Source organism: Pteronotus mesoamericanus, unplaced genomic scaffold (assembly GCF_021234165.1).
Source record: "Pteronotus mesoamericanus isolate MK-2021 breed Mesoamerican mustached bat unplaced genomic scaffold, CSHL_Meso_final contig_25, whole genome shotgun sequence".
NCBI classification, from domain to species: Eukaryota; Metazoa; Chordata; class Mammalia; order Chiroptera; family Mormoopidae; genus Pteronotus; species Pteronotus mesoamericanus.
This window is the reverse complement of record NW_026555105.1, coordinates 17,042,869-17,185,218: the sequence shown is the minus strand read 5'-3', so window position 1 is coordinate 17,185,218 and position 142,350 is coordinate 17,042,869. Positions and strand designations below refer to the sequence as shown.

Below are 142,350 nucleotides of genomic sequence, written 5' to 3'. Positions count from 1 at the left end.
CTCTCTACCACCACCCCAGTGGACAAGTACAAGCATGTGTAATACTTAGAGGTGGCTGAACAAATTCATATCCAAAAATCATTTACATGAGACAAGCTTTCCTATGAATTTCAAAATAAAGTGTACAAAATGTGCTAATGTTACTACTTTGTCATACACTGGCAACCTCTGTAACATCTGGAAACTAGATATTGTAATTTTCAAACCTATTTGTCCATTATATACATTATACACAGCAAAACAAAATGCACAAAACATACAAAAGTGGTTTTATCTGAAAATGTCCAAATATGAACACACTATCACATTACCTTTTGCAATTTTCTTCCTCCTGCCTCCTCCAAACCACTGAACAAATTAAGACCATGGTATACTGCTCACAGAGGTGGTTTAACAATTCCATTCCCTAAAGATAGTATTTCCTATGAATTTTAGTAAAAAGATATTTACAAAAGTGATATTTTACTACCTCTACATTTAACATACGTTGGGCACTTCTAAACATCTAGATGGACTAGATGTTTCAAATAAGGACTTAATTTGTCCACTATATACACAGCAGTTTTGAATGAACTGCACACATGTAACAGTTATGATCTGAAAGTGTCTTTGAAATATGAACATTGTAGCCTAAGACCACCCTTCCCTTCTCCCTCTCCTCTACCTACCACTTGGGCTATAATGCTCAAATTTTCAGAAGACAGTCTTTCCTAGGAATTTTAACACAAATGTACAAAATGTATTAGTTTACTAACTCTATTTTTGTCATACACTGGCAACCTCTTTTAACATCTAGAAAGACTAGATGTTGTAAATTAGGACTCATTTGTCCATTATATACACTATATACACAGCTAAATAAAACAAAATGCATGAATATAAGGGACAATGGTTAATCTTCGCCTCACTTAGAAACAAACGTGCATACAGCTCTTTGCACTTCCTTCTCCCTTGAACCAATGCACTGATACAAGGTGCTCTGTTCAAAGAGGTGGTTTGGTCATTCCCAAAGTAACAACATTTGACATGAATTTTAACAAGGTATTTACTAAAACGTCTTTTTACTACCTCTACTTTTATCAGGCACTTAAGAACATGTAGAAAGGTATTTCAAAAAAAGTACTTAGCATTGGTCAACTATTATATAGTAGTGAGGAATAAGATGCATACATTAAAAGAATGATTATAATATGCAAATGTCTTCTAAATATGACCAGTCTGCCATAGAATCTTCTTCTTCCTCGAGGTCGTCTACTCCAGTCCTGCAACCCACTGAAGAAACGTGGACGTGTGTTGCTCCTGATGTCGCATGTCACTTCTAGAGGTATCTAACGATTCCATTTCAAAGTCATTTCCAGAAGACATTTCTTGATTATTTTTTTAAAAATGGGCATTTGCAAGACATGTGATTTTCTAACTCTACTTTATCATACGTTGGCAACCTTTTTACATCTAGAAGGCCTAGATGTAGCAAAGTTTTCTTTTGAAAGGTTGGGGGGAAAGTTGAGAGCAGCTTTTTCATATTATATACACAGGCCTTCTATAAGTGGCCAGTAAATCTTCCCAAAGGGTGGTGGGTACTTCCTATTAGCCAAATGTGGTATGTTATTCTGCCGTTTCTCTCTTCCAAAATCAAGGTCTATAGTAGAACGAAGACCAACCGCCCGATGGCCCGCTAACCGTTCCACCCGTCGCCGACTGGGGTTCCGCTCACCTTTCGGCCCGTTAAGGCCTTTGTCCATCGTTGTCCGGACGAGGTGAGGTTTCGTCCAATTGGGGCAAACAAGCTGCCCCAGGTGCCACACCCACGCCGCTCCAAGGCCTAAGGGTGGGCGAGCTTGTGTCCACATACACTCGCCTTCCCCGGCCCTTGAAAGCCCTAACGGCCCTCCGCCGCATTCCAGCAGCCGCCATTCTTCTCGCCCCGCCACGCCCAACCTCAAAGGCAGTGCGTCCTCAGTGGCTTGCCTGGGGCTTCGCTAAGGCCTTGCTTAGGCCTCGCAGGGGTGGGCTGGGAGACCCGGCGGTCCGCAGGGCCGGATGCGGGCTCGGGGGCCACCGTCATCAGGTCGCGGAGATGGAGTTGGGAGTGGGGGCGTGGGGGGAGGGGTTCGCTGCTGCTTCAAAGCCTGGGCCCGGCCAGTGGTCATCTGCTGGGAGGGCTCTGGGTCCCTGCAGGATAGTCTGCTCCCTGTCCCCGGGGCCCCCCAGCTCACCCGCCGGCCGAGGCCGGAGGGCCTGGAGGGCCCGAAGGAGCTCAGAGGAGAAGGCCTCGCTCCGCTTCTCACTGCGATCTCTGCCGGAACTGACTTGGCAGTTCTCTACGCTGGCTAGAAAGAAGGGGCACCGGAAGTGCTCTGCGCCTGAACCCACGAGCCAAGGTTCCGGGACTGAAACGTTCCGGATGAGGAGAATGGATGGGGGAGGAGGAAGGAGGGGTCACGTGGGGTCAGGACAACCTACTGGCTTGCCCTTTGAGATGGTAATTGTTACTGACCTCAGAATACCCAAACGTGCAGATTTCTCGGTTCCTTCACTTTCACTGTGGGACAGGGAGGCTCTTTCCAATCCTTCATTCGCTTATTCTCCATCCTTTTATTGAGCATCTTCTATGTGCCACTTAAGCACTGGGGAATGCAGCAGTGAAGGAAAAAAAAAACAAATGAAAATTTCGGCCCTCCTGAAATTTATATTCCAGTGGGGAAAACAGACAATCCTTAAAACGCATAAAAAAGCAGATACCGAAAGTGCTATGGAAAAATAAAAAGTAGAGAAGGAGACTATGAGGTGTGAGTGTAGAATGTTTTAGATGGGGGCCAGGTAACTTTTGAACAGATATCTGAAGGAGGTGATGGTGGTGGAAGAGCCTCCTCAGCAGAGGGGAACAGCCAGTGCACAGTCTCTAAAGCTGACCCATACGGGCCTGGCTTGTTCCAGGAAAAGCAAAGAGGCTGGAGTCAGGAGGCAGGAGTGTAGAGGTTAGAACAACCCATGTACTGGTGAAGTCAACCAGGTGAAATAGAATAGTAGTTTGTACCAGGATGATGGCAGCAAAGGTGGCAAAAGTGGTTGAATTCAAGACAAATATAAGATTCAGTTTCCAGGGTTTGCTGATAGACCAGATGTGAAGTGTGAAATAGAGGAATTGAGGATAACTCCAAGGCTTTTGATCAGAGAAAATGATGGAGGGAATTGCCATTAACTGAGATGAGAGAGATCACAGGATGAGCAAGTTTTGGGGAGAATATCAGGACTTCAGTTGTGGACATGCTAAATTTGAGATGCCTGTTTGACAAGCAAGTGGAGATATGAAGTGGACAGTTGGATTTATGAGTGGCATTCAGGTGAGAGTCTGAGCTGGACATATACATTGGAAGTCATCAGCATGTGGGTGTCTTTAAAGCTATGAGGCTACATGAGAGAACCAAGGAAGTACATAAAGAGTGATCTGAGGCCTGAGCCCTGGAGCATGTACAGAGGTCAGGTGATGCGAAGGAACTAGCAAAGAAGACTGAGGAATAACCAGAGTGGTAGGAGAACAACCACAAGAGTGTGGTGTCTTGGAAGTAAATGAAGAAAGTCTTCCAGAGGAGAGTTATCAATAGTGTCAAACATTACTGATAGGTAACCTAAGATATGGCTGAGAAATACTATACTTCAAGCTTTTATAATTCACGCTGGCATGAACCTTCTTGTGAATTTTCAAATTTTGTGGAGGCTTCTGATTTCTTTTGGATACAACTTGAGGAAATATACAGACTGAAGGATTGGTTCAGGCTTAAGGCTTTCGATGCAGGCTCAGATAGGATTCCTAGGAGGAAAATCCTATAGTTAGAAAGACCCCTATTCTGAAAGGCAGAATGGAAGAGTGATGAGAAGGCCAGCTCTGGGCGCTGGGGCTTTAGTATACAATGAGATGACCAAGTCCTAAGCTGCAGGGGGAGGCACAGAAGTAGAAAACAGGTGAAGTGATGGTTTCTAGCTTTGCAGAGGAAGAAGCCACTGCATGCAATACTTGGAGAGATGAGAGAGGAGGGGGAAGAGAAGCCACAGATCACACAAGGTTTTAAACACTAGGGCCGGCTGGCTAGATGTGCAGTTGGTACATTAACCAAGAAAAGCAGAAGGAAAGTCTCAGTATGGAGTTCCTGGTTCCCTTTCTGAGCTCCCTACCTCCTAAGCAGCCAAAGGGCTGGTATCTCTGGGACCTAAAGATGACAATGATGACAAACACACATACATCCTCTTTTCTACTTGGTATCTCTATTTGAGATTCCAACAGTATCTTAAAATCCTCTTGTGTCAAACAAAACTCTTGATATCTTCCCAGACCCTGCTCTTCCCCAAATTAGTAAATGGTGGTATCATTCACCCAAAGTAAAAATGAGGCATGTTCCTTGATTATGCTCTTTCTCTCATTCCCTATCCCCCAAACATCATAAGTTGTATTTTTCTCCTCAATATATTTAAAATACAGCCAGTTTCCTGTGCTGTCCAATATACTAGCTATTAGCTACAAGAAGCTATTTAAATTTTAATTAAAATGATGTGAAATTAAAAATGTCAGTTCCTCCTCTACACTAGTCACATATTCCAAGTGCATGGCTGTCTTATGAGCACAGATATAGAACATTCCCATCATCCCATTAAATCATAGAGCAGTGCTGATCTATAATCCACTCCAAACTAGCAACATCTCTAGTCGGGATGACTCTAATAGCCTCTTCACTACTGTTCTTACTGTTTCTATTCTTCCCTTCTAATCCATTCTACTCTTAATTGGAAATTAGCTCTTGCTGTGGCTTTTCATCACACTTTGAGGAAAATTCAAACTTCTTACCATAGCCTACTGCCCTCTGCCATTACATTGCAGCCATACTGGCTTTCTTGCTGTTCCTTCTACTCTCTAAGTGTTTCTCAACCTCAAGGCCTTTACATACTCTGTTCCCTCTACCTGGATGGCTCTTTACCTGGCTATTAGCAAGGCTAAATTTCTTCTCAGTTCCAATATTATATCTTTAGAGGGCCTCTCTGTCTCAAGAAGGTTTCTTCCAGTTATTATCATATCACCCTACTTATTTCCTTCCTATATTAATCACAATATTTCATTACTTTATTAATAATGATGAAAATTTATTTGTACTTATGTGCAAGGCGCTGTGCAAAGAACTTGCTTTATATACTTTACCTCATTTATTAACTTACTAGTTTATTTTCTTCTTGTTTTCCCATGTCCCTGACACCCAGTACAGTGTCTGGCATACAGTAGACAATAATTGTTAAACAAAATAACAAATTTATTGAGCACTTACTATGGGCCAACAACTATGTTAACCACTTTACATATATTGTCTCATTAATTTGCATGGTGATTCTGTGATGTAGATACTATTATTATCTTGCTTTTATGGATGAAAGGCTATGTAACTTAACTAGTTCACAAGGAAAACTAGGATTCTAACCGAGGTCACCTGACTCTGGAGCTCCCTGGGAAGGTACTGTCCAGGGTTTAAGGGCCTGAGAACACACTAGCCTGCAGCCACCAACAGCTCAGACTAGAAGTGGAAAAAACTAAAATTCTTCTGTTTTTGAAGGGCTTTCCATTTCAGATCATGCCCAAGATTCTGGGGTGTCACTGCTCAACCGGGAGGCAGACCTGGATCAGGGGTCAGGATTCTGTAGTGAGTCAAGCTAAATGTTCCAGTTCAATTCTGACCATCCTCAGTGGGATAGGAGGGCTGGCCTGGAGACCCCAGACGAAATCTGAGTCTAGGGTGCACCCAGTCTGACCACTGATGCCACCATGTCTTTCTACCTGTCTTAGATCAAGGATGAGACAAGGAAAAAAAGTAAAAATAATGAGTCTTCCTGGCACATCTCCTCAGGGAACATCACATGTCAGGCCTGTGACACGGAAGGGTGGTAGGCCAAAGGCTCCAAGCTCATTAGTAGGAATGGTGCTGAGCTGCAAGCCACCCACGCAGCTTGCTTGTGAAACAAACAATGCAGCATTCATCCCTCCCAGGCCTGGGCCTGCATGGTTCCACTGTTATCACGATCAGTGTGCATCTGCACCGAGGTAGGCCTGGTTGGCAGCAGGGTCCTAGAGATGGACTGTGTATGGATGTGTCCCAGAGAGGCTGCTCATAATCCTCCTCCTCCCCATTGCCTGAATTCAGGACTGGTTCTGCCCTAGTACAGTTTCTCCAACTTGAATTGTTCTCAATTCAGCTTAACAACCTCCTCCATGCTTCTGTCACCAATACCAGGTTTTACTTAATTGTGAATTGACAGAGAGACATTAAGTAAAACAATCACTACATTAGCCTTGTCCTCAGCAGTATTGATGAAATCACCAATTTGACATGCTGGTTACGTTTTCTTGATGTCTATTAAAATAAACATACAACACTTAAAAAAATGTTCATCTGAGTTCCACGTGAAGTTATCTTGGTGCAACCTAGATGCAAAACAATTGGTGTCAAAGGGACACAAGAGATAGCCTATAAGAGTTCCCACTGACCAAAGCTGGAACAATTAGAGCAACAAAATGAATCCAAAGATTATAGTCCTAAGTATAAACTAAATATCTGTGAGTCCAAACTTATATAAATAAATGATTGAATAAATGAATGAAAGTAGGAGAAGAGACTGATTTTCTTTATAGAAGAATTCCAAATAATTTATATCCTCCAGGGTATAGAACTTAATTCCCCTCGAGTGTGGGCCGCACTTAGCAACTTGCTTCTAAATAGTAGAAAGGGAAGAGAAACACATAACTTCACAGGGGAGAAACCTGGCAAACACTACTTTGGTCAGGGACTCAAGGTGATCAAGTCATGCTGATAGCATGCACTACTGATCTAATGTCATGAGAAGGGCATTACCTCTGTGGTTTCTTTCACCAAAACACATAACTCCAGTCTAAGCATGAAAAAAAAATCAGAGAAACCCAAATTGAGGGACGTTTTATGAAATACATGACCAGTACTTCTCAAAACTGTCAAGGTCAGGAAAAACAAGGAAAGTCTGAGAAACTGTCGCACGTCCTGCAGGGCCCATCATAGACTGGGTGTCCTGGAGTGGACCAGAGAGGCCTGTTGAACGGGAATCATGCTGTGCCTTCGGAGGTCATAAGGAGAGGGGGAAAGCACATGTTAAGGGCCCACATGCCAACACCAAGAGATAAACCGCCTGGGTTCTGATCCTGGCTCCTCCACCTCACAGACCCCAACCCTGGGCAAGTCACCTAACACGTTTGTGCTTCCGTTTCCTCATATGTAAAAAAGGGATAATTATAGAACCTCAAAGGAAAATTGTGAGGCTCAAGTGAATGACTGTACATGAAGCTCTGATTACAGTGCTTGGTACAAAGTGAGTGCTCGCCCTAGTCATTACTAAGCCCTGAGAACCCTATACACATCCTTGCCTGGCCTGTTCTTTCCTCTTGATAGGCTCCCTCTGCGTAGAGAAATTTGATTCCTCCTTAGGCGAGGAGCACAGCACGCGGAGGTTCTGAGTCTCTGTCAATGTTCTGCTGTGCAGCCTGACGTGAGTCATCCCGGTCTGTACCAGGAGACAACAAAAGTCCGGAGCCGCAGCGGGGACTACTGCTGTGCGGAGCTCGTGGCAGGATGGGGGCGGGGAGGAGAGCGTCCTAGGCCGCGCCGCCTTGCAGCAGCGGCTTGCCCAAGGGCTGTCGGGAGGGAGAGGCGGGCAGGCTTTCCATGAGGCCCCGCCCCCAGCCAAGGCTCCGCCCAGGACGAGGCCGGGGGCTTCAGTCTGGGAATTCCAAGGCAATTGTGTTGCTCTAATTTCACGAGTGCCTGACAGGCCGTGTCTGACTAACGACCATGTCTGACTGACCGCACACGCCATCACTGCCTGATAATTTGAGCCTATGTCTGACTGAACACAGATTTCATGGGTGCCTGACGGACCAAGACCAGTGAACTGTCTGCATGACCACAGCTGGCTGGCTGACTGCCTGTACCTGGCTGATGGCATCTGAGCCTGACAGGGTGTGTCTGACTGAGTGACTGTAACTGCATCTGACTGACCAGACTCCATCTGTGCTCAACAAGCTGTATCTGAATGACGGAGATTCTCTGTGTCTGCCTGATCGTTTTAATGACTGATTCCTTTGTGCCAGCCACTGGACGACATCTCTGTGGCATGGGTGAAGCAGATCGAGACTGACTGGCTAGCTTCTTCTGGCTACACCTGAGCACGTTTGTCTGAGTCCTATGACCAGCTGGTTGACTGAATCTGCCTGGCTTCCTGAGACTTGCTGACCAACCTGGTTGAGTTGGTCTCACTACAGCCTATCTGCCTAGTGGGGTCCACCTGACTTAGTATCTGAAAGGTGGATCAGCCTACCTGATGTGTGGACTGACCACATCTACCAGACTGTATGGCTGATTCTGGATGACCATTTGGGTCGAGCTATCTCAGGGACTCGGTTTCTGAATGACAAAGTCAGCCTGACCATCCCTCCATGACCACCTCTGTCTGCCTCAGCTTGACTGACAGCATCTGTGTCTGACTAGGCCTGCCTGACTGCGTGATGGCCGACACCTCTGCATTCAACAGCTGTTGGTTGAATCAGATTGCCTGCCTGAACTGAAGCTGAACCAGACTGACTTGGTCCCTGAAATTTTCTCCCTAATGGCCTCTTTCACTCCAGCTGCTCAACAAATGGCTTCCGAGGTGCTTTTTTTTTTTTTTAAGATTTTATTTATTTATTTATTTATTTTAGACAGAGGGGAAGGGAAGGAAAAAGAGAGGGAGAGAAACATCACTGTGTGGTTGCCTCTCATGCGCCCCCAGCTGGGGGCCTGGGCTGCAACCCAGGCATGTGCCCTGACTGGGAATCAAACTTGTGACCCTTTCATTCGCAGGCTGGCACTCAATCCACTGGGCCATACCAGCCAGGGCTGGCTTCTGAGGTGCTGCTTGTCTGGAGGTATGGACCTGGGCATCTTTACTTACAAGCCTGAGTCTGGGGGGTTGAGGGTCTAAAAAAAGGGAACCAACAGAGAAAGAAGCCCAGGACAGAGGTCTGTGAGTGAGGCAGGCAGGAGGAGTAGGACTTGAGGCCAGGTAGGGAACAGGTGGAAGAAACTGCTCAGGTCCACAGGAAGCTAAGTTTGTAACAGAGTCAGCACCTTGAGGAATTAAGCTGGTATGTAGGTGCCTCAGGACAAGAATGCATGACCGTGAAAACATTGTTCCTCCATGTTTGTAGGAAATCTCTTTTGGTGCCTTGCTGCTTTGCAGAAGGGGCATTCCACAGACATTAGATCTCCTCCTGAATTTAACTCTTTCCCGTAGTATATGTGTTTGCACCAGCCACATCAACCATGTTGAAAAAAAGAGAGGCTGTGTAGCAGAATAAGGGGAAGGAAATACTGATTAGAGGGTATTTTTTTTAAAAAGTAAGCAAGTCAGTTGAATGGATGTGCAATGAATTATATCTATTGCTATTAATAATAACAAATGAGAGCATGGAAGTAACTTATCTTGATCGAGCTCCAGTATTCTGATATGCTGTCTATCCATTAATAACAGAGGCCTGGCTGCCTTATTGATTTCATTAAAAGCCAAGGGAGGGATAGGAGGAAATAAACAGATCCACTCCCAAGGGCTCTTAGTCAGTTTGGGATGCCATAACCTTAGACTGGGGGACTTATACAACAGACATTTATTTCTTGAAGTTTTGGAGACTGGAAAGTCCAAGATCAGTGTGCAGGTCAATTTGGTTTCTGGTGAGGGCTTCTTCTTGTCCCCTAGACAGTCAAAATCTCACTGCATCCTCACAAGGTGAAGAGAGAAAGCTCCGGTCTCTTCCTCTTAGAAGGACGCTGATCCCACCAGGGAGGACTCACCCTCATAACCTCTTCTAAACTTAATTACCTCCCAAAGGCCTCATCACATTGGGGGTTATGGCTTCAACATGTAAATTTTGGGGGAACACGTTTAGTCTATTACAGCCTATTACAATATGAAGTTGAATCTCAGCCAGTGTGGCTTTTTCCCCAGGGCAGGGGCTCCCAGGGGGCTGGACAAAGGTGCAGTACCAAGTTGCATGGAGCACTTATGCCTCATTTATTTATTCATTTATTCAATAAGTACTTATTGAGTACTTCATGCCAGCACTGTGCCATGCTCTCACCTTGCCCTCACAGAGCCCAGTCTTATGGACTCCAGGAAGCCTTTCCTGTGCTCCTCAGCTCTGGTCCTGTCAAAGCCAGGTGCTGAGCACCAACTGCTTTCTTTTTGGACAAACTGCAGAGATAAAGGTAGGAGAACTAATATAGAGTAGGAGTTCTCAAAGAGTAATCACATGGGAACTTGTTGGAGATGGAAATTCTTGAGACCTACCATAGATGAGCTAAATCAGAAACTTTTATGGTAGGGCACAGTAATCTATGCATAAATTAGCCCTCCAAGTGATGTTGATGGGTGCTGAACTTTAGGAACCACTAGTGGAATGACTGAGTGTGTTGGCTCTGGTTTCAGATTATCCATATTGCAATGTCAACTCTACTATACTAAAGCAGTGTGACTTTGAGGAAGTCGATTAATTTTTCTGTGCTTCAATTTTCTCATTTATATAATTAGTGTAATTACCATTGCTTTAAACTATCATGAGTATTAACTCATATAAAGAATTTAGCACATAATTTCATCTGCAATGTATCCTGTGGATCTATTCCAGCATATGCTGAATGGTGTATGTTCAGGATATTCATTGATACATTGTTTGTAATAGAAATGAAACACCTTAAATATCTATCTATAGAGGACTGGTTTAATAAGCCATGGTCTTGACATAAAAAGAATGAGGCAGCTCTTTATATACTCATATGAAAAAGTCTCCAGAATTTTCAAGTTAAAAAAACAAGGTGCAGAACAGCGTGTCCAGTATGCTCCCATTTGTGTAAAGAAAAAGAATCTTTATATATGCATAGGTTATCTCTGAAAGGATAATCAGGAAGCTGGTAACAGTGGGAGAAGAAATAGGTAGCTGGAGATAGGGGAAGGAGGGAAGCTTATTTTTACCATACATATATCTTTTTATGACTTAAAATTTGCAGTATGTAGATGTATTTTCCATTCACAAAAATGAAGTCTTAAAAAGCAGGGAAGTACTTAGCATAGTCCCTAGTGGCAGCAGTGGCAGAAATGCAGCTCAGATGTATTTGGGGTGTGGCCATAGCCTCTTCATTCTATAGGGTTCCTGTTGCCCCATCAGAGGATCCTTGTGTTTTAGTTTAGGGATGTAAAGGAGCTTCAAGATACTCTAGTATAACCCTTTTATTTTAAAGATGAAGAAACCAAGCCCCAGAGATAGGCCATAACCAGCCTGAGTTTGTCCAAAGGTTTGGGGCTCAATCTAGGGCCTCTTCCATAACACCCTAAGACTAAGCTTTCACTCCACCACTATGCTGCTTAGAAACTGTAATGATGCCTCAATCTGGCTATTAAGACTTCCAACCAAACTGCCTAGCCTTATTTTCTACCTTCTCCTATGTGAATTCTCTACCTTAGCCAGAAATTGCTCTTTATTGACACCAAATGCTCCGGCTTTCCAGATGCCACAGCTTGTCAGTGCTATGCTCTCTGCCCAAAGTGCCTTTTTTTCTTTCCTGTCCATTTGTGGAGATTCTACCTAAACATAGGAGGGAGAGCACACTTAAATCATGCTTCCTCCAGGAAGCCTTCCCTGATTACTCAAGCTCACAGAGCACTCTTCTTCCTCTGAACTAATTAAAAATGTTCTTGTAAAACTTTTGCTTTGAAGAGGGGAAGAGGATGGCTCTCTGCTCCTTGAGCAATGGGAAGTAGACTAGGATAGAGCCAGTTTCTTAACCCAACTCTCCGTTTCTGAAGAAAGTTGGGCAAATGACCTTGGCCCTCCTTATTTTCTCAGGGAACCCCTGGGTGAGGATGCCACTGAGCTTGCCTGGAGCCAGGAGCCTGTCTGCAAAACTGCTTGACCTGTTCCTCCCCTGATGTTTACTTGGCCTGGAGGCCCTGTGTGATGAAACCTGGCCCTGTTGCTGAGCACCTTGGGAGGCCTCCCTCCAGGGTCCCTCTGTGCGCAGACAGTGGCCCTTTGTGGAGCGGAGGAGCAGGACTGAAAGTGGAGCTGCTGGAAACCCCTCCCGCCCCGCTGCCCCCAGCCGCCTTCACCAGCAGCCACGGGCCATCCTGCGCCTGGGTGGCCTCTGTTTTAAGTCCATGGCTGAAGGCAGAAGGCTGGCGGCTGGCAGAGTGAGGGAAAGCCTCCAAGCAGCCAACTAGGCTTAGCGGGTGAGGAGGGGTCCTGCCAAGAGGGCCTGCTGAAACAACATCTCTAAACTCAATAGAGGCTGCCTCTAATGGAGCTCTCTGGAAAGGGGACTGGTCCCCCTACAGGCCAGAAGGACACTTCCATCATCCCACCACCACCAAATATGCCTGTAGGATTTAGGGCTCCACCTTCTGATGGGGTTGGTCCCTTTTGCCTCTATTTCACTGGATCCTACACTCACTTGGGGTGGGGCATGGGGGTACCAGGAGCCCTTAGATATAATCCCAAGTGTGGTAGGGTAGGAGTCAGGGGAGGGACTAGTGACTAAGAGAAGGAAGGAAGACAGGCAGGCAGGCAGGCATGGTGGTATAGGGGAAAGGACACTTGCTGGTCTGGGGATCAAAGGCCTAGGACTCCAGTTTCTGCTGAGCCGCCGACTTGCTGGGCGACATTAGCTAGTTGTGTCCCTTTTCTGTGCCTCCGTTTCCCTAGCTGTGTCTCGCTTCTCCAGGTGCAAAATTATGCAGGCAGAGTAGATGAGTGTGAAGGATTTTTGCATTTCTGATTTTTCATAATTCTGCAATCACAGGGAGGAAAGGGAAGAGCTGGGGTGGGTTGGAGGTATAACTGACACAAAGCTCTGTTGATTCGCCAGCCTCTAGGCAGTCGCTAGGCAGCCTCTTCTCTGCCTCCAGGATCCCCTCCCACCTCGTCTCTGCCCCTTTCCTTTCTGCCCTACTTTGAGGGCTTCTTGTGATGAGATCTAGAAGCTGTTACATTTGGGTTGTCTTATTACATATTTTGCCCCCAGTGAGAGGGGACCATGTACAGAGCAGGAAGGGGGTCGGAAAATAAAAGGAAAATCAGGAGGTGGGTGGGAGGGAGAGAACTGTAGAAATAGCTCAGGGAGAGCTAAGGGAAGGAGAAGGGAAGTGAGAGAGGGTAAAAGAGGGGGAGTTGAACAGAGAGGAGGAAAAAGGGAGGGTAAAATGAGATGGGGAAAGAGGAAGGTATGAATGAGAGAAAAACAGGAAAGGAGACTGTGAGGAAAGGCCACAGCCTGGGCAGATGCACACAGATGAGGACATCTCAGGATATTCCAGGACAGCAGACAGTTCAGTTTGGCTGGAGGTAAAAGTATGTTTAGGACAGACAAAATTAGAACCTGATTGTGGAAGTTCTTGAATGCCAGGCTAACAACTTTGGACTCTACATCTACTATTTTCTGCTGCTCAAATCCCCTGTGATAAGCAGGGTGAGGCCCAGAAGAGCATTTTCAGCCATTCATCCATGCAGCAACGGACTGTGTCTTACCCAATTCTGTATCACCAGAGCATAACACAATGTCTACACATAAGAGGTAGTCAGGAAATGCCTATTAAAATCAAGTACCTGCTAAAAAGCGGAGCACTTGGAGGAGCAGGAGCTGAGATAATTGCACAGAGAAGATAAGAATAACTGTAGTACAGGCTAGAAAGCCCCAGACACCCTCAGAGAAATCCAGATGAGAGTTATGGGAGACCAGAGGAAAGGAAGACAGCCTTCCCTGCTACCTAGGGCAGGAAAGTCCTGGAGAAGATTGTAATGGCGCCATCTTAGGTCACATACTCAATCTTAAATTAATCCATGTGGCCAGAAAGATAGATCCCATTGGATGGTACAGGGTTCTGTGTATTACTGAAGCGTAAAGTTCTTGAAAGAAAGAGGGGGTGGGGAGGTGTTATGACCAGAGAAGAGAAATTAGAGCCAGGTGTGGCTGTCACAGTCCACTATAGGAGGAAAAGGTGAGGCATGTATGGGGAGCAGTGAGTAGGATAAGGATCTTTACGAGATTGGTAGGACTTGAAAATAGAAACAGAGATGTACTACAGAGGACTCAAATACCAAGCCCAGGACTTTGGACTTACCTATTTGAGCTAGAGAGGGCCCTTGTTGGAGATGTGCTTCAGGAGAATTAAATCAGGACACCTAGGTATAGAATGGACTGGAGGCTAGAAGACAAGACACTGATGGGAAATTATTCCTCATGTTGTCTGGTAAAACCCATTCATAATATTATTTACCCACATTGGTGTGCTTTACGTAGTAACTTGGTTTGTTTTTTGTTTTGCCCATTTTAGGTCAGAGAAGAACAGATACAGTCAGATATAGCCCCTCTGCTAAAAGGGGCTGCCTTTCCTCCTCCCAGGGCTGCAGCCACTTCTTCCCAGGGCAGGTGAACACTTATAAAGAGTTCAATATTTGAAGCTCCTTAGGCAGTTTCTAACCAAACTCCTGGATAGAGGCAGTATTGACAGACCCCTGATATAACAAAAGGGGAAGCAGCTCCAAGGGATTTTAAGATGTGCCTTCAGGCTCCTGCTTTTGAGCAGGGGTGGCCAGGCCTGTAGCTGAGTCAGCCCTCTCCTTGTCCCAAATATCTCCACAAAGGAAGACCCATAGACTGGCTTAGTGGGGAGCATAAGACTTTGGAGTCAGCCATCCCTGGCCTCAGTTCGCAGCTGTGCTACCTCCTAGCTCTGGGACTTCGGGTAAGTTATGTAAGTGAGCTGTGCCCTTATTTCTTTGTCTGAAAATAAGGGTCATAAGACAAACCACATAGAGTTATTGTGAAAGCTGAATAAACTAATGCTAAAAAGCACTTGACACAGCGCCACACAAGCCGCAGGCACTGGGCAAATGTGAATTACTATTTATTTTTTTAATAACAGACTTATGTACTGTTAGAGCTGGAGGGGTCTTAGAAATTACTGGTCCAATCTTCTCATTCTACAGTGATGAGAAGACTCTCAGTATCTAATTCCATGTCTCTCCTGTTGTATGTACTATCTGCTGATTCTGTGGTCCCTCCTCTGCTCTTAGCTACACAAATCCTATACAAATTCTAAACCCATCCATAAAAGGATTATTTCGACTCTTCCATTTCCACCCCCAAAATATTGGTTTATCATTTGCTCTTTGCTTTGCCAAAGGTGTGATCAATTAATGTACCATACCAAAGGTGACCAGAAATATGTGGGAGGATTATAGGGGACTCCTAAACAAATCCAGCAGTCCTGGAATATCTGAAAGAAATTGGTCATCATTATTCTTAGATAAGTGAAGAAATAAATACAATTATGCATATTTCTTTTTACTCTACTTAGTTCTTTTTAGTAATACAAATTGTTATTTTTATTGGGGCAAAATATACATAACATAAACTTTACTATTTTAACCATTTTTAGGTGTACAGTAAGTCCGTTCACAATGTTGTATAACCATCACCACTATTTCCATTATCATCATTCCACTATACAATAATTACCTCCCTCCCAACTCCTGGTAACCTTTTCTACTTTTTGTCTCTATTAATTTACCTATTTAGAGATCTCATGTAAGTGGAATCATACAATATTATCCTTTTGTATTTGACTTTTTCACTTAGTATAATGTTTTCAGTATTCATCATATTGTGGCATGTATCAGAATTTCATTCCTTCTTATGGCCAAATAATATGTCAATGTATGGATACACTACATGTTGTTTAACCATTATCTATTGATATACGCTTGGGTTGTTTTCACCTTTTGCCTGTTGTGACTAATGCTGCTAAGAACATTAGAATACAAGTAAATACCAGTATTTTATCCAATCTATAATGCCACCCACCCCAAGATCTCTGTTAATTTATATGGTGAAGGTTTTGCAGATGTGATTAAGGACCTTGAGACGGAGAGATTATCCTGGGTCATGAGTATGGGCCCTAAGTATAATCCTTATATGAGGGAGATAGGGAGATTTGACTCTCTCAGAAGAAGAGAAGGCAATGTGACCATGGGAGTCAGAGCTTGGAGTGATGTAGTCCCAAGAGACAAGGGACGGGCTCTTCCCTGCAGCCTCTGGTGGAGCACAGCCCACTGATTCCGATTTAGGATTTCAGGCCTGCAGGAATGTGAGAGAATAAATGTACATTGCTTTAAGACACCAAGTTTGTGGTAATTTGTTGCAACAGCCACAGATCTCTCTAAAACATATCCCAATTTACAGTTCCACTATCACGGTATGAGAGAGTCCAGTTTTCTACACTTTCACCAGTACTTGGTATTTATTGTAAGACATTTTCTTTGCCAAGTGGAATTGGTCTTTCACCGCACTTTTAATTCGTGTTTCTCTGATTACGAGTGAGGTGGAGCCATTTTCACATGTTTGTTGGCCATTCATTTCTTTGTGAATTTCTTGTTCATAGTCTTTGTCCATTTTTCTTATGTAGATTCTTATGAATTCTTTATGTATTTTGGATTCTTACACTTGTTAGCCGAAAGCCTTGATGAGATTTCCCCCAGTGAGTGGCTTTTCCTTTCCCTTTCTTTATGGCATCTTTCGATGTACAGAAGTTCTGCATTTAATGTAATTGACTGTATCAGTTCTTTTTGTTCATTTATTTGTGTGATGGTAGTTAATTTTATGCATTGATTTGGTTTTTCTTTTGTTTTTTTCAGGATTCAAAAAGCTTTGTTTTCTTGTCAAAGCTCAAAGTACAGGGATAAAACCATAGTGACCAATTTTATATGGATTTACAAGTTGCCTCAATGATCATGCATCAATTTGACTGGGCCATGGAGTGCTCAGGTGTTTGGTTAAACATTATTCTAGGTGTGTCTGTGAGAATGTTTCTGGATGAGATTAACATTTGAATTGGTAAACTAAGTAAAGCAAATGGCCCACCCCAATATGAGAGAACAGCATTTAATCCTTTGAAGGCCTGAATGAAACAAAAAGGCGGAGTTAGGGAAGAGAATTTGCTCCCTGCTTGACTTCCTGTCTTCAGACTCAGACTTGGACTAGAACTCACACCGTCCGCTCTCTCAAGTCTGCAGCTTGCGGACTGCATATCTCGGGACTTCTTAGCCTCCATAACCACATGACCAAATTCCTTATAATAAATCTACTTATTTATATAGATACCCTATTGGTTCTGTTTCTCTGGAGAACCTAGACTAATACAACTTCTGATTTTGTGTTCTGTTTAAGGAATTCTTCCCCACCCTGAGGTCCTAAGATGATCTTTTTTGGTTATTTCTAAAGATTTTAAAGTTTTGCTTTTTGAATTTAGGTCTTTAATCCAGCTGAAGGCTTTTTTGTGTGTGCTATGAGGTAGGAATCTAATTTTACCTTTTTCCAAATGAATAGCCAATTGTTCAGAATCATTTTTAAAGTAATTTATCTGTATTAGATTCCTAGGGCTGTCATAACAAATTACCGCAAACCAGGTGGGTTAAAACAACAGAAATTTATTCTCTCACAGTTCAGGAGGCCAGAAGTTCAAAACCAAGGTGTTGGCAGAATTGGTTCCTTCCGGATACTCTGGGGGAGAAAACATCTCACGCCCCTCCCTTAGCTTTTGGTTGTTGCCCAATCCTTGGAGTTTCTTGACTTACAGACACATCACTCTACTCTCTGCCTCCATCTTCACATCATCTTCTTTGTGTCTCTGTGTGTCTTTTCTTTTTCTTATAAGGATGCCAGTCATTGAATGTAGGGCCCACTCTTAATTCAGGATGAGTTAATCTTGAGATCCTTGACTATATATGCAAAGACCCTATGTCCAAATAAGGGCATAATCTGAGGTTCTAGGTAGACATGAAGTTTTGGGAGGACACTATTCAACCCACTACACCATCTTTTGCTTCTCTTTTTGCAAATGTCATTTCTGTCATCTATCAAGTTTTCATATAAGTATATGTGTGGGCAGAATGATCATTTTATAATGCAAATCCCTGATGAAATGGTTATACATTTTTCATGAGGTAGTCATCTTTAATCCTTCCAACAGTTCTGTGAGGTAGGTGCTACTATAATCGCTAAGTTATGCTAAATTATGATATGATAACAAACAACCTCTGATTCTCAGTGGCTTACAACAACACAGTTTCCTCCCTCATGTTACACATCAATGCCTGTGTGACAGTTGTGGGTTGGCTGCAACTCTATTCTGCATCTTTTCAACTGCAGGATCCAGGCTGAAGTCACAGCTCCTGTCCAGGACATGCCATTCCAGTGGCAGAGATAAAATAATAGGATTCTAGACTGAAACATTCAATAGTACCTCAAGTTTCTGCTTAGACCTGGTATATATCTCTCTGGCCCAAATTTCATTGGCCCAAGAAAGTCATGTGGCTAAGCCTGACACTGGGCTGGGGAAGCGAACTCCTTCCTCTGGAGAGTACTGAAGTCACATGGCAACTGGCTAGAATGTACACTCTTGGTGGGAAAGAGTCGGGGGAGCAAATAATGGGGAATAATAATATCTCTACTACAGGGGTTAAGGGACTTGCCCAAGGTCAAACAGCTGAGAAGGGACAGAGCCAGGATTCAAACTCAGTCTTTTTCCAAAGCCATAGTGTACTCCATGGCTCCCTATTGCCTGCTAAGTGGAGTCCAAATATATTTAAGCTTTAGGACTTCTGCATGTACATTTCTGCAGCTTGGCATGCCCGCCTCTCTATTGCCCCTTCGTGCTCAACTTACTCTTGAAGACTGCACTCTGATCTCAACTCCTTAATGAGTGTTTCTCCTTGAAAGTACTCACCGTGTACTTCCATCACTCTTTATAAGTATATATCCCTTTGTACTCACTGTTTTATTCCCTCTGAAGCGTGAGGATGCACTCTTACATGCCATGTGTCCCCTCTGCCCCAAAGGCCTTGCATAGTGTTCCCTAAATGTTTGCAGAATTTGGTAGGGGAGCATGACATGCAGTTGAGCTGTGCTCCTTGGCATAAGAACACTTGGCCTGCTTTTCCACCCTCTAAACTAAGCTTAGCACCTGTGTTCCGGTTACTGGCAGGTCAGCTCCCTGTGACTCACTCCGTAAGCTTTCAGCCCTGTCACCTCAAGGACTGGGATGCATGTGCTGGGGGAGGTGGGGGTGGGGATGGTTAGGAATGAACCTTTGCCTTTCAGAAATCCTTTCCTTATTCTGTTCCAGGAAAAGGACAAGTAAAAGTCCTTCTCTTAAGTGGGCTGGGCATCAGACTAGGAGGCCTGGGGAGATGCTGGAAGGTGCCGGGGCAGGAGGAAAGCACTGCTGGGGCACAGGAGAGCACAGAGAACAACGGTCTGAACTGCACATTGGGAAACTTGACTAACTTGTCCAAGTGATTCGCTTTAACGTCTCTGAGCTTTTGTTTCCCCAGCTATAAATTGGACACTGTACCAATCTTGTTCTCCTCCCTAAGTTGTTGGAAAAATCCATAGTCAAATGATGGAAGCCTTTGGGAATGCAACCTTGAAAGCACATAGACTTGTATTGGAATCCCCCTCATAAGTTTTGTCACTGTGGGAAAATTGTACATCTCCACGAGCTACAGTGTCCTAGCCTGGAAAATGGGGGTTATAGTTATAGCTACCTCCCAGGGTGGGAAAATTATGTAACTAAAATGCTTAACATATAGTGCTCAATAATATTGGGTGTTTTCATATGAGATGGTGATACTTGTTATTTAAGGAAAGGACAGGGCAACACCAGGAGTCATTTGTGAACATTAAAAGGAGGGGGGAAGGAGTCTAATTTTCCTAGAACTGGCTGCTTTCCTTAGCCAAGTATGGGGTGTGGTTCAAAGGAATGAGGAAACAGTTCATGAGGTGACAGCACATAGAACACTGTTTGTCCTCACAGAACATGGGGGAGGGGTAGAGTGGCTAGCTGACCCTTCCAGAAGATCAGAGGTCCTTGGCCCCTACTCCCAGCCCTACAGATTCATTGACTCCTTTTTGTGCCTTCCTACCAATCTAGCTGGCAAGTCCTAGGGAGGTGGCCTTGATAGTAATAATAATAAAAGTAATGAGGCCAATGTTATTGTTGCTTTGAAGCTCACCGCTTTAAAGTCAGTCTAGTACATTATCCCAGTTATCCTTCATAATCTCTCTCCCATAAATAGAATCCAGAGTTAGAAGAGACTTGGAGACTATTGTGTATTTCACGGATGGGGAAACTGGAATCCAAAGAATAAAAGGGATTTATTTGAGACCATATAACGAGTTAATGGCAGAAACAGGGCTAGAACCTGTGGCTCCTGACTCCCAACCTGGTAGCAGTGCTCCAGTTGACACATTCTAGTCCTTGGTTTTTCATTCCCACAGACCCTCAGCCTATTCTGTTATTTGCTGGACCACTGCAGTAGTTCCTACGCGGTCCACCCTGCCTCTGCTCCCTGTACATCAATTTGTTCTCTACATAGGGCCAGATAATTGTCTGGCAGCATGGCCTTGATTTTGTGTTTTCCTTCCTAACAGAACTTGCCCTTTCTTCTTCTTCTTTTTTTAACTCCTTACCTGAGGGTATAGTTTTTTTGTATTGATTTTAAAGAGAGCAGAATGGGGTGGGGTGGGGTGGGGGGGAGAGAAAGAGAAAGATGTGAGAAACATTGATCTGTTGCCTCCCCTATGCTTCCTGACTGGGGATCAAACTTGCAACTTAGGTATGTGCTCTAACCAGGGATTGAACCCATAACCTTGTGGTGCACAGGATGATGTTCCCACCAACTGAACCATCCACCAGGGCAGAAACTTGCCCATTTTTCATCTTGAAAGGTCATCTGGTTCCTGATTTAGCTTCCCAATAAAGACCATCTTTCTTTAAATACATCCATTGGCAGGGAGCTCATTGCTCCCAAGTTGGCCCATTTCATTCTTGGACAGCTTTGACTGTTAGAGAGTCCTTTATTGTAAGCTGACATTGTCCTCCTGGATGTCTACCTACTGGAGCCGAGTGGAATTTTTTCACATCTATTTGTTAGCAAATTCGTAGTCATCATTTAATAAGGACCTGATCCTGGGTGGTTGAGGTGCTGAGGAAAACAGAGGGTGAGTTAGGGGGTTTGCAGAATGTTTTGTTTTATTAGACCTAAATGATAAGAAACAATCACATCTTCTTCTGTATGACAGCCCTTCAGATGTTTGGAGACACACATTATATCCCCCTTGTGCTTTCCCTTCTCCAAGCTGTTTAAATCATTCACCATACAACATAGCATCCCAGTCCCCAGCATTCTGGTCTTGGTCTCCTTCTCTGGACTTGCCCCAGTGTGGCAGTGTCCCCTTCAGAATGTGGAGTCCAGAGCTGAAGCCTGTGGTCCAGCTGTGACCGGCCCAGAGAAGCACAAAACCTCCAATGAGGTTAACCACAGAGGTCTAACTCCTGGTTTCTGTTGATACAGCATATCATGTTCACTTTTTTCCCTCTTCCTTCCTTTTTTCCTTTCCTCTTTCCCTCCCTCCCTCCCTTCCTTCTTTTTCTTCTTCTTCTTCTTCTTTTTTGAGGCACATTGCTTTGTTGAGCTTGAGGTCAACTCAAACTTTTAAGTCATTTTCCCTGAAACTGTTCTTAATCTAATGTCTTCCTATCCTTTATTTTGGGCACTTGATCATTTAGAACTACGCTGTCCAATATGGCAGCCACAAGCTCCATGTGGCAATTTACATTTAAAGTTTTTTAAATGAAAAGCATTTAAAATTTTAGTTTTTCAGTTATACTAGCCACATTTCAATGCTCAACAGCCACAGGTGGCTAGTGGCTACTACATCAGACAATGCAGATTCAGGACAGTTTCTAGCATCACAGAAAGTTCTACAGGACTGCTCTGGTTCAGACCAAAGAGCAGGAGTTTACATTTATCCTGTGTAGCACTTCATCTTGTCAGTTCCAGCTCAGCCCCAAAGCTGCTGAGATCTTTTGGAAAAGAATTTTGGTGTCTGGAGAGTTTGCTGTCCATCCCAACTTCATGACAGTTGTTGATTTTATTACTGTTTCATGCCTTCCTCTGCTTCACCTAAAACCACTGATAAAACTGCCCAGCAGAGAAGAGAGGGCTGCAACCAGGGCCCTGCACGTGGCACTCCAGCCTCATGTGGCAGTCATGCTGTAGTTTAACCGAGTAGGCTGCATATCTGGCCCTGTGTGCTGAACATGGGTCATACACAAGGAGACAGATGATGGTGAGCAGAGTGCTGCTGTGGTGGGTGTTCTAGTCATTTAAACCGGAGCCTCGAATTCAGAGCTGCTTCTGCCTGGCCTCCTGTAGTTAAAAGCCCAGGCTTGGGAATCGGCTTCCTGGATTTGGACCTTGGCTCTGCAACTTTCCAAGCTATGTAACGTCTTTGTGTTTTAGTTTCCTGATGTATAAAGTGGGGATAAGACTAGCCTCTTTCCCACAGTGTTATTGTGGGATTAAATGAGTCAGTGCAAGTAAAGCTCTTACAACAGTGCCTGGAATATAATTATAATTCCCCCAGCCCTTAAGCCATGCTCAGTCCTGCTTTGGGGCCTCAGCTCCCTCCATTCTGCCCTCTCCTAGTTTGTAGAAGTCCCTCCTTGATTTCTTTTGTTCTCAGCTGCTCACTCGGCACTTAGTACCTATACTGGAAGGAGGAGTGCAGTATACTTCAGTAATTGTTGGACTTTATATTGGCTCTGCGCTGCCTGGTGGAGAGACCTAAGACAAAGCTTCTCATCTGGAAAGTGGGGATAATCACAGCTGCTATATAGGGCCAAGGTCAGGACTAAGCGAGACAAAGTAGTTGAGAGTTCCTGCACTTAAGTAGGCCTTTTCTTACCTCCTGACTTCCATTAAAACCCAGAAAAGTGCATGCATGACACTTACTCTCTGCTCCCCCGCCCCATGTTTTATTTAGTGCCCAACAAAGGACGCCAGGCTCATCAATGCCCCTGTTTCAGGCGGGCCCTGCGCGTCCCAGGAGCCCTGGGGCAGGAATTCTCTCGGTTTCTTCATCTGTGGAATGGGGACGACTAATCCGTGCCCCACCTTCTCCCGCTGCTCTTTCGGGCTTGCTGAACTTGGGTTAGTTCCTCCCTTCCTGAAAGAGCGCCTACAAGGGCTGTGGTGGTTATTTAGAAAAGCTCTTTACTTTGGGTGTGCCAGCGCCTGTGGAGGGTGGTCCAGAGCCAGGGGCCAGCGCTTCGAGTGTCCCCATAGAGTATAGAGGTATTGCCACCTGAGAGGGGGCTGGAATGCGTGGCGCGATCTTCCGAGAGCTCCCGCCATGGAAACAATGGGAGGGCGGTGGGGAAGCTGGTGGGCGTCGGCCAGGTCCGGGCTGGAGGTGTTGGAGGCCTGCGAGCTCGGCGCCTGGCTGCGGGGTTAGCCCGGGGCACCGGGCCCAGAGCCGAGGCGTCCCAGCCAGGGAAAACCGAGGTCGGCGCTGGCGGAGACCCTGGAGGAGGCGGGGGCGGGGCTGGGCCCGAGCCCACCGGCTGGGATCGAGAGGGCGACGAGGCCCAGGTTGGGGTCTCCACTTCCTTGCCCCACCACTGGCCCCCGGCCTCTGAGCTCCGCGGCAGCTCAGGTAGGCGCCGGGCGTGGGGCCCACGTGGGGAAGCGGGCGGCGGGCCACGAGCGCCAGGCGGGCTCCCGGGGCTCAGCCCCCTCCCCTCCTCTCCTCCCCGGGACGCCGCGGCTCCTCCCGAAGCACGGCTTCGGCGGCTCCGGCGGCTCCGGCGGCTCCGGAGCTCCCCCGGGCTGTTCGCCGCTCACTGCTCGCCAGCTCGTGGCTGCCTGGGCGGCCAGATCGCAGCTGCCTCCTCCGGCACGCCGGCCGGGGCGGGGCGGGGCGGACGGGGGAGACCGGGTGTAGGGGGCGGGGTGGGGGCGGCGAGGGGGCTGAGCACTGTGGGAGGGAAAGCGCAAGCGAGCGGGGCTTTTCTGCGCAGCTCGAGCGCGCCGCGGAGCCCACCCGGGCGGCCGCCGGACGCACCGATCGAGGACCGACAGCGCCGGAAGCCGCGCCGCCGCCAGGTTAGCCGTCTCCGCTGCGCTCCTCCGGGCCAGGAGACCCCGCCGCGGCCCAACTCGTGTGTGTGCGTGTGCTTTGGGGGTGATCTCGGAGGACTCTGGGCTCGGACCCGGGTCCCCGAGCTGTGACCGGCGGGCGGGCAGCTCCAGGGTTCTGGATGCCACGGGAGTGGGAGGCGGGCGCCCGAGGCAGGAGCCTGGCTTCGGTTCGTTTGACCAGATACTGGCGCTGGTTGTGTGTCTGGGTCTACGTCGCCGGGTGTGTGTTGGCTGTGAGTGCGCGAGTGTACGTGGGTCAGTGTAAGTGGATGCTCGATGTGTGCGCGCGTGCGTGTGTGCGCCGGGCGTGCATCTGTGTGCATCTGTGTGTGTACCCTGTGTGTCTCGGCGCGCCTGGATGGGTGAAGGTGTGTGTGTCTCCCTCCGTGAATGTGTCTGAGAGGGTGTGTCCTAATGTGTAGCCGAGTGTGTGTACATCTTGGTGAGGGTGTGTGCCAATGGCTTTGCTTGTGGCGGGAGCCTGTGGCGGGGGGTGTGTGTGTGTCACTGTGTGAGCGCCAGTGTGACTCCCCGTGTGTGCGCGTGCGAGGTTGGGTGTGCACCCGCGTAGCCCCCGTGTGCGTGTGCGCCGCTTTGTCTCCGCACTGCCGGGAGGAAGGGGTGGGGGCGGTGGCCGAGGCGCTGCCGTCGCTGGGAGCTGGGCACCTGGCCGGGGCAGTGGGTGGCGGTGGCCCAGGAGCGTCCTCGCCGGGCGGAGACGCCCTGCTAGCAGGTGGGCGGCCACACCCTGAGGGCAAGAGGGAGCGTGGCTGACAGCGGGAGCCCGCATACCCGGTTGAGCTGAAGCGGAGGGCGTGTCCTGCCCGAAGCCGGTTGTGTGTGTGTGTGTGTGTGTGTGTGTGTGTGTGTGTGTGTGTGTGTGTGTGTGTGTGTGTGTGTGTGTGTGTGTGTGGTGGGGGGCGGTGGTGGCAGTGGCAGCGACAACGACAACGGACCCCGGGCTGGTGGTGTCCCAGTGGATTCAGGAATCCATTTCCTGTCTCGGCGCTGGGACCATCGTGCAGAGCCAGACTGGTCTGGCCAGGTCAACCACACTCCCTCCTCATCCCTGCACTGAGAGTAAAGCCACATCTGAGGTGCCCTGAAAAGAGGAGGGAGAGCCACTCTCTTAAAGAGCCAGCTCTCTTAACGAGCGCCCATGCCCCCCCCCCCCCCTCAGGAGACCTGTACTTTGAGAGAGGTCTCTGGGTATGTAAATACCCCTTTCCCCATTTATTGATGCAGTGCCTGCATTTCTAGACCTATAGTCTGTGTGCATGCGTGTGTTCTGCCTGTGTATTTCTTGTGCATTTGCGTGCATAGGTATGGTTTATCAGTGAACAGCGAATAATGTATTTCTTGATGCATATGTGTTTTTTTAAATTTTGGTATATTGGCTTTTATCTACGTATAGCTGATTGTATATTAGTGAGGCTGCGTGTGCGTTTGCAAGGGAAGTGGCATTTTGCTGCCAACTGGAATAAGATAGAAAAATTTTGTTCAGGGCCACTCTATTTTAGAAAAACTAGTAGGTAGATTGGGGTAAGATTGGATACAAGGATAGAGAGACACTGAGACTCATGGGAGGAAGGGGTTATTCTGAAAGAAGTATATTCGAGTGCAAGAATTCTTCCTTCACTTGGAATTCTTTTTCCCTATAACTTCACCTCCCCCTCTGCTGCCTGGTTTGCCAGGATAAAGTGCACAGGATTTGGAGTGTAAAGGGAGGGAGCTGGGAGTGTGAAAGGAAGGAGGGTGATGGGTGATAGGATTGGAGGCCAACAGCAGATTTCTGCAATTCTTAAAATGTTTCCCTGCCCAAGGCAGCAGAAGCTGGGAAAAGCTGAGCTTGTTGTCCCCTTCCCTGAATTCCTTTCCCAGGACAAGAAAGGCCTGGAGCTCAGGAGCCCTGGAATCTGAGCAACCAGTCTCTTTCTGACTTTGGTCAAACCCTTTGTGTGTTTACCTGTTCACTCAATACATTTTTATTGAGCTTCTCTTATGTCAGTCTGAACCCCCTAAGCCTCAGTTTCCCTGGTTTAGAAGCTATTAGGTTGGATTCTTGGATTTTGAGGCCCCTTTTCTTTCTCAGAGTGCTAGAGTTTGTCTCATTGTTACATAGATTTAGGAATCCACCCTTTTAGCCCCCCGAGGATCCTGGCTGTGGTCTTCAGTCCCCAGCTCCTCAGCCCCTCTATACGCTAGCCTAGAGCAGTGGTTCTCAGACTATGGTCACCCCATCAGCAGCAGCAGGATCAACTGGGATCTTTTTTAGAAAGGTAAATTCTTGGGCCTCATGCCAGACCTACTGAATCAATAACTTCGGTGGTGCAGCGCAGCAGTCAGTTTTCAAACACAGGTGATTCTGGTGTACTCTAGAGCTCAAGAGGAGTGCAGACAGGGAGCCAGAACCTCCTATAGGTTGAAGCGCCTGGAAGGCCTCCCCTGCTTCCTCCCACACACATACCTGAGGGAGCCTACAACTCTATAACCTGGCGCTAGCGGTACTGGCTTCAAGTTCCAGGTCTTCCTTGTGACCTTGGACAAATTACTCCTTCATTGAATAATGCAATGACTCATTGACAATGTCTACTCTGGGCCAAGTTTGGAACAAGGGGACTCTTGCTCTGCTCAGTTTCTCCACTCCTTACCTTGACCTACTAGACCTGCAGGATGGAGTCTCTGTCTATCCCTCTGGAAACCAGCCACTTTGGCCTTCCTCTGGTTCATCTTAGGCAGCAGGCATTCTTTTGCCTCTGGGATTTTGCACATGCTGTTCCCTCTGTCTAGCATACGCTTTCCCTGCTTCTGATCTTAGTTAACTCTCACTCTTCAGATTTCAGCTCAAGAGTCACTTTCTCAGGGGACACAGGGCTTCACCAACTCATTAGGCTAAGTCAGTTTTTTCTTTTAGACATACTTAGAGCTTCCTGTATTTCATAGTACTTATGAGAGTTTGTAATTTTACATGAACTTGTTAGTTTTGTCTCCTCTCACTGGATTGCAAATACCATCTGGGCAGGAACTTGGTTATCAGTCTTATAGTGCCCCCACTCCGTGCCTGGCTTATGACTGGTATTGAATAAATTTCTTGAATGAATAACTTTATAGAATGGGAGACAGTACTAAATGATACCCAAAGTTTTTCTCAAGCCCTGACCTTGTAATATCTAAGCAGGCCTCAGACGATTTTGAAGTAGATATATCCGTCTCTTTGCTGTGTCTCCAGGCCGTGTATTTGAGCCCCCCGCTGTGCCCAGGCCCAGTGCTGAGTTCTGTCACGGGAAGGCAGGAGAAAGGTGTTTAGGAGACACAGCCCAGCTTCTTTTCTGTGTCCTCCTGGATTAGGATCCTGCAAGAATGAGAAAAGGAAGAGAGCATTGAGCACTGAATTAAGGAATCTAAAGATTGGAGTCCATGCCTTGTTACTGACTGTGGATAAGTCACTTCTCCTTTTTTGCTTGTTTCCTCTTTTGTAAAAGGAGGCTGTTGGGATGGACTGTATACCTAGTATTGGTTACTTGCACTGGCTCTAGAGTCATTTGGGCTTCGCTACATACTAGTTGGGTGACCTTGGGCAAGTGACTTTATCTTTTCATTTCCTCGCCTATAAAACAGGACCAATGATTGTTTCTGTTTCATAGCGTTGTTTTGAGAACAAAATGAGGTAAGATACAAGGAATGCTTTTCACAGTGCTAAGCGCATAGTAAACATTTGGTAAATGTTAGTGATTATTACTATTGTGGCTGCTTCATAATTCAATTCAACATTCTTGAATGCCTTTTGCCAATCCTAAGCCTAACAGAAATAGAAATGAATACAAGTGTTCACAAGCTAGGCATGGGGGCAGACATGCAAATATGTACAGTATACAGGGTGCCAGGATATAGCTCTTCATGCAGGAAAAAGCTTCATGAACGAGAGAGATGGTTTTTTGGAGCTACATTTTATCTTTCGGGCAGTTGGAGCAACATGTGCAAAGGCACTATGGCTTGTTAGGGTAAATCCAGATAGCTCCATTTGGTTGGAGCAGAAGGTGGTGAGTGGTTGGGATAGGCAGGGTGAGTAGCTGCAGATAAGACCTGAGAGGAAGGTTGAGCCAGTCTGGCACAGGCTGAAGATCTTGACGTACAAGGGGTGGGGAAAAAGGGCAGAGGATGAAGCTGGCCGGGAAGGGTTAGATTTGCATTTCAAAAACAGCCCTGCAGGTGGTTTTAGAGGATGGCCTGGGTGGATGTGGGGATGGGGGCAGGGCAGGGGCAGAGATTGTTGACCAGGAGACCGGGCTTAGAGGATGCTTATCTACATGATGAAAGGGCCCAGTGGGGTGGGTAGAGACCTAGAACATGGAAGAAGCACAGTGGATGGCCTTCAGGTCAGCCTGGTCCAGAGAGGTGAAAGAAAGATGAGGATCACTTCTCACAGGCCCCCAGGACTCCATTAACCTCCAAGGCCAGTGACTGGGAATCTGAGAATTGGAATGTGAGTTCCAGGTCTGCAACAGACTCACAGTGTATGAATTTCCTAGGGGTGCCTAACTAAGTACCACAGTCCAAGTGGCTTGAAAAGGTAGGGGTTTATTCTTTTACAGTTATGGAGCTACAAGTCAGAAATCAAGATGTTGGCAGGGGCCCCGGCCAGTATGGCCTCATTGGTTGGAGCGTTGTTCCGTACGCTGAAAGGTTGTGGATTCGGTTCCTGGTTGGGGCACATATCTAGGTTGCAGGTTCGATCTCTGATTGGGGAGCCTACTAGAAGCTACCAGTTGATGTCTCTCTCTCCCTCTCTCCCATCCTCTTCCTCTCTCTCTAAAAGCATGTCCTCCAGTGAAGATTTTTTAAAAAATGTTGTCAAGGTTGATTCCTTCTGAAGGCTGTGAGAGAGGAGTCTGTTCCATGCCCATCTCCTAGCTTCCGGTGTTGGCCAGCAATCCTTGGGCCTCCTGGCTTTTAGCAGCATCCGCCCTCCGTTGTCACAGGGCTCTCTCCCCTTTCTCCCTGTGTGTCTCTGTGTTGTCTCCTCTTCTAATAAGGACACCAGTCATAATGGATTTAGAATCCACCTTAATCCTGGAGGATCTCATTTTAACTAATTACATCGGTAAAGACTCGATTTCCAACTAAGGTCACATTTTGAGGTGCTGGGTAGATATGAATTTGGGGGGCACTATTCAACCCAGTACATACAGGAAGATGGAAAGAGTGCAGGTCTTTCCATCTTCCTGTACGTATGGGTTGTCCCCATCCAGGCTTTACAATGGAGCAGCCAGGAGCCTTCAAGTATAAATCAGTTATTTTTCTCAGCCTCAGTTTCCTCTTCTATGAAATGGGGACCATAGCACCTGTAGTGTACTGTGGTTGTGAGCCTTGGTCCTGATAACAGACGGGAGCAAGCCTCATGAACTGGCGCGCAGTACTTATCACTTCCCCTTCGGCTCCCCGTTCTCTGCACTTAGTAGCTTGGATAAGTCACTTCAATCTCGCTTCACTTTTCTCATCTGCCAAATGTGAATAATTACCATCCAGCTCTACCTCTCTCACCAGATTGCGACTCCCTGGGGATAATGAGAAAGCTCTTTGTAAAGTGCTTAAGAGTTTGTTGCTGTGATTTTTAATTATAATCGTCATCATCATAATAGCCTGTGGCCATTGCCACATCCACTGGCTTCTCAGCGGAGCCCAGCCTAGCCCACTCCTCTCTGGAGGCAAGGCCTCTTTGTCCCTTTGTGCTCGGAATTATCCGACGAAGCATCACTGCTGTCAGAGTTGGGAGAACCTTAGAGATGGGCCTTGCCCTCCATTGCCCTCATTAGCGAGAGGAGGGAACGTGCTCTGGGAGAAGTGACACCTAGAGGGTCACACAGTGGGTCAGTGACAAGTGGCATACCCTGTCTGTGGCTCTTGTTTACAGTCTGAACAGTGCTTTTCCCCCAGTTGCAATTTCAGCCTCAGAGGCAGGAGCTTGGGGCAGGCAGAGGCCTGGAGAGGGCTCTGCACAGGGCCTAGAGGTGGGGACCCAGAGGGGAAGAGTCAGGACCAGAATCCCAAGCAAGGGGGGTTCTGAGTCCTGAGCGAGCAGGCAGTGCCTTCACAGGCTGGAGGGGCCATTAGCTTTGTTCTCAGCCTGGCTTTGTTTGGCCCTCTCTGCTTGCCTCAGCCCAGGAGGCCACCAGGCGCAGGCAGTGCAGTTTGGGGAGCCAGAGCTGGAGGTGACCCAAGGCTTCAGTGTCCCTATTGACAGCCAGGGCGGTGCTCTCAGCAGGCGGTGTGCCTCTTAGCTTTGCCTCAGCGGGCCTAGGGAAGGCTCTGGAAAGGAGAGAAGGCTTATCTTGTCTTGGCAGTTTCCCCGAAGCCATCCTCCTTTCCCCCCAGCTGGGGGAGCCAGGATCCTCCTCACCCCTTAATTTTCCTCTGCTAGTTCCCATTCTCAGTTTTCTCTCACTCTTCTCTTCTACTCCCCCGCCTCCCCCCCCACCCCGCCCGCCCCGCCGCCGCCCCCCTGCCCCCTGCCGCCGGTGATTTGTCCAGATTGAAAATCTAAAGACAAAGCCTTCAGACCCAGTTCAGGTGTGTGGGTTTAGGGTTCCTTGGGGCCACCTCAGAATCAGAAAGCCTAGTCTTCCTCAGCAGAGGCTCACTCTGGTAGCTGATAAACAACTGCTTACGTTTACTGGCTTATCATGTGCTGGATCCTGTGTTAAGCACATTTCACTCCCATGTTTTTTAATCCTTGCACCTACCCAGTGAGGCAAAGATTAGCTCCCCAGTTTATTAAAGAAGGATAAGTAACTTGCCCAAGGCTTGCCTGGTCCTCAGCCAGCAGGCAGCACAGCTGGGATTGAAATCTAGAGCCATCTAAAGCCAGCAGGTATTCTTGCGTCATTCCTACACTGCCCCAGGTGGGGTCTGTGAGAACGTTTAGGGCTCCTCAGAGGGAGGTACATTTGCTTAGCTTCCGTGAACAAATTCTTGACTTAGAGAGCAGGGTCTCCAATCCAGGTGTCCTGCCTCCCAGGCCTGTGCTGTCACCCCTTCAGAGACTGACACTGAAGTGTCAGCCACGGGGCTGTCCAGGACTCTGAGCTCATCTGATCCTAGGCAGCTGCCTACCTGTGGGATAGATGCTGCCTCAGGGGCAGAGGAGATCTGAAGGCACTTGGCTTACTTCCTGAATATTGTTTTGTTCCTGGCCACCTAAGTTTTTCATAGGTTGTCTTGAGTGCTCCAGTTAAATACTTATCATCTGCAGAGGGTGATAGTTTTACTCAGAAGGGCTCTTGGGAGTGGGGGCTTGGCGATCCTCTATCAGGCTCAGTGATGGGTAGAGGGGGAGGAAGGCAGAGGCTGGAGCTGGGAGACCCAGTTGCAGGAGGACACTTGTGCTGGAAAGAAAAAGGGAAGGAAGTTGATTAGAAACCTCCTCTCACCCTAAGTTCAGCTCAGGAGTCCAGATTCCTTCCCAGGCAGGTCTGCTGATCTTAGCAGGGCACTTGAGAATCCGGGCAGCTGCAACCGGCTTGCTTCCACCCACTTCCACCATGGCCATGACCATGGTCAGCTTGAGCAGATGGCTCAGCCAGAAGGGACCTTGATTAATGAGCAGTGGCTTTAAAGCTTTCAGCCACAGAGCCCTCTCTTCATAGGCAGGGAAGCAGAAATCAGTATGTGAAACAGCTAAAAGGAGAGCGCTCAGCACCTCCCCCACCCCCAGGCTCCCTAAGGCTGGGCTTCCCCAGGAGCAGCAGAGAGGAGTTTGCTAAAAAGCACACTCTTCCACGACTTGCCCAGAGATTCAAACTCAGCTGCTCCCTAGGAGGGGGTGGATCTGCGGTGAGGCCCTGGAATCAGCCCATTTTAACAGGTTCCCTGACAGGGTGACTTGGGAGACAGAGGGTTCTCAGGTTATCCTTGGACAATGCTGATCTCAGAGGTTCATGAACTTTTGAAAGGATGTAGTACATACATTTGAGGGTATGCCTTGATCTCGGGAGAGGACCCATAGGCACCACCTGAGTCTCTGAGTCATGACCCATAAAGGTTTGGAACCACTGTCTTCAGGGCATTTTTATAGAGTGGGAGCCTAATGACCGGAGAAGGGGCACCTGGCAGCTAATGGCAGTGTCAGGCGTCAGAGACAGATCTCTCCTACCTCTCAGCACGTTGCTAGTGCTGAGGGACTGTGGACCAGTCCCTTTTCCTCTCTGGGCCCCAGTTTTTCCAGTTATAAAATGGGGGTTGGACAAGATAAGCTCAAGGTCCCATTTAGCTTTGATCTGTGGTTCTGAAAGCCAGGTCTCCCGATACTCAGTTCCTATCCTTTGCCCTTTTTTTTTTTGCTGCTTCCCCCTCCTCAATGGGACCGCCCCTTTCTTTTAGTGTCTCCTATCTTCAGCAGTTTCATACAGAGCCTGGATTCCAGCCCCTTGAGGTCCTTCTGTCAAACCACATGCCCGGATGCTCAGCCCTTTCTCTCTTTCCGTGCCCATTCACCATAAATAAGTCTGGTGCCAGTGAGTCTGGGGACGCTCAAGATGGCCTCTCTTCAGAGCTGGACACTTGGGGCCAGTGCCAAGGGGAGGGGTTTGGAGAATGTGTCTCCTGAGGTTCCTGGGACACGCCCAGTGCTTAGCTGTATCTTTGCCACAGGTCCCTGGGTTCCTCCCTGCCAAGAATGCCACCCCCCTTCCACAATCACCTTTGAAATCCTGGCTGCATTTTCAAGGCTCAGCTCAGGTACCAACCTCTGTCCTACAAAGCCTTGTGAACCCTCCCATCCCCACCCCTACAATAGGAACTTGTCTTTCCCTCCTCTGTTCTTTTCTGGGGACAAGTTCTCCTCGGCCTTCACTTTATCCCAGGACATGCATGGCTTGTCTCTCCTGCTAGATTGTGAGCCCTAGGGGTGTCTCCTACATTATTTTTTTCTCCCCAGCATTTAGCACAGCGCTTTGCGCAGAGCGGGTGCTTATTAGAAGAATAGTAAGTTCTATTTGCAGAATCTCCCTCTGGCCCTGGCTGGGCTGGTTTCTCTGGAGCCTCGGCCCTCTCCTCATGGCCCCTCACTGGCAGGCCATGATGTATATCGCTTCCTTTATTTGTGGATTGGAGGAGGATTCCAGTCTTGACGCTGTCATCTCCTGGCTGTGTGACCTTGGGCAAGTCACTTCCCTTCTTTGAGTCTTAGTTTCCTCAGCTTAAAACAAAGGGGCAGGGATAACAAGTCTGTTGGGGACTTGGGAGGGTTAACTGAAATGATGTGTGTAAAATGCTGAGATCTGAGCCTTGTAAAGAACAAAGGGTCAATAAATGGTTATAATTCATTATTTTTCAGTTAATGGTTATTATTATTGGTGCTTCAGCAGACACCTCCTGTGTTTTGAGCATCGTTGGGGCAGGGAGGGGGGGCGCGGTGAGAATGACAGAGAAATCATTGCAGGAGTTCCTTGGAGCCCAGGGCCATAAGGTCAACTAGGGGCTGCCAGACTCTGTTACAGCAAGCAGCACCTGGCAGAGACACGGTTGAGTGAGTTGAGGCAGGGAGGCAGGTAGTCCCATGGAGGTAAAGGAGGGGGCGCCAGCCTGGAATGGGGAAGTGGGGCACACACTTGGAGAGATGTAGGAAGGATGCAGGAAAGTACAGAGTGGAAGCAGAGGCAGCTCCAGAATCTCCACATAGAAGGGGCTCAGGGTCAACACCCCAGGTAGAGGGGGAGCTTCAGGCTTTGTTTTGCTGAGAAGAATTGGGGGGGATCAATGGCCCATGATGCCTCTGTGAGAACAAGAGAGAGAGAAGACTGGAAAGTTTTGGAGAGTGAAAGGTAGGGCAGAAAAATGAGGGCCTTCTTGGGGAGATAGTGGGGACCAGAGATTGGGGAGGGCCTTTGTCCCTCTGCCCAGGCTTGAGCTGAGCTGAAAAGGGTTGGGGCGGCTCTGCAGGCTCCCCACAGAGTCTGTTCCATTACAACAGGGCAACCTGCTCACCTGGCCAAGGTGGAGATGTAAGCCGAGGTCTGTCTAAAGTTAAATTGATCCCAGAAATGTCAGACTACCTAAATATCAGAGTTGGCCTGCAAGAGACGCCACCTCCTGCTGCTACCCTCCACACCCCTGTGCTCACAGTGGGGAAGCAGAGGCTCTCGAAGGGGAGCCTGCTTCAGCGCCTAGGCCGCAGTGAGTTCCGGGCCAGCCCCAGGTGGGCCATGTGTTAGGGTTCAGGGCAAAAGGGTGGGCAGGGGGCCAGGGGACCCAAAGAGGGGTGTAAACGACAAGCAAATGTCAGATTGGGAACAATCTGTTAACAGGGTGTGAGAATGTGGTGTGCGTGTGTGTGCGTGTGCGTGTGTGTGTGTGTGTGTGTCGAGGGGGGGTGGTCCCAGGTGAGTGGGATGCGAGTGGGCTGGAGCCATCATCATTCCAGGCTTCCCTTCCCAGAAAGGGAAAAGGGCTATGGCGGGAGCCAGGGAAATACTGAGATGCGGGGGAGTTGAGGGGGTGGCCTGGTAAGAGGAGGCTATTTGCCATGTAGTCAGAGCCACACTGTGTTACAGTGGCACAGAGCATCTCAGCATCTGTAAGCCTGGCCCTGTGTAGCTCTGTACAGGGTACCATAGTGGTATCACCCCCACGTTATGGGAGAAGAAATGAGGCTCCAAAGGTCATAGCTAGGAAGAACAGAGCCAGTCGTGGGGAACTTCAAAGCCAGGTTCCTGGCATTCCTCAGATGGCTGCCATCCCAGCCCTCAGATCAGCTTGGTGTTAGTGAGGAACTGCAGTCAAAGGGGTCAGGGAGGTGGCCAGCCAAGGGTAAGCCTCCTTTTGCCTTCCTGAACTTCTCCATCAGCCTGCCCATCAATCTAACCTGTTTTATTCTAGTTCGCTCTGCCCTTTTGTTTGTTAACTAATAATATTTATTGAGCCCTGGCCAGGTAGTTCAATTGGTTGGAGCATCATCCCATACACCAAAAGGCTGCGGGTTTGATTCCCTGTCAGGGGACTTCCTAGGTTGTGGATTTTATCCACAGGCAGGAGTGTATGGAGGCAACCACCTGATGTTTCTCTCTCTCTCTCTCTCTCTCTCTCTCCCAGCCCTTCCTCTCTCTCTAAAATCAATAAAAACATACCCTTAGGTGAGGATTAAAGTGTGCCAGGACACCGCCCCTGACCTCATGGAACTTATGCCTTAGCGTGAGGGGTGTCCCATGTTGGAAGGAAATGCTGGAGAGGAGGAGGTGAGGGGGGATCACTAATCACCGCTTTCTCCCTTCACATCTTCCATCCCTTTCCCCTCCTATCTCTTTCCAAGTCCCTCTACCCCCATGGGACTTTTTGCTGGAACTGTTTCCTGCTGAAATAGAACTCAGAGTTAATTGTTAAACCTAATGGCCGGTGAGAGTTGCACCCGGCTGGGCCTCGTGCTAGCTGTGCTCCCCAGGAGAGGGGGCGGAGCCACCCAGGTTTTTCTGGCTTGTACCTGCCACCTTTTCCTTACTCTGGAATCTGCCTCCAGAACCTGTTCCTCCCTCCTTCTGGCAGGAGGGTTGCCTTTTGGACCCTTTCCCTGGACTCCAGCTGAGGTGACCCTGGAAGTGAGTCCTGGCTCTGGCCCTGCTCCAAGGGCCTCTGGGTGAGTGCTCTTGGAGGAGGTAAGGGGAAGGGCAAGGCGCCAAACCCAGGGACCCACCCAGGCGGCAGGCAGCCAGTGGACCTTGTGGGCTTTGCCTCCTGCCTGGTAGGGATGGTGGTTGGAGGGATGACATCATAGTGGCCTAAGGCCTGTACACAGGACCACCACCCAGTGTACCCCATGCCATGCCTTGCCTCTCTCCTGCTCTACTTATATTTTACCCTCTTCATTGGGTGTCTAGCTCTAGGCCATTCTCTGCCACTAGCCTTAGGGAGGAGGGGAGGCAGAGAATAGTGGCGAAGGCTTATTCTTTGAGAAGACTGAGATCCAGGTGGGGCCCCTGTCAAGCTTTTGGGACAGATCTCTGGCTTCCAAGTCAGACAGGCCTGAGGGCAAAGCTAGGTGACCTTGGATAGGTGGCCCACCTCTCTAAGCCAAAATGACATTCTTTGAATAATAGTTACTCTGATCCCTTTGTTACCATCACTGGGAATATAATAGATTTCAGATGTAGATATTAAGATTAGGTTCATATTTGAGTTTTTTAGGTTGTAAATCGATGTAGATGTTAATATTAGGCTCAGCCCTGGGCAGGTGGTTCAGTTGGTTGGAGTGAGGTCCTATAAGCCAAAAGATTGCCAGTTTGATTCCTGGTTGGGGCACATACCAGAATTGCAGGTTCCGTCCCCTGTCTGGGTGCGTAAGGTCCAATTGATGGATCCAATCAATGTTTCTCTCTTATATCAATGTTCCTCTCTCTCCCTTCCCCCTCTCTAAAAGAAATGAAAAAAGTGTCCTCAAGTGAGGATTAAACTTTTTTTTAAATAAAACTCTATATATCTGGCTCAGTAGAGGTTTGTTAAGTGAGTAAGATACCATTCTCTTGAGATTCATCTTTACCTGGGGAGGCCCATCCCCGACTTAGGGTCCCGGAGGCCACACCCGCCCTCTGGAACTGGGCTGGCTGGAGCTGTGCTGCCCGTATGGTGTTCGCTCGCCACAGGCGGCTATTGAGCACTGGGAAGATGGCTAGTGCCACTGAGGAACTGAATTTTTAATCTTATTTGATTTAATTAAGTTAATATTTAAAAAGAATATGCCATTTAGTTATTGAAAAACTCCTACATATGTCTGGGAACTTAGATTCATGAATATACTTTCTCAGTTGTAAAGGCTAGGAGAATCTAAATATCTGACAAAAATTTAGCATCAGGATTGAGATGTGCTGGAAACTCTCCTGCCTGCGTGGTCTCTGACTCTCTCATGTGTATAGGGTTCCCATACATATGTTTGTATTAAATTTGGTTATTTTCTCTTGCTAAAAAAAAAAAAGAATTGAGATGTGCTCTAAATGTAACCAACACACCGGACTTAGAAGACCCAGTATGAAAAAAAAGATGTAAAATACCTCAATAATATTTTTATATCGATTTTATGTTGAAATTGATATATTGGGTTAAATAAATTTGCTATTAAAATTAATTTCACTCATTCCTTTGCATTTTTTAAAATATGGCTATTGCACCCTAACCTGTGTGGCTCAGTTGGGTGTCGTCCTACAAAGCAAAAGGTTGCCATTTCAGTTCCCAGTCACAGCACATACCAGAGTTGTGGGTTCGGTACCCAGTTGGGGTGCATACTAGAGGCACATAACCAATGTTTTTCTTTCACATTGATGTTTCTCTCCCTCTCTCTGTCCCCTTCTTCCCCTCTCTCTAAAATAAATAAAGAATAACATAAAATATGCCTACTGAAAAGTTTTGAATTACGTATATGGTTTGCATGATATTTCTATGGGACAGTGCTGTTCTAGTTAGAGAGTTGAGTTGGACACATTTAAATGATAATACAAGTCTATAATGACAGTTATTTGGAGAGGTTTGGGGGGATAAAGATCAGATATTCCCTATTTACTGCCCCCCTAGATCTGGGCTATGCCCCATGTAGAATGTTACCCTGGAAACTCCATCCATAGCATCAAGGATAAGATGAAGACTTCTTTTTCTTTTATTTTTTAAAAGATTTTATTGATTTATTTTTTTAGAGAGAGGGGAATCGTGGAAGAAACATTGATGTGAGAGAGAAACATCAATTGGTTGCTTCTTGCACTCCGCCAACCAGGGACCCAGTCTGCAACCCAGGCATGTGCCCTGACTGGGAATAGAACCTGCGACCTTTTGGTTTGCAGGATGACACCCAACCCACTGAACTACACCAGTCAGGGCAAGATGAAGACTTCTGAGGTCAAAAAAAGAGGCTGCACCTAGGTGGCCATGCTACCCACTTGCTGGGTATGTGACCTTGGGCAAGTCATTTCATTTTGCTGAATATTGGTCTGTCGTCAGTAAATTTAGGCTAATCGTAGGATTTACCTTGTTGATTGGAGGATGACCTGAGATTTAGTCCAAGTGTAGTACTTAGCCCAGTGCCTGGCCCACCCCTATGAGCAGTCAGGTACTAGCTGTGGTGGCAGTGGCTATTGCTGTTAGTTTGTAAGGGGTTTTGCTACTCCTGTTGCATTCATCAGCTTGGATTCTCTTGTTCTGTTTGTCCAAAGGGGACATGAACCAGAGGGAAAGGAGAAGTTAAAAGAGCTTGAGGCCATATTTGGGATGGGGACTTGGGGGATGTTTTGTTCATTACCTCAGGGAATTTGTTGCCTTTGAGGTAGCTCCTTGGAACTTCCTCTTCTGTAGGTGATCTGGCAAAGATATGTATCCATTTTACAGGTGAGGAAGCTGAGGCCTGTTGAGGGGAAGTGAGCTGGCTATACAGTCAGAACCTGCATGCAGGACTTCCCAACCCTTTTGTGGTAATCTTGGAGCCAGCGTTAAGAGGCCACCTTTTGGGGTTGTAGGATCAGGAGACAGGAGCTTGTGAGGAATGGTTTTATGTCTCTTATACCTGGAACACTCTTCAGTACAACCATCTCATTCTTGAGCTGAAGAAACAGAGAACTGTGTGTGTGTATGATCTGCCTAGGATCACACAATAAGTGGATGGCCAAGCTGGAACTGTTTCTGTTTGTTTAGATTCAGCCCTTAGCTCAGCCGTGGCAGGACGGATGGCCCTGCTTGTCAGCCCCCTCCCCTCCTGCCAAGTCTCCAGGGAGGGCTTCTGAGAAAGAGGCTTTTGTTTCACAGCTCCTTCTGGTTTCCTCTCAAGGTAGCTCCCCCTGCCCCCCCCTGCTCATCTGCCCAGATTTGCATTTGTCCCTGTTCCAGGTTTAAAGGGCCCTGAAATCTGAAATCTCCACACACATATACTTTCTGGAGGCACGTGGGGGAGACCATGGGCTTTTTCATCAAGGAGGCCGTGGGGTACCTCTTGTACCATTCATTCTGTCTGTGGCCTTGGTCAAGTCGCTTGTAATTTTTTAGTCTCAGCTTTCTCTTCTGAAAAGCAGGAACTAAAATGCTGTACGTACAACCTAGTGGTTAAGAACCCGGGCTCTGAGTCTCACCCCTGCACTGATTTGCTGTGCTGGTCCTCATTGCGTCATCTCACCTTCCTGGGCCTCTGCATTGGACACTGCTGCCTCCTGGATTGTTGTGAAAAGGCACTACGCTGAGCTCTCCACATGCATCATCTCATTTAATCCTCTCATTACTAGCCCTGGAAGCAGACACTATTACTCCTATTTTCCAAACGAGAAAGCCAACACTCAGAGAAGTGAAGTGGCTTGTTCCAGGCCACATAACTAGAGAATAGTAGGGCCAGAATTCAAACGAGGTCTGTGTGACTGCAGAGCCCAAGCTCATAACCACTCTGATGTACTGCCTCCCAGGATTCCCCTGGGGGCCAGGAAACAGTGGATGGGAAGCAGGTTGCTGATGCTGCAGCTGAGTAGGAGGGGTCTGAGGCCTTTGCTGACCTCTGGAGCTGGGGCAGGAAGAAGGTGCTCTCAGGCATATAACTTCTGTTCCTGCTGTTCCAGCCTCAGCCCAAGTGACTTCCTATTCACCCGATTCTTATGTTCTACAGGTACGTTAAGTAGAAATGGCTCAGCCCGCCTGGATTTCAGTGTTCTAAGTATGTGAGTCCAGGGGACCTGAGGCTTCTCCTTCCAGCAATCCTGCCCCCATTGTGTGTCAGGCCGGGCCTACAGCTGGGGCGTAAAGATGATTGAAAAGGGACTTAAATACTCTGTGAGCACATTATGCCAGAACAGACTATTAATGCTGAAAAGACCTCAGGAACCACTGAGTCCAGCCATATTTAATTTTACAGATGGGGAGACTGAGGCAAGCATAGGCCAGATTGAGAGAGCAATGGTATGTTTTTCCCTGGGTGCTGGAGACTATGGGACTGACATGGAAGGAAGCGCCCAAGGGGTAGATAGGCCTCTGCCCTCCTGCGTCCCCCAGATCCAGCCCATCACCGCTTTTCCTGGCTCTACTGCGGCCATCCAGTCTGGGCCCTTATCACATGCCCCCCTGCACAACTGCAACAACTTCCTAACTCACACACCTAAAGCCACTCATGCCCGTTTCCAGTCCATTCTCTACATTACAAACCATTCCCCGCTGCTCTTGGAATCAACACCGAACCCTCTACCTTGGCCTCCAAAGCCCTTCATGGCCTGGCCCCTTGCAGGCCTCTCCAGCATTGTATTTGTTACTTTCCCTTTTGCTCTCTGCGTAGTCACACGGGCCTTTCTGTTTAACAGGTTCAGCAACTTCCCCAAGGTTCCTCAGAGTCAAATGCCAGCCTCTCAATTTCCAGCTCCATGCTGGGTCCATGATCCCAGTCCAGCGGCACTAACACTGTTTCCTCCTTCTAGGTGCCTGACTGACGTCGTTCCCCACAGGGACCTGGTGTGAACCGAGGACCGGTGAGTGTTACACTGGCACAGCCTATCCTTCCTCCTTCTGCTCAGGTTGGACAAATCAGTTTTCCAGGTCCTCAGACTCTCTGTTTTTTGATATATTTTACTGCTGTGGAGGCATGAGGATTTGTCTAGGCCACAGATTTCTGGTGGGTTTGAACAAGGAGGGCAACGCTGTGGATCCTCTCTGGTTTTGGCTTATTTTGAGGATAGGGGCTGAAATGCATATTTATTAAGCAAGTCTGTGTTAGACAGCATGCTTTGCCTATATTGCTTTTTCCATGCTATCATGGCTGGTGACGAATGGCCTTGGACCTGGTAGCTGTATTAGCAGAAACCGGAGCACTTGTTTTCTTTTGCTTAACCACTTCTAGGTTGTAGACTGGATTCAGGAGGGGGTGTTTTCATTCTGGTTTTGCGACTGATGACTAAGCAACCTTGGGCAGATACCTTTCCTTCTGTTGGCCTCAGGGATACACACACACATACACAATGTCAGGGCAGGGGGTTGGGGAAGGTGGGGTTGGAGTAAATGAGTTGTTTTCCAACTTTCTAGCTGGCAAGTTCCCTTTTCTTGAAACTTGAAAGAATCTCAATGTACAAATCAGCTAAAGGGGATGCAGCCATGGTTGAAGTTAGGGTAGAGCTGGGGGACTCCAGTTGGCTAATTCCTCATCCCCCAGCAGCCTGAGACATGGAACTGTCCTTGCCCTGTGCAGGACACTTTGTGAACCACTGGTCCCAGGACATGTCAAAGTTCCCTTCTAACTCCCAGGTTCTGTGATTGTGGCAGGGTGAGGGCGGGGAGAGAGGACCTAGCCAATCGAGTTACACTGATGGGGAAATTGCGAAGTAATATGCAAATGTCATCGTCATCCTGAGCTTATTAGCAAGGCACAACTGCCAGGGCTGTGATGCTGTCGTGCTGGAATCCTCTGGTTTTTATTTTTAATTAGATGTGAGGCCACTCTGTACCCCTAGGGGAAGTCTTGAGGGGGGTGTGTGTCTCTCTAAGGAGCGGGGGTTATAGGGAATGGGTGGGGCTGAGCCAGGCTGGGGCAGGTAAATAAATGCCAAAGAGCTGGGAGCATGTTGCTTTCAGGGGTGGCGGGAGTAGGGGGTGGCGTTAGCTCCAGTTAAAAGGAGGGATTTGGCTCCTTCCTGCCAGTGCATGGGCCCCACGGAGATCTCTGGGCAGGAAGCACTGGGAACAAGGAATCCTCTGTCCGCAGCCACAGCACAGCCAGGACAGAGGAGGTGGATTAGGAGTTCCCAGGAGGAGGCCTACTGGTCTTTCTCTGACATTTGGGCAAATGGGTAAGGGAGAAGGGGGACTGAGTGTATGTGTGATGGAGTAGGGGGAGGGGTGTGGTAAGGGGATGTAGAGGTTGGTTCATACATTTATTCCACAAGTTCCTTGAGCTTCCGGAAGCACTCCAAGAAGCCGGGCAACTCTGTAGGGGTCAAAGCTGAGAAAGATGAGACTCTAGGTATTAACCACCATCAGTTTACTGGAGAAGACCAGGAAATGTGAGAGGCGGTAGACTCCAGCGAGGTATAGTGGAAGCCATTTGGCTTGGTAAGGTGGAAGCCCAGAGCCCCACCTTTCAATCCTTGCTCTGACACTGACTTGCTCTGTGGCCTTAACCTCATCACGTCCCCTTTCTGGGCCTCAGTTTCCTCTTCTGTAGAAAAGGGATGGACACATCAACCTTGGCTACTTCTTAATGCTCTTCTGAGTATCCATGAGACTAGGGTATTTCAAATCTTTTGGGGCAGCAGAATCCCTATAGGAAGCATTTGTAACAGAACTGCTGTGGTTGGATTGGCAACAGTTTACTCAGAATCTTGCTGCCCTCCTTACTGGACCAAAGACAATCCCAGAAACTGTCCCAATACCCATCAGCCGTGGCCAATGGCAAGAACGCCTGGACACTGGCTTCTGTCTTGTAGCTCTGCTCTGCCACTCATTAGCTGTGTGACCTTGGGAAAGTCACTCACCTTCTCTGAGTCTCAGTTAACCCGCCCACAAAATGGGGATAATCATACTCTCCCTACCTCCTCTCTTAGGATTATGGATAAACTCTCATGAGATATAGAATAGAAAAGCCCTTTGCATGATACACGTAAGGGATTTAGATTCTAGTCCAGGTGTGCGCCAGGTGATAAAGGCCATGGGGATGAAGAAACTCCCAGTAAAAGAATCCCCCTACCCTTCCTCACCTCTTTACTCCCTACAAAAATGCTGGAATCTCTCCAGTCCAGCCCCAACCTAGTGCTCTTGCTGATCTTGGCTGACTAACAGGCTGGCCTTTTTCTTCTGACAAGGTGGATGTGATTAGCCATTTGTTGGGGAGGATCTCTTTGTGGGTTGTTGGCGGCATATGTTTCAGTCTGCTTCCCAGGGAGCAGATGGGGAAACTGAGACCAAGGTCAGTACAATCGTGGCTTTCAGGGCAGCTGGAGAGGCAAGACTGGGCTTATACAGTGGGCCCCTTTCCCAGAAAATCCACAACTTTGTTTCACAAAGTGGAACACAGTGTCCACTGAGTGTTTACATTTTGCTCAACTTCTGCCCCAGAGAAATTCTTCCTAGGGGCACCCTGGGCTTTCCCAGAAAACGGTGTCTTGACCAAACTGGGGAGGAGCCCTGGGTTCCTAAGGAGCAATGAGGGCTGTGTTCAGCGCTTTCTAATAACAACTGGAATTCTGAAATTAGATAGTGGTGACGGTTGCACAATTCTGTGACAATAGATGTCCCTGGAGTTGGGCGCAGCAGGGAGCAAAGGCGCCGAGACTGGCCTCCGGGGCCTTATGTTGGCCTATGGAAGCGGTGTTGGCTTCTAGAACTCATTGCTAGACTAAGGTTAGTTTCCCCATATGCCATCTGAGGAAACGAAGACTCAGACTAGGGAAGTAATTGGCGTCAGTTTCCAGCCGTACCCACGGCCAGCAAAGCAGTAGCATGGCGGCAGCATTACGAAACTAGAACAGCAAACACTGCCTTCTTCTCGTGTATGCTCCTGAGAAGGTCTCAGGAAAGGTCTCAATGAATGACGTAGGCGGGTCCCTTTCCCTGTCCGGGCTTCAGTTTCCCCCTCTGGGTCTGTTCTCTGTAGTCCTTTGTATTCCTGGTGTTCTCTTATCAGTGAGTTAATACACAGGGTTGCCAAGTTTTCCTAGGGGCTCAGTTGCCTCATTGATCAAAAAGCCAGTGCTGCCTACCTTGAGGGTCAGCGAAGCGGTCACATGACTTCAGAATCATGCCAGGCTTCAGCAAATAGGGAGCCCCTTTAATAAGTCTCACTGCTGAGTGCTTGGTAACTGGTAGGTGTTACTTTGTTGTTGATAACCATAATGATGATGATAATAGACATTTAAAGATTGGGATCCTCGGGGGGGCTGGTGATAGCAATGTTGTTATTAATAATCTCATATCCATTGCTGTATGTGACCCTCAGCACCTCTCAGTGGAGGCAGGCAGACATCATCATCTCCATTTTACAAAGGTGGCTATGAGTCTTAAGGGAGGAGAAGTGGCTTCTCCATGACTTCAGCTCAGGCTTTTATGCTTTGGGAGCTCAACGCCTGGCCAAAGATGCTGCATGGACCAGCCTGTGGGCCAGGCAGTCCTGACAAGGACGTGGGGGATGATTGTGACTCACCCTGATTTTCACTGTGTAAGTTTTGGAGAGTGAATGAGCAGTGACTGAATAAATGACAGAGTGTCTGGTCCAGTGGCCTTGCCCAGGTTACAGAAACACACAGACAAGCCTTGAAGTTCATATTTTCAGTGGTGTTTGGGGCAACCTACTCTCACTTTGGGGCCCCGGATTTCTGGAGCTCTGGGCCAATCGTGTCCTGCGTGTTCAGTACAGTCTGGCTGGATACTGAGCCCCGGAAAGCCGGATTCATATTTCCCCTCTATCGGATCCTGCTCTCCCACCCCCGACCCCAGTGCTTGGCTTGGGAAATGGCTTCTACCTCCAGTCCTTCCTCTACTGAGCCTTGGTTTAGTTGACCAAGCTTCCCTGAGTTCCTGCCACATACCAGGCACTGTCACACGTACTACGATACAGAGATGTACACAGCAGCTAAACACCTGATCGGCGTTAAGCAGCAGAAGTTTGTACCAGTCCCTGGCAATTCCCAAGGGCTGGCGAGGAAGGTATCTTGGTTCCCCTGTGGGATGGATGATTTTGAATTTGGGAAAATGTCTCTGCTGTGGGAGGTGGTGTGTATGGGGAGCCCTGGCCTGGGGTCAGGCCCGGGCAGTGTTTCCAGCTCTGCCAAGGCCTTGCTGTGTGACCTAGGTTGGTCCCTTCCTCTCTCTGGGCCTCGTCTTCCCTGTCTCCCAAAGGAGGGGATTGGCTGAGATATGAGAATAGTCCCTGATATTTGTAGGGTACTTCCCTCACAGGTCGGATGCCTTGGTTCCTTCCTGCCCTGGAAGTGGTTTCTGACCTGGGCCCTGGGCACCAGCATCATTGGCTCCCCCATGGCCTGGCCTGAGAAACTTCCTGCCGGCCGGCAGGCCCCCCTTCCTCAGCTGGCACCAGTGCTGATGGAACAGGTTCTGGCAAAGTGGCCCTGACACATGAGCCAGCCCTGTCCAGCCCTGTACACCAGCACAAGGCCGGTGTACCCTTTTAGGCTCTCCTGTCCAGGACGTGGTAAAAGATGAGTTGGAGGCGGGGTGAGAGCAAAACGTCAGGGCCCCCTGAAACTGTGGAGTTGACCCAGGCGTCCCACAGGAAGGGTGACAAAACTGAAAACTGAGGTGGTCAGGTTTTCTCACATCTGCACTGGGTGTCACAGGGCTGTCACAGAGCTACCCGAGAACATGGGTTTCCTGGCCCCCTCCAGTTGCCTCTTGTGCTTAGCTATTTCCTGGGCTTTGTTCCCTGCAGGGGGAGGGGACACAAGGGGTACAGGGTGAAGAGGGTGCCACCACTTCACCCTGGTGTGTATGGTGGGAGGGAGATGTGTCTGTGTGTCATTTTTGTTGGACTTCCCTACCGCCTGTCATGTTTCCCACACTGGTTCCCTGGTCTCTTGCCCTAGTGGCCCTGACAGCTGATATGTTGAGTGTCCAGGGGAGGAAAAGAAGCAGAGTGCAGGCCCTTGTGCCCGATGGGGACAGGAGGCCTGGTGAGTCCTGGTTGTGCCTGCTCCCAGGTGAAGAAGTAGTCCAGCTGTGAGCGCCCATCCTGGTCCTGGGACAGTGTCCGTGCGGCTGGCTGGCAGGCCAAGGAAGGACCTCTCTGTGTCCCCTTTGTCCCCCAGCTGTTGGTATCTGCAGCCTACTCATGCCTCTGCAGCTCTAGGCTCTGCCACTTGGTCCTGGCACAGGGACTGGCTTAACAGGTTTTGCCACACTCATGAGCCGCTGGGAGCTGGGGCAGGGCAGGCCCGAGGGGCCAGTGCTGCCCTGTCCTTGCCTCCCCACCCCTAATTCCAGCCTTGCCTCTGTCCCCTTTCCCACCTGCCTCAAGGGAAGCTGCAGGGAACTGGGAAGCAGAAGCTGCTCAGGCTCCTGTTTCCGGCTCTGCAGATTGCTCAGGATGTAACAGTGGGCAAAGCCCTTTCTGTACTTGGATGTCAGTGTCTTCATCTGCACAATGGGGCTTTGGGCTCATTAATCCTGAGGCCACCGCATACTATGATTCCAGTTAGGGCTCTCCCTTTTCTCTCCATCCCTGGGCAGGCCATAGCACGCCGAGTGCCTCAGGTTCTGAATGGGGAAAATGAGGGCCACGACCCACGCTTGCTTCCTGGGGATGGCGATAGGGTCGGCTAACATCCTAGCTAGTATCCAGGCTCCACTGGAAATGTTTCCTTTCATTACTTTCAGTCTGACATACCTCCATTGGGCTCACGCAGAGGAGAGAGCTTATCTAGAGGTGGGGCGTACTCTAGTTTCCCTTCCCTCCCTTCCCCTGCCTTGCTTGCCTGAGAACCAGGCTTGCCGATCTTGTCCATGAAGCGGTTAGGGGAGAATGAGAAGCCAGCGGGAAGGCCTCAGCACTTGCTGCCTCCTCCTCCTCCTTTCACATCAATCCAGGGTCCAGTCCAGGGGAAGGAGGGAAGGCAGGAAGGCTTGACCACAGTTTTTCTGTCTAACAGTGAAGACTATACAGATAGTATGTCCTCAGAAATCTAAATTCTGACAATATAAAAATCAGAAGGAAGAGGAGTTAGATAAAGAGGACAACCCCAGCCCGGTGTGGGGACAGAGACAAGGCAAAGGGAATGAATATTTATTGAGCATCCCCTATGTGCCAGTGCTAGGCCAGCTACTTTGTATGCATTTTATGTATGTTAATATCTATGTATAAATATATTAATATGTATTATATATGAAAATATGTTATATTTTATATATTATATATCAAGGGAACCATATATATGAATATAATTTATATATTCATATATGTGTGTGTGTGTGTGTGTGTGTGTGTGTGTGTATTTATTTATTTATTTTACTGCCCTGGCTGGTGTGGCTCAGTGGATTGAGCACTTGTCTGCAAATTGAAAGGTTGCTGTCAGGGCAAATGATTGGGTTGAGGGCCAGGTCTCCATTTGGGGTTGTGAGAGAAGCAACCGATTGATGTTTCTCTCCCTATCTTTCTTCCTCCTTTCCACTCTCCCTCAAAAAAAAAAAATATATATATATACACACACACACACACACGTGTAACCTATATTCTTAAGTCTTCTTTCCAAATGGCAGTGAGAATGGTCTGTGTAAAACAACGATCAGACCATGTCACTCAGTACCTTTCTTCTGCCCTTAGAATGAACTCTAAACTCCTGACCAAGGCCTACAAGAGTCCTGAATAAGCTGGTCCCTGCCTCCCCTCTCCAGTGATGTATCTCCCCATTGGTCAGTTACTTCAGCTGTCTTCTGTTTAATTAGCAAATTCTTCTCTACCTCAAGACCTTTACATGTGCTGTTTCCTCTGCCTAGAATTCTGTTTTCCTGGCTCTCTGCAGCCTTGGGTCCTTATTATCCTTTACAACTCAGCTTAATTAGGCACCTCCCTCCCCTGCCCTTCTGTGCTGCTCTCTGCCTCTCCCTCTGACTCCTCATAACGCTTATCTCCACTTGCAGCCATTTGTCTTTTATTTTTAGTGTTGTATTCACTTGACTTCACGTTTCATGGCACAGAGTCGGTATCAATAAGCATTTCTTGGATGAATGAATGACTGAGTCGTAGTGACACAAGGGTGTTAGTTGAGTGCCTGGCATAGGGCATGGCTCTCAGTAGGTGCTCAGTAAATGGCAGCTTTTAGAGAGAACCAACATGGATGGTAAATACCCACCAATTTATTGTGGCTGGAGCATGTATTGAGGTAGAGGATGCAGAGGGCAATTAAGGTTGAAAAGATGAGCTGGTACCAGATCCTGGCTGTCCCTGATGTGCGGCCAAAGAGTTCACACTTTAGAAAGACCTTGCTGGGAGTCACCGCTGGGCCATTAGCTATAACTGGAGAGCTTTACTTCTGAGCTGTGGGTCCAGACGCTTTGTCTACTCAGCAAGGTCATACTGTGCATTTGAGGAGAGAGAAGACTAGGGAGCAAACTCAAAGAGGAGCAGGCTAGACCCTCCCAGAGGCAAACTCTGAGGCCAGCTATTTCCAAGTCCCAGAAGGAAGGGGCATTGTTGGGAGCACGCTGTGTTTTCTGATTCACCTCGGCACTGCACTGTTCTGGGAGAGGCAGAGGTTTATGGCCACCTAAGGGTCAGATGCCTGAATTTCTATTTTAGCTCCTCCTCTTATCAACCATGTGACTTCTGCGGGGTTCCTTCACACCTCTGATTCCTTTCTTCCTCTCTACCCAGGCTGCATTTACTACCTGCCTCCTAGGGTCTTGGTGAAGATGAATGAAGTACCAGATGAATGAATGCAAAAGGCTTAGCAGAGTGCCTGGCACATACTGAGCACTCAGTCAAGGCGAGCCATTATCTTCATTCAACAGCAGAGTGTTCAGAAAGGGAATCCCAGGCAGAGGGAACCATAAGTACAAAGAACAATGTGCAGCGGGCATGACACAGGAGGGCAGTGGAGTGGTGGGAGTTTGCTGTGCGTGCAAACGGAGGAGCGGCAGGCTGGCCCAGATCCTGCAGCATGCACACGTTGGGCCAGAGCTGGGACTTGGCCCCTGGAGCAGTGAGAGACCCTGCAGAGTGTTAGGTTGGGAGCGATGTGATTTGATTTCTGGCAGCAGGAGGATGGGTTGGAGGGGCATGGCTGGAGGCCTGGAGATCAATGGACAAGCTGTTGGTGCGGCCCCAGTGAGAGGTGATGGCCCTGAACTCAGGCAAATAGAAGTGGAGAAGAGGGAACAGATCAGAGAGTGGTGAAGAGGGAGAGTGGACAGAATGTGGGGCCTGATGGGGAAGGGAGAGGAGAGAAAGCAGCCGCATCCTGGATGGCTGCGGGGTTTCTATATAGGGTGGCTGAGTTCTACAGAGCTGAAAGCATGATGAGTGCATGTTCATCGACCTTAGAGAGAGGGTAAAGGAGGAGGAGAGAGAGGAGAGAGACATTGATATGAGAGAGAAATGTCTACCAACTGCCTCTCGCTCCTATGCTCCCTGACCGGGGATGAACCCGCAACCTAGGTATGTGCCCTGACCAGGAACTGAACCTGCGACCTTTGAGTCTACAGGATGACGCTCCAACTGACTGAGTCACACCGACCAGGGTACATGTGGGTTTTGATGTCAATAACTTGACTTTTCTGGGAACTGAGAAGCTTCCTGAGAAACCTCTCCGTGTAGGAAATCTTTCTAAAATCTCTAAGTGATTGACTTCTCCCCTAGTGATGAGACACTGTGCATATGTCCTCCCTGCCAGGCTAGGTCCTGGGCCAGGGGATGGCAGCTTGGCCTGTAGGTGGCCAAAGCTGGGAATTTCATTTGGAAGCTGTTTATCAGAGCCCGTCAATTTTCTTGTGATTTTCTTCCATCGCCTTAGAATGTATACAGAGGCGATGCCCGTTAGTAGAATGCGTTGTGTATTCCAAGGCTGGGATCAGCGCTAGGCAGCCTTTCTAAAGTGGTATGAGGTAAGCTCATGCTTGTCCCCTCCGCCCATTTTTCTTTCGGAAGTGTGGACTGGGAGCTGTTTTAACAGAACCCAAGATCTTTGATTTTATACTTTATCAATGGGGACAATGAGGCCCCAAGAGAAAGTGGATGAGACTTGCTCATGTCCAATTGTGAATTAATGTCAGAGCCGGTGGGGCCTGGTGCCCCCCTTCCAGCTCTAGGCACTGATGCGCTTCTGCAGCTGATCCTGCATCTTAGAGGAGTGTGGGGATGAACGGACAGACATCTGCACAGGCTCCTGGCCCAACTCAGAGTCACACACCTGGTAGCAGCACACCCCCACAGACTGGGCAGGACTCAGCTACTGTCCGAAGGCCTCACCCAGAAGCCCATCCACACACCTTCTCCCGATTGTGGCTGGAGGCAGGGGGGTGGGGTGGGAATGGGGCTAAAACCAGGATTGGGGTGGTTCCCTCCTGGTGAGAAGAGGAGAGGAGCCCATCTGGATGGGGTGGGATACAGTCCACATCTCTACTCCAGCTGATTGCTGTGCTGAGGAGAGGCCTTTGTCTGTGTTGCCAGGGGAACCAAAGTTTCTACCTCCTTCCAGGGCTGTGATTGGCTTCTGGTGGAGCTTGAGCTTTGGTGAATGGAAGGGCCTCCTTCCTGCCTACATCTTCCACAGACTGAGAGACTAGAGAGATGCCAGGAGCCCATGGAAGCACCGTGTAGGTTTCTGCGCTCTGCCCCCTCAGCTCTAGAGGTGATGGGTCTCCTTGTTTATTTGCTCATTCATTTATCCAAGGCAGGATCTGCTCCTAGCCTTTTATCCTTCTAGGTCCAAGAAAGCTAACCTAAGAGTCAGAGGACCTGCATTTGAATTCTGGCACAGCCACAGGCTCACTCTTGGCCTTGGGTAGGTCTCTTCCCTTCCCTGGGCCTCAGTTTCCCTACCTGTAAAAACAAAGGCATTGGACTAAACTCTCTGGTTCTTGCAGCTCTGACTTCCCTGACTGCACAGCACACACCCTCTCCTTTTTGACCTTCCATGCTCCCATTTGGGCTCTTGCCTGGGCTCTGGGCTGCCTCTCCTTTATAAGTGGCCCTGTAAGATACAGGAGAATAGGCAGTTGCAACCAGCTCTTAGCATTTTTTTCCCCAGAAGCCCCAAACCATACAGCCTCTCTTGCTTCAGTCCTTCCACCTGGACCCAGGTTCAGGGTAATAGGCCGAGGATAGCGAATGATGGATGCCCCATCTCTGCTCGGGGCGCGGCTGGGCAGCATGCGTGAACCGAGTTTGCTGGGCTGGGCAGGGCGGTTGGGAGAGTCCTGGAGCTCAGCGTCCTGGGTTCCAGGCCTGACTTGGTGACACGCTGGCTAGGTGACCTTGGCAGGGCTGCTCAGCTTCAGTTTCCACATTTTTGACAGAGGAATTCAAATGTCACCTCACGGGATTGTTGCAAAGAGAAAGTGGATGAGACTTGCTCATGTCCATTGAGATGATATGCCTGCCATACAGGAAGCACCATGTACCCTTCCCTGGTCTCTCCTCTAAAAATGGCCAGATTGAGAAGCGTTTGAGGTGGCAGGGCCTGTGGTGCCATGTGGCAGGGTGGATACTGCTCATTCTTGGCAGTGCCAAAGGCAGGGAAAGAAAAATGCTGTCTTGGGTGGGTGATGTCTGAGTGGGGGAGGTGTGTGTCAGAGTTAATGTTCGAATAACAGTTTTAAGATTCTCCAGGGAGCTCAAATGAAGATTTTTCAGATGAGCTGAAAATGCAGCAAAGTAATGAGGCTGAGCTCACTGGCAGGAAAGGGGGCGGCCTAATTGGTACTGACCTTGGCCAGCCACACTCATTGCCACAGGCTGACCAGGAGGATGGCCCTCCATTTGGGCTGTGGACTGAAGCAATCGATGTGAGTTTTCTTAGAGTGCTGGTGTAGAGGGGGCCATCTGGTAGTGACTCAGCCGTGCTTCTTGTTGACTCACTAGGTTGAAGGTCAGAGGTGGCGTCTTAGGTCATTGGCCTTCAGAGCCTTGTTAGCTTTTAGCTCTGTGACTCAGCCTCTTTCCACCTGCGAGCTGTAGAAGTAGCAGCCCAGATGTGGCCACTGCCTGCCAGAGGCATGGTGGGAGGCAGGGATGGGACAGTGAAGTTGGGCGTGAACTGCTGGGGGAACCCTGCCTGCTGTGCTCAGGTTCATCTGGGTTCTATGATGAGGAGGCAGAGAGTGGGAGGAAGGGGACTCTCAGGGGCAGAAAGCAGGCTGGTGGTTGTGTGCCGGTGGGGGAGTAAGTGTGAGCGGTGGTGTGACTCTGGGTGTGCTTACGTCAAGGAGGCACAGAATCTAAGGGGCTTGTCTCAAATAGGCTGAGGAGAGACCCAAGAAGCGAGTGTGTGCATGTGCACTTGGGTCCCTGTGGAAAGACGGGTGGTAGAATTGGTGAGTGATTATGGGCCAGGAGAATCTTGCCTGGAAGATACCAAGAAAATCCTGACCAGGTCCTTCTCTGGGAAGCCGCCTGTGAGTTGCTTGAGCAGGGACGGGAGTGGGCGACCATGGGGACAGTGCACCGTGGCTTCTTCGGAGGGCCTGGTTTGCATTAGAAATGCTGCTCCTGGGGACGCTGGTCACGGTGGGGACACTCTGAGACTCCTCGGTGGGGAATGTGTGGGGGTCATTCATTAGAGCCTTCTTGGCACCTGGGTTGTGTTGTGAACGCATTTGGGGACGTGGGGCCAAGTGTCGGGCCACCAGCACCTCCCAGGGACACTGTCCTGGAGGTCCCACCTCTTTACTTTCCCTTGGTCTCCGCAACACCACACCCTTCTTTCCAGCTCTCCCACTGTCTCTCTGGCTGGCTGTCATTCTCCTGTTCCCCCTTCTCAGTGTAACTGCTCCACTGCAGTTACGGTTCTAATTTTTGTTTTTTGTTTTTAATAATACTGTACATCTTTTAAATTATAAAAGTAATAACAACAGTACAGAGATTTTGGAAAACAGGAGAAGGAGGAAAAATGTGACTCCTGAGAGGTGTTGGGAGGCTGGCACGCTTCCTTCCACCTTTGTTCCTTTGCTCTTCCCTCATGGGGCCGAAGGCTCCCTGGTGCATCTCCAGTGCTGCCCTGCGTTTCCCACCTGACAGTGTGCATGAAGCCACCTTCTGTGTCACTACAGGGGATTCCATCAAACCCGCGATCCTCTTACCCCTTTTCCTGTTGACGACGTTCAGGTCGTTCCCTGTTGTTGCTGTTAGAAATAACACTGCAGCGAACATTGCATGAAGTGCTTTTTCTCTATTTCAGATGATGTCACTTAGGGTGGGGTCCCAGGAGGGGACTTCTGGGCCAAAGGCTATGCATGCCTTTCAGGCTCTTGGTCCATCTTGCAAGACTGCTGTGCCACTTTACGGCCCAGGCATCCAGAGGGGAAGGGTCAGGAACTGTTTTGACTCCTCTCAGGGCTGACGAGCCTGCCCCTTGTGTGCAAGCACTGCTGGGGGCCGTCCTTTGTCCGTTCTGAGATGGGAGGCAGGGTAGGCTGCAAAGCAAGGCTGCCTAGGTTCAAACCAGGAGCCCCTCTCCACCCTCCCGAGTCCATTTCCTGGGCTGTGAAATGGGCATGATGAGAGTGACCGCTCCACAGGGTCGTCACGGGGCTTTATCATCCATGCAGAGCATGGAAGTGTGCAGCCTGACCCCTGATAGATGCTGAGCCACGATGACAGTGCTGAGGCCCAGCGGGAGGAAGCCAACTGGTGACTTGGGTCACACTGAGGAGGGCATCCCGCCTTCTGGGCGGTCTCTTTCCCTGATGCCAACCTACTGCTGGGGATGTAGGGTTTATGGGGGTTGGAGTCCCTGAGTTGGAAGATGTGGTAGAGGAACTGTGTCCTTGGAGTGGACCTGTAAGTTGAGGCCTCTCCCCTTCTTCTCAGAACTATCCGCCTTTTTTTCTGGGGGCACTGTTTCTCCCAGAGGTATCTCTTGGGGTTAGAGTTCGGGCCCGCAGGGCAGGCCTGTTCCCTAGAGGTGCATTCAGAGTACACTCTGGCCCCTGGAAGACAGTTTCGTCAAGGGCCTCAATCCTGGAGGGAAAGTGGGCTCCAAGGATGCTTCCTTAAGTGACTGTATTAGTCACCTATTGCTGTCTATTGCTGTTGTAACAAATTACCACACACTCAGAGGCTTAAAACAACCCAAATTTATTATCTTATAGTTCTGGAGATCAGACGCCCGAAAGTGGGCCTTATGGGGCTAAAATCAAGGTGTTGACAGGACTGTGTCCCTTCTGGAGGCTCCCAGGCAGCATCTGTGCCTTGCCCTTTCCAGCTTCCAGAGGCTGCCCACAGACCTTGGCTCATGGCCCCCTTCCAGCAGTGGCATCACCCCAACCTCTGCTTCCATCATCACACCTCCTTCCCTGGTCTCAGTCGCCTGCTTCCCGCTTTCACTTTTAAGGACCTTGTGACTGATCACATATTAGTGTGCCCGCTAGATAATCCACAATAATCTCCCCAACCTCAATATTCTTAACCTAATCACATGTGCCAAGTCCCTTCTGCCATGAAAGGTAACATGTTCACATATTCTAGGGATTAGGATGTGGACATTGTGTGTGTGTGTAGGGTGGTGGTGCCATTATTCTGCTCACCACAGTGGCCAATACCAGGGGTCTCTCTGGATTGGTGGACCCCCAGGTATTGCTGGAATTGTACCACCAAACTCCACGATGGAGAAAGGGGCAGGGAGCCCAGGTCTAATACACTGTGGTGGGGGTGGGGCATGAGCCTTTGCCACCAGATGAAGGGCCGCGAGGGAGGCCTGGTATCCTGTGACAGTGTGACAAAGGTGTTTCATGAAGGTCAGAGAATGTCGCTCCTGGCCTTCAGGGTTAGGACTAGTATAGTAGGTGAGGAAGCCAGCAGCCCCGCCCTTCCACCACCATTGCTGCCGCGTGTATATATGTTTGTGTGTGTGTTTACTCATCTGAGTCTCTGCAGCAGTACTCTTGGGAGGGGTCAAGGAACAACTCTTTAAAAGGCCTTTTCTGTTCTTGTTCTAAGCAAAATAATTACACAAGTGACTAATTTTATCCCTAATCCCATAATTACTTTATTATGGAGCTGGTGAGAGGGCCCCGAGCTGTGCCTATGGCGCCACTTTGGCTGCTGGCCCAGTTGGCCTGCTCTGCCAGCACGGAGCCCACCTTGCTTCCGGCCTTGGCCTGCCAGGGTGGCCATGTTGCTCCAGTGCCATCCTGGCTAGGCAGTGACTCTTGGTATCTGAATACCATCCTCTCACTGCCCGCCCCCCCCCCCCCCCCAATTTATGCACAGACACAGCTGCCTGGAGAGCAAGAGCTTGTACTTATGGGACTCAGTCAGTAAGAGTCAAGAGATCTGGGTTCCAGTTCAACTCCCTCATTAACTTGCTCCTGGAGCAAGACATTTGCCTCTGGGTCTCAGTGCTGTTGTTGTACAATGGGACCCTTGCCAGCTTTAACACTTCATGGTCCCATGACAGGAAGTGAGAGAGCCAAAACCTTGAGACTGAGATAACTTCTTTGTTTTTTAAATCCTCACCTGAGGACATGTTTATTGATTTTAGAGAAAGAAGAAGGGTTGCGGGGAGTGGGGGGGAGAGACAGACAGACATTGACATTGACATGAGAGAGAAACATTGATATGCTGCCTCCCATACACGCCCCAACAAGGGATCGGAACCACAACCTAGGTATGTGCCCTGACCAGGAATCGAACCTGCAACCTTTTGGTGTACAGGATGATGCTCCAACCACCTGAGCCATCTGGCCAGGGCAAGACTGAGGTAACTTCTTGCTACCTGCTGGCAACATACTCCAATCAAAGCATTGAAGATAATAATGCTAACAGTAGACAACCATAGCAAGGATTATACCAGGTCCTTTATATTTTTCTCATCCTATACTCACATGATTCTATGAGGCAGGCTGTGCAGAAGAGGAGACAGCAGTGATTGGTAAAGGGACTCTCCCATTAGGAAGTGCCACAGTAGGTCTATGACCTATGCCCTTAGCTGCTGCCCAAAGTTCTTGCCTTTCCCAATTAGGCTTGTAGAGGTGACTAACCCTATGGAAATTTGAATATGTAAACTTAAATTTTATACAACAACAAATAGAGATGGCAAAAGACATTGGAAACTTCAGTAGACCAGGGAGCTGAGTGGCCCAGGGTTGCGTTCTAGCTTTGCCACTGGCTCAGTGTGACCTTAAGCAGGTCCCCATTTATCTCCAGGCGTCAGTGTTTCCATCTGTGTGAGGAGGGGTGGGACTATATGGTCTCCCAAGGCTTTCCTGGTGCTGATGCTTTGCAGTTGTAGGTCATCTGGTCCCAGGAGGTGCTGTGGGGTGGGGGGCCAGCCCAGGGTGGAGGCCTGTGGGTAGCTGAGTTGGCAGCCATTGTTGTTTCTATGACGTTCACCCTCGTGAGAACGGACACTGCTTAGACTGTGTCTCACAGAGCTTCGGCAGCACAGCTTTCCCAGGCCATGGAGTCGAGAGGAGAGAGTGGAGGAGGTCACTTCCAGGATGTTCCTACTGCTCCTGCAAGATTACTGCCCAGCCTGAGCTTTTAGCTCTCTTGGGGGTTGGGTCTGGGTTTTGCCTTGCTCCAAAAACTGCACTGAAATCAGCCAGGGACAAGCAGTGGCTCTAAGTCTGCCTGTGGGCCTGTGGGGGGCCGTCAGGGGTGCCTAGAGACTTAAGCATAATGAATAATAAAAGCTACTTTGTTTCCTAGCATTACCGCGTACAATGTGCTTTCCTGGCAATATTACATTTAATTCTCTTAAAATCACATGTGGCAGGTGCCATGGTCATTCCCACTTTATTGCTGAGGAAACTGACGCTCAGAAGGTTAGGTAATTTTCTCCAGGTCACACAGCTAGTGAGGGATAGAGTGCAATTTGGGATTCAGACTCTGGAGCCCACAGTGTGGCCTTAGATTCTGATCTCCATCAGCTGAAGGAGTAAGCATGAGGCTGAGGGACAGCTGGTGTTGGAATCCCTACTCTCTGCTCTGTGTTTCCTCAGGCAAGTTACTTTATCTGTCTGAATTTTCATTTCTTTCTCCACAAAATGGATCTATTAATACCTGCCTGTTAGGATTACTTCAAAGATTGCTGAGATGATGATGTGGGAAAGTGTCCAGTGTGTGGTAGGTGGTCAATAAAGGCCTTTCGCCATTTGCCCTCTCCTTACTTCGGCCTTCCCTCTTCTACCCCGGAGTGCTCCTCATGCACGTCTCATGGCTCAGGGCCTTTGCACATTCTGCTCTGCGCCCTGCCTGGAAGCTGCTATTTCTACCTACTCTTCCTTCTTTCACTCCCTTTTGGGCTTTGATCCTTCCTTGTTTCCCTGGGGATTCCAGGAAGGGGAAGAGGGGTAAGGCCAGATTCTCCTGCAGGCCTGGGCTTCAGGAGGGGAGGCAGATTTGGGGTAGAGAGCTGGCCCCGAGAGCCCTGGAAATGCAAATCCCTGCTGAAAATTTCCTCCATTGCACTTGATGTCTTGAAAGGGTGTGCACCCGATGTGTGTCTCCCCCTTGGATCACTCCATTTCCACCTTACTATGCTCTCACTTTTTCCTATTTCTCTAGTCTTTAATTCTCTCTCTTGGTTTTCTTTCTGATCATTTTTAAAATTAAAAACATTTTTATTGTGGTAAAATATATATAACATCAAATTTATCATCCCAACCATTAAGTGTACAGTTAGGAGTGTTCAGAACATTCACACTGTTGCGTAACCATCACCGCCATCCAGCTCCAGAACTTTTTTGTCTTGCAAATTGAAACTCTATACCCATTAAGTAATAACTTTCCATTCCCCTCTCTCCCCCTCTCCCTGGCAACCACCATTCTGCTTTCTGTCTCTATGAATTTGACTACTCTAGGGACCTCACGGAAGTGGAATCATATAGTATTTGTCCTTTTGTGCCAGCATAATGTCCTCAAGGTTCATCCGTGTTGTAGCAAGTGTCAAAATTTCCTTCTTTTTTAAGGCCAAATAATATTCCATTGTATGTCTATACAATATTTTATTTATCTATTAATCTGTCATTGGGCACTTGGGTTGCTTCCACATCTTGGCTCTTGTGACTAATGCTTTGAATGTGGGTATACAAATTTCTCTTCAAGACCCTGATTTGGATTCTTTTGGGTGTATACTACTCGGAAGTGGGATTGCTGGGTCATATGATTAGCACTTAAAATTTTTTTTTAATTTATCTATTTTTAGAGAGAGAGGAAGGGAGGGAGAAAGAGAGGGAGAGAGAAACAACAAGATAAGAGAAAAACACCAATCAGCCTCTTGTAGGCGCCCTAACCAGGGACCAAATGTACGACCCACATGGTGACCTTTTGCTTAATAGGATGATGCCCAACCAACTGAGCCACAGCGGTCAGGGCTGGTTATCACTGTTTAAAGCCACTATTTATTGTGTGCCTACTGTGTTCCAGAAACTGGGTTACACACTTTACATGTATTGACTCATCCCATCCCTTCATCTACTCTATATCGTAGGTAAAATTATCCCCAGTTTGCAGCTGAGAAAATAATGGCTCAGAGGGTGATGTTATTTACTCAAAGTCTCAGCTAGAAACCATCGGAGCAGTTACTGGAGCCCTGAGCTGCTGCCAAAGCCCCTGACCATCATGTTGTACTGCCTCCTAGTGGCCTCTCTTTCTCCACCCGTCCATCACATTTTCTGACTATTGTGGTGCTTCACTCTATTCATCGTCATTCTCTCTCCTGCCTTGTGTTATGTTTGCGGTCTCCAGAAACTGTGTTTGCCCTCCCTGGAAACTTTGAGCAACTGGAATAAAGGCCCTCTGACTGTTAGAAAGTTTCTGTGAGTTGGAAACCTACAGAAGGAGGCCTGTAATTTGCTTTCTAATCATAGTTCTCTGGATTTATAGCTGCCTCTCTTCCAGCAGCTGATGGAATCTCATTCTGTTGCCATATGGCTTCCGGACCCACAGATGTGATTTCTAAGAGATGCAGTGTGGCCCAGTGGTCAGAGCATATACTTTGATATCAGACACACTTGTTCAAATCTTTGTGCTGCCATTCATTAGCTAGGTGTCTTTAGGGAAATAACGTCTCAGTTTTCTCATCTGTAAAATGGGCATACTAGCTTCTGCTTCTCATGGGTGGTTGTGAGGATTGAGTAAAGATAAAGCAGCTGTTTTGTTCCTGGGACTTTTATTATTGCTGTTTTTAACATTAATATTCTGGTGGGGAGAGTTCATATATTTCAAAAATGCAAAAATAAATTGGATTCTCTAGCATTCAAGCCCTAGGATTCAGCTTCTTTTTTTGTCCCAGTCAGCAGTTCAGCAGATAGTCAGAAGCCTGAGAGAAGGTCAGTGCAGCCTCAGCCAGTGCCCCAAATGTGGAGCTGGGAACAGGCCCTGAGTGGGGCTCTGTGATGCTCTAACCCCCACGAGAGGAGCATGCTGGCTGGAGACCGGCTGCAGCTGGAAGAGCCCAGGGGTGGAGAGAGTGGCTCTGCAGGATGTCTCGTTGCTAGGAGACCCCAAGAGGCAGCGAGGACCCGTTTGCCAGATGATGGGCTGATGTGGAGATGCAGAGCACATGGCCCAGATAGGCTTTTGTGGGGTTCTGGGTAGAATATGCTGGTATGGCAACTGTGAGCTCAGCTGGGAGGAAGGGCTCTGTAGGATCCAGCTCCTGAGAATGAGGGCTCAGGATAAGCTATTTAGTTCTTCCATTGAATTCCTTTACGTCAACGTTAGGCCTCCATTTGAATCCTGACTTACTGTGTGACCTTTGGGCAAGCGTCGTGCTACTGTATTCTTGCTGGACCTCAGTTTCCTCATCTGTACAGTGGGTAAATAATGCCTGCCTCATGAGCCATTGTGAGGGTTAAATGAAATGTATATATAAAGTGCTCTCGAAAAAGAAAAACGAAATATAAATCTGAAGATTCACTACCGCTCTTATCTTTTTTATACTAATTATTATCTCCCTTACTGTAAAATGAGGAGATTGTATTCTCTCTATCTGGGTGAGGTTCATGAACCAGGAGCCCTGGATGAGAGGACTGCCAGTGTGGGGGTCTGTGTCAGGGGACTATGAGCACTGGCTGATGGGGCCTCCAATTAGTGAAACTCCACGGGGCAACTGAGAAGTTCAGCAAAATTCAAAGCCAGAGGGAGACTTTATAGGAGCGGTGGCTGAAGGGGTAGGGACTCTACTGAGACTCGAGGGAGGCCTTTGAAGCCATGAGATGAGAGTAATGGGTCTTTCTTGTTGCTTTTCTTATATAAATAATATATGTTCACACACACACACACACACACACACACACGCACGCACGCACGAAAATAAGTGAAACAAAATCCAAAGAAGCACAAAAGACATAATTCCACTGTCATAAAACCACCACTGGAAACATTTTGGGAGGTATATTTCCTTCCAGTTTACTTTTTTCTATGTATGCTCCCATATATACATATTTTATAGAAATTTGATCATATGTTGCATTCTGTTTTTACCTGTTTTTTTCACTCTGTATTATGTTATGAACATGAGTATGTAGAAATATATAGATTTATGACATTATTTTTTAGCAGCTGTTAGTATATCAGGATATGTATATATCACTATTTATATAATGTAAGTACTATTTTTGGACATTTATATTAATTCCACATGACTCTGGTATACAAAATGATTCTTGTATACAACATAAAAGTGTTCTTACAGCTATATCTTTGTGTATAGCCATTGTTCCTGCAGGATAAATTCGTAGAAGAGGAATTTCTGGGTGAAAAGATCTGTGCACTTTTAAGGTTTATCACGCACTTTTCCAAAGCACCCCTCCAGGAAGATGGAGCTAGCAGCTAGCTGCATTGATTCTGTCCAAGTCTGCCCGATTTACTGGGTCGGGGGTGGGAGGTCCACTCAGATGGACTGGGAAGGGGGGAGAGGCAACCACAGTCACTGTAAAGGGACTTTGGCAGAGAGAGACCCTTGGGTGGCTTGGTGGAGGGGCTGACCTGGCACAGGGTGTGCTTGTCTGGGCAGCAGTGGCCTGACCTGTATTGGTCAGGGGGGGCCGGGCGGGGCTGGGCTTTGGGTCTGGGTAGGCTGCCCCAGACCAGGCAGGACAGCCTTGCCCCTGGTGTGACCCTGGGCTCAGCCTGGCACAACCAGCATGGGTTCCAATTCAAGACTTTCATTCTTGAAGCCAGCACAGCCTCTCTGGCCATGCTGCCAGACGTGTACACTCACGTAGTGAGTAGTGATTCATCAGAGCTGGTGGTGGCAGCAGTGGCTCTGATAGGGTGGAACTGCTCTCACCCATCCTGTCACTCAGCCTCTAAAAATAACTCCTGCCTGTTCCAGGTGACCGCACCACCAAGTGTCTGGAGGCACAATTCTTTGGCTATGGCTAAGTGAGAGAGGGCAGGCACCTGGATGTGTGTGCTGGGGGCAGGGAAGGGTGGCATCTGAGCCAGGGGTCTGGGGTGAGGGAATGAGAGGCAGGCCAGGCTCTTCTTCTTGAGTCTGCATCAGCTGGGGATAATCTGTCTATTGGGGGAGTGGCAGAGACAGCTGGCGGGGGCATGGGTGTCTTTCAGGACTATGTGATCACTCCCTGCTGAACAGGGGGAAACAGGAAGAGGAGAGAGACTATGGAAGCAACATGACAGGGTGGGGAGCAGGCTCGGGGAGGAATACATAACGTTTAGCAGATCAACAGCTGAATCCTATAAAAGCCCATTTCAAATCTCATCTTTAGGATTTCTTTAAATTAAATACAGCTGACTTGGCTCTTAGAGACCCTCTAGCCACGGTTTCTTAGGCAAGTGTCCATGGACCCAGGGGGTGATCTATGCATGGACTTCATGACGTCCCTTGATGCCTGAAATTTTAATAGGGGTGGGGTGTGGGTATAAAATGTGTGTCTCTGCATGTTTTCTGCAGAGAAGCTCTGCAGTTTTCATTGTATTTTAAAAAAACAATGACCCATAAAAGGTTAAAAACCACACTAGTCCAACCCCTCACATTATATGTGAGGAGATTGAATCCAGTAAGAAAAATGTCTATGTGAGATCTCACAGTCAAGATCAAAATCCCGGTTTCTTGACACCGTCCTCTCCCAACTGGTTCACTGAATCAGGAACCAGCTACCTGCTGTGGGCAGGACCCCAGCGACTGTTCCCCACGTCCTCTTCTGGGCTCGCATGGATCCGACTGAACAGGCTCGGAGGGCTCTCGATGGCAGTGGCAGCTGAAAGCTCACTTCCAGGCTTTCCTCCTCCCAGGCGGTCTTATAGGGGGAGACTCATGGGGCAGCTCCTAACTCGCTTCCTTAAAGTGCATGTCAGCTGAACACATCAAATCCGCCCCTTGTGCCTTGAGGCTCCCCCCTGGCAGATAGTGCTGCTGCCCCTTCCAATGCTGGGCCTGGAGAAAGTACATGGTGCTGTGGGAGAGTGAGCTTTGGAAAATTATATGATGCACAGGCAGGAAGTCATAGCTAATAGTAAGAGACAGATGCTGGTCCACTGTCTGTGGGAGGAATTCAGCTTTGTACCAGAGGAGTTTAGATGAAGTGGCATGTGAGGATTAGACATGATAACTAACACTCATTGAGCACTCCCTATGTGCCAGGCACTCTTCCAAGAAATGTACATGTACTAACTCCTTTAATCTTTATTATAACTGCATAGGATTGTTATAAGGAAACTGAGGCCCAAACAAGACTGAGCACAGCTAGTAAACGGCTGAGCCAGGACTTGAAGACAGGTCTGCTGACTCGTCGCTCTGGAACCAGCATGAGCTCCCAGCCTCTGTGCAGGTGCACCTCACACTTAAGTGCACATCAGGACCACGGGAGGGCTGGGGAAAGCAGAGGTTGCTGCTCCGAATCCCCCGGTTTCTGATTCAGTAGGTCTGGGGTGGGGCCTGAGGATTTACACGCTAAGAAGTGGGTGATGCTGTCATGTTTCAGCTCTCTGCTCTCCTGCTTACAGATAGGAGGAGATGAACAGCGGGAAGAGAAGTGGTCATTGATCTTTCTTGTTTTATTGCAATGCTCCCCCTGGGTCCAGACCTCGGCCACCCTTCTGTCACCTACTCTTCACTGGGGACAAATTAATCTTCCTAAAGCCCAGCTCCAGTCATGCCGCGCTTCTGCTCAAAGTCTTCTGGATTCTCTGCTTTTTATACTAGCGCTGTCCAGTAGACCTGTCTGCAGGGATGGAAATTTCTACATCTTCATTGTCCACCAGCCACATGTGCTATGAATATTACCTTTTCTCAGCTTCAATTAATTTAACTTGAAATAGCCACATGCAGCTAGTTGCTAGTCAGTGCAGGGAACCAGTTGGTATGCCATTCGAGGCTCCCACGTGCCTCTCCAGCCTCGGCCCCAGCCTCCTCCCAGGCTCTAGGCCATTTGAAGTGTTTCCTGCATTGACCCTGCACTTCCCAGGCCTTGTTTCATGCTCGCTCCTCTGTCTAGACTGTACTTCTGCCCTGCCTTTGATGCGCAACCCAAGTGCTGCCTCTGCCTTGGAGCCTTCTTTGACACCTGCTCCCCTGTAATCTCTGTCTCCTCTGAACTCCCAAAACACTTTATCCTTTTCTTACAACCTTAGTACCTTTTGCCTTCTACTGTAGTCGGCTGCTGGGAGTGTTTTCATTCTTTTCCCAAACTGTGAGCTTTCAGAGAGCGTGACTGTTCTCCAGCGCGCCCTTGTTCCCTAGCACAGGTCCTTCCAGGCACACAGAAGGGCTCACTGAATCCCAGAAACCTTTGTCCTGGTGCATTGGGGAAACAGAGATGGATAACATGTCCTTCCTGTCCTCAAGCTGCCACAGGCTCTCACAAGGGGCGCCTGATTCATGCCCAGAGAACCATCGAAGCTAATGGTTATTTTGGGCAGGAAGATAAAAGCCACAGAGGGCCCAGTTGGCGAGGGGAGTCCAGCAGGAGCCGCTCAAACAGAAGGCTGTGTTTACATACCCAGGCAGCCTCCCGGCCCAGCCTGGCCTGGTACGAGGAGAAGGGTATGTCCAGACGTTGCTGCCTGGCTGCCTCCTAAAGTTGGGGATTAACCAGTTATGCAGTGGCTGGGCTGGCCGTCTGGTCCACACAGATGGGTGGATGAGGAGAGGGATGCAAAGACTGCAGAGCAGCGCAGGCTTCTGGAAACGGTGTTTTGGCTGGGTGGCACCTGGGCTGGGGATGCAACTGCAAGAAAATGTTTGTATTCTGAGCAGTGGACAGACAGCAAGTGAACTTTTGCTCTGGCTTGGGGATTTATGAGTGCTTAGAACAGTCTCTGTTGACATGGGAAGACGATTGAAAAGAAAAAATAAACAGCTCTCTGGCTTCAGACTCTAATACTACAGAGTATTTTATACCCCCAAAACTTCTAGCATAGATTCATCTCTGGGACAAAACATTTTTTAAAAGATAAAACTTTCTTGAAGTTATAATACAGATGCAGGAAAGTACACAGATCATAAGTTTACATATACTTGTGTAACTACCACCTGCCCCACCCCCAGGCCAGAACTAAAACACAGCCAGCATTTCCATAGTACATTTGTGTTAAAGCGTATGTATGTAGGATTAATGGAGGAAAACAGGCTTTGCTGTCAGCCATGCCTGGGATTGAATCCTGGCCCCCCTACCCACTAGCAGTGTGAACTCGAACTAGTGACTTAATTGTTCTGAGCTTCAGTTTCCTCCCCTGTAACATCAAGGTGGAATATATAATCTCTGCCTTACAGAGCAGTAAGAAATTAAAAACTGAAAATGTATGGAAGTTGCTAGGCACAGCACCAGCAGGTAGTGGGCTCGCAAATGCTCTCTGAGGTGACGATATTGATGGATGGTGTTGCTGCAGCGTCTCTGGCACCTGGGACCACAGGCACACATGCAGAGTTTCGCCTCCGTTGCCTCTCACTGCTCCCGGCCTCTGTGTGATACTCTCTGAGGTCCCTTCTGACTGTAAGGAATCTGTGATGCTGTGATGATGCAAATCTCAGCTGACACTGCAGGCACCTGATGGGAAGATGCGTGGACGTCTGTATTCAGTGGAATGTGGCCAGATCTTTCGTCTTCAGGCCCCAGGAGTATGAATCCCAGACCTCCTGGGGAGGGCTAATTTCCCAGGAGCAGTCAGCGTGTGTATCCCAGGGGGAGTTGAGTCAGCAGAGCGCAGCCTAAGGGGTGTCCTGGCGTCCTGGTGAACTCCTGACTCCGGCATGCCCCCAGCCTCTAGCTCCGGGAGTGCAGATGGGTCTCAGGGGACATACACTGTGCACACGTTCTGAGCTGGGTGCTGAGCTGGGGCAGGGCTGGAAGGCAGAGGGCAGGAAGGAGGGGATAGGCCAAGACGTTTCTTGCAGCTGGGAGGGGTTGTTGCAAAGAGGAGGGGGTCGGGAAGGATGGCTGGAAAAGTGACCGTGGGGGAGAGAAAGAGGGTCTCCCAGGCAGAGGAAAGAGCATGTGCAAACGCAGAGTGGCAGAGCCATGCTGTCCGCGTGGGAGCCCAGAACCATTGTGTTTGACAGAGCTCCCCTCACAGAGCCCAAGGATGAGGCTGAAGAGTCAGGTGAGACCAGGCTGTGAACAATCTGGAGAGTCAGGCTGAGGTGTTTGGTTTGTTTTATCAGAGAATGAGGACCCACTGAAGGTTCTCCTTTGAGAAAGCAGAGCAGGACCAGCTCCTCAAGATTTGCTCAGTGGAGACCAGCATGTGCAGTTATTCAGACCCACAGTGCTTCTGGCCAAAGATGGTGGTCTAATGTCCAAGCCACTGGACGGGGCTGTGAGAGCCTCTGGGATGCCTGGGCCTGTGCAGGATGTGGGACAGGGGTGTGGAGGTGGGGGTGGCTGGCTGTGGGTACAGAGGAGGGGGAGGGAAAGGAAGAGGAGATAGGACGGAGAAAGGGATGGAAGAGGGACAGAGGAGAACGTAAGATTCCCACCTTTGAGAGACCGCAGTCTTGTTGGAGAAGCCAGAGAGATTAATGACAACTGAGCCCCAAATACAGAAGTGGAGATGAGATGCGTGGCCCAGCAGGGTCAGGTTGGCTGGAGCAGGGGTGGAGAAGGCAGGAGGGTGAACTCCCTGGAGCAGAGGAAGCCTCTGGAGGCTCTGGAGAGACTGAGGGCCCCGCACACTAAGCCCTTTGTGGGTATTGTTTTATGTCATCCTCCTAGGAGCTTGAAGACATGGTGCTGATATTATCCCCATTCTGCAGAGGTGGGAACTGAGGCTCAGAGAGGTTAATGCCTTGTCCAAGGTCACACAGCTCCTGTACTATTAATGAAGCTCCCCATCCCTGCCTCTAGCTCCCTCCCAGAGGTAAATGTTGTCCTCAGCATCTTCCACACCACCATACTAGATATGGAAAAGTGTTTTGTACTGTGTGACTCATCTTCATTCCATACTGTATATGACCCAATGCAGGAGAGTGTGGGCTAGCAGGCCCCCGCAGATTGCAGTGCTCTCTGAGAGGCTTCTTGGAGGAGACCGAAGGAGGGGAGGTAGGGGCGGCTGCAGGGGAGAGGTCCCTGACAGGTGAGTGCTACCACCTGTCTACCCTGCCTTCTCCCTTCAGACACAGCTGCCCTGCAGTGCCTTCCAGAGAGTGTCATGGATTAGTAAGAGCTGCCTCATCTGGCAGAACTTCCCAGGCTCGGCTCGTGGGTCACGCTGCTCTGGAAGGTTTGGCTCTGGTCGCTTCCTCCGGAGGCTGGCCCAGCTCTCAGCTGCCTGGGGCTACAGCTCAGCCCACCCAGGCCCTGCAGCCCTCTGGGGCCAAAACCAGATGTCCTGTGGCTCTCTTGCCCTGGAATACCCTCCTCTCACAGTCTTGCCTTTACCCCTCATCCAGGAAGCCTTTCCTGAGCCCTATGGGCTGGATTCGGACCTCAGAGCGTCTAAACCTGTGTTGACCAGAAGAAATATAATGTGTACTACCCATTCAAGCTACTTATGTAATTTTTCTTTATTTAATTCCCACCCAAGGATATTTTTATTGATTTGAGAGAGAGAGAAAGAGAAATATCAATTGGTTGCCTCGTGTAAGCACCCTGACCAGGGATCGAATCAGCCACCTAGGTATGTGCCCTGACTGGGGATTAAACCTGCAACCTTTCAGTGTACGGGATGATGCTCCAACTGAGCCACCTAGCCAGGGTGCCACTTATGAAGTTTTCTAGTAGCCACATGAGAAAAAATAAAAACAGATAAAATTCTTATAATGACTTATTTAAACCAATACATCTGAAATATTATCATTTCAATAGAAAAAGTTATTAATGGGATTTATTACATTTCTTTAAATATTCGAAATCTAGTGTGGATTTTACACTTACAGTACATCTTAATTTGCAGGCGCCACATTTGAAGTGCTCAGTAGCCGCTTGTGGCTAGTGGCTATCCTTGTGGTCAGCACAGTTCTAGAGTCAGGGAGGGGAGCAAAAAGGCTGAAGCTTGGGGTTTGGCATCAGGCAGACATGGCCCTGCCATTTATTCTCTGGGTGAACTTGGGGAAGTCATTAAACCCTCTGAGCCTCTGTTACTTCATCTGTGAAGAGAGTTAATAATTTCGATGCTGGAGAATTGTTGTAAGGACGAAACAAATGAACATGTGTTTGGTGCCAGAGTAAGTGTGCAGAAAATGACGGTGATTCATCGGACTGTAGCCTCCCTTGTACTGGTTTATAGGCCGTGCCCCCAACTGGACTGATTGCGACTCCAAGGGCGGAGGCCACCCAATTTCTCTCCCCTTCCTCAGTGCCCATGTTAGCTGTGAGCGTCACTACTTGATGAATGAAAGTCTAAATCCTTGGGCTAGGAGCACTTGCCACCTACCCTGCCTGCTCTGGCTGTTGGGAGTCAGAGACCAACCACTGACCTTGGCAGAGACCACTGGCTACATGGGGTGAACTTGGCAAGTCTGTTTTGTTCAGGGCCTTGGTTTTCTCATTCACAAGATAAAAGGGGGGTGGGAGGGGCCTTGCCCGAAGTGTTTGGTTTAGTCTCTGCCCACCAGTGGCCTTGGGGGAGGCCTGTGGCTCACACTATGTGCTTTGCCTTCTCAGCCAATGGAGTGGACCATTTCCATCCTTTCTCTGGCTTTCTTTTGCACCATCAAGAATTTCTCCTACCTTCTGGTCTAGGCAGACCAGAGAGGAGATGAGGGATCCTGTCCCTTCACCTCTACCAGCATTTGCTGACCTCCCATCACAGCAACCCCATAACAGAAATAGGGCAGGAAGAATTTCTCCCACTTCACAGGTGAGAACACTGAGGCTCAGAGAGGCCAAATAATCTGCCCCAGTAACAGAAAGAAGTGATAGAGCCAGGGCTGGAAGCAGAATTCAGAACTAAGGACACCGAAGAGATGCTCGCCATTGTTGGGAGGGTCCTCTTCCTCCTTGCATTTGTGCACGGTGGCATTCATGAAATGGGGCCCTGGGTTGGGTTGTTTCTATGTCTCAGTTTCCCTGCCTGGGGAATAAAGGCAGCCGAGTAGCTGGGGTAGCAATTTTAATTGATGCTCGTAAGGGTCCGGTATTCTTCAGAGAGTGCCCCAGCCTCCCCTCCTGCCCCAACCAGATTTCTCTAGAAAAAATTATTGTAGGGTAAAGTGGAAAGTGTCTGGTCCACTGAGCCTGTGTTACGGTGTAACCTTGTTGTAACCTTGGACAAGTCACTCACCCCTCTGGGTCTCAGCCTGCCTATTTATAAAGTGAGGGGTGATGTAAGATATGAAGATTGCCATGAAAGTGTTTTACAAACTGGAAAATGGTAAGAGAAATATTAGTCGATAAATAATAATAATAATAATAATAAAGAAATAGAAATAATGATAATAGAAGCAGCCTAAATTTTCTGTGTGGTCTCCCTGACCTGAAGTAAAATGGGACCTTTGGGTATAAATCCAGAATGATGTCTGGGAACGTCCTGCCTTGGTCTTTGGAACGTAGCCTGGATTTGTCTGGGAAAGTGAGAGGCTCCATCCAGCTGAGGAGGGTGGGAAAGTGGCCCTGCCCCAGGGGAGGAGGAAGGGGGAGGGCTCCTGCTTGGGGGAGGAAGGGAGGGGAGGAGGGTCCCAGGAAGCAGAGAAACAGAGTGCTTTGGCCATGCAGCTCTGTGATGCCAACAAGAGCCCAGAGTTGGGAAGGCCTGCAAGCAGAGGACGCTGAGCCAATTTGGAATAAAAATTCTTGAAGGCAGGCAGTCAAGAATCTCTTAGCAGATGTGCACATGAAACAATAGGCTCATCCGGTATAACTCCTGAGTTTTCTGATCCATTCATTCATTCATTCATTCATTCATATGAATAAATGTAGAGAGAACTGAACTCAGAGCACCCCCACCTGGCAAAGTGACTTGCCCAAGGCCACGCCCCTGAAGGCCTGGGGAGTTTCTGGGAAGAACTGAATTGGGGAGACTGGGGAATGAAAAGTCCAAAGCACCGGAGGAAATCTGTAAGCAAGTCTGCGCAGCAGGTCTCTGGTCCTTCTGTGAATTGGCCCCAGGTTGATTTGTCCATCTCCTGGTCTCCCGTCTGGAGGGAGGGTATGTTCTCTGGGACTGGGAGGAGCTGGCATCCTTCTGCTCTGCCCACTCCTGAGCCTAGTGGGCAGCAGGGAGAGTGAAGGGACCGGAAGCAATGTCTTGGAAAATCTGGAGGAGGAGTTCATTGTGGTGAAGTTGGAGAAGAGAAGCCTCCAGCTTCAGGTTCAGGGATGGGGAGAACCGTTGCTGTCTTGAGTTCTCGGAGGGGTGCTGGGTAGAAGGCCCAACCTCTTTTTGTGGAGGCCTTAGTGTTGGTACTAGAGCCTCAGGTGGAACTTCATGATAGAGCGGCCACTTTGGGAGGGAGGAGTTATCTGCCCTGGAGTGCAGGAGCAGAGCTGGATTCTGGCGAGGTCGACTCTGAGGAAACTGCAGCATTGGGGGACAGATGGCCTTGCGCGTATCTTCTTCCCAGCTTTGTGCATCTGTGGTTTCTAGCTGGTGGATTCTGGTGCCTAGGACTCTGGCTGGCACATAATAGGTACTCAGGAATTATTTGAAGAATTGAAAGAATAAATGTGCATGCCAGGGGGCGGGGATGGTTAGGGAGTAGGGCCATGTGGGCTGCAAATGCAGACCGATGGGCAGACATTTCTGGAGCTCACACTGTGGGTTACCCGCCTTCTCTAGGCCTTCCTGTAGAGAACCAGGACCCCTAGAGACGGCTACATCCATCCCTTTCTTTCATTGTCTGCAAACTGAGGAAAGCACCTTGCCCAAAGGTACTGGTTGAGCCAGTGACCCAGCTAGATTGGAACCCAGGCCCTCTTCCTCTCAGAGTCCTCCGCTATTTGAGGTCCTGGCCTGTTGATTGACTGAGGTGGAGGTGCTATGGTTGGACCAGCTTTTTGAGTTAGTGCTGCTGGAGGGGAGGAACAGGGCTTCACTTGGTTTTGAGCTGTGACCTCAGTGCCCCAGGCCCCTGGGCCCCTACCACCACCTTCCTGCAGCCTGCGTGCACATTCAACACATGCTCATGCATGTACATGGGCCCAGTCCCCACCATTACACTTACGGTCATTGCCACCCATGCACACGTGAACAAATGTACGCACAGAATCAGCCAGGATCCCAGGAGACATTTGCACATTACCTCCTCCTGGGTAGGGGAGGAGCCTTCAGTCCCAGGGAGACTGCCCTGCTGTGCTGCCTGGGAAGCAAGGGTGTCTGGTTAGGTGGGCTGGGAAGGCCCACTGAGACTGAGTCATCACTTCTAAGTCAGGGATCCTCCCCCCTCCGTCTACTGTCCCCCTTCCTCTCTCCCTGCTGAGCCCCCAAGAGGGGTTGGCCCAGCTAGGAGGGCCGAGGCTCGCCTGGGCCGGGTGGGGACAGCGGAGACCCCAAGAGTTGGCTTCTGATGCAAGGTCCCGCAGTGATCCGGAACTGCCGCTGTGGCAGTCCCTGGAGGGAGGAGGAGGCCTGGGAGCCTGAGCGATAGAGAGGGAGAGAGGGAGACAGGCAGAGAGGAGGCGGAGGCAGGGGCAGGGCGGCCCGAGGGAGCAGGCAGGCGCGCGGCAGCCGCTCCCGGGCTGGGCGCGGAGGCCAGGCGCGGGCGGGGGCTGGCCGTGCGTTGGGAGCCAGGCCCGGGGCTGTGGGCACAGTGCCCAGCCCCCGGCGCACGCCGAGCCGCCGCTGCTGCAGTCGGCATCCATCAGCGGGCGGGGGTGTCACGGAACAGGCTGCTCCGCAGAGCTCACCGCGCGCCCCGCCCGGAGGCCTGCCACCCCGAGGAACCGAGGGGGCGCCCCACACTCAGACTTGCCGAGATGGAGACCTCCAGGCTCAGGTAGGCACATGGGGGAAGATCAGGTGGAAGTGGTGGTGGTGGGGGAGGCGGCTCGGCACTTGTAGGCCCAGACTCCAGCCCTGGGGGAGGGCTGGGGGGGCAAGATCGGGAGGAACTGAGTTTTCAGGCATTTGGTTCCCTGGCCAGTGTGGGGGTGGTCCTTGCTGTTCCTCCCTATCTCCCAGCTCTGCAGCCTCCCCAAGGCCTGGAGAGAGAGGTGGGGAGGCGGTGGGCTGGTGCTGGCTGTGGGGATGGAAGGTTGCTGGCCTCCTCCCGGCTGGTCCATTCTGCTCGGAGACCACTTCTACCGCCTCCTTGGAGGTCGAGCGCTCTCGGGGTCTCCCCAACCCAGCTTCAGGTGCTGCAGGGTAGCCTCTTGGTTTGGCTGGAGGCTGGGATGCTGGGAGCTCCTGCCCTTGCCCTCACCCCCAACGTACAGGCATTTCCCCACTCCAGGCTCACTTTCTGCCCCACCCCGCTTCAAAGCCCCCCCAAGCTGGGGGATGGGCCTTACCCCCAGAATGTCTGTGGGCCTGGCTTGGCATTGTTTTGGCAGCAATCGTCCCCATTGATTAGAGGGAGAGGACTTAAGGGTCCCAGTTGTGTCTGGCACCTTCACACTTTGAGGTGACCAGGGGCCCAAGAGGCTAGGATCTTGGGGATAGACCTGGGGGGGGCATTCACTAGGATATTTACTGGGTGCTGAAGCCACTGCCAGGCAGAGCTGTGGCCTGGGGAGATCCATGAGAATCTTGAGGGACTGGACAAGGACTGGGAAAGAGTTCTGAGTATGCTGGCCTCCCTCCGCTGCCTGCCGGCCACGGTCCCTGCTTTTTCCCCCGGAGCTCTGAGGATGCGTTGCTGGGGGAGAGACACTACCACGTGTTCCTGCCTTCACTTCTGGATCCACACAGCACCTCCTCTGCACCCAAAGGTGGGAGTATAGGAGGACTAGAGTTAGGACCTCGCTGGGGCCATAAGGGGTCCAGCTGCTCCATCTCTCCTGCCCCCACCTCCAGCATTAGGAGTCTTCCAGAATCAGGGCAGTAGGACCAGGTTGAAAGCCGAGGACTGTGATGGTGCCCTCAGAAGCTCCTGGAAGACTCAGTGCTGCCTGTCCTGGGCAAGGGAGTGGAGAATAGAGGTGGCTATGTGCCCGCCTGCCCATCCAGTCCCTCCAGATGGAGGCTGCGGCAGAGGCAGCCTGTGCCAGCCTCCTCTCTGAGCCACGGTGGCCCAAGGAGGCTCTGCCAGCTCTGTGTAGGGATGGAGCAGGCTTCCGCTGGCCAGCCTGAGGTCATGCCTGCCCAGTGACACCATGAACAGTGTGGTGTGCAGAGCATGGTCCCTTGAGGGGCACCTGAAGGCAGATAAGTGCAGTGGGCATTGTTCCTATTAAGACCCTTCCCAGGCTACCGGGCCATTCCCTGGGCCCAGCTCTGTGAGCTTCATGGAGGGCTGCTTCCACAGAACTCACATGAGAAGAGCGTTTGGTCCTGAAGTCCTCACTTGATAAATATTGAAAGGTTGAATGAGGCCTGGACTAGAGGAAGAGTGACTTGTCCAAGGTCATGTAGCAGCTGAGTGGGAGAGCCAGCACTAATGTACCAGGTCTTCTGTCTCTTGCTTTGGGGGTTCTTGTAGCCCAAATGCCTGCTTCTCTGTTTGTGACTGTCCCATACCCAGGACCCTGACAGGGGCTGGGCCTTGGAGCCTGGGTCCTGAGGTTACCACTTAGGAGGTGCTTATACTGACACCCCCCACCCCCAGGCTTTGCTCTGAAAATGTGAGGAGGAGAGGCTAGACTGCTTCACAGATAATGGGCCAGGGCTGAGGCAATGGGTAGTCGGGAGCACTGGACCCTCTTGAGAGTGCGCAAAGCCAAGAGGATGCCGGGTGCCCAGGGTTGTTCTGGACCTGAGCCTCCTGGGGCTGTGGAGGGGGTCTCAGGTGGGAAGTGCCTCTGCGTGAGCTTCAGCATGGACAGCGCTGTGAGCACCTCTGGGCTTGTGCGTCTGCATTATTAAAAGGGGATGATTAATCTCTACCTGGAGTAATGATTATAAAATCTGAGCGAAGGCATGTATTGAGTACTTACTGTATACCACATAGTGCAATAGGTGATCTGCATTATCTCACGGCAACCCTGTGAGGTAGATGCTATTACTGTCCACTTTTTACAGGTGGGAAACTGAGGCTCAGAGAGACTGTGTCACTTGCCTGAGGTTACACAGCTGGAAAGGGTGGGGTTGTGCAGGTCCAGAGCCCCTCTTTCCGCCATGACATTATACCTGGGGCAGTGTCTGCGAGAACCAGGTGGGTGTCCAGCAGAGCCACACAACTGATTTGCCAGGGTTGGTCCAGGTGGAGAGGCCTGTGTGTCTGGACTGTGGGATGAGGGTGGTTCTGTGGCCCTGGTGCCCCTGTGGTCCTGCGGGGAAGGGGCAGCGAGGTGCTGGCTGGGAGGCCTGAGAGAGAGGTCGGCCTTGGCGCTTTGCTTCCTGGCCAGGGCTTACTAGAAGGGGGGATGCTTTGGACCATTGGCCGTTAGGGAGGACTGGCTGGCCCTGACACTTACCCTGTGCCACATTAGGTAGGACCCCAGTGACCGGAAAACAAGAGGGTGGGAATGCAGGGCATCAGCTAGGACTTTGTAGAGGGGACCATGTAGGGAGGGGACCTGAGCCTGGGTGGGTGGCTTGGGAATGGGAGTAGGCTGGCACCACCACTTCCTTGTGGGTGGGAAGCTTGTGGATAAGACCAGTAACAGGCAGCATCTATTGAGCACTTACTACATTCCAGGCACTGTTTTAAGGGCTAACCTGTATAATTTACACAAGCTTCACAAAACCCCATGAGATAGGAATTTTTCTTCACATTTACAGATCGAGGGAGCTGAGGCTTTGCAAGGGGAAGACAGTTGCTCAAGGTCACACATAGGTCTCAGGGAAGACAGGGTTCACACCCAGGCAGTGTGGGTCAGAGCCGTGTTCCTAATGGGCTTATGGTCTATCCGGGAGGCACAGACACGACACAGGAAAGGGAACGGGGGAGCTATAGCATGCGCTGAACATGGAGTCCTATTTTGGTGATCAGAGAAGCCTTCTGGGCACCAAAGACCAAGTGGAATTCTGATAGTTTCGGGGGGAGGGCACCCACTTCCCCAAGTCGGAGGGGAAGGAAATTGGGATGCCTTTGAAGAAGAACAGATGTCTGGTGCGCGTGGAGCAGATGGTGCAGGGGGCTGGGGGTGCTGGGAGGTGACTCAGAAAGTCAGCTTGTGTTTGGGTCTTTTGGCAAAGCTCTGAAATCCACCAGATCTAGGCTCTAGTCACAGCTTTGCTGTGTATGACCGCGTGGCCTTGGGCATATCACTTAGCTTTTCTGAGCCTCAGTTTCCTCATCTATAAAATGTGGACAGACACACCTATCTCACAGAGCCCACATTTGGTGGTGGTTACGTGGAGGACCTAGCGCAGGGCTGGCACATCACAGGGACTTGGTCCACGTGACTTCTCCCCACCCTCCATCCCTCTGAAACATCAGGCTAAGGTGTTTTCAGTTGACAGGAGCCCAGGGGCTTTGGGAAACTTTGTGGGTGTTTGCTCTGCATATAACATGCACTGGGGCATGACAGAGCTGCGTTTGGGAAGGTCCCTTTGACAACTGTAAGAACCACACGGAGGGGCGTGGATGTGGCCTTGCAGGAAAGAACCAACCCTGTGGACTCGGAGGACTGGGGCAGGAAGAAGGTTGAAACCACAGTAAGATGTCTGTCCCCTCGGGTGGTGTGCGGCTCATCTGTTTGGAGCAGCTTGGGGTGGGAGAGGCCACCAGGGCCATGACTTCAGTTTGTGGCCTCGTAAGTTTAAGATGAAGGACTCGTCTAAGGTTTTGCAGCATCTTCTTTGTGTATTTGCCATTTTTTCCTCTTTTGAGTAATTTTCTTTGCATGAATCCCCATCAGAGCCTCCTCTATAATAGCAGCAAATTGGGACTAAGTGCCTGACAATAGGAAGATGATTGAGAACATTTTGGAACATCCAGTGGATAAAATAATATGCAACCGTGAACAGCCATGGAAATACTTACCCACAGCATATGGAGCTGTGCACTTGTGAAGCTCTTTGGCATCCTTTATTCATGTCATTTCATTTCACATGTCCCTGTGACAGAGGTGGGACGAGGATTATATGCTTCTTGTGCATGAAGAGATTCAGGCTCGGCTCTAGTCTCCATGAGGACAGGGTTCATAATTTACTCATTGTTGTATCCTCAGCATGTAGCTCAGTGATTTGCAAATGCTTGTTTGGTGAAAGGATTGTTTGAGGGAAGGAAGCAGGGGAGAAGTGACTTGTCCAGGGTCATAGAAATAGTAAGACCCACTGAGTCTCCTCATTTCTACTTGCCACATTCTTCTCACTGAGGAAGCAGGGCAGAGAGGTTCCCAGCAAAGACTTGGGGTGCACGTAGACCAGGGCTACAGTCTAATTTCTGCCCTTACTATTGTTGTGTTGGGAAATTCATCTTTTTAAGTCTCAATTTCCCCATCTGTAGTGTGGATAGTTCAAGTACCTCCTTTTAGGATTGTTATCCAGACTAAATGTTTTAAGGCATATAAAATTCCCAGTACACAGTATAACACCCATGAATGTTAGCTGTGATAACATAAGAATGTGGAAATATTTCTGATACAAATTAATGTTAAATGAAATAAAAACCCCATAAAATTATGAGCACTCAGATTAAAGTGCTGTAAAATCAGGTATGACCATAGATACTGTGCTCACAGGCAGAAATGGAGTTTGAGCAGGTACTATGGGAAGTAAATAAGACTGACCAAAAGAAATCTTTTTTAAATTTTACATTTGTTTTTCCTTAGTTTTAATTACAAAAGAAATCCTCATAATTCAGAAGTGTATTCTCTCCTAGGCTCCCAACTAAAATCCTTCTCTCAAGAAGTGGCCAGCAGCAGTGCGGGACGCGCCCTCACAGTGTATTTCTAGGCCTACGGTAGCGCATATGAGAATGGGACCATAAATTGCATTATTTTTCAACTTGCATTTTTTTTTTTACCATTTAATGCTATATCAACATCTGTCCATGTCATTATATATAAAATCTATCTCAAAAATATTCATGATAGGTATATAATACTTTTATAATGAATGTAATGGATACAACCTCATTAATTTGGACATTTAGAGTTGCTTCCAATTTTACCGTATTCTAAATAAAGCTGACAGTCAAGTCTTACGGTGTTTAAATAATTAAAATCAAGTGAGAGAAAGGGTCATAAACTGTGAGACTTGAGAGGTGTCCGGAAAGATCTTCTGCTTCTCCCCTCTCCTTTCCCTCCTCTCCTGCCTTCCCCACAGAGCCTGAGGGTGCAAGGCCGAGGAGGGCTGGACTGCTGGGACAAGACCCCTGTGTCACCCTCAACCGGGGAGGATGTCCAGGGGAAACCCCTCTTTCACTCACCCAGTGTGGAGCTTACCTATGAAATTTTCAAATTCCCTTTGGACACTGTAAGTGGCTGCCTGGGCCCTGCTGCGGCTTCTACCCTGAGTGTCTTTGGGCAAGTGTTTTACAGTCTCTGGACCTCAGTTTGTCCATCTGTGTGGTGCAGATGGCCTTACTGATGGGAGCCACTGTGGCCACTTAATGAGTGTCTACTATATGGCAAACATGGTGCCAGAGTGAGCTCCTGTACAGTCTCATTAATTCTCACCAAACACCGTGGAAACGTAGAGGGTTTATTCTCACTGTACATGCTCGAACTGGCTCTCAGAGAGGTTAAGCAACGTGGCCCAAGGTCCCCAAGCCGGTGGAGCCAGGATTCAAACTGGTGCAAAGCCCGTGTTTGTAACTGCTGTTCTGTGCTCCCTCTCACCACTGCTGATCACTGAGGTCCACGTGAAATTTAAAAGGATCCTTTAAATTGTCAAGTGCCTTGCATGTGGGAGGGGCTGATACTGCTGTTATTATTTCTACATCCAGAGCAACAGTAGCTTTGGTTACATGGTTGACAGCAAGTTGGAGGTCGTGGGCTGTAGCAGGATTGAGGGGGAAGAGCATGGGACCATGAGCCAACAGACCTCAGTCCTAGCCCTGGCTCTACCCAGTCTGATTAGCCGTGTGACCTTGGTCAGCCAAGCCAGCCTTGGGAATGAGCCCACCTACCCTGTTTGGCCCTCCTGCAGTTCCGATGAGACAAAGCCTGGAAGAGAGCCAGCTCAAAGCCGGCTCTCAGAGGATGCCCCATTACAGGGAGGCCTCTGTTTGCCTCTGCAGTCATCAGTGTGGTCCAAGCGGGAGGCATTTCTCTTTTCTGGTGCTGTTACTCCGCAGTTCTGGGCCTGTCACGTGGTCCTGGGCCCACAACTGCACATCAGTTTGTGGCTCCGTGGTGGCATGTGAAACCTTTGGGCAAGAAGCCAGTGCTAACGGGTGGCAGCCTCTTCACATTGCTTGGTTTTATTTAACGCAGTGCCCATGAGCACCACAAGCCTCTGACAAATTGCCATCTCCCCACTGGCATGTGGGACCTGAGCAGCAGTAAGAACCACGGTGGCCCGGCTCCCACTTCAACTCCTCTTCATCCATCAGGAGCTCCTGGGCCTGGCTGGGAGGCAGCACAGGGGCAGCTCTCACCCCCTGCACTCCTCCCTCATTGCAAGCAGTCATTTCATTCACATCCACCCTGAGTTTGTCACTCCAGGAAGTGAATGTTCCGTTCTGGGGACATACCCGTGGAAGTAGCATCATCTCCAGGGGGAAACAATATGTCTTAATAGCCTCTCTCTCTCTCTCATTTTTCTTTTAATTCTTTTTTTCTCTTCTGACTCATGTGAACAGAAAATCATACATGTTCATAGAAAAATTGCAAAAGACAGAGAACCCCTAAAAAGGAAAAAAAGTCAGTAATTCCTTCTCCAAGAGAATGCTGTTGTTAACATTTCAGCCTTTAGATGTAATACCGAAGATGAGACTATCTACTATTTCCTGAGCACTGAGTGTGGGTTTGGGTGCGTGCTAAGTGCTTTACAGGCATGATCTGATTCAATTTTCATGGTAAACCTGGAGAGAGGCCAGATTATCATCAGGATTTTACAGATGAACATAACAGGCACAGAGAGGTTCAGGGACTGGATCAAGGTCTCCTTGTTTCCCATCTTATTCTTAACCACTAGATTATACTGCTTCTTCCTGGATTCTCTTTCTCTCCCTCTCTAATTCGTATTGTATTTAGTGTCAGGAGGTATACCTGTCAGATTTTGGAAGAAAATAGAATTTTATTATGGTATCTGCATCAGATGCTTCAACTGAGTTAATTGGTAAGAAAGGTGTGGACAGGGTTAAGGGAACCACAAGGAGCTCCTACAAACTAACGGTGACAGCAGCTGTTAAAGCGCGAGAAGCTGCTACCTCCCATCGGCCTGAATGAGCAGAGGGAGTGGACAGTGTTCCCAGAATTCAGTGATGACTGGGCTTGTGCAAGGAGCTGTCACAGAGGGACTCAGCCACTGCCAGAGCCACAGGCGGTAATTGGGAAGATATACCTCGACCTCTCTGTCCTTGCACCCCCTGACCTCGTGTCAGCACCACCCATTGGCCAAATCAACCACAAGTTAGCAGGCAGGGGAGCTCAAGGGGCTCCTTTGAGCTGGGGCATGGATCTGGGTCTGCAGATGGAGACAGCGCAGGAAGCACGGGTGTAGGGGGATGGGGGAGATGGATTCCCTGACTGCTCCCGCAAAAGAACAGTTATCTTGGTAACTGTGATTATGGAAACATCATTCAGAACAGAAGAATTTCACTTTCTGCCTCGCATTCTCTTGGTGTTTTGGTGTCTCCCACACCCTGTCCATTTTTTTCTCTTTCCACTCCTTCCTATCATTTGTTTCTACCTGATTCAGAATTCCCAGGAATGCCTGGGCCAACGCCGTCAGTGCCCAGGATTTAGAAGAGACAACCTTACTGTCAAGGGAGTAATTGTTCATGGTTGTGGACACATGTGGCTGTATGTGTCCCAGTGTTGTTCCACTGTGGTGCATGTGCGTGCAGAGGCGTGCTTCCGGTACACACGTCGTAAACATCTCTATAATATACTCTCTGTATTTACTGTGACTTTAGCTGTTGTATTTTAAAGTGCTTTTCTTCTCTGTAACACCCTTCATCCATATGGCCCTTTTCTGCAGTGAGAGAACAGGGGCTGTCAGAAAGCGGAAGCAACTTACCCGAGGCCCCTCAGATAAGAAGTGGCAGACGGAAACAAGCAGTGGTCCTGACCTGAGTTCAGCTTTTCCCAGCCTTTCAAACTTGGGGCGTTTTTTCCATAGCCAGCCTCACCCCGGCAGAAATGAACACAGGACAGACCCCTCTGCAGCTGCTGAAATGCCATGTAGGGGGGTGGACTTGGGAGTCAGAGACTTGGCACAGCCATATGACCTTGGGCAAACTGGTACGCCTCTCTGGGCCTATGTGTCCTCATCAGTAAAATAAGGATGATAACATCAGGACTTGGGATAGAAAAGTCAGGTGCTTAAGAGCCGATAAGTCATCAGGACAGGCTGGCTGGCTGGTGCCCAGAAAGGCTCCCGAGGTGAATGCAGCCCTGGTCTCTCATCCCCAGTCCCCAGTTGAGAAGACTTAAAAATTGTCTTGTTTGTATTCCATCCATCCACCCATCACCCCTGTGTTTGTCCATTTGCCCATCCATCTGACACTAGACCCCTGGGCTTAAATTCTGGCACTGCCATTTACTACCTGTATGGTCTTGGTCAAGCTCCTTCTCAATTTCTTCCTCTGTAAAATGGAGATAATATCTATTATAGGTCATTATAAAGATCAAATGAGTTAACTGATGTAAAGTGCTCGGATCAGTGCCTGGCAAATAGCAAAATAGCTTTGTTGTTGTTATTTATCAAAACTGCACTAAGCCCCAGGGGTAATGGCGAATGAGACAAAGTTTTGTCTTTATGGAGTTTATATTCTAGAGAAGGAATAGAAACAAGTAAATCAATCAATAAATATAAGTTTTGTTTGTGATAGTTATTACGGAAAAAATTCAGCATGCTTGCTAAATGGCTAGTTTCTCTTTGGGGTGATGACAGATTTTGGAAATAGGTATTGGTGATTGTACAACATTGTGAATGCAATTAAGGAACCCAAGTTGTTATTCTTAAAAATGTTAAAATGGCAAAAAACAAAACAAACAAACAAACAAAAACCAAAACAAACAAAAAATGAGCATGTTATAACCAAGAGAAACTAGGGGTAGGAATCCACTTTAGACAGAATGGTCAAGGGGTACGCAGATTGAGATGTGAAGGGTGAGAGCTGCCATGGCCAACACAGGGGACAAGCCCACTGTCCACACAGAGGTTCCATGTAAGGACAAAGCCCCAGAGCAGAGGTGAGCTTGGTGTGGTTGAGGAGGAGACAGAAGGCTGGTGTGACAGGCTCACAGTGATGGTGGCAGTAGGGTACAGGCAGCAGTGGGAGCTGATATGCAGGGGCCATATGCAGTGACCTGTAGCTTTGATGAAGAGTTTGCATTTTGATGGGAAGTCACTGGAGGTTTTAAAGACTGCATCCAGTTGGAGTTTTGAAAAGGTCCTTGTGGCTCCTCTGTGGAGAATAAACACTAGGGGAGCCCAAGTGGCCACTGGGAGTCCATGGAGGAGGCTGGGGTGGCCATGCAGGCACGAGGCAGAGTGGCTTGTAACTGAGCAGTGGCTGTGAGAATAGAAAAAAAAATATCCAAGTTATGGGACTCAGGGATGCTGACTCATGCTAACCCAGGTTGGAGAGCCTGATGTATAAATCTGTTGATTCATTTTAATGAGCAGTACAGTGGATATTGCCTCAGCCAGGCTAGAACACCCTCTCCCAGAAGTCCACGCAGATGGAAAGCACAATATATGAAGGCTGCTTAGTGCCCCTGGAGGGCGAGCCAGCAGGTAGTTGCAATGTTGAAGGGCCTCAGATGCTGACGGTCTGCAGGGTTGGCCCCAGCCAAGCCCACCAGGTATGCATGCTGGGCCTCACTGGGCCACTCTTCTCCAGAAAGGGCTGGCATGGGCATCATCAGCATTTCCTTCTCTGGCTGACCTCTCCCTTTGCTAATCCCACACATTCCAGTTTTCGTATTTAGTGTCATCAGTTAGACTTTGCTAATCTCCGTCTCTTAGAACGTCTCTTTCTCCATCCATTCTGGGTGGGCACTTCTGAGCTCCTGGTTCTCAGACCCCTCCCTACTGCGGCCTTCCGTTACTGCTTGTAATTATAGTCCCTCTCTCTCAGGGAGGTTCTGTTGGGTGCAAGCCATGCTAAGCACTCTCTCGATGTTGTTTCCCTGAATCTCTATCACTCCCCTGAGAGGGAGGGAAGCGTACCTCGTGTTTTCTGACAAGGCTACCTAGATTCAGAGAAGTGAAGTCACTTGTTCAAGGTCACAGAGAGAGCTAGTGGTGGAGCCAGGCTTTGGGTCGGCACCTGTCTGACCTAGGTCTGCCTGACCTAGTTCTATCCCTGCCCTGCCACCCTGCGAGGCATCCATGAAATGACTGTGAAGTCCCTGACCCTGGCCTGGCCCGGAGCAGCACGGAGTGATGGGAGTCTTGCCCTTCCCAGCGGAGTCATGCTTCTGACTCCTGCAAGGCTGCCTGTACCACCCCCAGCTCCTTCACTTCTCCCCAACTCCATCCTGTCCCTCCCGCCAGGCTGCTTGACGCTCACCTTTATAGGCTTCTTGTTCTGAGGATTCAAGGCTTCCTGTCTGTCCTCTGCACAGCGCTACCTGCTCCCGTCTCTGGGCATTTGCTCACATGATGACTCAACCCAAATGCCTTCCTTGCCATCTCCTGTCTAAATTCTCCTGTTTTTCAAAGCCTGACTCCACCTCTCATTCCATTCCCTACCCTAAAGCCCTTCTTTAAGAACTGCAGGCCCTGTCCTCTATCACCAGATCTCCAGAATCTTCTAGAGCCTGAAACATACACTAAGTCACATTGTGCCTGTTGTTTAACTGTTTCCCAAGTGAGCGTCATCCTCCCATGGAGCAATGGGTGCCATAGGAACCAGCACATGCTTCCCCGGTGTCCCCTGTGGTGGCCGGCCAGCCTGGCTACCCATTGGCTCCATCAGTCGGTGCTGACCTGGGCCTGGGCAGAACTGTGCCCACGTGACTGGCTGTAGCAGAAGCCATGGCCAGGTTCTTGGCTCGTTTTCTGTGGCCTAGTGAGAGAGCCATGCCGTTATCCCTGGACTTGTGAAATGAGGATCTCATCATAGGGTTTTTTAAAAAAATATTATTTTTCTTTTTAATTAGTGAAAAAATTGTAAAGTTTAAGCAGACTTCATCCCCTTCTCATGCTCTTATACCAAGCCATGTGCATTGAAAATATTTATTTTTAACCTCTAATGTTTTTATTTTTTTATTGTTGTGAAACATTTATTTTTATTTATTTTTTATCCTCACCTGAGGGCATGCGTATTGATTTTTGAGAGGAGGGAGAGGAGGGAGAGAGCAAGGGAGAGAAACATTGATGTGAGAGAGAAACATTGACCAGCTGACTCTTGCACGTACCATAACTGGAACCAAACCACAACCCAGGAATGTGCCCCTGACCGGAATCGAATCCATGACTTTTTGATTTTACGGGACAACGCTCCAACCAATTAAGTCACACCTGCCCGGGCAACCTCTAATGTTTTTAAGTCAAAGAACATGTATGAATGACCCACGGCCATGGACAACAGCGTGCAGATTGAGAGTGGGAGCCGGAGGGGGGAGGACTAGGCAGAGGAGGGCAAAGGGGGAAAAAGTGGGACAACTGTAGTAGAATAACAATAAAAAAATGTTTAAAAACAAGAAAAAATCTCCAAGTATAGTAGAAGAATTGAGAGCTACTATTAAGCAAAAAGAAGAGAAAATAATAATCTATATTCCTGCTGTCTAGAAACAACCAAATTTAATATTTTGCTGGATCCTTTGTACCAGTGTATATAAATTGATCAAAATAGGATCAGTCTTTACAAACCGTTGTGTATCATGCTTTTTCATTCAGATATTTTCTATCTTTTTAAACTCTTTGGAGTGGATGAGACATTGTTGATCTAACAGCCCTGGCCATGGTTCTCACTGGTGGCTTATGCCACTTCCTTGGACCTGAGTGCTTTCTCCTTCAAGGAGATTGCCTTGAGGTTTGCTTGAATAGCTGGGATCTGGGGAGTAAGGAGGCTGGGTGGGGAGGAGAGGGGGTGGGAAGGACTAGGGAAACCTGTCTGAGGAAATGTCTGTCACTCAAGTCTTTTCCTCTCTGGGTATCATCTATAAAAGAGCAGATTGAATTATCTTTTTTTAAAAAATCCTCACCCAAGGATATGTTTATTAATTTGAGAGAGAGGAGAGAGAAACATTGATGTGAGACAGAAACATCGATTGGTTGCCTCCCCTGCACACCCTGACTGGGAATCAAACATGCAACCTTTTGCTGTATGGGATGATGCCCCAGCAAACTGAGCCACCCGGCCAGGGCAGATTGAATTATCTTAAAAGACTTCCAGCTTCTCTCATCTGTGGTTCTGCCAGCACCAGGTCTTTACTGCCAGCAGGCTCTGCTAAAGACTGGGGCAGCGAAGACTGGGCTGTTTATTTAGGATTGTTCTTGTGGCTGTCTGCAAGAAGACGCAGGTCCTGAGAGGGTTCAGAGAGCATGGGCTGAACCAGGCTGAAGCAGAGGGGAGGAGCGGATACACCAGAGCCTTGGGCTGCCACATGAGGGTCATGTGGACTCTGCTTCTTACAGCAAAAACATACAGATAAGTCTGTGGGGGGGTTTTTTAATGCAAAATTAAGTAGGCATTTATTTTAAGGGTTCTTCCAAATAGGCCTTACCTAGCATAACGTCTGATAGACTCCAAGACAGGCAAAGAGAGGTCCTGAGCCAGGCAGACAAGTCTCTGTTTGGTCTGTGAGCTCCCCTAGAGCAGCTCTTGTAGCTTTGTATCCTGGCACAGAGGTGGCACTTGGTGTCACCCAAGCCACAGAGAGCCTTTATTTTACTATGGCTTTAGGTGATCCCCATAAAGCCCAAGATAATGATGTGAGTGGCAAGCATTTCTGGGTGCGGATGAGGCAATGTGAACCAAGGCCTTCCCTTCCTCCTCCTCTTTCACCATAATAGCAGCATCAGTCACAACAAACCCTCTCATTTGTGCTATGAGCCCCAGCTTATAAAGCATTTCACTCATTATCCTCTCAGTGGGGTGTGAGGATGCTCGTGATCTGTTTGGGGCCCAAGAGCTCTTGTGTGGTCTAGGGTAGCACTCGGCGCCCCTAACTTTCTGCCAGTGCCCTTTGCTTTGGGCCGGACTGGTGCCCCGCCTGGAATACAGGAAGGGAAACTGAAAAAGGAAGTGTGGGACAGGAGTGTGTGCCCCTGGATGCAGTCACGATGTTGAAGGGTAAATCCAACATCTGTCTGTCTACCCATCAGGAGCTTCCCATGGTGGATGGGGTTAGGGATGGGCCCCAGGGTAGATCCAGTATCTGCCTGTCTGTCTGCCCATCAGAGGCCTCCTATGATAGATGGGGTCAGGGAGGGATCTGCCAGGTCTAGTCTTGATCTTTCTCATGTATGTCCTGGCACAGAGTTGACACTTAGTGTCACATAAGCAACAGGTGGATTTGGAGGATGGCTCTAGATTCAAGGGTAAGGGTTCCCTGGTTTTAGTTCCAAACTTTTCTTTGAGGATCCACTGATTGGGGTCAGAATGGGTACTTTCTCCCTCTTAAAAAAACCAACTTGTGAGTTAAAAAGTTACATATAAGTATATATATTTAAAATTATACAAGTAATCCCAAAGTGTATAAAGTAAATAAAGTACCCCCTCTTATCCTGCCCCATGGAACTCTCTCATTTTCCTTTATCCACTTTTGAGTTATTAACTTTTCTTAACAGTTTGCTGGGTATCCTTTCAGATCTTTTACTACATGTGTACAAACACAACGATGTGTTGTTGAGGTTATTTTGTTTTTTAATATATAAAGTGGGATCATGCCATTCTCTCTCCCTTTCTGTCTTTACTATTTGTTTATTCCACAGAATAACTGGGCAATAGGTCCTTAGTGCTCTGAAATCTCATTTCTTGCTACAAGGGGAAAATGATAACAATAGTTTGTCCCAGAGATAATTTCTCTAAGCTCCTTGCTTTTTGGATGAATCCTAGAGAGGTAAAGTGAATGCTCCATTTGTGGCCAACCTGGGGCCTGAGCCCAGTTTTCCCACCTCTTACTTTGGCAGGGTTATGCGTTTGTTAAGAGTGCCTTCCAGTTTTACCATTTGGATCCATCCTGACAGCATCCCGTGAAGTCAACGGGGCAGGAATTATTGAGGCTTGGGGGATGAAGAGCCTTGCCCAAATCAGTGCTGGGAGGGCCTGGAGCCCAGAGCTCTTGTGGTTCAGTTCAGTTCGCCCAGCCTTTACTGAGGGGTTACTGTGTGCCAGTAGCCTAGTGGGGCATTCTGGGCCTGCTGTTGTTGGACAGACAGCCTGGCCGAGGCCCTGCCTGCAGGAGGTCACACACTGACTATCCCTTGTGCTCTGGGCAGAGTGGGGCTCCCTAGAGAGACTCACATCGTCCCTAGAAAGGGCCCACATTCCAGACCTGGAACAAGAGATTGGAGCTATACGGACACAAGTTTGGGAGGGGTCGGGGTCTGTGACCTCAGTTACCACCACTAACCCCTCACTTCACTCTCTCCCCACCCCTACTTCCTGTCTCTTCCTCCCTCCCTCCCTCCCTTCCTCCCTCCTTCCTTCTCTCTGTGGCTCTTTGTCCATTTGTCTCCATCTGTCTCTCTCTGCATGTGGTTCCTGCCCCTCTCGCTCTATTCTGTCACACCATCGCTGCCCCTTTCCCTGTCACATGTTCTTCTTCATGCCAATGCAGGCGTGCTGGTCACCATGACAACAGAGACAGGCCCTGATTCTGAGGTGAAGAAGGCTCAGGAAGAGGCCCCACAACAGCCTGAGGCCGCCGCTGCCGCTGTGACCACCCCGGTGACCCCCGCAGGCCACGGCCACCCGGAGGCCAACTCCAATGAAAAGCATCTGCCCCAGCAGGACACTCGGCCTGCTGAACAGGTGTGTGCCCGAGAGTGCGGGCATCCCTCTTCCTGCCCAGTGTGTCCTCTGAGCAGGTTCTTAGAAGAGAAGAGAGAAGGAAATGATTTATTACTGACCTGTTATGTGTTGAGCACAGTGCCGGGGGCATTGTTTTCATTTTTATATTTGATTCTCCCAAACCTAAGAGAGTAGCTATTAATTTCCCCATTTTATGCTTGGGGAAACTGAGGCTCAGCAGGGTGAATTGAGTCATCAAAAATCACTTTGCTATAAAGTGACAGAGGTACAAATTGAATCTAGATCTGATTTCGAAAACCCATGTTCTTTCAGCCTTACACTTCTACCTGTCCATTCTGGCTTGGCAAGCCCAGTGTGGCCCCAGAGCAAAATTTATCCCCCTGAAGCTACAAGGGACTTGAGGAATCATGTAGCCATTAAATTCACACCTTCCTTAATTCATGACAGGCCCAGGTAGGACAGGGACTTGGCCAAGGTCATTGAGGGTGTCGGTGGTACAGTTAGGACTAGAGGACAGGGCGCAGACCTCCCTTCCCCCCATTTAATCACTCCAAGTCCCCAGCTTCACTCTAGACCCAGTGACAGACCAAGAAGGAGGAGCCCAGGCGGCTGTCCTATAACTCATGCACTGTCCTAGGGAGACAGGACAGCTCTGGCCCTCAGGTTTGGTTTTGTGGGATGCTCTCGCTTATCGAGGCTGCCCACAGCAGGAAAGCTGGGGACCCCTCACGTGAGCCACTCTGTTGTACATGGAAGCTCTGGCTCTCCTATTGGACATACCCACCATAGACCCTGGTCACCCCGGGGGCCTTGGATGGTGGTGGCTCTCATTTTGAGGTTCCTCTTAGCCCCAGCTGCCTTCCCGTTGCATCTCATTTGGATGAAAGGTTCTGGTTTCAAGCCCACTAACCAAACTTTCCCCCTGGTTGGACCTACAGAGCCTAGACATGGAGGAGAAGGACAACGGGGAGGCTGATGGCCTGTCGGAGAGGACCACGCCCAGCAAGGCCCAGAAGTCACCCCAGAAGATTGCCAAAAAATATAAGAGTGCCCTGTGCCGGGTCACTCTGCTCGATGCATCCGAGTATGAGTGTGAGGTGGAGGTAAGGAGCACCCAGTGCCACATGCCCTGTCTCCGGCCAGCTGGCCTCAGAGCCAGGGCAGGCTTCTGTGTGTGCTCACCCTGGGCTGAGCCAGAGGGCGTCCATTCTTCGTGGAGCCCTGGACCGACTGCGGCATCACAGAGAGATGCCCTCACCAGCCCTCCTTTGTACAGATGGTGGCACCAAGGCCAGGGAGGGCTGTTTTGATTGCAGATAGAATTAGACAGAGCACCAGACTGGCACCCGGCAAAGGTTTCTCAGAGTGGCTGTACTTTGGCAGGAGGCCACCGTCTAACGGCTGATCTGCAGCCCAGAAGGCCTAGGCACCAGGCTCCTCAGTGTGATCCAGCAGACACTGATGTTTCAACTAGAATTATTTTTATTTATTTATTGGGTGGAGAGGGGGTCCTTCATCATGAACCCCCCTGTCCAGGGCACCACCTCTAGTCTTTAGGGTTAAGTGGCCATTTCAGGGTTCTGTGGTAAGAGTGTCCCCCAGGCATAGGGAGGCGACCATGCAGAAACCCTGTGGCATGGTCCTGTCCCTCACTGGGCGGCAGGGCAGACGCCTCCTCTCTGGGGCCAGCCCCCCTGGGCCCACATTTAGCGTCCCTCTTTTCCTATGTAGGCTCAGACTCCTGCCCGAATTCGGAACTCTCACTCGCCCCCTCAGAGGCCCTTCCCTAGCCTAGGCACCATTCCTGGTCCTCTGTGAGTGTATGGAAGAGTCCAGAGGTGGCCTTACTGCTGAGAGTTACAGGGGCCACCTCCTTTTCTTCCCCATGTCCTCAACGTGAGGGAACTGACTGACTTCTGAGCTCTGGGAAGTTAGGTCCCTCTTCTTTGTGGGGCTGTGGTGTTTTTTAAAGATTTTATTTATTTATTTTTAGAGAAAGAAAGGGAGGGAGAAAGAGAGGGAAACATCAGTGTGTGGTTTTATCTCACACGTCCCCTTCTGGAGACCTGGCCTGCAACCCAGGCGTGTGCCCTGACTAGGAATCGAACTTGTGATCCTTTGGTTTGCAGGCCAGCGCTCAATCTACTAAGCCACACCAGTTAGGGCATGGGGTTGGGTTTTTATTTTTATTTTTTTATGTATTTATTTCTTCTGTGGAAGTGTTTCAAAGTAAACACCTTGCCTACTTCTGGGCACAGTAAAGGGATATCTTCTTGATTTTCTTCTACCCACACCGGCCCCAGGAGGCTCTCTCAGGCTGCTCTGGGGGAGCGCAGAGCGTTCGGCTGAGGCTGGGCCCACTTTTTCTGAAGGGCTCCTCCAGGCTCAGGAATTTCTTGGCCTCCCAAAGCTGCTGTCCATAGTCAGGCCTGGTCTCCATCCCCACAACCTAGCCAGACCCTTCGCCTAACCTCACCCTCTCTCTGGAGGCCCTGCCTCTTTGAGTAGTGACTGCTTATCACTCGCCCTGCCCTGTGATCCCTTTATTGGTGCTCATCCTCACCCCTGTGGGTTTGGGGTAGCCAGCCAGGTTCTGGGATTTGTCCTTGTGAATGACTCCTCAGGCCCAGAGGGTGCTCAGAGAGGTACTGAGCCTGGTTGTATGGGGGGGGGCGGACAGAAAGGGGGCTCTTCCATGGCTGCTTCTTGCTGAGGCAGATTTAGGCCCCATCTGCCTCAATAAAACCTCACTTGCTGCCCAGGTAAGGGGAGCTCCTCCAGTCTGGGCCGCCCTGGATTTCACTCAGACTACATGTAAGGGGAAGGACTAGACAGGGCGAGTCACACTGCCACGCTGAATCCTGGGTCCGCCCCTGCCCCTCTGTCTGCGTCCTTTATATTTCAGTGGCTCTTCTCTCCTCACACCCAAAGTTCAGACTTTTTGTCCTCTGCTCCTTGTGTCCAAGTTAGTCTCCTCTTAATTGCTGTAAAGGAAGGAGAAATCAGCCTTGGGAGGCTCTGTCTCCACCCCATCCCCAAGCAAGTCTAAGGTCTAGTAGGACCCCAGCAGAGCTTGGAAGAAGACAGTTGATGACCCAGGTGTCAGGGACAGAGCCAGGTGGGTGGCAGGAGTGCTGATGTCTGCCTAGGCACTGGAAGGCTCTTGGGGGTTTTCACGTTTCCTAGTGGAGCTAGGGGTAGCTCCCCATCCCACCCCGAGGTGTGTTATGGCCTCACAGAAGTTTCTCTGTCGTCTGCAGAAACACGGCCGGGGCCAGGTGCTGTTCGACCTGGTCTGTGAGCACCTCAACCTCCTGGAGAAGGACTACTTTGGTCTGACCTTCTGTGACGCTGACAGCCAGAAGGTACCTGGGCCGGGCAGCAGGGCTGGCAGGGGAGGGCCGCTGTGGGGGAGACGTCGTCCCTCAGGGCCCCATAGTCCTTGTGGCATCCTGTGGCTTCCATCAGTCCTCGGATCCTCATTAGGCACCTTCTGTTTGCACATCCCCAAGGTTCAGCTAGTCCTATAGTGTCCTCGCTTCTGTGTGTCCACTCTACCCCCCAGTCTTTCTTGGGGATCTGAATGTCACCCCAGACGAGTATCTGGAGAGCCAACCATGGCTTCCTGAGGGAACTGAGGCACTCCCCGCCCCCTCCGTAGGGAGGCTCCATTCTGCGTTTCCTCCCAGTTTCCTCCTTCCCGCCATCCCACTGAAGCTGCGTAATCTGTTCACTGCGCTGCCTCAGCATAGCGCCAGCCGCGGAGCCTCGAGCCGCCAGCCCTGTGGTGAATCCAGGCCTCGTTCCCTCACCTGCTAGTCCAGGGAAACGGGCGCAGAAAGCTCAGCCAAAGAAGGGCATTTACTGCCAGGGGCTGTCAGCGGGGCCATTTCCAGATGTTTCTCCCTCCTAGACCTGTCTGGGTCCTCTTCTCTATCTTCCCTCTAAAGAACTGTGTCTTCTCTTGTAGAACTGGCTGGATCCCTCCAAGGAGATCAAGAAGCAGATCCGGAGTGAGTGGCCTGCTGTGGCTGGGAACGTGGTGGCAGGGCGGGCAGGGGCTCCAGGCTGTGAGGCCGCAGTTGTGCCGCTCTGATCCACTTTGGAAAGTACACTCTGACCCTAGAGTTCATTTGCTCCGCATGGAAGATCTTGGGGGAAGGCAGGGTGTTGGTTTATAGCTGAGGAGCCTGATGCCCAGACGAGAGAAATGACTGTCTAGAGCAGTGATTTTCACCCTGTTCTTCTCCTGGCACACATAAACTACTAAAATTCTGCAGCACACCAAAAAATATATTTTTTGCCAATCTGACAAAAAAATTGGTATAATTTTGATTCATTCACACCAGATGGTTATTGTTGTTTTGGCTGTTGTCATTTTTTTTTATTTGACAGTCCAAGGGAAAAGAGGTCAGTGCTTATGACTAAATAGCCAGGCATTGCATGTTTTAAAAATCCTTACCGCACCCTGGTTGAAAATCGCTGATCTGGAGTCACATGTTATGTTAGCAGAGGGATCACAGACACCTCCAGGATGTCAGCACTAGCAGGGACTTGCAGAGCCACCTAGGACCAGGAGGCACACTGATGGCCTGAAAACTGCCCAGGGCCGGTGGAGGCTTCAGTGATCAGCTCAGAATCCCTGTGCCCACGCAGCACTCCAGGCCACTGTCAATTGACAGGAGTTAATGCGTCAGAAGAGAGCCAGGCCCATCCCTGACTGTGGTCATCTCCCCTATTTGACAAGGGATGACTAAGGACCAGAGAGAGGCAGTTATATACCCAAGGTCACAGAGCAAGCTATTGGCTGAGTCAGGTCCCACGCCCTGGCCTTCTGACACCATCCTGCACTCTTTTTCAAGGTCTGGAGCACAAAGACCAGATGAGTAGGCTGATGACCTCTGCTTTATGTTGGGAGGGGTAGGGCAGCCTTCAAATGGTGCCAGGGGGAGGTAGGTGGCCTCCACCAGGGGTCATGCAATACGCAGAGACCTGGAGCCTGGACAACCTCCCCCTTGCTTGGACTCTCGGGTCCCTGGGCTAGGAGGCTCTAGCGGAGCCTGTTGCCATGACAGCAGGCATCTGGGCTCAGGGATGCCAGCTGACTCTGTGGGAGGGGGCTTGAGGAATTCTTCCTTTCGGCTTCTGTCAGTTGGAGACAAAGAGGGAGGCACACAGACAGAGCATGCTCTTCTGGAGCTGTCCAGGTCCTAGGCGTGGGCTTCAGGCTGTCCCCAGCAGCCCCAGCTGGGGAGGTCTGGCCCTCCTGCTTGGAAGGATCAGAGCACATACAGTGCGCGGTATTAGGGAAGAACCCAAAGTTTAGGAAAGAGAAACAGCAGACAACAGTGGTGTCTCAGCTCCCTCCCCAGGGCAGGAAGTCAGTGCCCATTGGTCATAGGTCATTGGTCATCCATCAAGGAGCAGTGCTGCCCCCTGGTGTAGAGCCACAGTCTCTGTCCCTACCCATGTAACTTTCACCCATTCATTAACGTTCTGTGCTTTGGGGCCCCCGTGGAGCAATTTTTTTTACCCCCTTTCTTTTTTTGAGACAGCTTCCTCAGCCTTCTGAAGCTGGCACAGGTCCTTGTGTGTTGGGCTTCAGAGTCGGGTACGTTTCCTCCCAAATCTCTGCAGCCATCACCTAGGGCACTGGGGACAATGCCTCCGTCCCTCTGGGTTCCTGCTCCTCCTTGGCAAGTGGATTAGTGATTCCTGCCCCACATGGTAGGAATGACAGTTAAATGACATATGTGTGGACAATACCTGGCACATAGTAGGGGCTTCTCTGAACACAGTGTGGTTTGATGGTTAAAAGGAGAGAGAATGAGGCTAGACGGCCTGGATTTGATTTCTGACTTTATCAATACTTCTTATATTGTTTTGTGTGTCAGTTTCCTCATCTGTAAAGTGGAAATAACGATAGTACCTACCTTTAGGGTTGTTGTGAGGATTAAATGAGTTATTAGGGGCACAACACCTAAAATGATACCTGCACAAGTAGCATCCAATATATATTAGTTATTACTATTATTATTACTATCACTACTTCTGAGACAGGGATTGTTTCCCTTAGAGGCTTCTTTTTCCAAGGAGTCAGCTATGGTCAGGAGCCTGGGTTCTAGGCTCAGGTGACACAAGATTAGACCCCTGTCTAACCGAGTGACCCTGGGAGAGTGACTTAATCTCTCAAAATCTTCATCTATAGAAACAAAAGTCAACCTCATGATCAGGATGAAGATTAAATTCCTATATGTGCCTGTGTAACTTTGTTAGCAAAATAAGTGACCAACGCTTAGTAAGTGTTGGAGACATGAAAGCTATGTGGTGAAGATGGAGATGACCACAGGGACAAGGACTGTAGTGGCAGGTTGGCCTCCAGCCCTCCGTGACTCCTGCCCTGTCCTGGATGGGCCTCACTTTCTCACTGTCAGGGGTCTTTTGAGAGCATGGCCCCTGAAATGTCCCAGGGGTGGCCTGACCACTGTTCAGGACTGTAGCCTTTCATCAATACCCCCTCTCAGTCTCTCTCCCCCTCTCCCTCCCTCTGCCACGAACCTCTCTCCCTTTCGTAAAAGGTCATCCCTTCTCTTGGCTTCAGAGCTAATTTCCAGCTAAAACCTCAGCCTTTAGTGCTCTCTGCCTTCTATAGATGTACCATTAATTTTTCATATCTAAATGTGGAGGTTAACATTTATTCCTGAGAAATGTCCTTTGTTACTTTTAGCCCATCACATTTGCCTTTTAGGCCTTGTTTATAATCCAATTCTGTCATTTGAGATAGAGTTAAAACGAGATAGGGCAGAGTTTTCCAAAGTGTGTTTCAGGGAACATTAATCTGCCTTATGAAAAATGGATACAGCAGGTCAAATGAGTTTTGGGAACTCTTGAAAGCTTGTCTCCTTTAGAGAGGTACAATTTATAATGGCAGAGTGAGGGCTCTGAGAAGTCTAAAGTTAGAAAACCTGTTTAATATGGTGCTTCCTAGACTTTTCCTCATTAATGTCCTGTGGCATAGACTTTGCTGAAGAGGAAGGGGCACAAGCTCTGGAGCCAGGTGGCCTCAGTCCGAACCCCAGTGCCCCCATTCCTAGCCGGGTGACCTTGGGCTGGCCTCATTTGCAAAATGGGGATAATCATAGGATTTACTCATAGAGATGTAATGAAGTGATGTTTGTAAAATAATTAATCGTGTGCCTGTGTGCACCATTGGTGTTCTTTCTTTTTACCTTCCTACTGCTCATTCATAAGTCTCTTAACTTGGGTCTCAGTCTTCTCACCTGTTAAGTGGGAATGTTCCAGTCTCCCTGATTGGATTGTCCTGGGATTATAAACATGAGAAGACTTTGAAAATTACTGATAGGATGGTTCACCTGCGCCACCCACGAAGGTAATGGGACCTCTCTGATCTCTGCCCCGTCTTCTTCTCTCAGGTAGCCCCTGGAATTTTGCCTTTACAGTCAAGTTCTACCCCCCTGATCCTGCGCAGCTGACAGAAGATATCACAAGGTGAGGGCTGTGGAGGGAGGGGTCAGGTGTGCTGGCCGTGGGAGACATGGGGTGGTATGTGGTGGCAACTGCAGACTCAGATACCTCCCGAGGCCAGGCAGACCCTATCAACAAAGGAAGCTGACTCAGTGCAGGGGAGACTGATGCAAACACAGTGGTCAATGGCAGGGGATCATTGACTTCAGAGGGGGAGGTGTCACAGAGAGCGATGGGGACCGGTGTGAATCCACGGGCACAGAGGCCAACTAAGACAATTGCCGTTGAGCTTGCGCAATCGTGGCCTTGTGGGAATTGGGCCCGCTTTGAGAATAAAAACCATAACTTTTAAATGTTGGAAACTAATTCAAAGTTAAAAAACAAATGTAGTGTGGCATCTCTGGATAGGACCAGCCAAAAACATCTGAAGATCTGATGTACTGGGTGGACCATTAGTTTTCAACTTTGGGGATAAGGAGGGAGCAGAGTGCAGATGCCTTTGCACATGGAAGTTTGGTCCTGTGTGCTGTTCCATGCACACGGCAGGCATGTGGGGGTTAAATGAAGCATTAACCCCTGCCCCCAGAGGCAAGCCTGGGCTGCTGGCATGCACAGGGATTGCATGTGCAGCGTCATTGTGCCTCAGGGCCAGTAGGTAATGTGGCTTGAAGATTGAAAGGGGGTGCAAAGCATCCTTCAGGATGAGAGCTTTTATGAGGCTCATTCTACCTCTGCAAACCAGAACTGTGAGAGACCCTTCTCTTTATCTAAACTCAATCCAAAGAGATAGTCTCACTTCATGATGTCCTGGGCTGTGTCATCCCTATGCTGGGCCCTACACACCCATCAACAATTAGAAATGGACTTGGCATTATACCTACAGCAGGAGAGGACTGTTGAGCCAGCCCCTCCCTGCCATTGAGTCCCTCCTTAATCATGTTGGCTGCCTGTTCGCCAGGCAATGGGCCAACGTCAAGATGCTGACTGTGGCCTTGGGAGATAAGACATTTGTCCCTGGAATAGATCTGGCCTGAGGCCTTGGCCTCATTAGCCCTGAGGTCCATCTTGGGGCCAAGATTTAGCATCCATTCCTGGGAGAGCTGAGAGCTTTAGACCAGCTCAGCCCCGCCCCTGTGGCCTCTCCCGCTGGTGCTGCTTCTCTTTGTGCCAGTCCTCAGGCATCAGGCTTCCGGGACCCCAGGAGGGAACTTAGCCTTGTCCAGCATGGATGACCCCAGGGGAGGGGCTGACTTAGTAAAAAATATCCAGGCCTGTAATAAACTGGTCAAAATGACAAATTGATTGAAATGAAATATTGATCAGAGTGCTTGGTGATGATTTCTGAAATTTTAGACTTGAACAAAATGCTCATCTGTCTACACTCACTATGTACAATGTTTGAGCTGCTGCTGATTCTGAGCCTGCGCCTTGGCCCTGAGCACACACTGAGGCTGCACGTACTTCCTGCCAGAGCTTCAGATGAGACTGCAAGAGAATATCATGCTAGCAATAAAAATTATATTAAATAAAAGCCACTTAAAAGAAAAAGAAACAGGCAATTGAAAAAATGATGAAACATAGCAAAATGGGCAAGTAGGCATTGCTGGCGGAGAATGGACTGAAACATTTTTTTTTTTAATACACAGTAACCAAAAAAGCAATAAAAAATGGTTTTAAATGGTCCTAAAAATTGTAAAATCATCCAAGTGTGCATAAAAGTTATAAAAAATCATGGCCTAGTGGTTGGAAATGTTTCTTTTAACTCAATTTATTTTTAGACAATTCACTTAGCACTAGAGGCAAAATAAAAAGTGTTGAGAAAACATTGGCAAGCAGGTCCGTCCGGGCTGTGGGTGTGCTTTGCAGAAGTTAAAATGAGTGAGGTCACGTCTCATGTACTGACCTGGGAAAGGTCTGTGTCACATAGTTGGGTCTGCAAAAGCCAGCTGTAGAATTAGATGTAGCATTTGATACCATGTATATGTTAAAAACACACGAGTGAAAATCACAGGCAGGTCTGTACATCCATGGAGGAAAAAGTTCAAGAATAGCACAGATAACGGGGTGACCTCCAGTGTGGGGGAGGGATTCTGAGATGCACATCAAGAGGAAGTTTAGGGTCACCTCTAACGTTTACATTTTCCCACAATCATTATATTCATTGTATTAACAAAAATACATGACATTTTATGAAAGTGGTCAAAGTCATCCTATTTAGCTTGAAAGTGAGTTAGAAATTGAAAATGTTCCCACAGTAGGAAAAATCCTTCAAACTTAGATGTAAATAAAAATGCTTCAAGTCATATGAAATGCCAGCATCGAGGATCATCCCTTTTCTGCTGAGCTGAGTGGTGGTCAGCTTGGTTCTGATGTGTCAGTGGGCAGCTGTGCTCGGGGGCATCCTGGGAGGGAGGGTCCCCGTGCCCATGCCCACTCTCCCCTATCTCCAGATACTACCTGTGCCTGCAGCTGCGGGCGGACATCATCACAGGCCGGCTGCCCTGCTCCTTCGTCACGCATGCCCTGTTGGGCTCCTACGCCGTGCAGGCTGAGCTGGGCGACTATGATGCTGAGGAGCACGTGGGCAACTATGTCAGCGAGCTCCGCTTTGCCCCCAACCAGACCCGAGAGCTGGAGGAGAGGATCATGGAGCTGCACAAGACATACAGGTAAGAGGGCCTCCACCCAGGACTTTCCTAGAACCTTCCCTGCTAGGCCCCCAGGTGCAGTGCTGTAAGTACCAGCCGCCCCTGCGCACCCCCCCACCCCCCGCCCCGCCACTGCTGCTAATTTGAGGTACAAATCTTAGGGCAAATCATCTTATCAGATGGGAATGATAGTAACTAGCTCTGTGACCTTAAATGACCTCTTGGGAACTCAGGTCCTGAGCTCCTCTGCGAGTGTGATAATTCCACGTCCTTGACTTCTGAGAATCAGTCTCTCTACCTGCCACCTGGAAATAATAACTATTGTGTGTCCTGGAGTAAGTCCTGATGTCTGGATTGTGGCATAAAGTTCAAAAGCTTGCACTGTAAAGCCGACTGCCTGGGTTCGCCATCTGGCCTTGCCACTTTCTAACAAGGGGCTCTCAGGCCTGTCATTTTACTTCCTTCTGCTTTAGTTTCCTCATCTGTTCAGTGTAGACTATTAAAACCTGCCCTGGAGGGTTGTTGGGAGGACTAAATCACTGCACGTCAGCTATTATTGTTGCTCTCCTTCATTTGAGGGCTTGGATAGTTGATTGTGCAGACAGGAAAGCACTTTCTTGCAGAAGCTAGATGATGAGCTGAATGTGTGGTTATGGACTGGCTATTTAACCTGTCAAGCCTCATTTTTCACCTGTACTTGTCCAGACTTAGATTATCAGTGGTTCCCAACTATTGGTATGTGGAGTAGGAGGATTTATTCTGGAGGATGCGTGGCATGCCTGGGCCCCAGCTGTTGAATGCTCATATCACCCCCTCAGTCATTGTAGCTACCCAAGTGCCCCTCCCCCATTTCCCAGTGCCCAATATAAGGATGGTACCAATCCCCTGTGGGGAACCCCTGAAGCTGAATGGTCTCTAAGGTCCTTTCAAGCTGGAAGTGCTTTGGACTCCAAGGCCAGGGTTGTTATGGAAACCCAATGTGGTAAACTCTGAAAGTGCATTATAAACCGTAAAGTGCAGCATGTGGCGATGTTATCTCATTGCTAATAAGGACAGAGGGAATGAAGAGGCTGTGTCCTGGGGGCTGCAGCAGGAGAGCATGCCCAGGGCCAGGTGTGGGGAAGAAAGCCTGCTGGGGTGTGACCCAGAATGCTGGGTCTGGGTGGCAAATGCTCTCTCCAAGACTCGCACACCAGCTCTGATGGGTTAGCAATGGCCGTTGTTGTATTGTGCTGAGTAGGATACTGAAACCACACAACTGGTTAACAGTATCTGCCTGGCTCCGAGACAGGGGGTGATGGCTTGCCTGCCATCCCTTTGTCATTCCTGTTGCAGGTAGTAAGATGTATTAGGGATTTGCAAGAGTCAGAATACAGACATACCTTGTTTTATTTGACTTCACAGATATGGCATTTGTAATAAATTGATGGTAAGACCCTCCACCAGCAAAAGGATTGTGGATTGCTAAAGGCTCAGATAACAGCATTTTTTTTTTTTTAGCAATACAGTATTTTTAAATTAAGCTATGACCATTTTATATACACAATACTTTTGCACACTTAATAGACTAGAGTATAGCTTAAACATAACTTTTCTATGCACTAGGAAACAAAAAAATTGTGTGACTCACTTTATTGTAATATTAATTTCATTCTGGTGGCCTGGAAGTGAACCTGCTATATCTTCAAGGTATGTCTGTGATACAGAGAAACAAGTTCAGAACAATATGGGCTGGAGAAATGCTAATGGCCGTCTCATTACAATTCTTTTGACTGAGAACACATTGACATCTAGTATCTCAGAGATCACTGAGGTGAGCAGAGCAGAGGAAACTGAGGCCCAGAGGAAAAGAGACAGATATAAGAGTCGTGGTCGGGAACACAAATTCTGGATTCAGATCCTGACTTTGCTACTTAAACTGTGTCCTTCGGCAAGTTATTCAACCTCTCTGTGCCACAGCTCCCTCACCTGTAAAATGGGAATAATGATATACCTACTTTATAGAATTGTTTTGAGGATTTAATAAGTTCAGACATGTAAAGTGCTTGGAACAGTAATTGCGTGTAGTCCTCATTAAGTGTTTACTGTGACTAAGTGTAAAATGTACGGTGGTTGTGGAAGTCAAAGCAAATAAGGAGCTTGAATTACATAACACTTCTCTTCAGAAAGGAGAATGGTACCTGTTCCTCAGGGGAGGTTACATGGTTTCTCATATAATATTCTAAGATAAGTATCTTATGTGGGTAGTAATTTAGGGGCACAGGGTCCCCTAATTTACAGTGGACAAAGTCTTCACAATGGCTTCACAGTCACAGAGAAGCAGAATTTTTTGCTCACATTTAACTCAGTAGCAGAATGAGCCAAAATCCTGACTCCCAGCCCAGCCCTTGAATGCTTCGTGGGGGAAGCAAGATGGGAGTTGAGCTTTGGCGGGAGATGGGGGTTGGGTAGATTGAAGAGGTGGGGGATGGGGGGTGCACCATCCTGCACTGAGGGCAGACGGGAAGGCCCAGCCCTACACCTGCTCCAGAACATTTGCCTTCCCAGGATGACAGGTTCTGACCGTGCTCACCTTCAGGCAGCAGGACCCAGGCCTGGGCCTTTCCCATGGCCACCTGTGATCACTTTCTTTCCCTCAGGGGCATGACCCCAGGAGAGGCAGAAATCCACTTCCTAGAAAATGCCAAGAAGCTTTCCATGTACGGAGTGGACCTGCACCATGCCAAGGTACCGCGGGTCTCCCTAGCATCTGGGGGGGTCTCCAGTGAACTGCCATGTTCTCCTGGAGGGCTCAGTGTGCCAGGCCTGTGTTCCTGCCAACCTGAAGCCTTCTCTGTTCTCATTTCTCATTCCGCAAAGTTCCATAACCCTTTATTTTTCCATGATCATTATCATTTTCTTCTTGTTTTGTATTTATTTTGGAACCTATTTGTGCCATCACTAGATTGGGATCATTGTGAAGGAAAGCCAGGGCCTTAATTTATTTCTGTTTCCCTAGCATGTAAGCACATGGCCTGGCACAGAATATGTACCATTAAGTGTTTGCTGAAAGAATAAGTGATTAGTAGAGCAAACGATTGAACGAGTGAGTGGGTGAATAAATGACAGAATGACAGAGAATGGCTGAATGAGCAATTGGTCAGGGAACTCCAGCATGAAGGCTCCAAATCCACCTGCTCCTTGGGGCTCGTTTATAAGCAGAGCTCAGGGAGGGACTTGGGGGGATCAGTGGCAGGTAGCCCCCAAGCACACACCAGGCCTGCTGTTGTTTCATGGTCCCTTCTCGCACAGGACTCTGAGGGCATTGACATTATGTTAGGCGTCTGTGCCAACGGTCTGCTCATCTACCGGGACCGCCTGAGAATCAACCGCTTTGCCTGGCCCAAGATTCTCAAGATCTCCTACAAGAGGAGTAACTTCTACATCAAGATCCGTCCTGGGGAGGTGAGCCTGACTTGGGAGCCCCTCCTCCTCACCAGAATTGACTAGAATGGAAAAGATCCTGGTAGCTGGGCCTGGATTTTTCCTACTCAGGATACGTGGATGGGATGCTGGGATGCTGGGTGCAGAGAGAGCAATCTTCTGCTGGGGCTGTTTTCAGAGACTTCATTCCTTAGGTGTGTGCCAGCACATGCACATGCGAGCATACATATAAAGATAACCACATATATTCTGTGTGCATAGATCAATGAATACATGTCCATGTCTCTGTATTTGCTTACATATAATATACAAGTATGTACACATACAAAGATACATATAAATATGCAACTACACACAAACAGAATCATGTATACATCCAACCTCCACGGCTCACCTATCAAAAGTTCCATTTGGTTCTACCTCTACAATAAATGCAAACCCATCTGCTTCTTTCCCCTGCACTGCACCTGCCACCAACAGCCACTGCCTCTCATCTGCATCTCCACAATGTCCTCACTAGCTGCCCTGCCCCCATTGTCACTCCAGGCCATTTTCCTCATAGCTGCTAAAGGGAGCACCCTTCCATCATATCACGGCAAACTCAGCTCCTACTCCCACTCCTTGCTTAATTATTTCAAGAGCTCCCTTTGGCTTTTGGGTAAAGTCCAAACTCCATCTGTGGCCACCTTCCTCTCCCACATATCGCTGCCCCATGGCCTTCCCCATGGCCCCTGCTCTCCGGCCCCTTTGGCCTTCTCTGAAATCCGTGAACTGAGCAAGCTCTTCCCCGCCCGCCATGAGCTGTTTGCTTTTCATCTTCCCTCTTCCCCACCTTCTCAGGTTGCTGGTTCCTTCCCCATCCTTTAGATCTCTGCTCAGGGATCAGCTGTTTAGAGGGCATTTCCTGATCACTCTTTGTACAATAGTACCCAACCCTGTGCCTACCCAGGTTTTCTCTGTTCATTCCCTTTATGACCTTGGCGGTATCCAAAATTATCTTTTTTACTTGTTTATTATCAAAACCCCCTCTCCCCTAAATCTTTTGTCTTAATCACCATGGCGTCTCTTGCTTTGCACAGGGCCTATCACGTGTAGGGGTTCAATCCACCTTATTGAGTAAACAAATGAGTAAATGAATGAACAGGCCAGAGTCACACATGCTGAGAAGAGGTTCAGAAAGGATGGACTTGGTGGTGAGGGGGCCCAGGTCTTCCTTCTTACCCACCCTCCTTGGTATTGCAGTATGAGCAGTTTGAGAGCACCATTGGCTTTAAGCTCCCAAATCACCGGTCAGCCAAGAGACTGTGGAAGGTCTGCATTGAGCACCACACATTCTTCCGGTGAGCCAGACCCTGGGGCGGGGTGTCCGGGGTTGTGGCAGAGGCCGTGAGTGTACGTGCAGGTGATATCTGTGTTTTGTGAGGGGAAAGCCGAAGGAGAAGCTAGTAAAGACCATGGGAAAGACGCCGCCCTGCCGAAGTCTCTCCCTTCCTGGACCACTTAGAATTGTAGCTGGTGGGACAAAGGGCTAAAAGGCCAGCTGTGGTCTAGCCTTGGGCCTGGTAATGCAGGTGTGATCCCCCTCCGCACCTCCATCCCTCCACTGCAGGCTGGTGTCCCCCGAGCCCCCACCCAAGGGCTTCCTGGTGATGGGCTCCAAGTTCCGGTATAGTGGGAGGACCCAGGCACAGACCCGCCAGGCCAGCGCTCTCATTGACCGGCCCGCACCCTTCTTCGAGCGTTCCTCCAGCAAACGGTACACCATGTCCCGCAGCCTTGATGGAGGTATGCCCCAAACTGGAGGTGGGGGAAGAGTGGTGTTCAGAGGGAAGGGGGGTGGGCATGCCAGGTGCAGAAGGAGCAGTGAAGGTGGTAGACACAACATAGGCTGATTTGCACTGGGCATGGTGGCCTGAGAACTCTGCGGCCCTGCGCAGCTCTCAGTGGTTCAGCCCCAACCTATGGCTTCACTATCACTGGGATATGACATTGCCGTTCTTGGACTTCCCATGACTTCTCGGAGCCTTTTGGGTCCCAGGTTTAGCTGTATGGTTTTCAGGGATCCCCTGCCCAAGATGCTTAGTGAGTCACAGATTGTCATCATCCCAGGAGAACGATGTATTGTGACCGCCACGTGAAGTTGGTGATGCCTTACCTGACTGGAGGTAGAGGGATTGTTCCCATTCTTTTGGTTCTCTTGAGCTGATTGACATCTAACCACATGGCGCTCTGCTCTTGAGGGGACAGGTGCCCTCAATATCAACAAGAATTGGCCCTACATTTTCCTGTACGAGCAGACCAAGGCTTCTCAAAATGTGGTCCATAAACCACCTGCATCAGAATCACCTGTGAGTTTGCTAAACACTCAGATTCCCAGACCCTGGCCCAGACTAAATCGGTACCCCTCAGGGCCCAGGACTCCCGCAATATGTACACTGGAGACATTTAGAAGCTACATGGGGCACTGGAGAGATTCAGAGTTTGGTAGATCTGAGTTAAAAATCTCAGCCTTGACACCCACCAGCTGCTCTGTGGACACAGGATGTGGCCAATAAACATCTGAATGAATAGATGGGAGGCCTTGATCGGCATGACTCCCTGTGCCTATTTCCTCTTCTGCAAAATAAAGAATAGCTACTTTGCCATGTTATGAGATAATGCCTCTACAACACCCAAAACAATTCCTGGCACATAGTAGGACCTTAATAAATAATACCCTGATGGAAATAAAATAAAATAAAATAAAATCTCCCTGTAAAAAATAGTGCCCGATAATAAACTATTACTGCTTTTAGGTTTGTAGAGAGTAGTTTAAAGGTGGGAGGTAGGGACCTGCATAGGGGAACAGTGAATACTCCCAGAGTACACTGGGGCCAGCCTCTAGGCAGGTTAGTTCCACTCAACAAATATTTTCTGAATGTAGAATACGTATGGCTCCTTCCTTTGAGGAGCTCCTAGAATAGTAGGTTTGTACGCATTTAATGTGATTCAAGCAGCAGAAGTATGGAGAGAATACACAGCAGCCTTGAGGAGAGAGGGATGAAATTCTGCCTGGGAGGGGCAGAAAGGACTCTGCAGAGAGGGTGATAACTGGGCAGGGTTTGGAAGGGTACCTAGGAGTTGTCTGGGTGGTCAGAGGAGTCTGACACTTTCCGTGCAGTATGAAAGTGAGACCCGTCTCAGGACTCACTGGCCGTTTTCGAAGGACAGTTTTGCAAGAGTCCATTTGAGGTGGGGGAAGCTCCTTATTCTTCCTGAATGGGCACTGGGCCGAAAGCTAAGATTTACCATATTTTGCCATGTTTATGCGCTCCCGTGTATAATGTGCACCCACATTTTTGGCCTAAATTTTCAGGAAAAACTTTCTTTTTAATATTTTGATTCAAGTATTTATTTATTTATATTTAGCAACAAAACCGATGATCGTATTCCAGGGTATTATTTTGCATATGGATACTGTTATTGCTTTCTAGAATTACACTTTTAATGCATAAGCATAAATAAAAGAATTAAAAGCATTTATATAGACATGGAATTAGTACTACCCATGTATAATGCACATCCTAATTTTTCCCTTAAAAATTTGGGCAAAAGAAGCATGCATTCTACATGGCAAAATACGGTATGCAGAAGGAAGGAAGGGCCCCCACTGTCTCTCTCTCCTCCCCTGCAGTTTTCATTACTATGCCAGGGGCTAAATGAAGCCCAGATTGTGCAAGGCAGCAAAGAATGGCCCAGATTTGGTGAGGCTCATCAAGAGGGGACCGGAAGCCTGGACTCTAAGCCAGTAGGCCTGGGTTCTCCTCCTGATTCACCTAAAGGTCTCAGAGCCTCACTTAATCCTCTGTGAAATGAAGATAATAATTTCCATTCTAGCCATAAACACAGAGCATTGTGTGGCTAAATGAAATAATGTGCATGACTGGGCACTTTGCAGAGTAAATATGTATGAATAGAAAGAATAATTCTCTCCTTTTTAATATAGGCCAGTCTGAAGGGTAATCTGTGCTCTGGTCATTTTAATTCAGTGTTTTCCAGCCATTTTTTCTTACCAAGACACAATCCATGGGCACAGTCTGGGTAATGCCCAGAGTCTGGTGTAAAGGGTGTAATTCCACCCCTTTCTTTCCTATGCAGGAAAGTGTTTTAGAATGCCAGATGCCACAACAAGAAAATCAACATTTGTGGGCCAACATTGATTGACTTGGCTAATCTGTGCCAGTCGCTCTTCTAAATTCTTATACACATTAACTTCTTTGTTTCTACCCCTCCCTTTCCAGCTGTCTGAAGTAGGTACTGTTTAGATGAGAAAACTGAGGCCCAGAGAGGTTGTGTAATTTACCCAAGGTCACACAGCCAAGAAGAGATGGATTTGAGATTCGAATCTGGGTTCTAGTACTATAGATATCAGAAGGGGACCCAGGGCTGGGAGACAGTCCACGTGACCTGGGGAAGGCTACTTCACTTCAGCTGGGCACTGGCTTCTTGTCCCCAGTGTATTGGGGATGTGGAAGTATCTGCTCTACTCCAAGCATGGATGAGCGAGTGGCAGGGCCAGCTCCCTGTCATGCACCTGGGAGGTGTCTCACATGGCCGCCTGGCTGTTTCTGCCCCTTTAGCAGAGTTCTCCCGCCCAGCCTCGGTCAGCGAGAACCATGACGCAGGACCTGATGGTGACAAGCGGGAGGAAGATGGCGAGTCTGGGGGGCGGCGGTCAGAGGCTGAGGAGGGAGAGGTCAGGACCCCCACCAAGATCAAGGAGCTGAAGGTAGGAGTCTGGCTTTCTCATACCCTCTGATCTGGGGATTGGGAGGCTGATCCTGTGTTTAGCCTTGGCCTTGGCCTTCAGATGCCACAGCTGTGGCCGAGCACCCTTGCTATGGGGTGCACCATCCTCAGGGCCTTGCCCTTGGGTCATGCTCAATACCTGGACATGCCCAGGTAAGCGGGGCATGTTCCCCTCCCTACACCTTCCTTTTGCCCTGCTTTCCCAGAGGAACACTCTCTCCCCTAGGGGACTCCGGCCTCCTCTTGCCCGCTCTGAATTTGCCCCTTTGACTATGATTGGAATCTGCACAACCCCTTTTTTCCCCAGAGCACAATGGGGTGTTTCTATGGGCCCTCACAAGTGTCCCCCTCCTATGGCGCGCCTCCATTTCCCACACACCTGTGAACACACTCATTCAGGCACACATGGCCTCAGACTCGCATGTGTTCACTCACAGATGCACACCCCTCCCCCATAGGGTTATGTACCCAGATTTTCAAACAACATGCACACGGGCACGTGTGCACGCGGGTAGAGGTGTTTCCATCATGCAGCCCCACTTGGGAGCACAGGTCCCTGAACACACATGCTGATTGCAAGAAGCAGGAATACCCAGAACCCCCACTTCCATCTGCCAAGTGTGACTGGCTGCTCACTTTGCCTCCAGTCCTCCCACCCCTTTCTTCATCTCCCTGGGCCAGCTCCCTGCTCCAAACCCCACTCCTCTGACCACTCACTGCCTGTGGGTGGCCCACCCAGCTTCCCTGGCCTCTGTGGCTTGGATGAGAGTGCTCTGGGCTACCTGCTGGACCAGGTCGGTCGCGGTGTCTCTAATCCTTTGGCTCTACTGACCCTGCTGGTTCCTTTCCCTCCTCCCACGTCCGCTAGCCGGAGCAGGAAACCACGCCGAGACACAAGCAGGAGGTACTGCATGGGACCTGTCCCTACCTACCCAGCTCATTTGTCACCACCCCACAGTCCATCCCAGGCTCATCTGGTACCATCTCAGCTTTAGCTTCACCTCTGCTCCCTGGCCATCCTCCTCCTCCTACCATCCCCTCAGTCCCATCCCCAACACAGTCCCCCTCAGGCCCCCTTGTTAAACTCATCTCTCCAACATCCTGCTCAGTCTGCACCCCCAGCAGTGTTTCCCCTCTCTCCTTACCCCCCTCTACCCAGCTTCATACTCTGCCTTGCTCCCCACCCCTGCTGACTATCCCACTTGTGTTCCCCAGCCCTTCCAGGCAATTCTGCCCTTTCACTGAGCTTGTCTCATCCTCGAACCGTTTCTTGGACTCATCTCCTCTTCATCTGTGTCCCCTGTACCCTCACCCCAAGCTTCTTTTTGTATCTTTTGGCAACCAGATGTGGGAGGGGTGGGAGGGAGGAGCCTCGGAGCACACCTGCATTTTCTCAGACTCTGTTGCCCCTCCCTCTGGGCGGGGCCTGCTGCTACTCTGCTCCGTCAGGAAAGCCTCCTCCTTTTCTCCTGCTCTCTCTCCTCTTCCTCTTCCCTTGTGCTTCCCTCACCTTATACCTCCTGTGTTAGCCACTTCTTCCTTTTCATACCATCTACAACTCTTCATTTGAACTTTCACTGTGAGGGAAGTAGATTTATTCCTGGGCCCGAGGGGAAGGGCCAGAGGCTGGGGTGTCCAGAAGGGCCTGGCCTTAGAGTCCCGTGATCTGGGTTTTAGCCCTGATTCTGTCACTGGTGCTTTGAGGGTCTTGGGGATGAACCCTCAGACCCCAGCTCCCCATCTGCAAGTACGGCTTTTGGGCTAGGTGTCCCCAAGGCACTTCAAGGAGCTCAGGTTTCTGCGGCTTCCTCTGGCCTTCAGGAATACTGCATGCTCACAGAGCCAGAGCAGCAGGTACAGGACAGAAGGTCACAAGACACATCTCTGGTCCGTGGCAGCCTAAACCCATGCCCCGTGCAAATTCCATCAGGCTTGATTTCTCAGACATTGCCTTGAGACAGCTCAGCTCAGGAAAGGATGCCAGAGGTACATTCAGATGTTTAGAGGCAAAGGAGAAGCCTCAGTAGCATTGGTTTTCTTTCTGAAGTCACCTAGGAATCAACCATAGTAGATCCTTGGATGCCAGAGATAATCCTGGGGGAAGAGTCTAGCTTGTCCAAGGACAAGCTTACCTTCCAAGTAGTTCTAGAATCATTTAATCTGACTTTATAATAAGCCAAGACTGTCCATTTCTTGCCCTGAATTGAGTTCACGTGAATTCTCAAACAGCCTTGTAGATAAGGGTCCTTGGACTAACAGCCCACCGCCCTGCCTCCAGAAGTAGGTAGATAAGCAGCTTTGGCAGGTCACTTTCATCTCCTGTGCAAAGGCTGCACCTCACATGACCGAGGGGCAGGTTACTCTGTCGTGATGCACTGGCCAGAGCTCAGACTTGGCAGTTTAATGTGGGACACACCTATGACTCCAGCTATGCCTGGCTCAGTTCTTGTGTCCAGCCTTGGACTTACCTCTCTTCTTCCTGGTCTCTAAATCTCCTAACCCTCCTGAACACCCCACACCATCCTAGTTTCTCTCTCTGTCTGCATCTCACCCAGTCTGCTGTTGAGGAATCGGTACCTACAAGGTATCGGGAAGATTCTGGGTGGTTGGGAAAGTTAGTGGCCGTCAGCAGAGAATACTGAACATAGTCTTCCTGGTCCCCGTTCTTGGTGTGGGGGCAGAGCCCACTTTACTGGATGTCCCTGGCTTTAGAAGGGCCCCTCAGGGCTTGATTAACTGCATATTTTGGGACAGGAGGGGCCTAGACTGGGGATCATGCTAGGCACAGTTGTCCAAGTCTTGGTCAGAGGTGGGGAACAGGATCTGGGAGGCCAAGGAGGGGGCCGGAGCTGCCCAGTGAACAGCGTTGGCAAATTCTCACTGTCCCTTGATTGTGAGCAAAGGGAAGTCACCTCTGTGCCTAAGACTGGACTCAACAGCACCACAGGGAACTCACCCAGACCTGTGGGATTTGGTTAGCTTTGTGCTCTAAGGCCAGTAGCCAAACGGGAGAAGAAAAGGTGGTGCTTGCCCAGAAATCTCCTCTTTTTAATCTTAAGTGCTCTGTGCACCTGATGTGGCTAACATCCCTGCCCTGCTTGGTTCATGAGGCGCTGTGAGAGTGACACCGGGCCATGGAGGGGACTCGCCTTGTTCATATAGGACAGTGATGGTGACTGTTGGCATCTTCACTACACCCTGCACCCCATTGCGGAGCTGGTCTTCTAATGCCTGGCTGTCCTCTTCTCCACCCTTAGTTCTTAGACAAGCCAGAGGACGTCTTGCTGAAGCACCAGGCCAGCATCAATGAGCTCAAGAGGACCCTGAAGGAACCCAACAGCAAACTTATCCACCGGGACCGAGACTGGGAGCGGGAGCGTAGGCTGCCCTCCTCACCTGCCTCCCCCTCCCCCAAGGGCACCCCTGAGAAAGCCAGTGAGGTAGGTCTCACCCCAAACCCCTCCATGAGGAACTTGGGTAAAGAGGGTGGGGAATATTGCTATGGACTGACTCATTGTCACCCTCCAACCTGTATGCACCTCCCGTTGCTGCCTCTGGGGATGATGGGGATAGGATGGTGGGTTAAGCTGGGGAAGCCAAATTCACTAAATCTTGGAATCCGAGATCACAGGGACCACTCCAAAAAAATTCAAAGTTTTCCTCTTCCACCAGCCAGAGTAGAATGGGGCAGGAGTGCTTGTTAGAAATGCAGGTTCTGGGGCCCCACCACAGGCCTCCTGAATGGGAATGCTAGAGGCAGCGCCCTGGAATCAGCATTTGAAACAAGTGCCCTAGGCGATACCCGTGCACACTAAACTTTAAGAATCAGGGTGGCTCTGTCCAGTGACCACACCCTTGCATGCCTATTGGGAAAACACAAATTGAGGAGTGTTCCCTCCCAGCAGGATCCTCAGAGGTCACCGGAGGGGAACAGGTCCTCTGGGAAAATCAGAGCTGCTCCTATTGCTTCAGGAAAGGCTCCCACCTGAGCCGCCTTTCAGAGTGGAAAGCAATTGAAAAGGGGAAAGACAGGATCGGGAGAATTCCTGTACTGATAATCCCAACTTGTTAGCATTGCTACGTCTTGACAGGGTTTACCCCCGTTTGTACTTACATGTTTTCTCCCTGGTGCTGCTGCTTACCAAGCTCAAACCCACCCCCTGGGTCTGAACTCCGGCTCTGCTGCCTGCGAGCTGGGTGACCCTGGGCTTGCGACTTAACCTCTCTGGGTCTCCATTAGGTAGGGGTTATAGAGCACCTACTTCTTGGGAATGGTGTGAGGAGCGAATGTGATCAAGCATGGAGGGGCCAGCAGAGGCCCAGGTGCTCAATACTTAACCGTTTCATTTTGACAGTCCTGGGACTCTCACACAGAAGGTAAACCTGGAGTCAGAATCCCTTTTAAAGTTGGAAGGGTCCCTGGAACCGGCTTGGTTCAAGGTCATCCCTTCATGGATGGGTCCCAGAGGCCCAGAATGGGAGGGACTTTTTCAGTGTCATAGTTGATAAGAGAGCAGCCAGAACCTGATTTTTTTGTGTCCCAGGCATTGTACTTGCTATTAAATCACAACTGCCCCGAAGCAAGACCAAATCAAGTGAAGAGCAGATACAGAGTCAGCTGTGTGTGTGCTGCCCTCTAACACTTCGGCAGTTGGTGATGCAGGCAGGATCTAATAAGCAGGGCATTTGATTGACTCAGCACTCCCCGTGGCCTTGGCCTGCCGGATAACCGAGGGCCTCGTCCAGAGAGGCTGCTGTGGTAGCTGCCTGGCTGGTGATTCACAATGTTAGGGATAACTTGGGGGGCCTTTAAGGCCGGTGACATGGAAGGAAGGCAAATCTCTGCATCCGCCGAGGGCTTCTGTGGTCACCTTTGACACAATCAAGATGCTGAACGGGTCCATGGGGGCTGGTCCAGTGATCCTGCCCTGAGACACTTGACCAGAGTGGCCTCTCTTTGGTCCTGAAGTGGGTGAGGTGGGGTGCAGAGACCTCTCAAAGGGTCGGACTCCAGCAGAGAAGGGCAGGATGAGCCCTGGGGAGCTGTGCTCAGGAGCCTTGGGCCAGCCTCAGAGCTGCCTGGCTTCGAGGGATGCCCCACCTGCTGGTGACAGCTGGAACTGCTAGAAGATGGGTCATTGAGAGGCGGAGTCTGTCCCACCTCCTGTCTTCCCACTGCTGTCCCAAAAAGTGTAGTCCACTGCTGGAAAGAAGTTTGGTCCAGGAACTCACCTTGGAGCATTGAAAGGCCCTTGAAGATCTGGGAGATGGAGGGGAGACTTAGCTGGGGACTGGCCTGAATCCTTCGGCAAGTGACCGCCCCTCCCTGAGTCTCACTGGCTAGTCAGTCCGTCTAAAGGGAACTAAAATCGCTACTCTTTACGGCTGGGTGTTTGGGAAGGTTGAGCAAAATAATGGATATAAACATGCTTTATAAACTGGGGAGTGTGGACAGTCGTGAGGCCATTGCTGTTGGTGACGAGAAGCCCTGCTGCAGATGTGGGCTTTGCAGGGCTATCCTGCAGGGTCTTTCACCCAGACTTTCTAGTAGTTTCCTCATATACTGTTGAGCTTCATCTGGGCCAAGGGGAAAACAGTAGGAACTTAAAACACAAATAGGCACCCCAAACTATAGAGAAGAGTTCCCATTTGCCAAGCCCAGATTTTCATGTCAAAGATAGCTTTTTAAAAGGGGCTGAGGCCCAAACTGTTGGACTGGACCATTGTCTAACCAAACACACCCAGAGAAGACTTGGGACCAGAGTGCCAGTGATACGGCTCTAAAACCTCTTGAATGAGAATGGGCAGGCGATTAGGAAAGGCCCGGACCTGCCAACCAATGAACGGCTTGGAGGGGCCATTCCTTTCTATCTCGCCCCAGGTGCAGCTCACCCCAGACCTACTGCATAAACCCTAAGGGTGTGGGATTTACAAAGCAGGGCTATTTATGGACTCTGTGTGTGTGTCTCTCCTGTTCTCTCTTTCTCTCCCTCTCTGTCTCTCCTTCCCTTCCTCCTTCCCCTTTTCTCTGGCCCTGGGCCTCCCCTGCAGTCCCAGAGGACCCAGGACACCTCTCAGCAGGACTTGGCACCTGAGCCTGGGACGGCCACAGGCTTGGAACTGTTCACTCAGAAAAGCCTTGCAGCGTCTCCTGAGGTTACTGTCATCACCCACCCAGAACCACCCTGATGGTCTTAAGAAAACCCTTCCTCTGGGGTGAAGGGGGTGGGCCAGACTCTGCCATGCACATGGGAGCAATGGGTAGCCCATATTGTCTCCATGCCGTGACAAATAAGCGTCCCTGTTCTAGCAATCCATAAAGGGCAGGCCCCTCCCTCATCCACTGTGTCCCAGGAGTCAGGACTGAAACCATTTAGGGAAGAGAGAACAGCCCTAGGCACCTCTGGCTTCAAAGGGTGGCAGAGATATCTTCCCTCAGGCCTTGCAGAGGCAGGTGGCTTGAGAAGCAGAATTGGAGGTCATAGCGCCTACCTGCCTTCTGCCCTAAAGTCTTGTTTCTGTTTAGAAGCCTGAGTAAGGTCTAGCTGTGGCTAGTTAGAGGATGGCATCCCCTTCATCCCCCGCCTCTTTCTTCTCTAAGCTCCCCTTGGAACTTGGGTCAGTCAGGGTCTCTAGACAAGATACTCCTTGGGCATCTTGTTCCAAGGAGTATCCTTGGGGTTAGAGAGATGTTGTGAGGCAAGCATTCTCAATGCGGAGGGCATTAGGGCATTGCTGCCGTGCCCAGGAGAGCAGCAGGCCAAGGGCTCTGGGAACTTGCTGTGCCCCTGCATGGATGCGAGGTGGAACTCAGGCGCAGGGAGCAGGGGCTGCATCACCCCTCTCTGCCAGTGCCCCACGGACTGTCAGGGTTGGAAGATACTGACTGATTATCTAGGCGAAGTTCCCTTCTCCCTGACCTACGACCCTTCTCTGTTGGCCCAGTGTGTGAGGGCATACACCTTTCTCAATTCCCAGAGACTTTTGTAGCTGCCCAAAACATGCTGGAACTGTAAAAGAGACATGAGTCAGCTACATTAGTGGTAAAACATAAATCAGTTTCACCCTGAATTTTTCCTCAGTTGTAGAAATAAAGACAAAACTATCAGCTCTGTCTTGGAAGAAGTTGGACAGGAGTCACCCACAACTCAGTGGAACCCTGGAGCACAGAGATGCCCCTAGAGCCAAGGACAGGTGCCCATACTTGGGGGAAGGAGCAACATGCGTCCTTCAGCAGCCTCCCTTAATATTGTTCATCCGGCCCCTTTCATGGAGGGGGCTCTGCCTGTCCGTAACAGTAGCTCATTTTGTCTTCAGTCATCCATTGTGAAGTTTTCACATTGAATTATCTGTCCTTCTGAATCACCTGCCTTTGGGCCTCCCTCTGTCCCCAGGCAGCCTTAGACCTGCTCTGCCTCCTCCAGGAGGGCCCTTGGGAGTTAACACCAGCCAACCCTCTTTCTTCAATAGTTTCTCCCAGGGCATAGCTTCTAGAGGGCTCCTCATCCTGGATGCCTCCTCTGGGCCCAGAACGTGACCCAGAGTTCCAAGTGGGGCCTGAACAGCCCAGAGTCAGTAGAACTTCCTGGTGGGAGATTTTCTGGCCTGCGTAGGAGCAGAATGGGCTCACTTGGCTCCCAGCTCTGTCCTATGGCTGTCGTGCCACAGTGCCTCCATCTGACAGCAGGGGGCGTTCTGAGCAGGCGCTGAGGGTCCCTGCTCAATTGGAAAGAATGTGGGGCGCCCCTGACATCTTCCCATCCTTCATTCTTACGGCCAGTTGTGGCAGTGTTTTGGTGCCAGTGAACTGTTTCTCCTTTCTGCTCAGTCTCTCTTTTCTCTTTAGTTGCTGCATATCTACTTGCACTTGCTAGAGGCAGAACCTCTTCCTCCCTCAGTGCTCACTGTCATCTGTGCCAGTCACCTCCTGCTGGGAGCCCCCATTTCCCCTTCTGAAATAAGGGTAGCAGCACCTGCTTCACAGGTTGCCATATGGATTAAACTTAGTAACATAGACTAGCGATTTTTAACCAGTGTTTAAGCCCCGAGAATTTTTAAAACATATAATATCTGACTGTTTAGTCAGGGGCACTGACCTCTTTTCCATTAGATTGTCAAATTAAAATATGACAACAGCCAACTCAATAGCCATCGATGTGAATGAATCAAAATTATACCTATTTTTTTGTTAGCTCGGCAAAAAATACATTTTTTGGTGTACTGCAGATTTTCAGTAATTAGTTCATGTATGCCATGAGATGAAAAAGGTTCAAAATCACTGACTTAGACAAAGGGTGATATTGTATGGCACAAGAGAACTAAATAAAAGTACATTTGCCTTTCTCTTACTCTACAATCTTTCTGTTCGATGCCAGCTCCCACCGTGCTCAGCCTGATAGGCTTCTAGTTTCTAGAAACTAGTTTCTGGTTAGACTTGGGACAGGAGTGTTCCATAAGGGAATTCATGGACCATTGTCGGCCATCCTTGCAGGCTGATGATGTCAGTACAAGCTGAAATGGGAGCAGCTACAGACACCTGTTTCCCAGGTAGAGGAGAAAAGAGAACAGGCGTCTATATAGGCTCTTGAGGCACTTCTCTATGGGAGGGTTCAAGTACTGTTGCCCTGAAGCCTTAACAACCTGATGTAAAATCTCAGAACCCATGCCTGACTTGATCTGAGCCTTCCCTCCTTCCTTTTATGTCTTTTTCTGTTGGCGGGATTCTCTTAATGTGGTTTGCTTCCCTGACAATCATGGAGATTTTGCTGAAATCAGGGGAGGAGGTTAGAGTGGAAGTAAGAGGTTTACAATGTTCCCTTGGTCCTTAAGAATCCTTGAGATCTTATGGGGTCTGACGGACTCCTCACCAAGTCATAACCTGAATTGGAGCCCAAGGTCAGGCAGACCTCCCCCGCCTGCTGTTGGGAGCAGTTTGGGGCACATCTTCCTGTGATGCACCTCATAGCACTTGGAACACAAGACTGGGTCTAGGCCTGCCTTTGCCACTAGATCACTCTCTGACCTTGGGCATGGGGCTTACTTTCCCTAGGCTTCAGTTTCCACATCTTTACCATGAGGGGCTTGACTCAGAGCAGCAATTTCAAGGGAAGAAGGTGCCTCAGGACACTAGGACAGCCCAGGCCCCCAAGTTCAACAGGACAGTCCCACATTTGTGCTACATTTTAGACTTCCAAGAAGATTTTGTGTAAAGAAGTTTTCTGTGGCTGTAAGATTAAAATCCCAAAGGCCTTGTTGCTTTGGAATGATTCTAGAAGTTCATCATTCCCTCCCAAGTGTTCAAGGGGCTCTGGGGGAGGCAGAAGCTATTCGGTCAATGGTATGACAACGCCGCCCTCTTGCTGGTACTTTTGACCCTTGGTGATGCCTGGATTTTTAGGTAGTTTCCTTCTGTGATGTGTTCTGGTCAGTCCTTTTCTATTCTTTCTGTAGATTTTGATAGAATTTTCCAAGGACAGACCATGGTACCTGTTTCTTTGGCAAAGAACTCCACAAAGTTCAAGCTGTTGAAGCCATTGTGGTGACTGGCACTAACTTCTAGGGCTGGCTGTTAGGTATTTTTCATTCTAATCTCTTTCCTTCCCAGAAGTTCTTGCAGAAAGGTCAGATTTCAGGATGTGGCTTATGGAACTTAACTCAGTGCTTCCTATCAACTTGATATTAGATCATAGTTGGGATGCATATTCCATAGGTTGTGAGATAAGTTAGCCAGGATCTCAGGCATCAAAAATCAGTTGCTCTTTTCCTGATGCTACCATCAGCTAACTAACCTTGGGTAAGTCACTGGCCTTCTCTAGGCCTACGTTTATCCATTTGCACAATGAGATTGTATGGAAGGTGTCTTAGGTGTGCTTCAGGCTCTAACAATCAAAGGTTCCATGTAACATCAGCTACTTTCCCTTCTGACAGTGGCAGTTATTTTATTGAAAGAGGAAGAGGAAGAGTCCTGGCCCATCCATGGATCTTTATTTTCCCCACAGTTAACAGAGAGAGGGCAGGAGACCCCTCCCATTTTACGAAGTTGGGGTGGTGGTTGAGGGGGTTTGGTAAATGATTTGTTGGAGCTTTGAAGGGAAGAGGAGGCTTGATGAGGCTGACTAGCATTGTCCTGCCTGCCTCTCCCCAGCCAGTTCTGGGGATGGACGTGTTGACCTTTTGGCGGTAGATTGGTCCCTTCTTATAGAGGGAAAGTGTGATGCGTTCTTCAGGTGCCTGATATTTCATGTTAACTCTTCTTGCTCCAATTGAAACACAGGGTTCAGAGCATTGGGTATTTATAGAAAGGAAGTACACTAGGCCAGAAGAACTCAGTCTTCGAAAAGTGGCCGCCACGCAGCAGGAAGAAAGTGAGGCAGGCCTCGCGGATATCCTTGCTGATGGCAGACTCTCCAAAGTGGACATCCTGGTGGACAAGTTCAGAGTTGAAGTGGCCACAGAGGAAGTGGTGGGAGCCAGAAGAGCAAACACCCAGCAAAAAGGGAAAATGATCGCAAGCCCCGAAGACTTTGAGTCCATGTGGGAGGAAGGTCCCTGGGTCAGGGACGGCCCAGAGGGAGCTTCTCCGGCTGCAGGCTGCACGCTGGCAGAAAAGCTCCTTGGGGGCTCCCAGCTCAGGGTAGGCACCGGGGAGGTAACCATCAGGAAGCGCCAGGTCTCAGGTCAGCTGGAGGGCCACGTGGAGCTAAGGAAGGAGCTGGAGGAGTTCCAAACTAGTGGAAGACCCACTGTCCCGGGGACTGAGCCAGCTGAGGCGGATGTCCCCTCTCCAACCTCTGACAAGGAAGGACTTCAGTCATTTCTGCTGGACCCAGGCCATGCGGAAGCCAGAGCCGACTCCAGTGATGAAACTGACACCTCCTTCGCAGAGAGGAGCTTCTATTTCAACTATGGAGAGGAAGATGTTGAAGACCAAACCCTCCCTCCGCTGCTGGAGGAGAGAGAAGAGTATCTGGAAGCCCCTCCTGGAGGCGGGACCGGGCAGAAGCTCTTGGAGGAGCTTCCAGACAGCTCTGAGCCGAATTCCTCAGACCAGTGGGGTTCTCCTTCAGCTTCCAGAAGGGGCAAAGATGAAGCATGGGAAGCCCACACAGCTTTCTTGGAGGGAGGGGCAGGGCCCCCCAGGGGCCACGGACAACCAGATCGCCTGGAGGCCTTTGACAAGCAGCACGGTACTGGTACTGGATCTTTTCCAGAGCAGATGTTTGCTGAGAACTGGGAGAAAGCTGGGCAGGGGGTAGAAGCAAAGTTCCCCCACCCAGCATCCACCATCACTGCAGAGGAAGAGGCCCCCAGGAGTCAAGAGTTGATGGGAAAGGCTGAGAAAAGTCCCCCAGCAAGATGGAAGAACCACTCGTCTCACAGAGGAGGGGGTGTGTGCCCAGAGCTCCCAGCCTGCGCCCTTCCATGGAAGCCAGCCAAAGCGGGCGGAGGCAACTTCTTGCCCAAAGACAGGGGACCAGGTCACACCCAAACAAGAGAACCCACGATGGAGGACAGCAAGGTTCATATGCCTTTTCTTCAGATGGAAGTGATCAACCCTTTCCCAACCTCTCCTGGTCCCTTTCAGGCTCAGGCACCTCCTGAGGCAGCTTCTCTGAACCCAGCCTCTCCTGGGTCAGGGGAGCCTTTGGAACTTGGGGGTCCCTTTGGAGAACAGTACCCTGTGTTTCTCAAAGAAAGCCCAGAGCCCAAGGACCGAGTAGAGCCTGTTTTGACTCTGCACAGAGGTGAGCGCAAGGCACCTCCGGTTGCCAGCAGAAAGCCCAGGCGTGTCCTTGAGGGAGTTGAAAAGGCTGCACCCCTGGGATTGGGGTTCCCTTCAGGGAAGCCAAAGATGACTCCTTTCCAGGCTGTGGGCCAAGAGGACTCCCTGGAAGATATTAGCAAGACCTCAGTGGCCAATAAAATTTGGATCTTTGAGAGCCATGGAGCTGAAAGTCGTCGAGTGAGTCAGGGCGAAACACGGGCCCTTCCACAGGAGCTGCCTTCGGAGGCCTCCCTAGGGCAGGCGGAGCAACAGTGGAATCAACTTTTAGACCTGGGCTTCGTCCAAGTCCAGCCCCTGGGGGACCTCGCTGGCCCCAAAGCCACTCGGTCCGCAGTGACGTCACCCACAACCAGACACTTCAGGGAGGGTGTTTCTACCGCATCCCACCAGGAAGGATTCATGGAACTCGAGCTCATGTCCCCTGATTTGGGCTGTGAAACTACGCTGAAGGAAGCTACTGGGGGAGCTGGCCACGTGAGCCCCCACCCCCACCGCTGTCCCCAGCCCAGGGAGCAGACCGCATGCTGCGTAGCTTTTTAGAAGCATGTTTCAGTGGCCCCTCATCATTAGTGCGATGGGAGGCTGCTTGTCCGTCCCTGTGAGTTCTTTTCCCTAAATGGGCCTGAGCGTAGTGCAAGCAGAATGCAAGGTTCATCTGCTTGGCCCATGTGAACTTAACCACAAAAACCCTCGAGGGCCACACAGACCCAGCAGAGAAGGTGGTTCCACTGCCAGCAAACTACGCTCTTGCTTTGCCTTGCTGCCCCTACTTGCTGGGTTCCTACCTGTTTGCTTGGCTTGGCCAACGACCTTCCTTCATTCCTTTCCCTCCCCTGGTTCTCCTGCCTTGGGGAAGCTGATAGTCCAGAGGTTTCCATCCTTCACTGGTGGTTCCCTCTCGGTCCCAGTGCCAAGTGCCTTTCCGCCTCCTTAAGTCTAACTGTCCTCTCTAATCCAGAACAAATCCGGAGACGCCATCAGGGAAGAGAAGCATGTCACCACTTTAGCAGCAAACCCCCCTGGGAAAGGGGGGCGCCTGAGACTCGCCAGCCCCTCAGGCCCTCAGGTCTCTGCAGCCCCTCAGTGCCCTGATGACCCACCTGGTCACCCTCGCCTGTCCAGGGCGCATCGCTGCCTTAAATTCCCACCTGCTCTGGCAGTGCTTCCTGCAGCAGCTGGACTGTGGCTTGTCTGAATGTGCCCTCACACCTCTCAACCTCCCAGAAACTGGCTAAATGGATGCTTGTTAAGCAAGTGAATCTCTTTGTGCACTGAGTCTCTAGAACCTGAAGCCATGTACTTTAAAAATATTTTGTGGGTGTTCGATTGGTCTTAAAAAGGAGTGTCATAAAGCAGCCCCAAATGTTTGTGTGGTGTTTAATCCCTAACAGTCCAGTTGAGAGGTATGTATGTCAGACAAGAGTTGCTGGTTCCCTTCCAGCATTTCCTTGGCCTGCTGTTGTCAATTACACTGATGGGACCAGAACCTCCACTTCACGGCCTGCCCGCTGGCCCACTCATGGAGCACAGGGTGGAAGCGATGTGGCACCCAGCTCCCAGGAATCACCCCATATTGCTCTTCCTCAAGATGATGCTGACCCCTCCCATGGAGACTCAGTGGAATTGACAAACCATGCTGGCTTCCTTTGTTCCTGAAAGCTCTTGGCTCTAGCCTCTCTGCCTCCCCTGCCTGGGTTTCCTGATCCCTGGGTCTCCCTCCTTGGTTTCTGTCTCTCAGTGCCAGCCCGTGTGGATGGGCCTGGGACCTGGGCTCCTGTCCCTGCCTTGTGTACAATGCCGCTTCTGATAAGCTCCCAGATCCAAACGTTGGATGGAGCCTCCTGTCCAGGAACCAACTGGCAGGATGTTTGCTTTGTACTTGCTTTGCCACCATCAGGAGACCTTGGAAAGCAGCGTCCCCACTCTTGAGAAGTTTGGGGTTTTTTTTTTAAGCTTATTATGACATCAAGGAACCTCTCCCAGGGTGTTTTTTTGTTTCATGACCTGCTCTTCCATTTGGGACACCGACATGGCCCCAAGATTTCTTCTGTCATTCACCATCTTGATTTCTCTTTTTTTTTTCTCTTTCTCTCCCTCTCACTCCACACCCCTGTTCCTTTGATTTTTATCTGGCCGTAGAGAGCAGGGCTGAGGGAGGGCTCGGAGGAGAAAGTCAAACCGCCTCGTCCCAGGGCCCCAGAGAGTGACACAGGAGATGAGGACCAGGACCAGGAGAGGGACGCGGTGTTCCTGAAGGACAACCACCTGGCCATTGAGCGTAAGTGCTCCAGCATCACGGTCAGCTCCACATCCAGCCTGGAGGCTGAGGTCGACTTCACGGTCATCGGTGACTACCATGGCAGCGCCTTCGAAGACTTCTCCCGCAGTCTGCCTGAGCTCGACCGAGACAAGAGCGACTCGGAAACAGAGGGCCTGGTGTTCTCCCGGGATCTCAGCAAGAGGGGCCCCAGCCAGGATGACGAGTCTGGGGGCATGGAGGACAGCCCTGACCGAGGGGCCTGCTCCACCCCGGAGATGCCCCAGTTTGAGGTACAGTGGAGCATCATCGAGACTGGGCCCAGCAAGCACTGCATGTTCAGAGGGCCCCGGGCCACCTGTGAGAAGACTGAGTCGCCAGCCTGCAGCCCAGAGTCCCTCAGCCTGAAGCTGTGTCCCGTGTTGCATGACTGCCCCTTCACAGAACAGCATGGTTCTGTGCTCGCATGTTTGCCATCTCAGTTTGCCCCTAACGCGCACTCCTTGGCATTTTAACCCTGTGACCCCATCGTTTGCCTGAGGTCAAGCCGTGAGCGGCTGTCAGGTCTACTCGACTCCTCCTCTCCCTGCCCGCGTTGCATGGCACTGCAGAGAGCATGTGCTTGTGGACGACCCACAGGCGCCCCCGCGGCCTGGTCTGAAAGTCGGATGGTTTCTCCTGATCCTGGCCGGCTCCTCTTCCTGGGGCCTGGGCTTCCTGGGGAAGGGGCAGAAGCCTAAATCCACCTGGCCCTGGGGTAGCAGTGCAAACTCCTAGAGAAGAGGAAACATCGCCACTGAGGGGGGCACAAGGGGAAACTGTGTCTGGGCCTCTCTGTTTGGTGTCCTTCCTTCAGGGGATCTTTGTTCATGTTATTCCTTTGCTCTCATCTCTTCCAGCCCCAGCCTACCTCCCACTACACTCCCCTCCCCGCTCTTCCAGGCATTGAAACAGGAGCTCATTCACTCATGCTGTACCCTCTGCGTAGAAAGTTTTTCCTCCCTTTCTGTGCCTTGCAAGTGTGTCATATTCCAGGTCAGAGTTCAGATGTCACTTCCCTCGCAAATGCTTCCCTGGCCACCTTGACCAGAAGTAGTGTCCCCTCCCCAGCCCCCTTTCTCAGTAATGCTTCTGTGCCTGGTGGTGTCCCAAGTAGGTGAGTGGCTGACAGGCCTGCTCTCCTACCAGGTGGCAGCTCCTGGAAGCCTGCACATAGCAGGCACTAATAGGCAATTGACTGAATGAACAGCTAGATCTCTGGGTTGCGACCATCTCTAAGAATCCTCTCACAACCCTCCCAGGCAGATGACGAGCTAGCTTTCATTCGTTCATTCATTCAGTTCGCATATGTTAATACCTGCTGTGTGGATAGCCATGAACTAGCCCGATGGAGGACTCAGAAGAAAGTGATCATTTAACTTAGGACTTCTAGAGCAGAGGTTGTAAACTGGCGGCTCGGGCCAGGTCTGGCTAGCAGCTGTGCTTTCTTTCACCTTGATTTAAAAATCAGGACATTGAATATAAAATCCAGGAATTTTTTCATATCATTAAAAAATGGTATGAAAACTTTTTATATCGTTAAAAAAATCAGATGACTCGAGCACTCAGAAGCCATGGCCACAGTTGGCCAAGCCCGGGTGGGACCCCATGTGCTTTCCAGTTCACCCCAGGCCTCAGCAAGCCCACTTGACTTGTTTATACCTCCCGTGTGACCCCTGTGGGTCTCCAGGGGTGTGACTTCTGCTCTTGAACAAGTGAAACGAGGTAGTAGCATAACCATTGAAGTCATTCAAGATTCAGTGACATTATATATATCGGGAAAATACTTAGCATGGGGTCTGGCCCAGAGCATATTAATTGAATAATAGATGTTCTCTTTTTAAATTTTTTTAAATTGAGGTGGGGGGATAGGGGGAGAGAGAGTGCGTGAGAAACATTGATTTGTTGTTCCACTCATTTATGCAGTCATTGGTTGTTTCTTGTATATGCTCTGACCAGGGATCTAACCTGCAACCTTGGCATAGACGCTCTGACCAAGTTAGCTACCTGGCCAGAGCCAGTAGATGTTCTCTAAATGGTAGCCTGAAAAATAGCATATAGCCAGCACAAGGTTGTGTGGTGGCAGGGTCTGTGGTGGGCCTACCTGGGTGCTGCTGGTGGGTCAGGCTCTCCTCTTGGGATGGTTTTCTGCAACATCACACCATGCCTCTTTTGCCCTGGCCTGTGTACCCTTCTGCAGTCTTGGCCAGCTGCAGGGGTGGGAGGTACCCTGCTAACCCTACACCACAGTTGCCCATGAGCAGGAGTCATGCCGGGGATTTGAGTTATGGAGTGTCCTTCCTCATCTCCCTACAGCCTGTGAAAACGGAAACCATGACCGTCAGCAGCCTGGCCATCAGGAAGAAGATTGAGCCTGAGGCCGTGCTGCAGACCAGAGTCACCGCTGTAGACACCCAGGTAAGCTGGGCCTTTCAACACACCTTGAACACAGGTATGAGGCATTTGAGGGGGATCCCCACCATGAACAAGCCCCTCCCTCGGCCAGCCCTTGCCACCTTGGCTCCCCAAGAGGCCCCATTTTAACCCTGATGCTCTTGAGAGTGTGTCCTTCTTGAGCTCTGGGAGTGGGCGGTAGGAATGTGTTCCTGTCCTGGGCAGACTACGTTCTTCATGCCTCCATTTCTGTGTCCGTTAAGCAGGGATGATCATGTATCTCCTGTCCTCCTGGGAGTATGATAAGGCCCAGTGGCTAGTGGAATAGGATTGTGACCCTTTTTTTTTTTTTTTTAAGAGAAGATGTGAGGCCCCAAGCCAGCTTTGGTCACAGCAGTTCACTTTGGGTCATTTTATTTTTTATGCTCTGGGGCTCCACATCAAATTGGCAAAATAAACAAACTGGGGGTAAAAAAGAGACCCCAAATCATTTGTCTTAGTGAGATGAAACACACTGTGGGCCCTGGAGAAGAACGTATGAATGGACACAGGTGGTTCCTAAGATCCTTTTGTGATTTTTAAACTTTGGAAATTGAGATTGTGGGTCTCAGTCCTTTCTGGTCAGAAGAGCTGCTATGCTGGGCTTCTTGCCCTGGAGACTAGTCTTTGTCTCAAAACTAAAGTAAGATGCAAACCAACACAACGTGGGCACCTCTATCCTTTCCGAAACTTTCGCCTCTCACTTTGTGACATGCACAGGGGTTTATGAGGCTGCTAGTGCTGCAGTCAGGACCCTCGCGCTCTGATGAGCTGAGTGACCTTGGACAGCATGTTCCCTCTCTGGCCTATTTTGTTTTAATAACGTGTGTTTTGTTTTCATACAGAGAATTACAGAGAAAACTAAAGATGGCCCCAAATTCCATAACTCACTAATCCTTACTGACATCAACACAACAAAATGCTCATAATTATGAAATTCAAACAGAGTCACATGAACTTCTTGTGATTCCTCCCAGGAAAATATTTATGTGTATACCAACATATGTACTTACATCTCTAGGTGTTTAAAATTTTTTACAGAAAAGAGATCATTCTCTTTTATACCTTAACTTTTAAATAATTTTCTTGGAGATGAATTCTTGCTGGTATACGCGGACCCACCTTGCTCTTCCTAGTCCCACTCAGGAGTGGACCCGCATTTTCCATGCAGCCTCCCATCAGTGGACCCGTGCTTGTTTCTCTTTTGCAGTGTGGCAGTGACCTTCCTTGACTCTACTCGGCAGAGTTCAAAGTTTATGTCCAAAGGGTGAATTCCTAGCAATGGAATCACCAGGTCAAGGAATTCATGCATTGAAATTTGGATAGAATTGGTCGAATCGCTTGGGATTATTTTTCCTTTGTCAGTCACATAAGATGATTGAAATGAATCAGGGGCCCTGTGAGGCCCGTCTGAAACTCATCTGTATGTGGACAGCCCCGTGCCCCCAGCGGACTGTTCACTCACACAGCCCGTCGCCTTGTAACTGGGAATGCCACCAGCCCTGGTGACAGATGCTGCAGGAGTAGCTGGCATTCTCTCTCTGTGCGTCTTTCTCTGATGACCCCTTCCTCTGACTGTAGGTTGATGGGACTGCCCTAGGAATGAAGGAGTTCATAACAACTACTCCCTCCATCACCACGGAGACCATATCAACCACCATGGTAAGTAGGGCCCAGGGGACTTCCCTCTCTGACCAGCCTCTTGCCCTAGAAACAGCTAGATAACAAGCTAACACCACCAGCTGCAGGAAGTCCTTATCTGCCCTTCCTGCATCAGGCCTGGGACATACAATCAAATTGTCTGGCACCATGGTTGCCACAAGACTCAGCCTTCCAGACTGAATAATGTGGGGGGTGGAATCCCTGGGTCTCTGTCGCCCACACCATCCCAGCCACGGCAGGGGTGGAGGGAGGACGGTGCTCTTTGAGTGCTGGCCATGATGGAGGCTTGTGCCTGGAAGTCCTTTGAGAGGGCCCATCCTCCTGGCCGCTTGCACATTCGCTCGTGTCTCTGGCCACTTCCTTGCCTTGGTCAGTAGATGGCGTGCAGTGAACCTAAATTGAAAGCCCAGGATTTCAGACCATCTCCCTAGGGACCCTGTGGTTCTGCTACTGATTTGCTATGTGACCCATGAAGGGGGGTCCTTGGCCTCAGGTGTCCTCATCTGTAAAGTGGGAATAACCCCTATCCTGCCTGGTTCACAGGTTCTTGAGACAGCGCAGTAACATCAGACCCTTTTATGATACCACAGAACAAGTAGCATTGAGCACCCAGGCTTTGGGGCCAGGCAGTCATCTCACTGGTCTTCACAGAATTGTGAGGTGGATGCTCTTTTTTTCTTCACCTTTTACAGATGAGGAGACTGGAGATCAGAGAGGTAAAGTGACTCACCCCAGGTCACACGAGCAGCAAGTGGTAGAGCCAGGTCAGACCCAGGCATTCTGACCCCGGAAGCCCTGCCATTGACCTCAACCACTCTGCTCTGTTCCCTCATCCAGACCTTTGGGAACACTGGCCACCTGGGGCTGGGACTGGGGCTGGGGCTGCGGCTGCGGCTGCGGCTGCGCAGGTATCATTGCCTAGGCCAGATCTGTCTTCAGCTGTTGGGAGGTTGTTTTCAAATGGTTTCTTTTGCCAAACCCTGACACATACATAGAAAGAGAATTGCATTAATTTAGACTGCCCTGCAGTAGATTTTTGAGTAAACAAAGATTTTAAGATAAATAAACCCAAACCAGTTACCGGCTCGCAGGCTTCCCTCGCTGGTCACTCAGTTCCTCCTTTCCCCTCAACGCTCCACCACGCGGCATCGGGGTGCTCACAGGGCCAAATTTAAATCATGCTGTGGCAAGTAGGCAGTTGCATCATTCATTTCCTCATCCATCCATCCATCCATCCATTCCTTTGTTCCAAACACATTTATTAACCTCTCTATCTGTCCAGTATGGGGAGACAGAGTTGAAGGAAACATAACGCCTGCTGGGATTCATTTGTCCAAACAGTAGTCATGGGCACATTTGATGTGCTGTGCCCCTGTGTTTAGGTGCTAGGCACACCGTGGTGAACAAGGCCCAGCTCTCCCACTTTCTGGCTGGATGACCTTGGGCAAGTTACCTGAATCTCTGCAAACCTCAGTTTCCACTTCTGTAAAGTGGGGTGAAGAGTATAATAGCACACCCCTCAAAGGGTTGATGTGAAGATGAGCTAAGGTTTATCTACAGAGTCCTTTGGTCTGTAACGTGAGCAGCTGTTTTTTCCTGCCTTCTTGGAACAGTGTCATAATGCTTTCCCAGGGAGCACAGAGAGGAGAGGTGTGGGTGACACCATAGGAGCCAGGGGAGGCTTTATCTAGGCCGTGACATCTGAGCTATGCTTGAGGGATAAATGAAGGTGTAATCGCAGGAGAAGGCACTACAGGCAGTGGGAACAGCAGGTGCAAAGGCAAGGATGTGAAGGAGCCTAGCAGCGAAGCGAGATGTCAAGTGTGTGGGGGAGGAGCTGGGGGAGAAGAGGCTGGACACGAAGGCTGGGCCGGGGCCTGAAGGGCCTCCAATGGCACTTACAAAGTTCAAGCTTCATTCTGGACTCTACAATGGAGAATCACTTGGATTTTTAAAGTAGGGGCATGATATCATCAAAGTAAGTGTTTCTGTGTTTTAGAAAGATTATTCTTGCAACCTGTGCAGAACATGATTGGAGCCAAAATTCCTTCCCTTGGGCCATGGGTTCCTTTTATTTTTCCTCCTTCCCTCTTTTCCTCCCTCCCTCCTTCCCCCCTGCCTCCCTCCCTCCCTCCTTCCTTCCTTCAGCAAATATTTACTGAACACCCACGCTGTGTGAAGTACTGCGCCAGGCACTGTGAATCCAGCACCGAAGGAGACAGTATCCCTGAGCCTATTAAGAGAGACCGGAAGAGAAGGCAGGGAACCAATTTAGGGGCTGGTGCAGGGCCAGAGTGTGAGGAGGTGGATGCCAAGAAGAGGGACGCCCAGAGAAGGGAAGTATAGGATTTGGTCATTGATAGAATGAGCAGGTGACAGGAGGAAAGGTGGGCTGGTGACGCTGCTCAGTAGCTCCGCTGTTCTTAGTGTGCTCCTGGGAACCTATGAGAAAGGTCACCTCTGGCGCAGCACCCCAACTGATTGAGTCAGAAATCAGCTGGGGTTAGGCCCAGCCATCTGTGCTTTCACAGCCCTCCCGGTGGCGACACCCCTCGAGTCTGAGAGGCGCGTGTTGGGAGCGGGAGGAGGCAGCGAATTCCGTTTTGGATCTGATGCGTTTGTGGGGCAAGTGAGACATTTCCAAGGGAAAATGTCTAGCACACAACTTGTTTTAAAAGTCTAGGGTTGAAGAAAGATCTGGGTTATAGAAAAAGGGATAGGGGACAGTGGACATGATGAGGAAGCATTGAGTGGCTGAGGGGGTCTAGAGAGAGGTTGGACAGTGAGGAGGAGAGCCCTGAGTACATGGGAAGAGCAGAGATGGGTCCAGAGAAGAGATGGTGATATTGCCCTGGTGGGGACAGGAGCTGCTCCTCCTTGAGGCAGGAAAGAGCACAATCTGAGATACAGGAGAGGCAGGTGCAGCAGGTTGTTTTAAACGACCTCTGTCCTCATTAGTGGCCTGTTTTGGGTGTCAAGGTTGGGATGAGGCTTTGCCACCAGCAGAAAAGGCGTGGGAGAATGGCCTGAAGTGACAGAGTAGGACTCAAAGTGGCTAATGGCTGTTTCCCAAAGAGGAAGGGAAGCATCGAACCCAGAAGACTGTCCTTTCAAGGCCTGCTGCTAATGCCACATTTTGTGACTGTATCTGAGGAAGTCGCTTGTGGATGGAGTGCCAGGTGACCAGGCAGGCTCATGGCAGAGGGAGGGCCTCTGTCCTCACTCAGCATCTGGCAGGCAGAGGGCCAGGTCTATGCCATGCAAGGACTGGGACCAGGTTCAGCCCTCTGGGCCGCTGCAGAATGGATGCAGCCCTGGGCCTCTGGGCAGACAAGGCTGAGCCCGAGATGGTGCGGAAGGTGGGAGGTAGAGGTAGGCAGCCAGGCTGCTTGCCAGATGTGGGCCAGTAAATCTGAGGCCAGTACCAGGAATGTTTAGCAGAGTCCAGTGTAGGACCAGGAGACCTGTCTCAGGGGTAGGCGTTCTGAGGACAGAGTGGTGTTTTGTGGAAGGAGTGTGCTGGACTAGGAGTCTGACGAACGTGGATCTAAATCCAGGCTCTCTCACTAATTTGCTGGGGGACTTGAACAAGCCACTTAACATTCTTTGGGCCTCCAGTTTCTCAGCTGTAAGACAAGAATGTTAAAATGGTTTGTTCTGAGGATTAAATGAGCTAATGCATCCTTAGGATAATATCTAGTACATAGCAAGAACTCAGAAAACAGTAATTATTATGATGTTATTAATAGCTATTTATCCTATAGATTTCCATTTGCAAAGCCCTTTCTCCTTTGTTAGCAACAGAACATCTCTTGGGGGAGTGAGGCAGGGGTTCCGTTTTTTTAAAAAAAATTAATACTTTAGTTTTTAGAGCAGTTTTTAGATTCACAGCAAAATTAAGAGGAAAGTACAGAAACTGTCCATATGCCCACTGCTCCTACTCTAGTAAAGTTTCCCCCATTATCAACATCGCCCACCAGAGCGGGATATTTGTCACCCCTGATGAACCTACATTGCAGGGGTCCCTTTTTACAGGTGCATTCATGAGGCCCGTAGAGGGGAAGTGGCTCTGCCCCAAGTCACGTGGCTAGAATGTGGCGGGGCCAGGATGAGAACCTGAGTGTCTCAATTCTTTTGTTAGTATTTCTAGAGAGCAGTACCATGTCTTGTTCACCACCGTGTCCCTCACGCCAGGCACTCCGTACACGTTTGCTGAATGAATGACGTCTAAGTGTGTGAATGGGCGAATGAGTGAGTGAGTGCGTGCGTGATGAGTGAGAGGAGGCTGAACTGAATGAGGCCTTGGGCTCTCTGCTTCTAATGTCACTATTCAACCTACGGCCGTGAGAGCTACATGGCCACGTGCTCTGGCCATCCTGGGGGCCCACCCACCTGAGACTTGGCCATCTGAGCACTGTTGTTTCCCCAGGAGAACAGTCTCAAGTCCGGGAAGGGGGCAGCTGCCATGATCCCAGGCCCACAGACGGTGGCCACGGAAATCCGTTCTCTTTCTCCGGTAAGTGGGCAGGGCCAGCTCAGGCTAGGGGACTCCACACCGAGAACATGGACCTGGGTCCACAGGTGGCCCACAGCAAGTGCAGTGTAGAGCCCAAAGGACTGCCCTTGCAAGTGCAGCACCGGGAAGCTATCATTTTCAGAGGCCCACAGGGCTCCCTGGTGCCCACCAAAGTCTCGTCCATTGCCCCATTCCTCCCTGACACACCCCCAAGGAGGGTATTGGCAATGTGGGGGAGGCCATTGGCTCCGCCCTTCGGTGGTACCTGTGCTGTGATGTGGCTCTTTTGTATCTTCTCTCCTTACTGACCAGGAGGAGCAATGGGCTGGGAGTCCCTAGGCTTGGATTCTGGACCCGGCTCTGTCGGTGGCTGTCCTGTGAGCCCAAGTCTATCCCTGTGAGGTCTCTTGCAACTCCTGTAGTCTCTCAATCTGCCATTCTCATCAGCTAGCCCCAGAGAGAATAGAGTGGGGGATTGAGAGGGAGCTCTGTTTCCACCTTGGATCCCTCTGTCCATTCTTCTAAGATGCCAGGATTCTTAAATTCTAGGGTCTTAGAATTCTGGGTCTTGTTAGAATGCTAGACCCATAAGATTCTCAAAGCCTGGAATCTCAGGTTCTTAGAGATTCCAGGCTTTGAGAATCTTATGGGTCTAGCATTCTGAAGATTCCAGTATCCCTGAATTCTTAGATTCAATGGTTCCGAGCACCTTGGCTTCCAAACTTCACCTTCGGGGACCCTTCACCTTGTCCCTTGGTTTACCCCACCCCTCCCCCACCCTGCAGAGTCCAGCATCCTCACCTGACCCCAGGGTGGGGGGTGGTTATATTCTGCAGATCATCGGGAAAGATGTCCTCACCAGCACCTACGGCGCCACCGCGGAAACCCTCTCCACCTCCACCACCACCCATGTAACCAAAGTGAGTAGCAGCAGGGTGCCATATGCTCGGCCTGGGGAACACTGCGGTGTTCTCAGGTTCTGGAGTGCAGTGCGCTTTGTTCTGAGTTATGGTTTGCCCTGGGTATGGCCCTGCTCTTCCACACTGACTGCCAGGCTTAAGGGGTGAGAACGGCTCCTTGGGAGCAATTGCGAACCATAGCATTTGCATCTTACAGACCTTAAGTGCTGGAGGGATGTAGAGGGAGGCGATATAAGGAAGGCTCAAAGAGTGAGGAAGGATCTTATGGAAAAAGTGAGTGAGGTTTGCGCTGGGTCTTGGAAAAGCAGGTAGGACCTGTGAGGGAGAAGAAGATGAGGCAGAAATGGCAGAAAACGTTTGCTTATTTGTCCATTAAGCAGATTTCACTCTGTGCGAGGGGCTGTTGGAGGAGCTGTAAGCAATGCGCGTTGTGGGAACCAGGAGCAGTGGTCTCTGCCAGCCAGAAGCAGCATGTAGGGATGTGACTGTGGGAAACGAGGCTGAACTGGGGCCAGGAGGAGGGGCAGCATAGAGACAAGTAAGACAAATTCTGGGACAGATGTGCCAGTGGGGGGCCCAAGTCTGAGAACCACTGGAAAGCTGTCCATGTTTCTTAACTGAGGAGTAAGCCGGTGAGAAGGGGTTTAAGGAGAGGAGATTAGATCCACCAGGATGTGCAGGTAGATGGGAGAAAGCAGAAAGCGCGTTGTGGCGAGACTAGGGATGGAGGGCCTGGACCAGGGTGGGAGTCAGAGCGGAGGAAGGAAGAGGAGAAGCCAGGAAGAGAGGCATTCCTGATGCATCAGCCGTGACCCAGCCAGTGAAGACAGGGCTGAGGACAGGCGGGCATGGCCACCCCTGAGCGGCCAGACAGACGGCAGGAGGGGTCCTAGGCCCCAGACGGGGGCCTGAAGGAGAGAGGCCAGGGAGCCAGGATGAGTTCCAGGTTCTACTGAGCCATCCAAAGAAGTCTTATAGGTGGCACTAGCCCTTTATACACTGTCCCAGCCCTGCCCCGCCCTGTGGAGGACCCAGCACCTCTGTATCGTCCCCAGAAAGCACCCACTTTCACCAAAAGCATTAGTGAGCAATACTGACTTCACCAAAAGCTTGACAGGAAGGTTTTCCGTCACATACCCAACCGAATACAACTCAGAAAACTCTTTTCCCTGTAGTACCCCCTGGCCCTGCCAACTGGGAGCCCCCCTTCCTTCTGTCCACTCCTGACGCCAACTGGACCACCCTCAGCCACCACCCCCCTGGACTATGCCACGCGAGGAGGTCCTGCCCCATTTCTACTCCTAAACATACACCCAAACCTCCCCCTTCAGAAGCAGTGCTGGTTACCACTGTCATCGACAAACTTTCTCTTGTACTATTGTTTAAAGTCATTTAAGGCAGAACCTTGTCACCATTCACATTTCATTCATGCGTTCATTCAACAAATCTGCATTTAGCACCTGCCCTGGTCAGACAGGACAGGGGAGGGGGGGACGAGGGGATACAGAGGTGAAAAAAAGACAGCCCCTGTCCCCAAGAGCGCCAGCCTAGTGGACAAGACCACGTGCCATATTTAAGGTTGGCAAAGGGCAGAGAGGGCTAGAACCGTGAGAGATACAAATTTGGTGTTCAGGGAGTACCAAGGCAGGGAGGTGGAAGGATGGCCAACAAAGCTAGGGAGGGCATATTTGATCTGGGCCGGAAGACCTAGAAGGGGACAGTTTGGTATATGGGGGAGTGGTGACCACCAGGCAAGATCTGCAATCTGAAGTCCCAAAACCAGAAGAGGAAAATCTGAAGGAGCCAGATTTTTCTGGCTGAGAGAAGGTGACTGCTCGTTCCAGTCATGCCCTTGAGGGATACTTTGGATAGGTTCCCCTGTCACAGCTGCTGGTCTGGAAGGACCCAAGGCTGACTGTGCCCCCCTCTCCCCCTGCAGACTGTGAAAGGAGGTTTTTCTGAGACAAGGATCGAGAAGCGAATCATTATTACTGGAGACGAAGATGTTGATCAAGACCAGGTATGAGAATAAAGAACGCCATATTGGTTACCCATGGATGGGTGCCCTTGTGGGCTAAGAAGATGTTCACTTCCTGCCAATCCTGTCTGGACGAGGGGCCCCCAAGGAAGGGGTATTGAATGGGAACCAAAGGAACCAGGACACCCAAGCTCCAGTGTCTTTAACTCTGACCACTGCCCTTCCCTGGGCCTCCATTTTCCCAGTTGTGCACTAAGCAGCTTGTTGGTCTCCGTGGTCTCTCTCGTATTTGATATTCTGTGGTGCCTCACGTTGCTGTTTTTTTCCACCAGGCCCTGGCTTTGGCCATCAAGGAGGCCAAACTTCAGCATCCTGACATGCTGGTAACCAAAGCTGTCGTATACAGAGAAACAGACCCATCCCCGGAGGAGAGGGACAAGAAGCCACAGGTAAGGCTCATGAGGATCAGCAGCCATGACAGGGATGAGGGTCACTTCCATCTGAGACCCCATCCTGTGGCTTGGTCCCTTGGTTCTTTGGGGTTTCAGGCCCTAGACCCAGAAAAGTAAATCAGGAGTGGTAAGAAAAGGGGAAACAGGATTGTCGGTGGTTACTGAGACAGGGCAGACGGAGGTACGCACAACCTCCTTGGCCATTGCCTATGAGCTGGAAGTCAGAAAAAGTCCTGCCAGGCCCAGTGCCACACTGCTGCCCCAGGGTCACTGGATGTTACTAAGGGAAAATGTGGGGGCCAGAGCCCTTGAGTCCATCTGTCCTGCTAGGTGGCAAACCCTTGACTTCTCCGGCACCTGGGGCCAGAACCTTAGGAGCCCCAATAATTTTCTGTTTCCAATGGGCCATCAATACCTTGGTGGGTAAGAGGAATGAGACGGCGCTGCAGCAGATGGGGCTTTCCTTCACTTATTTGGAAATGAACTGAAATTCTTCAGACCTACAAGACAAAATCTCACAGACATTGAGTTGTACGAAGACCCAAAAGATACATCTGTTGGAGTCCATTCATAGGAAGTTCAAAAATTGGCAAAAGTAATCAATGATGATAAAGTCCGAACACTGGCTGCATCTGGGAGGTGGGATTGACAGTACAGAATCACCGGGGAGCCTCTGGGGGCTGGAAAGGCCAGCGCCGTGAGGTGGGTGCGTTGCCTGGGTTTATGCATACCAGGGTGGGCGGAAGCAGGTTTACGGTTGTAATACAAATAAATAATGCAATACTTAATTCATAAATAATTCAAGAATAAACTCTTTTGCATACTCACAACAAAACCTCCTTTTGCCCCTGCCCCGTATGTAACAATTTGTTAAGCTCTACACTTAGATTTTTGCACTTGACACATGTCACATGGTATACCACAATGAAAAAACATCCATTTCAAAAACCCTCACACATAGCAGGTCTCCTTTTGCTCTCTTTCCTGATAATAAAACCAGTGCCTTCTAGAAAGAGCCAAGAATGTTTCTTTCTCTTCCCTTGATTACCTCCCCCCTTGTGTTAGAAGAAAAAGCATGGAAACATTTTCCCGCCACGTTGAAAGGCTGCCAGAACCCTGATCTAGACTATGCTGTTCAACAGAACTTTCTGCAGTGATGGAAATGGTCGGTCTGTGCTATGCAGCGTGGGGGCTGCAAGCTACACACAGCTATTGAGCACTTGAAAACAGCCAGTCTGAAATGAGGTGTGCTTTAAGAGTAAAATACATGCAGGATTTTGAAGACTTAATAGTAAAAAAAAATAATGTAAAATATCTCAATAATTTTTATACTGATTACCAGTTGAAATGATAATGTTTGGATATGGCAGGTTAAGTGAAATATATTATTAAAATTAATTTCTCCTGTTGCTTTTTACTACTTTTAATAAAAATTTAGAATATTAATTTAGAAAATAAAATTTTCCATTTATCAAGAGGATTTTAGAAGAATAGAAAATTTAGAAAATGTCTAGAAAATCTATCATCTAGAAAATTTTAAATTCCACATGTGGCTCGCATTCTATCAGACAGCGCGGGTCCCGAAGTGTGTGCTCGTCACAGATGAGCCTACCTTCCAGCTTTCCTCAGCCTTTATGCAAGTGACTGTCACTTCTGTCTCCTCAGTGGTCCCGTTAATCTTGCTTTTTGTCCCCCAGACCTCAGAGTGGAGGAGTGTAGGTCACTTGCCAAGCAGGTACTGACCTGGTAGTGCTGCTACCTGGGGAATACAGGTACTAGACAACTATAGCCATAAATGCTGATTTAGAAGCGCTGGGACAGGACCTGGGAATCTTCACTTACACCTTGGTCCTGAGGAAGTCCATGTGCAGGCAGGTGTAGGAGCCACTGAGGTGCAGAACTCTGTGCTGGGAATCCAGGGACCCGGCTCCAGTCCCAGCCATCCCACCGACTGGGTGTGTGGGCACTGGCCAGTTTCTTCCCTTGTGGAGACTCTTTCTGCATCTGCAAGATGAAGAGGTAGGGCAGGCCGCCTTCCAGGGACAGCCCTCTAGCTTTTTATTTGCTTTCCTAGAGAGTCTGCCATGTGTTTTCCTGGAATGCCCATCCTCATTCCCTGTCTCACTCGTCCTCGTCTTTCCTGGGTTACTCCCAGCCCGCCCACCAGGCTCCTGCCTTCCCATTCCCCCGGCCATCCAGAGTCCTGTCCCAGGTGCCACATCCTGCCCACCCACCACGAGGCAGCCTTTCACACCTGCCCACCTCACCCCTCCCTTGGCTGTCTCGCTCCCCCTCCGCACCCCTCTCTCAGTGCTTTCTTTGATGCCATTGCCCCCCACACCACCATGCACCCTTTCTTTTTTGGATCCTTCTGTAAGGGTTGCCTTGTTTATGTTGCCCTGGCGAGCTAGACGCCTCTCCTTGCCGTTTCCACCCACAGGCTTTGTCATTTGTTATCACCAAGGAGCCGCCTCTGACTCTTAGTATAGTCACACTCACTACTTCAGGGGGAAAGGTCTGCTGTGAATTACAAAACTTTTTGAAGTGCTTGAAAGGCATTGGTTGAATCAGTGGATGCGTCCTGTACCCCAAGGAAGAGCTCTGTTCTACAGCAGACCTGGATTCAAATCACAGCTCTGCCCATTATTAGTGGCATGACTTTGAGCGAGTTATTTTACCACCTCAGCCATGTTTCCTCATCAGCTGAGTGGCGATGACAGTCACAGTAGTAACAGTTGCTATCACTTACAAGTGCTTGCGCTGTTCAGGTACAAGGCTTCGCCCTCAACGTGAGTACTGTTATCTGGTCATTCGTTTCACACATGAAGACACTGAGACTCTGAGACATTAGGTGACTTGCTCACAGTCATGGATCTGGGAGAACATCATGGATTGATTAGAGGATCAAACCTCATCAGTTAGACTCCAAATCCACTCTATGGTCTTAACCTCCTCACCACACTGACTTGTCATAGAATCTATCTCACAGGCTTACTGAGGTCATAAATATGCAGTAGTTAGCACAGTGCCTGGCGCATAGTAAGTACTCAATAAAAGTTATGACTATTACTACTGTTAAAGTAGGCTAACAAAATACTGTTCATTCGGACTCTTCTGCAATAAACTAAGAAGGATAAATTATAGTACTATATTCTTTTGATGTCCCTGGTACTTCTGGAGTATCTGTGGGCTTTTGAAGATGTCTCATGTGCCCAGAGTCCTGTTTACACCTTATTGACTGATGAGCACACTTAAAGTGCAGCCTGCCATTGTAAGACAAAAGTCTTCAGAAAGTAACAGAATTGAGCAGAAAGAACACACCCAGGCTTCGGGGCCAGAAACGCCTTGCTAGCAGTGTGCCCAGGTGGCCCTCCCTGGGCCTGGGCTTCCTCATCTACAAAATGGAGTTAATCTCTAAAGCAGAGCCCTATAATAATTAAACAACATCTGTGACCATAGACTGGCTGGCTTAAGCAACACACATTTATTTCTCACAGTTATAGGAGCTGGGAAGTTCAAGATCAAGGTGTCAGCCAGTTTAGTTCCTAGCAAGAGCCCACTTCCTGGTTTCCCCACAGCTGTCTTCTCTATGTGTCCTCTCATGACCGAGAGCAGAGAAAGATAACCTCCCACACGTCTCTTCTTACAAGGGCACTGATTTCATTTATGAGGACTCCATCGTTATGACCTAAGGCCCCACCTCCAAATACCATCACCTGGAGGGTTAGGGCTTCAACATGTGAATTTGCAGGGGCAACTGAAACATTTGGTCCACAGCAGTGACACACCAGGGCCATGTCTCACAGACAGAAGGTGCTTGACAAGGTGAACCTGCTTCCTTGTCCCTTGAGGTTATGCCACATTTAGAGGTGAGGAGAGTCCTGAGTAAGTCAGACCTTAAACTTCCACCACCAGCCAGGCGCACGGGGCCCTGTTGCCACGTGGGGTTCCATCTTCCTGGTATTCATCTGCTCTCCCTGAGTCCTCCAGTAACGTCTTTCTCTGCTTCATTCACCTCAGTCTTCTTTCTGGGAATTCTTCCTCCTTGAAGTTCTTGCCGTGAGTGTGGGAAGCACCCTTATATCGCACATTTCCTTTTTTTCGGCAACCTCGCAGGCCAGATGTGTGGCCTCTGCTCCCTTATCTCCCAGTGGCCTGCCTCCTGTCTCCCGAACCTGGCCAGGAAGGGGGTGGCACTTACCCAGCTTCCTAGGACTTTCTTACCTTCAAATTTTTAATTAAATGGGGGAAAAATAACTGACCTGTTCCAAAGCAGGAGCCTTTGGTTCTAACAAACTTACTAAGTCACTGAACCTGGGCCTGCTTTTCCATCTCGGGAAATGAGCCGGGAAGAACCTCATTTATATGACTTTACTAGCACTTGACCACATGTGAGTGAGGAAAAGGCAAGAATGACCCACCACCTGTTACATAGTTCTGGGTAGTTGCTATGTGCTGGGCATAGAGTCAGGTACTGGAAAGAGCGATAAGTAAAAGGCAGCCTTTGCTCTCAAGGAGATCAGAATAGTATGTGGTTACGTTAACAACAATAGTAGTAACAAGAACAGGCAGTATTTGTTTAGCACTTACTGTATGCCGATCCTTGTTTTGGATCCTCATAACTGCATGAGGGAGGACCCATCTTACACAGGACGCAGCTGAGGTCTAAACGAGGTTAAGAAACTCGCCCAGAGCTAGTAGGCTGTAGAGTGGGATTTGAACTCAGGAGTCAGGGCTGCAGAGCCCACGCCCTTCACCTCTATGTTTTGGAGTCAAATCCAAACTCCAGTTTCTTGATTTAGACACTGCCCTCTGGGGTTTCAACCCCAGGACACAGCAGGCCCATCCATGGAGAACAGAAAGGAAAAACAAACAAAAGAAGAACATCTGCAGTCTCAGCTAAACATTTCTTAGAACTGAGAGATGATGGGGGAAAAAGTGAACCAACTGTGATATTAACTTCTCAGTGTTAAAGAAAACTTGGACAGATTTTCAGGCCAAAGGAAAAGATACTTCCTTCCTGGAAACAAACAAGCAAACATGCATGGGCTTTGGAGGCAGACAGCTATGCGTTCAGTTCTCAGCTGCTACTTAAAAGCTGTGTGGCCTTAGACAAGTCACTCTGCCTTCCTGGGTCATAATAAAGGACACATGGTAAAGGCTAGCTAAAAATGACCTCTTGTGTATTTAAAGATGAGTGATGAAAAGTTACTAACTTTTCTTGTCCCCCTCCTTCCTTTGTGCTCTCCCCACTCCCAACACCTCTGGCCCCAGGAATCCTGACCTCTGTGAAGAGATGCTGGCGTTTCTGGTCCAACCCAAGCCAGAGAAGCGTTAAGAAGGGGCCTTCGTTCTGGATTCTCCGACTCAACACCGATGTCCCAGCTGCGACGTACTGTCACTGATGAGAGACTGGGAAAGGAAAAGCATATAAATATATATATAGATATATATAGATATAGATATATATACAGGAAACACTGCGTCCTTGCACTGCTTCTGGGGGCTGGCCAATCAGTCGGCCAACAGCAACAACCAACATCTGAACACCTACATTTCCTTTGCAGACAAATTGAAGAATTGGTGGGGTTTTTCAGGGAAAAAGTTATAATGCCAATAATCCCTCGCTTTCCCCTTCGAAGCCCTGCGGAACAACCTAAGCAATCCAGACCACGATGACTGTAGAAGTGCAGTACGACCTGCACGTTACATCTAGTGGACGAACATTCCATTGGTTCTGCAGCGCCCATTGCCCACTCAAGTGCAAAGGAAAACCCTTTTGCAGCAAAGCAAGATAAGTCGCAGCAGCAAGACACACACCATCAACTGTTTTCCGAGAAAGAAAGAAAACTCGCCACTTGGAAAGGAGGAGGAGGAACACTGGATCATTACTTTATGGGTCTTGACACTGGGCTGCAAAATCCACCTCCCTTTCTTCTGCCTCCCCTCCCCCTCACAAGTCTTGTCGTCATTTCCTGTCTCAGCTCCCTCCTCCTCTCTCCCAACCCTGTACCCCTCACCATCTGTGTCCCGGTCCTGCCAAGGGCCACTGCAGATGACTCTCACTTGAAATGAGGAGAAAAAAAAAAGCAAGAACAGAAAACCAAGCCACAGGAAGGGAAGTAGACATTGTATGTTTATGGGTTCTCATTATGAAGGTGCAGCTTGTAGGAGATTTGTATGGATGTGCTTTTAAGTTATGTATATTACATATAACAGGAAACAAATATTAAAATAAACAGTGCTGGTAAGTATGAAGCTGACATTTTAAACTTATAATTATCTGACTGTGATTGATGTATCCCAAGGTTCCTAGATCTCACTGAACCGGCCCAGCCAAGGAGACCTGGACTCTGGCTGTGGGCTGCTCACAGTAGGAGATGACGGTTCAGTGTAGTAATACAGTGTGTGATATTTGTCATTGGTTGGTTGGTGGGGAGGGGAGGGGTCCCCAGATGGAGAGGCAGGGGTTTGGCAAGAAGGAAGCAACGCAGATGTAGTCCAAGATGCCTTCTCCCCTGGGCAGTAGCAACCAGGGCCTGGTCTGTGCTCAGGTGTGGGGTCTAGAGTTAGGGTTTTGCTGCAGATCCGCTGGCTCAGTCCCCCCACCTCCCTTGCCTCCGTTTTCAGTCCTCTATTTTTATTTTTATTTTTTTTGCCACATGTCTTGCCTTTCCCTGACCGAATTGTGACAGCTAACTCCCCATCCCCAGGGAGGTGACGCCCCCTAGCCATTGCAGGGGATGGTGGCTTTAATCTGGCTGTCTGAAAATCTCCAGCTCAGCCTTTCCCTTTACCACTCTTGTATTCTGTCTGAATCATTCTCTTCTTCCAGGGCCAAAGCAGCCATGCTAGAGACCGTGAACCCAGGGTGGGCCCCGATAGGTCAAAAGTGCATTCCCGAAGGCTTTGCCCACCCCAGAACAAGCTGAAGGTGAAAGGCAGTGCTGCCCAAAGTCTCCAGCCACATGTAGGACCCTGGCTTTGGAGGTCTCACCTTTATTCAGCGTCTGAGCCTGTGCCCCCGGGGTCCCAGAAATTGCCTCAAGACCGCAGACGCCCTTGAAGAAATTCCATCAAAAGCCTGGCATTGACCTCTGGCGCACGGGGGCTTTTCCAGGCTTTCCCGCCACAAGCAGCTCCCCTGAGCTCAGTAAGTCCCCTTCTGAGGGAGTGTGTCCCCACTGCACTTTAATTTCTCAGTCCCGTCTCGCCTACCCCCAGTCCTGCTTCTAAAGCAGTTGATAAATTCATTCAGCAAATATGTATTGAATACCTGCTTGTGCCAGGCACTATTCTTGGGCTGAAAGAGAGTGGGCGTGGGGGTGCATGGAGGCACCGGGGAAGGCCCCTGGGCCAACCTTACATTTCTAACTGTGGCTGGCCCTTCTGAGAACATTCCCACACTCTCTCCAGTTAGGGAACATTGCCCACGGATGCCCTCCAGTAGGCCCAGCCTTGCTTATCAGTTACCCCAAGGACATATATGCTTAGCTACTTAGTTGGTGCTGACCTGAGGCAGAACAAGAACCACAATAGTGTACCTCTGTGGACAAAAATGGGATGGAGAGAGGGCAAAGAGCCCTGAACCTGGGGACCAGGTGGCGGAGTCAGCCACATACCCCCAGAGCAGACCAAGTGGTCCGCTCCAGCTCCCCCTGAGTGTGACAGCATACTTTTCATGCACCAGGTTCTTTTCACACTCCTGGTCAAAGAAGTGCGAACCTCCTTTTTGCCCTTCTCAACCTGAAAGCTCCTACCTTTTCGGGCCGAGAACTGGACTGGCTCCACCCTCTCTGGGCCACCCAGAATTTGGCTCAGGCACCGTGTCTCTGCCAGAACTGGGTATTCTGAACATACTTCAGAGGGAGAATATTTTCTCTGGGTTCTGTATCTGCCGACAGACCCTGGGTGCGCGGCTTCATTGCAGGGATGAAGGGACCAGGCTTAGCTCATGGGACAGCCAGGGCTTGTGGAGATCTCTGTCCCGCACATGTTCTGACCTTCCTTCCTTCCTTCCATGGAGAGGCAAGCGGTGCCACCAGGGAGGAGGGGAGCTGCAAAGCTGAAATCTAGGGCACTGTTTCCTCCCCATCCTTCATAGAGCATATAGACGTTTGTCTTGTCTGTCTTCAACCTACTTTTCCTTTTTTCTTTTTTATGTTTCTCATCCTTTCTGTGCTGCCTCTCCACCCAAGAGACCATGTAGCTTAGTGGAAAATGTCCCAGAGGGCAGCCGAGAGTGCTGGGTGGCCATCCTGGCTCAGCACCATGTGACAGGGAACTAGTCCTGTGTCCTCTTTGGGGCCTCAGTTTCTGCACTTGTAAAATGATGAGGATAAACCAGATGCTCTCTGGGGGCTTTTTCTGCTCTCCCATCCCAGATTTTCATTTTACTTTGCTCTCTCGGGATCTTTTCCATCTGAGGGTACAGGAAGTGCCAGGACCTGTTTCAATTTTTGACCTTTCTGCAAGTACATTCCAAGACCGGTCTGAAACTGCATGAGCAACATCACTCTATTTTTTTTTTCTTTTTCCGAAAGCACCTTACCAAACAACTGCAATGCTGTCCTGTTCCTTTTGACTCACACCCCTCTCTCCTCTCTGGTCCCCACGCTTCCCCACCTCAGTGCTCCGTGCTGTATGCGTGTGCTCTCTGTTCTTGTATACTCAATAAAAGTGAAATAAATGTGTTTGATGCTGAACCACAAACTGCCTTGGTGTGCCTGTCTCTCCCCCCTCCCCCCCCCTGCCGCCCCCCGCTTGACTACCAGAACAAGTGGCATTGTGAGAAAGGCAAAAACTAGAGTGGAGAGATCCCAACCTAGTACAATTTCAACAAATATTTGCAGCTCTGAATATGGTCCAGGTCTTGCATTAGGCTTTGCAGCTACAACAACAAGTAAGACAAAGTCCCTGCTGTCCAGGAACTCACAGGCTAGTGGGGAAAACAGGCAAGTCAGAGACAATTCTGAGTGATCAGCACCGGAAGGACATGCACAGAAGGGGTGAGGATGGTCACTGAAGGAGATTGCCTTAAATAGGGTGGCCAGTTACCACCTCCCCGGGGAGGTTATTTTTTAGCTGAATGAAGAGATTTACTCAGGAAGGTGAAGAAGCTGGGTATGAGCATTCTAGGCAGAAGACATGGGGGAGCGTGTGGGCCCTGGGACACAGAGGGATTTGGCATGTGGAGGAACAGCATGATTCCAGCTCCGCTCCCCGACAGAAGAGCCCCTACGTCTGGGTCTCTTCCTGCAAGTCCCCTCCATGGGCGCCTCGTGCATGATGGAGACAGCGACTCCCAGCCTCAGCCTCTGCCCACCACCTTCACGTGTTATCATATCCCCATACACACCTCCTAGCTTCTTAGTGACATCACTTTTTACAAAATGGACTCTTAAAAAAAAGTTTACTTAAAAAGAAAACTATATTCTGCAAATGAAAAAACTAGTGTCACTTGGCAAAGGAGATTATCATAAAAATAAATGCAAAAAAATTAAAATTAAAGAACCATAATCCCTGTAAAATGTAAACTTGCCCCTTGGACTACCTGAAGCACATGTACCAGCACTTTCCTTTTTATTCTCCTGAGTCACCCCAGACCACCTTTTTTAAAAATATATTTAATTTTAGAGAGGGGGAAAGGAGGGAGAAGGGGAGAGAAATGTTGATGTGTGGTTGCCTCTTGCGTGCCCCTGAATGGGGACCTGGCCCACAACCCAGGCATGTGCCCTGACTAGGAATCAAACCAGCGACCTTATGGTCTGCAGGCTGGTGTTCAATCCACTAAGCTACACCAGCCAGGGCCAGACCACCTTTATTGCCCAACATCTCACAAGCGAGAACCAGTTAATAATTTGGGGCACTTTCTTTCAGACTTGCCATGAACATGTATTTTTCCAGAATTGAAGTTACCTTGTACATATCATTCTAAATACTTTTTGAAACTTACATCCTGAACATTTCCCTATAATTTCAAATACTGATATTATTTCTTTTGTTTTTAGAGATAATTCATTAAATGATACAAAATGCTATGCAGTGAAAAGCAATTCTTCAACCCTCTGCAGACTCCTGTCAATTACCAGAGACTCCTTTCCTAAATTTTCCCAGGAGGGCTCCTTTAGCCATCCCTTTAGCCTTTCCCTTGGGGCTCTGCTATAGAACTTGGCTTGCAAACATTGGGTCTACACACACACTTGATCTGTGTCTCTGTCTCCCATAAATATAGGGTCAGCCTCTGTGCTGCTTGGGAATAACCTGCGGTTGTTTCATCTACATCAGTGGTTCTCAATGCAGGGAGAGTTATTTTGCCCCCTGAACTACCACCAGAGAATATTTTGCAATGTCACCACAACAGAGGGGTCCTATTGGCATCTAGAGGGCGGAGGCCACAGATGCTGCTAAACATCCTGCAATGCACGGGCTCCAAATGGCAATAATACCAAGGTTGAGAAACCTGATCTGGATGGACATGTGATTCACAGGTAGGATTCCTGGGCCACCATATAAAGCTTCTGTGCCCATAATTCAGTGCCCTGGAATCTCTGAAAAAATGGGGAGCCTGGCTGGAATAGGAAGCTCCGAGACCAGAGCTCAGCACATAAGACTGGGAATAGGAAGCTGTAAGGAGGAAGCAGAGCTTCTTCATGCAGGAAATGGAACTGACAGGACAGGTTGAGATTGACACGCGTGACTGTGACTGATGGGAGCCATTTCTGGCTAATCCTGCAGCAGCTCACTGTGACTAACCATGACTGCAGGGCCCAGTCTAGTCTGTAACCGCTAAGAGATGAATTTTGACTGAGACAGATTGGTGTGTCCAGTGTCGCTGAGGAAATGTGACAGACAAGCTAAGGAGCAGCAAGCAGCACAGGGACAAGAACAGCCAGTCAGACCTTGGTTTGCATCCTGGCTCTGCCACTCTCTGGCTCTGTATCTGCCCTGAGCCTCAGTTTTCTCTTCTGTAGGTTGAGGATGCTAATACCTTCTTACCAGTGTAATGTACGGTTTAGAAATCACATATGAATAGCCTGCCCTATGAATTTTGGACTTATCTAGCCAAACCTCACAATCACATAAGCCAATTCCTTGCAATAAATCTCTTAATGTATATCTCCTATTGGCTCTCCTTCCTTGGTTGGACCCTGACTAGTACAACCACCCAGCACAGGGCTAGTCCCCCAAATAGAAGCTATTTATTTATACCAAATTACTGTCATCAGTTGAATGCATAATATTGTATATGTAATGAGTTGAACCTTTGTGCCTGACTTTGTGCTGAGTTCCAGGGAAACAGTAGGGAACAAGACCGGCAGGTTCCCACCCTCAGGGAACAGTTATAGCCTTACCGAGATATCGGACTAGACCTGTGTGTTGCAGGAGGACACTAGGTGGTTATGGCTGGAGAGTCCGAGGTGGTGACTCAGACCTGAAACTGGTTCTCTCTGGGTGGGGAGCTGGGTGTCTGAGGCTCTCTCTTAGGCCCGCGAGTGGCTGGAAGGTAAGATTGGGAGATAATGGACTAGCTGTGACACTTGTCACTCAGGTAGACAATGTCAGGCAGACACTGGCATGACTGAACATCTGACAGCGGCTACTAAGCCCTTATGACCTTGACCCCAGCTTCCGTGACCATGACTGAGACCAAAGGACCACGGCTGGTGGATGTGTTTCTGGAATGCAATATAAAATACACAGTTTAACAAAAGTTATTACCCAAGGTTCAGGAGCTAAAACGAGAAACTAAA

At 49.5% G+C, this 142,350-nt stretch overlaps 1 protein-coding gene across 16 annotated transcripts; it reads left to right on the top strand.

The window, feature by feature from the left end:
- The first annotated feature begins 23,158 nt into the window (after positions 1–23,158).
- EPB41L1 (erythrocyte membrane protein band 4.1 like 1) lies at positions 23,159–139,281 on the top strand. Of its 16 annotated transcripts, none has more exons than XM_054573803.1 (27): positions 23,159–23,284; positions 40,537–40,587; positions 86,018–86,211; positions 87,150–87,314; positions 89,472–89,576; positions 90,182–90,224; positions 93,645–93,720; positions 96,147–96,365; positions 98,984–99,071; positions 99,636–99,788; positions 101,010–101,107; positions 101,377–101,552; positions 104,390–104,535; positions 105,424–105,459; positions 107,813–107,995; positions 110,607–110,711; positions 114,829–116,814; positions 117,299–117,406; positions 118,480–118,890; positions 120,953–121,054; positions 122,651–122,731; positions 123,424–123,447; positions 127,161–127,247; positions 128,084–128,167; positions 130,107–130,187; positions 130,478–130,594; positions 135,872–139,281. In XM_054573803.1, the coding sequence occupies exons 3-27, from the start codon at positions 86,032–86,034 to the stop codon at positions 135,878–135,880; spliced, it is 4,863 nt and encodes a 1,620-aa protein (XP_054429778.1). In that variant the 5' UTR covers positions 23,159–23,284; positions 40,537–40,587; positions 86,018–86,031; the 3' UTR covers positions 135,881–139,281. The 16 variants fall into 16 exon arrangements, with proteins under 16 accessions (XP_054429778.1, XP_054429777.1, XP_054429780.1 ...); XM_054573802.1 differs by having other exon boundaries at positions 104,387–104,535; XM_054573805.1 differs by lacking the exon at positions 105,424–105,459 and having other exon boundaries at positions 104,387–104,535.
- The last annotated feature ends 3,069 nt before the right edge of the window (positions 139,282–142,350 follow it).

Excerpts from the sequence above, each read along its gene's own strand:
- EPB41L1 (XM_054573802.1), top strand. The coding sequence starts at position 86,032 with ATGACAACAGAGACAGGCCCTGATTCTGAGGTGAAGAAGGCTCAGGAA. Across the intron at positions 110,712-114,828 it reads GCCTTGCAGCGTCTCCTGAG|GGTTCAGAGCATTGGGTATT; the intron begins GTTACTGTCATC and ends ATTGAAACACAG. Across the intron at positions 121,055-122,650 it reads TCACCGCTGTAGACACCCAG|GTTGATGGGACTGCCCTAGG; the intron begins GTAAGCTGGGCC and ends CTCTGACTGTAG.